This window comes from Equus asinus, chromosome 21 (genome assembly GCF_041296235.1).
Source record: "Equus asinus isolate D_3611 breed Donkey chromosome 21, EquAss-T2T_v2, whole genome shotgun sequence".
Taxonomy (NCBI): Eukaryota; Metazoa; Chordata; class Mammalia; order Perissodactyla; family Equidae; genus Equus; species Equus asinus.
In genome coordinates, this window is record NC_091810.1 from 53,413,894 (window position 1) to 53,534,571 (window position 120,678).

General features: G+C 42.4%; 2 protein-coding genes across 22 annotated transcripts; both read right to left on the bottom strand.

Annotated features, from left to right (window-relative positions):
* Positions 1-937: 937 nt before the first annotated feature.
* On the bottom strand, positions 938-74,842 carry LOC106838414 (zinc finger protein 502). Of its 16 annotated transcripts, XM_070493623.1 has the most exons (8): positions 74,712-74,842; positions 71,524-71,842; positions 69,992-70,136; positions 63,245-64,424; positions 47,954-48,122; positions 14,355-15,519; positions 7,558-7,565; positions 938-2,824 (listed from the first exon to the last, which is right to left on the bottom strand). In XM_070493623.1, the coding sequence occupies exons 2-8, from the start codon at positions 71,713-71,715 to the stop codon at positions 2,066-2,068; spliced, it is 3,618 nt and encodes a 1,205-aa protein (XP_070349724.1). In that variant the 5' UTR covers positions 71,716-71,842; positions 74,712-74,842; the 3' UTR covers positions 938-2,065. The 16 variants fall into 16 exon arrangements, 14 of the variants coding, with proteins under 14 accessions (XP_070349724.1, XP_070349719.1, XP_070349721.1 ...); XM_070493618.1 differs by lacking the exons at positions 7,558-7,565; positions 14,355-15,519; positions 47,954-48,122; ... (2 more) ...; positions 71,524-71,842; positions 74,712-74,842 and adding exons at positions 6,255-6,331; positions 6,997-7,168; positions 7,326-7,456; positions 7,886-8,165 and having other exon boundaries at positions 938-3,325; XM_070493615.1 differs by lacking the exons at positions 938-2,824; positions 7,558-7,565; positions 47,954-48,122; ... (2 more) ...; positions 71,524-71,842; positions 74,712-74,842 and adding exons at positions 16,457-16,570; positions 17,196-17,285; positions 19,330-19,418; positions 21,422-21,457 and having other exon boundaries at positions 14,101-15,917.
* A 4,049-nt stretch (positions 74,843-78,891) lies between these two features.
* ZNF197 (zinc finger protein 197) lies at positions 78,892-101,495 on the bottom strand. 6 transcript variants are annotated; one of them, XM_070493602.1, is made up of 8 exons: positions 101,345-101,495; positions 96,174-96,286; positions 94,233-94,711; positions 93,122-93,254; positions 92,845-93,004; positions 92,379-92,470; positions 91,964-92,090; positions 78,892-81,906 (listed from the first exon to the last, which is right to left on the bottom strand). In XM_070493602.1, exons 5-8 carry the CDS (start codon positions 92,960-92,962, stop codon positions 79,589-79,591), a joined length of 2,655 nt encoding a protein of 884 aa, XP_070349703.1. In that variant the 5' UTR covers positions 92,963-93,004; positions 93,122-93,254; positions 94,233-94,711; positions 96,174-96,286; positions 101,345-101,495; the 3' UTR covers positions 78,892-79,588. The 6 variants fall into 6 exon arrangements, with proteins under 6 accessions (XP_070349703.1, XP_070349705.1, XP_070349701.1 ...); XM_070493604.1 differs by having other exon boundaries at positions 94,233-94,702; positions 101,345-101,486; XM_070493600.1 differs by lacking the exon at positions 93,122-93,254 and having other exon boundaries at positions 94,233-94,702; positions 101,345-101,486.
* Positions 101,496-120,678: the final 19,183 nt, after the last annotated feature.

Genomic DNA, 120,678 nt, shown 5'->3' on the forward strand with positions numbered 1-120,678 from the left:
AGCAGCACAAGTCTGAGGGTTAACCCTAATGTAAACTATGGACTTGGAGTGACAATGGTGTGACTGTGTAAGCTCATGGACTGTAACAAGTCTATCACCTGGTGCAGGATGTTGATAGTGGGGAGCTTGGACATACGTGTGAGGAGGGGGTACCTGGGAACTCTGTGTACTTTACGTTCAATCTTGCTATTTAAACTGCTAAAAAATAAAGTCTTTTTTTAAAAAAGGAGGGAAACATGTTTGCATATTTATAACCATCTATTTCTGGCAGGAAAACAAGAAACGGATAATACTGGTTGTCTAGAGCGGAGTAGGGGAAGAACTGGGTGGCTGGAAAGTTGGATTTCACTGTTAAACTTTTTGTACTTTTAGAATTTTAAACCATAAGCTTGTATTATCTAGCCAAAAAAAATAATGAAAATTTTAAGATGAAATAAAAAGGTTATATCCTCTGAAAATCCTAAGGCAATAATTTAAAATGATGAAAAAGCTTTATATACAAAGATGTTTCACTGCTGAGTTAATAATATTAGTAGTTAACAGGAGCACATACCACATGTCAAGCATTGCACTAAGTGGAGTAGCTGATTTATAAGGAAAAAATGGCATTAATTTAAATATCAAACAGTAGGAAAACAGGTCAATAAACTATGAACAGGTCAATAAAATGTTAGGCAGCCATTAAAATGAAGTTTATAGAAAGTCTACAGTAGTATGGCTAAATCCTTATGTTAAATCAAAAATCAAGATATAGTTCTGTATTTAGAACAATGATCATAGTTATTTTTTTTTAAAGGGAAGAAAGAAAAGCTAAATAGAAGAAAGGCTGGAATAAATATACTAAAGTAACTGTATTTGAAGGGTGAAAGCATGTCAGTTCAATTTTTTCCACTCTTCTCATTTTATGAATGTATTTCAACAAGCACACATTAAGTTGAAAAAATAAACCTTTACTTTTTTTTAATGGTTTTCACAATTTTGGTATCTCACACTTTAATGGAAAGGTTCAATGATGGAAAATTACCTGTATGTGAGTTTGGTACTATAAAAACAGAATTTCGATTGAGATTCAATTCTGACATTACCTGTTTGACTTTGAGCAAGTCTAAGTATTTTCTCTCTTTTTCTTTGACTTTCGAATGTGGAATATAGCTCCAACCTTCCTACAAAGGTACTGTTAGTGTTAGATGTGCTTGTTTACATTAAATAGTTTATTAGCATTGCAGGAAGCACCATCAAAAGTATCCTTTGATTTCTTTGCTTCTTTAGAGCTTTAACAAGCCATTCTTTGTTGTAAGTGAGGTACCCCCAACCCATACACATCCCCGACACTGTTCTCACCTTCCTTTGAAAGGCAGCTAGTTGTTGCTCAGTGCACCACCTGCTGGCGGCACCTGAGAATTCAATGTCTCCTACTCTCTCCTTCCCGTAATAGTTTAGTGTTTAAGACAAGTCAAGCCACATCCTCCTCAACGTGCTTATATTCTCTTCTCTCTTCCACCCCTCTCTATTCTCATGTGCCTTCTCCTCACCACCAGCCCCCAAACACACACAAAAGTCCTGCAATGGGAGTTTTTAATTCAGTTAGTTTCAGCAAGTCTCCCCTCTTCATGGCAAAGAGAAGGGTAGAGCTTGAAGTGAAATTAAATCCAATAATGTACATTCCAAGAATGTTCTTAAGGAAAAACACATTAGGAGAACAACAACAAAAAAAAAACTAATGCTGAACTCTACTTATTTTCAACACCCAGATTTATAAACTTTCAGAACATGTATATCTCAAAACCAATTAATGGCGGGTTTTATTACATACTCATTTTATTCTCAAGACAACCCTAGTAAGTATCCTCATTATTGTCTGGGGGAGGTGGACCGAGGATCAGAGAGGATAAGGTCACACACCCATCAAGTGACAGACAAGGCATCAAACTCAAGGCTATTTAGTTCTGAGTCTATTTTCTTAGCTTTTAGGATACAGTGCCTCTTGTTCAACATACAAAACATTCATACCAGCTGAAAATTAAGATTAAGTCTTAAACTTAACACACTGGTCATGTCCCAAGTTTTATTGTCCAGCATGAAGCCTCTGATGCCGAACAAGCGCTGAACTGTGCCTAAAGGATTTCTCACATTCAACACATTCATAAGGTTTTTCTCCAGTATGAATTCTGTAATGTTCACTAAGGTGTGCTTGCTTGCGGAAAGTTTTTTCACACTCACTACACTTATAAAGTTTCTCTCCAGTGTGAGTTCTCTCATGTTCAACAAGCGAAGAGTTCTGAGTGAAGGCTTTTCCACATTCAGTACACGTGTAGGGCTTCTCTCCCGAATGGATTCTCTGATGCTGCATGAGGCATGCACTCTGATTGAAGGCTTTCCCACATTCTTTGCACTTATAAGGTTTATCTCCAGAATGACTTCTCTGATGACGCGTAAGGCATATGCTCTGACTGAAGGCCTTGCCACATTCAGTGCATTTATAGGGTTTCTCTCCAGTATGAATTCGCAGGTGTTTAATAAGGGATGGACTCTGACAAAAGGCCTTGCCACATTCATTGCATTTATAGGGTTTTTCTCCAGTATGAATTCTCAGATGCTGAACAAGGACTGCTTTTGTTTGAAAGGCTTTCTCACATTCATTACATTTATAAGGTTTCTCTCCCGTATGAATCCTCAGATGTTGAGTAAGATTTGACCGTTTACGGAAACAAGTTCCACATTCACTACACACATAGGGCTTTTCTCCTGTGTGAATCCTCTGATGCTGGATAAGGGATGATCTCTGAGTAAAGAATTTTCCACATTCACTACAGTTTGAGGGTTTCTTCTGTGTGTGAAGTCTCTGAGGTTTCACTTGCAATGAAATCTGGCTGGAACTCATGCCGCTTGTAAAACAGCAAAGGGGCGTCTGTCCAATAGGTTCAGGTTTAGAGGAAGCTTTCTCTCAAATTCATGCTACTTATAGGGTACTTTCTCAAAGATGATTACAGCTAGAGTAACACTGTTCCCTGGGAAAGGTGTGTGTGTGTGTGTGTGTGTGTGTGTGTGTGTGTGTGTGCTGTCCTCTCAGTTATTCCTGCAGGATGTCCCCTCCTCTTCCTTGTTCAGCATGCACGTTCAACTTCTCCAAATGCGAACCCCTGATGACCAGGCTCTCTGACCCCCCACATCTTCCTCAAGTCATTTAACACTGTGCCATCAGGGTTGGTCTTGCCTGAAAAAAATTCACAAGGGAATATGTCCTCTGTATAGAACAGGGGACATGCATCGTGGAGTCTTGATTTTTATCCTCTTCTCAATAATAGAGAAAGGAGATCACAAATACCTGGGGAAAAGATTAGAATAGGTAATAGTGAGAAAGAGATTAACTAGTGACAGGTCTTAGGAAAGCTGTAAAGTTCCCTATTGTGATTGATTCTGAAACACTCAAATACTAAAAACTAATCCAGGTAATTTAGGATCATCCAGAGTGATAAATAGTAGAAGAATGTGAAAGGGATAAGTACACTAATCTTGGGTAAATTAAGTGTTGGGGAAAATTACTACCTACCTATAGTCTCTAACTTGTCAAAATACAGGTGCAAAGTAATTATATTTCCTTAGGCTGCCTATAAGTAATATCTTGGCAGACCAGTGATAATTAAAGAGTTTTTCTTTCCAGATTTCAAATGGGATCCAGGCTATAACTTTTACTAGGTCTCTCTCACCAGTCCTTCCTTATTCGTTCACCTTGATAGGTGTCTCTTTGGACCTCTCTTTCTCTCTAAAACATTCAGCATCTATAGCTCTTCTCCTAGGTACAATTGGGAAATCCCTATGTTTGAAAACTAGAGTCCTGCTTACTGAAAGAAAATAAGATATCACTGTTTTGTTTACAGAAAAATAAGATAGAAGCAGTCCTTAGGGAAGAAGCTCCCACTGGACAGTAACTTCACTATAGCCTCGTGGTCCAGGTTCTGGCCCTCACCTCTGAAGCCAAAGAAATGCTTCAGAACCAGGTATATTCCAATCAGATTCACAAGGAGAATGATGTAGAACACAGGAAGTCACTTTGCTAATTTACAATGAAAAATCTTTATGCTCAATGTCCAGCTGGTTAACACATTCTCTCCACTATAGAAAAACTGTATGGGAACAAAGTGACCATCACCAGGACACTCCTTGGGAAGCAGAGAATGGGAGAAAGAGTGGAATACTTAGATGGCCTAAATGGCATCAAACTCTGAAACCCTGACGTCCTGAATAAAGGCACACAGAATCAGAGAACGGAGATATTCAGCTCATCACCACACATCAGAGAACCTCTTCCCTGGACGGTGATGGAGACATGGACACATTCTTATTTGCCGAGGCCCTTTTTTATTTTAGTTTTCTAATTATACAAGTTACACATTAATATATCCTCACTTTAAAATATTTAGATAATATGGAAGTATTAGGATAAAACAGTAATTTTTATAACCATCACCACCACCCCCCACCCAAGCAAACCCATTCCATTCCCAGAGATTATCATTATTAAGTTTGGAGTATATTCTTTTTTCTACATATTTTTCTATACACATATAGCATTTGATTCTCTTTACATAAATAAAATCATTCTATAGGTGCTGCTATGCAATTTGCTTTTTTTCCTTCACCAAGGAATGTGTCTTCAAGATCATTTCATGTTGGTATACACACACCGACTGGAGCTGATTGTCAGTTGGTCCACACTGGTGTATCTGCACAAATCATTCACAGTCAGAGACTGGTCCGATTGGGCAGTCTGTACCACACTGGTTGTTAAATACATTGACTATTTTGCCTGAACCTCTCTCTCTATCTTTATCTGCTGTATAAACTTCCAGTATGGGTATGCTATGTACAAAATAAACGCCAAGTAGTTTAAACAGCTAAACGTAAAACCAAAACTCTAACCAGACTTTTACTTTCTTTATTTGTACTTTCCTCAAATAAAAAGTTTTTCTGGGGGCTGGCCCCGTGGCCGAGTGGTTAAGTTCGCACGCTCCGCTGCAGGCGGCCCAGTGTTTCATTGGTTCGAATCCTGGGCACGGACATGGCACTGCTCATCAAACTATGCTGAGGCAGCATCCCACATGCCACAACTAGAAGGACCCACAACGAAGACTATACAACTATGTACTGGGGGGCTTTGGGGAGAAAAAGGAAAAAAATTTAAAAAAAAAATCTTAAAAAAAAAAGTTCTGGGGCCAGCCCAGTGGTGTAGTGGTTAAATTTGTGTGCTCTACTTTGGCAGCCTGGGGTTTGCAGGTTCAGATGCCAGGTGCAGCCCTACACACTGCTCATCAAGCCACGCTGTGGTAGCATCCCACATACAATAGAGGAAGATGGGCACAGATGTTAGCTCAAGGATAATCTTCCTCAAGCAAAAAGAGGAGAGACAACAGATGTTAGCTGAGGACCAATCTTCCTCACCAAAAAATAAAGAAATAAAGAAATTTTCTTTTTCTTATCATACAAAGATTGCATGCTCATTCTATAAAACAGTTAGTTGTTAGTACAGAAATGAAAGTACTTGAAATCTTACTACCCAGAGAAAACAGCTGGTATTTTGATGAACTTTCTTCTACATGTACACATAGATAGACACATATGTGTACATATATTATGTGTATTTATTAGACTAGACTGAACTCTTCAGGACATGAATAGTCATGATCTATTCACAGAGTTCCCATAACCTAATATCCAGTTCACCCGGTGCTGTTCTTACTGAGTTTAACAGATACCCATACTCCACGTTGCCTTCTGATGGCCAATAACAATGGCAGTTGTGATTACTTGGGCTCTTGTTCCAAACAGGGCCAGGAGCCCACTGCATATTCTCTGAGGAAACAATCACCTTTGCAATGGGTCTTCCGATCATTTTCCCAGATCTGACCACTGCACATCAGTTAGCATCAGTTAAGGCATCAGTTAGCAGTTCAATGAGTGGTCTCACCAGACGACGGCAGAGGGGGTAGCTAGGGTTGCTACAGTTTAAATACATGTGACAAGAAATTAGTACATTCTATGATCTGTCCTATAACAAAATACCCCATGGCCTTCCTCCACAAAAAGGCCCCTCTCATGCTGACTTGAGGAAGATGGCCCCATTTCTGGGTGGTTCCATGTTTTCACTGTGCAGGGTCTAGGTGTAGTGGTCGCTGGTGGGTCCCACAATAGAGCTGCCACACTGTTGAAGGAGCACCAGCACGCGACCTGTCCTGGGCTGTCTAGATTTCACTTACCCAGAGACAAGCCGCTGGGAACACAAGCAACACTGGTTTGTCTCCTGGGGACTCTTCTCTTGAGGAAGGGCAGGAATCTGGGGCACGGAGGAAGGAGAGAGAGCACCCATAAATTGTCAGCCTACTTACTTCATACTCTTGATTCAGGGGGACCCAGGAATAGCCTACGCCTAACCAAATGACTAAGTCTGAACGAAAGAATATCACTGTTCTCCTAGAAGAGTATCACCAATGAGGAAAAAGTCAGTGAGTGTGCAGACTTCAGAGAGACTCGACAACGCACAAAGAGGGTAGGTGTTGCTAAGGATTAAGCATCCTGGGGTAAAAATTCCTCCACAACAGACAAGGTTGGAGCCCACCCCGTTCCTCAACCTAATGGTGAAGACATTGACTTGAAAAGTCAAACACCGGGGGCTACAGCAGAGGACAGTGAGACCAGCAGTGGACTGAGTCCAGAGGTCTGGATTCTAGTTTCCCCTCTGCCGCTAACTTCTTCAATGCCCTAAAGCAAGTCGCTCAATTTCAACTGTGATTTTTTTTTCTTATCTGTGAAATGAAAGATGATATCTAAAGTGCTCCCTCTAGCACTAACGTTCTGTGACTCTTTAATTCTAAAAACAGGTGGGAAAAAAAACCCTCAAATCAAGCCCTTCCAGTCTGTCTTTGATTGACGCCGGTTATGCAATTCATTTATCCGAAAAGCACTAACTGAGCAGCTACTGCATGTCAGCAGTGAGATCACCTCTTGTTGAGAACAGGCTGAGTCCACAGCAGGGAAACTCCCCAGTAGTTACTCTCCCACAGTCAGAGGTTAAGACTGCCTCTGTGCGAGCAGAATCTCCAACAAAGGACGGGGGGAGTCTGTTCGAAGACGTTAGGGACCCCTCCTAAGAGGAAAGGTTTTGAGAACCCCTCTGAACAGAAAGGAAAGAACACTGTATTAAAAGGCAGGGATCTAGTTTCCAGTCTAAGCCATCTCAATCCACTAGCACCTCTTATTTGACAACGAACAAACTATCTTCAAACTTCTAGTCAAATTTTAATATTCAGGTCAACCGTGAACCACCATACCTGTTCCTTGTGGAAAACTTCCCTTCACCTTTCCAAGGCACTCCTTCCTCAACGTTTGGAAACAATTCCACACGTCTCTACTGTAGCACTTCAGTACTCTGATTATATTCTGTCTTCCTCCTAAACGCGGCCTGAAGACAAGTATAGCATGGGTTCTGGGGCTAGCATCTCTGGGTTTGAATCCCTGTTCCACCATGTATTAGCTAAATGATCTTGGGTAAGTTATTGAAACCTCCTGTGCTCCAGTTCTTTCAAATGTTAAATGGAAATAACTACTTCATAGGGTTGTGATGATACATAAATGAATGCATACATAGGACGCATTTAGGAGAAGACCGGCTGGTAATAAGTAGCACTTGCTGTTAAATTATTGAATCTATACGTCTTCATCCAGTACCTACTCTGTCGCTATTAAAGTAGAAAAACTGAAACAAAGGAAGCAGATAACTCTCACATACACCCGCGCAACTGTGTGAACTAGCAAATCGTGGACTAGTATTCGGTCTGGAAATCAGAAAACGGAAGTACTCGGAAGTTCACTTGCTCGCTCAAGTACATACAAACGGAACCCAGGTCTCCGCCTCCCAGACAGAGCTCCGGAACAACCTTCTCCCTTCCCCCTGCAGGGCGAGCTGGCCCCGCCCCTGGGCCTCCGCTTCAAAGGTCCCTGCTCCCCGAAAGAAGAGGCGCTTCGGTCGGCCAGCCCCGGGTCTGCGAGAGGCGCCCGGGCGGGACCGCCGCAGCCCGGCTGGAAAGACACCGATTCCCAAAGGCTCCCGGGTGTGCAGCCCCGAGGAACCTCGCGACACTAGGGTATCTCGGCGCTCCCAGGCCGCCGGAACTAGTCCCCGGCGCTCCCGGCTGGCATGACGTCACCAGCCTGCGCCGCGGTCAATAACCACTGCCGTCTCCTCTCTAGGAACACGGGAACGGCTTCATCTCGGTGGTTCTTCCTCAGCTCAGGAGCCCCGGCTCCAGAAACAGTCCGCAAACCCATCTCAACATGCCCCTTCCCGGAATAAGGAAGCTAAAAGAAAGTGCGAGTGCGGGCCGACCACAAGGAGTTCTTACTATGGGTTAATTCATCCTCTAAGCCGATCACATTTATCTTCCTAAAAACTCTTTCATCACTGTCCTTTGGAGGTCCTCTCAAGCCTTTCACAAAGCTGGCTTCAATCTTCCTTACACTCTCACCGGCCAGAAAATTGGCCTCCTCAAGGAACGCCAAACACCCTGCTGCTTCAGGATCTTTGTTGAACACCTGACCAAAAGAATAAAAGCTCTGCTTTGGGCTTAAGTCCCAGATTCTCCGGATGTGAACTTGGGCAAGTTACTTTACCTGTTTTCCCTATTATAAAACAGACATAATAATGGGACCAAGTTTTATAGGGTTGTTGTGAGGATTAGATGAACTTAATTCATTTAAATTACCAAGTACTTATACTTAAAAAACTTTCGTCCTATAATTAGTTCCTCAAATCCCAGCCCCAGTCCCCGTCGTTCTGCGTTGGCTTCCCTGACCTTTCCAGCCTTCAAGGTGGTGCCCCTGTCCCCGTTTGGCAAAACTTCACATCTAGCTGGTCCTTCAGGAAATACCTGCACACTAGGGCTCTTCCTGCCAGGCGTATTCCAGGAGTAAAGGCATGGACAGCAGGGCGCCTGACTCACTTCCAGGCATCCCTGCTGATCTCAAGCTCAGAAGAATAGGGCTGTTTATCACCCTATCCCTGGTGTGCAGTAAGTGGGCACTAAGTAAATACTTGAATGAGTGAGATGCAGGGGCCGGCCCATGGCCAAGTGGTGAAGTTCATGCCCTCGGCTTCGGCGGCCCAGGGTTTCGCCGGTTCAGATCCTGAGCGCAGACATGGCACCATTCATCAGGTCATGTTGAGGCGGCACCCCCATATAGCACAACCAGAAGCAGGCACAACTAGAATATACAACTACATACCTGGGGGCTTTGGGGAGAAGGAAAAAAAACCAAAAGATTGGCAACAGATGTTAGTGCAGGTGCCAATCTTAAAAATAAATAAGTGAGATGTGGCAGAGAAGTTTTCTCAAAATTGAGTCTCTAAAGACTCTCTTAGGAGGCTGAAATCAGGAGTGCAGATGCCTCAGACTGAGACCATTGCTCACCATCTTCAGCTGAAAGGGGATCCTTTGTAGAACTGTCACCTCACATACCAGGGAACAAAAATGTAGAGCTTGCCTTACTTTTTACCAGATGTCACATTCTCAGCACCTCTTTGGAACCAGGTAGCAAGTTCTTCTCCCTAGCCCTAACATCTCATAGGCCAGACAGCCTAGGCCTAATCATTTTTTCCCCTTTTAGGCTTCAAAGGATCTCTAAATTTGCAGGCTTTGCTGTGTGGAAACTAACCCTGGAGGGGGTACCCTAGGCAGAGCAGGCTACTAGAAACAGGAAACTGGCACTTAACAGCAGTTTGGGCTGAGCTTCTTTCACTGACAGGTGGAAAATGGATGGGAAGGTTGGACACCAAAAACATTCCACAAAACTACAATGACATTAGCCTTGCTGTGGCCAGTAGCTAAAGGGGAGTAAACCTGAATCTACCTGGGGTCAAGGCTAGATTTCTCCATTACGTAGGAAGGCAGGTCAAAATGCAAAATAAACTTATTTTTCACCCTCACTTACGCACAGGAAGGTCTGATTCTGAGGGCCAAAAAGCTTCTGGACCTAAAGTGAGCTCCTCCCGTCCTCAGGATTAGGGCAAGGTTGGAGCTACAAGTGGTCAATATACTTGTGTCTTATAAGACAAAAATAATGAGCCATCATGGAGCAGAGGTACAACCAATAAAGAGAAATCTGAAGGAAAAGAGAGAAAGGACACCAGAGTTTCACTTTCATCTGACACTTACTAGTGTGTGACCTTGGGCAAGTCCAACCACCTTTCTGTTTTCTCTTTTGTTGCTTTGAGGATCTGATATAGCCTCATCCCATGTCCTTCTGAAGTCACAAATTTAATTTCAGCACTCTGAGAATAAGCAATACATTCCAGTTCTTTCTCATTCTAGGGCCTGAGGAAAGCCACAAGCTCAGGGAGTGCTTCCACATTGGGATTTCTAAGCTCAACTGCTCTCCTGCCAGGCCAGCATCACTGTTCAGTTCTTGCCTATCTTATATAATGGCCAGTCCTGTTGATATAGCTCTGCATCTACAGCTGCATGTAATTCTCTCTTCCTGTTGACCCTGACATCAACATATCTGAAAGCACTTTGTTAAACTGATAGGATATTTAAATGCCTAATTTCTAAGAAAATATATTTTTTCTTTGCTACAAAATGTTACTTTTTCTTATGGGATCCTCTGCTTAATAGAACCACCATACACTATGTATCCTGAGGAAAAGTTCAGAATTCTTGCTCCTGGCAAACACTTCATGGTCACACTCATGTACTCACTATACCTCCTTTCTGCTGGTGACTGTGGACCTAAGTCACAACCTGTAGGTTGGCATAAAGAAACGTTCAACTCAATATTTTAGTTGAGCTCAACAAATATTTACTGAGCACCCTCTAAGTGCCAAAGACTGTGGACACAAACGTGAATAAATATCACATGGCCCCTGCCCTGATGGAGCTGACAGATCAGTGAGAAGAGAAAGATTTGCAAACAAGCCATTACAGTGTAACATGATAAATAAAATGATGAAGACACAAAACACAGAAACAGTTAAAAATAAGTGAGGTGAGAGACAGCTTTAAGGTGATGTTGCCTGAGCACATTCCTAAGTGACAAATGGGATCTTTCCAGGCAAGCAGAAGCAAGAAAGGGAATTGAGGCAATAGGAACAGTATGTGCAGAGATGCCAAAGCAGAGTCCAGGGATGATGTAGAACGAGAGGAATCTGCACTACGGCGATGTAGGCATGCGCCAGATGAGGGGTCTCCGATGTCACCTTAGGAGGCCAGGACTGGGGCTGGCCCTGTGGCCAAGTGGTTAAGTTCACGTGCTCCGCTTCGGAGGCCCAGGGTTCCACCGGTTTGGATCCTGGGCATGGACATGGCACTGCTCATCATGAGGTGGCATCCCACCTGCCACAACTAAAAAAATACATATACAACTATGTACCGGAAAAATAAAATCTTAAAATAAAAAAGAGACTAGGACTTCATTCTGAGAGAGAACAACAGAGCTCCTAAGTTATGTCTTGCAAAGACCATTCAGAAGAAATGTGAAAGATGGCTTATTGGGGCAAGAAACTTGAAGACTGGTGAGGAAAATTAAAAAATAGTCTAGGAAATAAAATGGGGAGCTGGACTATAGCAATAACAGTGAAGATGGCTTCCAGATTTAGGAGATAATGTCAACCGGATATAATGGTTCACTACACATGAAGACTGAATAAGAGGGAAGACTGAGGAAGAGGGCAATTCCTAGGTTTGGGGCCAAGCTGGAGTGACTAGGCAGATGGTGGGCCAGCAACTGAGAGAAAATCAGGAAGCGTGAGTGTGAGAACATGGGATGAGGGCAGTGGGAAGACGATTTCCTTTCCTACTTATTTCTCCAGGAAGTGAAAATGGTACCAGACTCTTAGCCTGATGATTAAAAACTCAGAGTTGTGTTCATTCCATTTTAGGAAATCTTTCTAACAAGAACTTAGATATCTTTCACCCCTAAGGTTTTCCCATTTCTTCCTCAGGAAAACTCTCCCTATCCTCTCTAATCTCCACTCAGGACTCCAGATAGCAGTGTATAAATATTACAGGCATACCTTGTTTTAGTGCGCTTCGCAGATTTGTTTTTTACAAGACCCTCCACCAGCAAAAAGATTATGACTCCCTGGCAGCTCAGATGATGGTCAGCATTTTTTAGCAATAAAGTACTTTTTAATTAAGGCACATACATTGTTTTTTAGACATAATACTATTGCACACTTAATAGACTACAGTGTAGTGTAAACATAGCTTTTATACACACTGGGAAACCAAGAAATTTCTGCGACTCGCTTTATTGCAATATTCGCTTTATTGCGGTGCTCTGGAACCAAACCCGCAATACCTCCAAGGTATGCCTGTATCTAATTACCTACAGATCAGGAAGTTCCTAAAGTTTTTGGTGAGCAAAGCTTGATTAAAATATATTAATTCAACTAGTAAATATTTAATGAACATTTACTATGTGCCAGCAATGAATTCTATAGTGTAATTTCTCACTTGGAAAGTATAAACACATTGATAGTTGCTTTCTGTAGACTATGTTTTTCCATGAGCATAAAATATAAAGTTTTCATAGCATTATTTTTGCCCATAAGGTATTAATTTACTCAATTATGAAATGCCCTGTGCAAAGGTTTGAGAATATAATGTTCATAGCTGGAGAGGCTAAAGTGTAGGATATTTCTGCCACATTCCCATTAATGGTTAACTAATGACCCAAAGCAATGCTGACAAGACAATTGTTCTGGAAAAAAATCAATGCCGAGTTCCAAATAACCAACCATTCCAGAAGCAACTTACTTGTGTTGTTTTTAATAGTTGTATTTTAAAAACTGTGTGAGCTTCAGAGTATAAAAACTATTTCAAATATCAAAGGCTATCCTCACTTACTCTTCTAGACTGAATCTCTGGGCAGCAATTAAAAACATGAAAAGGAGTAGAGGAATAAAGGGGAAAACAGGCCCTTTCTCTCGAAAGAATAAAATACCATCAAAGTCAGTGGAAAACCATGCCATGTGGATTTTCAGGGATTTGAAGAGGAGGCGATTCTCTAGAACTCTTTCCAAATTCATCCCATGAGAAGTGTTTCCCTACATACGCCTAGCCTGCAGGGAAGGGTAAATATCCAGGAACAAGACAGTCCCAATAAAAACAGACACATCTGAGATCTAAGGAATCTATGGTTATAGCCACCAATGGCATCATTACATGAAACATAGCATTCCCCACTACAGTGATCAACTCTCTCTTAAGGACTGGTCCAGCAGCCCCTACCTCCAGCCAACCTACACAGCTGTCTTTCCTCATCACTAATACTCTCTCCTTCTTAAAGGCCAAAAAATCAAGTCTCACTTTGTTTGGACACTGTTAACCTTATGGGTTCTTCTCCTCTGGTCCCCGCAAACCAGTGGCCCAGCCAAACTTACCAGAGACAAGTGTACCCCTTATCCAGGGCAGGGATATGTGGTGGCCTGATCAGTCACACACAGGCTTCCTGTTCTGAGGCCTCTCATCACCAGGAGCCTAGCACAGACCATTTCCCTCCAGGTAAGCCAATATGCCTCTGGGACAGAGCTTGGGCATTCCTCTCCTTGGCCCTCTGAGCAAATCTGATGCCCCTCCCACATACTGGAATCATTCAAAAGAGGTCTCTCTTGACCTGCTACCTTCCTAGCCCCAAGTCACCTTCCAGCTTGAAAGGATCAGGAGAGACCTCCCTCACATAAAACACTTCTTCACCAACATCTGTACAGATCAGTCCACTTCTTGTCACATATACCCTTATTTGGTGAATGGGTGGATTCCTTGTTTGTCATGTGCTTCTGTCTCTCTGTCATGGGACCACTTCCATAGATGGGCAGTCTCTTCCACAGCAGCATGGTCAGAGCTGCCTGAGACATCTGGAGGCTAGTAGCACTACCTCAGAACTGCTGCCGCTTTCATAATGACAATCAGTGTTTGGAAAGCACCTAAGCCTACTGGCCAGTGAAGACAGATGACAAGTTGAGAAGCTGGGGCAGGGGTGTACTAAGGAGAAAACAAGTGATAACAACAAATGGCACCTCAAGGTATGAGTCACACGGGGACAGAGGAGTGGCAAGCAGCAAGAATTTATGTGAAAAGCAGGATCTTCCTTTCTACCCTGTATTCCCAGATGCCCACCTGCAGGAGGCTCTGCCTTCTTCAAGCTTCCTCCTCCATTTCTGGAAATACTCTTCGGAGTGCAGTAGCCAAGCCTCCTTCGTCTTTCCCTCCAGGAACTCTACTTGCCCCTCTCCCTGCAGCCAGATTCCTAGTCACTCTTCCCAGAGAAACTGTCATCACCTAAATGCCAGGTTTATTCACCACTGTGAAGTTTCTGATGTCTGAAAAGGACTGAACTATGTCTGAAGAACTTTCCACATTCAATGCATTCATAAGGCTTCTCACCAGTGTGAATCCTGTAATGTTCACTAAGGTGTGCATACTTGCGGAAGGTTTTCTCACACTCACTACATTTATAGAGCTTCTCACCAGTGTGAGTTCTATGATGTTCAGTGAGAGATGAGCTATGAGCAAAGGCTTTCCCACACTCTTTACATTTATAGGGCTTCTCTCCAGTATGAATTCTCATATGCTGAGTGAGGCAGGTATTCTGATTAAAGCCCTTCCCACATTCAGTGCATTTATAGGGTTTTTCTCCAGTGTGACTTCTCTGATGCCGAATAAGGCAAATGCTCTGAATGAAGGCTTTGCCACATTCACTGCATTTGTAGGGTCTCTCCCCTGTATGAATTCTCTGATGCTTAGTGAGGGGAGTGCTCTGAGTAAAAGCTTTGCCACATTCCTTACATTTATAGGGTTTCTCTCCAGTATGAATTCGCTGGTGTTTAATAAGGGAGGGGCTCTGACAAAAAGCCTTGCCACATTCCTTACATTTATAGGGTTTCTCTCCAGTATGAATTCTCTGATGCTGAGACAGGTTTGCCTTTGTTTGGAAAGTTTTCCCACATTCATCACATTTATGGGGTTTTTCCCCAGAGTGGATTCTCTGATGCTGTGTAAGATTTGAGTGTTTGCGAAAAGAAGAGCCACATTCATTGCATAAGTAAGGTTTCTCACCAGTGTGAATCCTCTGATGATGAATGAGGTGTGTGTTCTGATTGAATGCCTTCCCACATCTATTACATTTATAAGGTTTCTCTCCAGTGTGAATCCTCTGATGTTCAGTGAGATGTGAATGATTGCGGAAAGAATTCCCACACTCATTACATTTATAAGGTTTCTCTCCAGTGTGGATTCTCTGATGCTGACTGAGAAACGATCGACATCGAAATGTTTTCCCACATTGCTCACATCCATATGGTTTCACTCCAGTGTGAATTCTTTGATGTTGAACAAGAAATGAACTACGACTAAAGGCTTTCCCACATTCCTCACATGCATAGGGTCTCTCTCCAGTATGAGTTCTCTGATGTTGGGTAAGAGATGAGCTCTGAGTAAAAGTTTTTCCACATTCGTTACATTTCCAAGACTTTTTCTGTGTGGAAAGGGCTGGACATTTACCCTGGTCTGAAATCTCATTGGTGTGTATGCTACTTGTCTCCCACTGATGTAAGCTCTCTTCCGTAGAAACCCTGAGATGTTTAACAAGGCTTGAGGTCAAAAGCAAGCTTTTTTCAAAATGATATTCTTGGCTAAACATCTCAGGAGGTGCTTCTTTGTGGATGAAAGTTATTTCCCCAAAACCTCCTTCCTGGAAAAGGCCTGGCCCAGGAAACTCTCGGGGAGAGTTTCCCTTTATGCTCTCACATCCATATGTTTCTTCGAATGCAGAATCCTGGTATTCATCCTCTTGGAGTCTCTTTGCTACCATCCCTGGTGAATCAATTACAGAGACATCCTGCTCTGAAGTAGTCTTGTTCACCCAACCTGAAAGAAACCATCAGAATGAATACCTCTTGCAGAGGGCGGAGTGGAGGCCCCTGACATTCTGGGACATAACTTTGACAGGTCTCAGTAATGGCCAATGAGTAAGGACCAATAAAAGCAAGTGGGGCAAGTAACTCCAAGTTGCAAATGGTGGAAGAGATCTGCACCAGGGTAAGGTGATCACCATGGAGGAACTCCATAGAAAGGGCAGCTACAGACACCCAGGGAGTGAGAGAACCAGAGATAATGGAGATAAAGGGAAAACAACAAAAAACAGGCTACTGATTATGGCAAGACAGGAAACATGATGGTTTATATTCAAAGAATAGATGGTGGGAGAATGTAAAAGGGCAAATGCTGGAAATGAGAGAGATAAAATGAGTACTGGTGAAAAGCTGGCACCAAGAGATGCTCACCCATGTCTGCCCCCAACACTCCTAGAAGAGAAGTTAATTCTATCTCCTGAGCCTTGTTCAGTTTCTCTTGGAAAATTCCAAAGCCCTGCTGTTTCTCCCACTGGTTGTCCCCTGCTCACTCACCTGGACAAATCTCTCTTCCAATCTCTCTCTCTTCAGCTCCATGCATATTCAACATCCACAAGTCTTCTCTTTGCTTTGATTGTAAAACACTTCAAGGGTGGAAAACTGGGAGCCCTGCTCACAGGGGAAAAAAGGTGGGGGAGGGGATATCACTATCCCAGTAAACAGAAAAATGAGCAAGAGCTGTTGCCTAAGGACATTAGCTAATAGCTCACATAAAACCCGTCAGGAGAGTAATGTGACTGCATCAGCAAGAACCAGGGTTGGCTTCCAGTCTTCTAAGTTCACAAACTCCATTTGTCAGCTGGCCAAAAAGTGACAGCCAGACAGACTGACATACTAGCAAACACCCAAGTGCTTGATAAGTACATCAGACTGTTATTTATAATGATAAAGATAACTATGAAGTGGACAAAAATATTCATGTCAATTAGTGCACTCTGTCCATTATACAATAATCTATATGAACAGTCAATGACTATAGTCAGAAGCTGCATGGGGAAATGGCCTCACAACAAGGCTAATGCATTAAATCTGATCCACGCACCTCCACTATATGCCAAGGAGCTGAATAGTAGCTATGAAACTCTATTTGATACAACCTAGAGACACACTGATTGTCCTTTCTTCTAGATGTCATATCAATTAAACAGTTTTTCTTCAGGCACAGCTCAATATAAGACTGTAGGCTGCAGTTTAAAAAAACAACACTTTAATTGTGAAATAATTTTTGACTTACAAAAGATTTGCAAAAATAGCACAGAGAGTTTCTGGTGTTTGGAACGTCAAAATCACAACTGTTCATCCAAAAATATCTCTCCATATAATCCTGAAGTGAGAAGTAGAATTGGCAGCATTATTTCAAGGAAACAAAGACAGAGCGATGGTTTTACCATAATCAAGAGCTTAGGAGGCAGGAAAGAATAGGATGAATCTGCTGAAGTACGTAACAAGGCTGGTCCTGATCAAGGTCTGTGCCTCTGTGTTGAGTTTTAAAGGTTTAAGAGGATCCTGTCTGGGATTTCCTAATCCTCTTCCTTAGGAGGAGCATAAAGGGGACCCACTGCGCAATCCTACAGCGACTCATGTGGTACAGTGTGGTTTGGGTATAATCAGAGGTAGACAGTGGAGAAAAAGTCAGACATGCCCCTACCTGCCCAGAGCTTACAGCACAGCTAGGCAAAGACACTAAACCAGTAATTACAAATATGCAAATTACAAAAGTAGAAATATGGGGTGCTATGGGATGTAGAGCAGAGGGGACCTAATCTAGTCTGAGAAAGAAAGCCTTTCTGAAAGAGATAAATAGGAATTAGATAAAGAGGGAAAAGAATGTATCAGAGAAATAAAACAGAATATACAAAATGAATCAAGCCCAATACTTTGGAAAAATAAAAGAGATCCAGTATCACAAAGCATTAAGCATATTAATTAAGCATATAAGATATGAAACTTGAGGCAAGCAAAGGCCAGATCAAATATAATCCTGCAAATCATTTTAGGGAATTTGCCCTAAAGCGAGCAGAAAGCCATAAAAGGGGTTTGGAAAAAAAAAGTGACATGATTAGATCTGTTTAAAAAAAAAAAAAAAACACATCCTTCTGTCCAACGTGTAGAGAAAAAGTCTGCAGAAGGGGTAGAAGGTGGGGAGCCAAGGTATAGGGTGGAAGACCCCTTGGGAGGTCGTTTCCGCAGTCCACTAAGGCGACTGGACCACCTAAGAGACAGAGTCCACAGGATTGGATGAATTTGGGGGCAGGTATAAGGGACAGGGAGAAGTCAAGGATGATTTGCCGGTTTTTGGCTTGAGTGACAACAGTGACCTTTACTGAGTGTGGGAACACAGGTTTGGGGAGGAAGAAGATACATTTAGTTTTGAAATACCCACAAAGAAAGTAGGCATAAGGATCTGGAATAGAGGAGAGAGGTGTGGGCTGAAAACTTACAGAGTTTTTGTCATAAAGGGAGTAAGTGCAATCTTGGGAGTAACAGATAAAATCATCACAGGAGTGTGGCTAGGAAAACCTCAACAGTGAGTTTACACATTTAAAAGGAAGTTTAACTCTGGATTTTGATTTCAGAGATTCCTAATACCATTAGAGAAATAAATAGAAGAATTGAATATGTAATAGAGTTTGCATTTCTAATCATAAAAATTTGATTATTCATAAATCATGTTGGAACTGTTGCTTAAATACCTGGAAAAAAACACTTAGTGAGATTCCTACTTCACACCACATACCAAAATAGATCTAAACTGATTAAAAGGTTAAATGTAAAAATATGAAACCACATAATAAAATACTGACAAATGATTGCTTTTAAGGTTAGGAAAGACTTTTAAGCATTATGCAAAAAAGCACAAACTACAAAGGACAAAACTGCATAACTTTGGCCACGGAAAAGCAATAGTCTCTACATCCAAAATACAAGTAAAATTCAAAGAGAATCTAGGAAAAGTATTTTTGATCTATACATCAAGGAGTAGATAGATCTAATAGATAAAAGACTTCTCATTAATGAGCGAGGAAAAAAGATGCATTGACAGAAAAATGAGGAGTATAACAAATACACCAAGAATTATGAAAGGCCAATAAATACATCAAAGCAAAATTCCGTCTTGGTGGTAATCAAAGAAATGGAAACTGAAAGAATGAAAAATCAATTTTTATACCAAATTGGAAATTTTCTTTTTAATGCTGAAATTCAAGACTGGCAAAGGTGCAGGGAAAGAGAGCTTCTCATACGCCACCAGTGCGAATGGAAACCGGTACCATCTTCCTAGTGTGCTGATAAGCATTCAATAAACAGAAACTATTATGAATACACAGATATACACAAAACACATACACACAAAAAGGACAGGCGAATACCTGCCAAAATGTTCACACACTGATCTCCAGGTCATTTAACAGGGTTACTTTACTTTGTCCTCTATACTCTTCTATGTATTTCATTTTCCCTACAATAAACATATATTACTTTTATAGTCACAGAAAGTTACTTAAAAAATGACAGATCACACTCACAGGTTTCAACACCCCCCAAAAAAACCAGAAACAAAAACGACAAATGCCAGATCCAATGGACACGGTATTGGCCTTCCATTCAGAGTAAGATTAAAGTGAACTGGATTGGGAGTCAGGAGACTGCTCTGTCATAGCCCGGGTGAGTGGGCCTACATGACAGGCTATTTATCTGAAAAACATGACAATTTAGATAATATCCATGAGTCCTTCCAGCTCTAACATTCTGTGAATACTTGACTAAATGATTTAATTCACATAAAGCATTTATAAGGATATCTGCCATGGGGTATGCACTCAACAGGGATTAGGCATTATTATTATGTTTGCTATTAAAACCTATGGAGAAGAAAATACATCTTGGTGACAACCACTCTCCTCTAACTGTGGATCACCTGAGTTGTTGGCAGTTTGTTCATGTCAAGCTGCAAACTTTTTCTGTAAATATTCTGAAAGTAAATATTTTATGTATTGTGGGCTAAACGAGCTATATGTTCTCTCTCCCTCTTTCTGTCATAAATATTCAATTTTGCCTTTGTAGTTTGAAAACAGAACTAGACAACATGTAAATGAATGAGCTTGGCTGTATTTCAGTAAACTTTTTTGACAAAAGCAGGTGGTAGACCAAATTTGGCCCTTGGGCCATAGTTTGCTGAGCCTCTGGTCTCTAAGTTTCCCAGAAAGGAAGGTACAGGTGCTTCCACAAATGCCTAGTGTGGAATAATCTGATTGCTAGTGATTTTAAGATGCTAAAAGGATCTGTGTGAATACAGATTTGAGGGAGATTGGTATTATTTGGGGAGTGAAGGGTAAAAGGAAAGAAGCTTTTAATAGCTTCATCCTGTTAAAAGTAACAGGGAGATGGCTTCCTCCTCCTACCTTGTAAGCTTTCTCCTGGTCACCAGCAACTTACTCCTCAATAATTAGCTGAAGGATTCTGGACAAGCCAGGGGAGGTTTTTCAAGAATTTGAAATCACAGTTCCTTTAACAAGACCACATGTAAACGTACTCCTCTCTGAAGCCCTTCTTAGATTTGTTGGTTGGCCAAAAGCAACATACTCATCCAGGCTGCAGCAGCACACTATATCTATCTCTTCTGCAGCTTTGGGTCAGTCAATTAGTAGCACTGTGTCCTTGGACAAGTCATCTATTCCCGCTACACCTCAATTTTCTCATTAAAAACTAAAGATAATACGTTGTTGTGAAGATTAAATAAATTAGCACAACTGCTTCGAATAGATGTAGTTTAAAATATTATCACACCTGCTCGCATATGTATCTTCCGGCACTAGGAAGCATCTTCCCATGCGGCAGGTTCCAACGTCACTCATTCTGTAGCCTCGCCCCTGAACTGTGTAGTAGTTGGCAAGTGATGGATAGTAAAATCTTTTTGGAAGACATTAACGTTTGCCTATGTGCTATCACATGCATGCTGTCAACTGAGCCTCATAAAGAAAGACGGAGACTACAAGACAGTCCAACTTTAGAAATCAAGAAACAGCCTCTGTATCCTCGGGAATTATAACCCTGGTCTTGAGACTCCCCACCTAGGGCGCTTTACACTATTTGCCGCCTCCTGTTACGACGGTCCCTAAAATAGCTTCTGAGCTGCAGGACCGATGGAGGGAAGTAGCTGGTAACCAGACCGAGAACTCTGAGCCCGGGATTTCATTTCCGAACACGGGTCCTAGCTCTTGATAGTTTACCCATCACTCAAGCATCATGCATTCGTTCATTCACTCCACCGTCTTCTCAGGCGTCTCCTCTCCTCCATGCCAGGCCTTGCGCGGGGTCAGGCGAGCGCAGCGCTGAGGCCGCCGGGAGTGCCGGGCCGCAAGCGCAGGCAGCAATCCGGCGGAGAGCGAGCTTCCGGCCCGCCGGCCAGCCCATGCGCGCCCGGAGCGGCTCCTTTCCCCTCCCCGGGGCCCGCCCGCTCACCGTGAGGTCCGGGGATTTCCCGCGGGGCGGCGACTTCAGTCCCTGAAATGCACGGAAGCCAGGGCACGGCTTGCCCGCCGGGGCCGGAAGAGCAGCGGCGCCACCGGTAGTGCGTCACCAGCGGCTCCGCGCCCCTGTCTCGCGCATCCCTCGGCTCTTCTCTAGGAAGCAGGAGAAGCGTCTCGATGGAGGCCTCCAAGCAGGCGTTTGGGGCCTAGTTTTCCCCAAACGTAGACCCGTTCCTGAGGTCCCACTAAAGACTACGTTAGTCCGGAACACACTGATATCTCATCCCTCAGGAAAACTGTAGATGGGGGCGTTAGGGTTGGAAACAGTGCTGGGTAGGAGTCAGAATGGGCCATCTCGGGCAAGGCCTGGTATATTCCATCCACTAAAAATAACCCCTGATTGAGAACCTTGAATGCTCCACTATTTAGTTAGAATAATGGACAGATTCTCAATCTGAGCCCCTATAAACTGACCTCAACCAGCAATATCTCTTATTCTGCTATCATATACATTCTCCTCTAACATAACTGAATTCCCATTGGCCCCCTGAAATCTCCTGCCTGTTCCTGACCCTGGATCTTTTATCCAGGATTTGCCCCTCTGGGATATTCTCCCTCCCCTCCACCTACTCTCGCTCACCTTGGCCATTCAAGTCACACTGGTTCTTCAAAACCCAGTGCCAATCCTTACTTGACCCCTATGGCTGTTGCCTACACTCTATTATCACCCCTTATGAGTAATTCCACCTCTAGCTGGCCTCCTAAATACACGTGTCCACTTTTATATATTATTAGGGAGATATACACAGGTAACATTCCATCCAAGGGTAACTACGAGGGACCCAGTTCATCTCTATATGCCTCTATCCGTTAATGTGGAGCTATTATTTACCATTATATCCCAGTGTTGAGCAGTGTCTGGCAGAGAAAGTATTCAATAAATACTTGTTGAATCCATTAATCAGATACAAAGAGAAAGATCAGATTATTCGCATTTTTGAGAAACTGAAAAATGCAAATATCATAGACCAAATCCAGGAAACAAGCTCTCTGCAGGTCCAAAAGGAAGGACCATCTAGCTGGCATATTCCCGTCTATAACCTCAGTCTATACAACTCCTGTCTGCCTCAGCAGAGCATAAGCTTTATGAAGGTAGCGACTTTCTCTCCCTTATTCACACTATAACCATATCTAGAACAGTGGCTGACATATAGTAGGCACTCAATAGATTTTTGGTGAATGACTGAATAAACTACCAGAATCAGAATTCTTTCTTGAGCTGAGGAACTCCAATTTCATTACTGATACTGATCCATCTAAAGTCTCATCTCTAAATAGAAATAGACCACTAAAAATCATGGAACTTTTGAGGAACATCAAGAATATGAAAGGGAGAGTTTCAAATTCAGTCATCTTGTGGCAGATACTTCCAGAGTCATAGGAGATACGAGCTGGTAACAGTTTATGTTCCAATAAGTTACATGAAGTAGTTACTCCACATAGATGTATATTGCTTATATAAGAGAGAAAAAAGTACTGAAAAGTCATCTTTCTTCCCCCAGATTACCTAAAGTACACACTCTACAGAGATGAATGTTACTTCCCTTTGGGAAATAGAAACTCCTGGAAAATCATGTTTAACCCCTCCCCCCCAGAGAGATTACATGAAGTATATGCCACAAAGATGTCAGTAGGTTTTCTATGCAAGATGCAACTTTGTTTACCCAATATGCATTTCTCCCTTTCTGACACTCTGTGCCTGTTTTATAGACAAGGAAAACAGGCTTGGAAAAATTGACTCAACCAATATCACACAGATTGTACCTTAAAGAATCAGGCCAGAAGGCCAGACCTTTGAACTTCAAACCCAGTGCCCTTTGTAGGCTACAACAGACCATTTCCCTTCCCTTCCCGTCATTTCAATTGTCCTTGTCTAGATTTTCTCTTTTTTCCTTACACTATCTCTAAGGGGGCCAGAACTACATACATGAATTTCAGATCCAGTGATTACCATTTTAGCAAGGGTATAATGACAAACACTACAAGTTGCCCATGAAATATCCATTCGCCTCATCCCCCTTACGCACCAAACCAAACTTCTGTTCAACGTGGCACTGTGCCCAGATTTCTCAAGTTCCCCTGCACTTACAGCTGGCCATATGACACAGTTCTGGCCTAAGAGATAAAAATGGAAGGCTTATGAGTGGAGCTTCCAGGAACACTGCTGTTTTCCTAATTAAAAAGAACAGACTCACTTGGAAAATGTTTTTCGTCCTTTGCACTCCTTCCATCTTGGAAGAGTTATGAGCAGCAGATGATGCAGATGATGCAGCAGCCATCTTGTCACCATGAGGTGCAAGCATAATGATGCTAACCACATTATAAGAATGGCATGACTAGAATAAAGATGGATCTTGGTTTTTGAGTTACTACACCAGCCCTGGACTGCCCACCCTGGACACTGTACTAAGTGATAAAAAAGAAAAATTAGGGGCTGGCCCCGTGGCCGAGTGGTTAAGTTTGTGTGCTCCGCTGCGGCAGCCCTGTGTTTCACCAGTTCAAATCCTGGGTGCGGACATGGCACCGCTCATCAAGCCATGCTGAGGCGGCATCCCACATGCCACAACTAGAAGGACCCACAACTAAGAATATACAACTATGTACCAGGAGGCTTTGGAGAGAAAAAGGAGAAATAAAATCTTTAAAAAAAAATAGAAAAGAAAAATTAATCTCTTTTGGACCATCTACCATAGTTGGGTGGTTTAATATGCAGTCAAATGCCTTCCCAACTGATTCACTTCCCCAAAGGAGATTATATGAAAAAGTATAGTCTACAGACCTGAAAGTTTTATCGCTAGGGAAGATAAAACTAATAGTAATTCAGCTTTTCAATCCAGATTTCCAGATTACAGGAAATATACAGTCCACAGAGGTGAATTTCCCCTCATTGTTAGATGCAATTATTGGAAACCAAGGGTTTTTTTTTTAATCAAAGCACATTATATGAAGAACACACTGATTAGAAATGTATATATTATTCATGTTAGTGAGATACCCTTGCTAGTAACTCAGCTCTCCTTCCCAAGTAGACAACATAGAATACACAGTCAGTGCAAGATTTAGAGGATCTTTTGAGGCACTAAAAATTAAAAAATATGATGAGTCACCCAAACCTCAACACAAAATTAAAAAATAATAACCATAAATTTAAGGAATTCAATCAAGTTTTGAATTTTCTCCCACTTCAATGCTTTTTTTTTTTTTTTTTGGCGAGGAAGATTGATCCTGAGCTAACATCTGTGCCAATCTTCCTCTACTTTATGTGTGGGATGCCACCACAGCATGGCTTGATAAGTGGTGCATAGGTCTGCGCCCAGGATCTGAACCTGCAGACCCTGGGCCCCCAAAGCAGAGCAGGCAAACTTAACCACCATGCCCCAGGCTGGCCCCTCAATGCATTTTTTTGAAATATTAAATTCTTTTAAATTTTTTTCTTTTTCTTTGGGTTCCTGCTTTGCTTATGGCCTAAATACATGCTTAACCTAACTTTTGGGTAATTGAGCGTTGTTAACAATGCACAGAAAAAATGATTGCTTCTCTGAGTGAAATATAATTCTTGATAGTTCAGCATTCTTTCCAAGAAAGTTTAAGGACTATATATTCCACAAAGATATATGCTGCTTCTCTACATGAGACAGAAATACACCTAACTTTAATTCCCCTCAGCAGGATATGTAAAGAAAACAGGGCACAGAGTTGTAAGTTTCTCTCTGAAAGATGTTAACACACCTTTCTTCTCACATCAGGGTACATGTAGTGCCCAATACATAATAGTGGATTATTGCTTCTCTCCGTGAATTACAATTGCTGTTAACTCAGGTTTCCCCTCCAAAAAAAATACGTGAAATGTATAACACAGATGTACATGTTCAGTGGCAGCTCATTACATGAAATACACACTGCACAGCATTGCATGTTGCTTCTCTCCTAGAACGGCTGGCAATCCAGCCTGTCACCCAGGGAAGTCCCTAAAACATTTTCCATGTCTGATGCTTTGTTTCTAAGTTGTACTTGCTTATAGGAACTAAGACAGAACATTCCCAGATGGTCAAACTGCAGAACTGGTCCAAACCAGAAAGGTTCAAGATGCTGATGGGGTGCCGTACGCAAAAGGAAACGTGCAAAAGGTGTGGCGTGCAAGAAGGGAAGATCCGTGCATGCCCCCACCCCAAGCGATGATGTGGAGACCGCTCCCCCTTCACACCTCATAAGAACCCTGCTCACCTTCCCTTGGGGAGAAGATATTTTGGAGCATGAGCTCTGCCTCCTCCATTCATTGGTTTCTGCTCTGCTATTCCTAGCCCCGTCTTGTTCTATTGGCGCAAGCAGCTCTGGGCAAAAGGACCAACTTGCGGTTGGGCTCAGTGACAAGCCCACTGCTTGGTTTTTTTAATAGTTTTATTGAAACAAGCCATGCCTATTCTCTTACTTTTTGTCTATGGCTGCTGTCACACTACATGACAGAGCTGAGCGGTTGTGACAGAGATCATATGGCTCACAAAATCCAAAATATTTACTGATTCTTTACCAAAAAAGTCTGTTGACCCCTGCTTCAGTGAAATTCAAGTTTTGGTAACTCAGCTAGTCTCCCAAAGCAGGCTCTATGACACACCCCCTGTACGGAAATATATGTTGCTTCCTATGAGATGTCCCTTTAATGGTAGCTTAGTTTTCTTTCTTATATAGAGAAGCAACATAAAGTTTGGTGTAGAGTATATCTGGTAGATATTATTAGGTGTCGAACTCAGCATGCATTTTCTCCCCTTTTACTTGCTGTCAAAAATCTGTTTTGTTTAGGTATCCACCCCTCTTCTATGCAGCCATGGATGTCATGGAAATAGATGCTAACCCAACTCCAAGAGAGTCTCTTGACTCACTGAAGAGTAATACAATTCCCCTTGCCTGTGATTGCCTCCAGAATGGGCATATATCAGTTCGCTTTTGCTCCTTAACACATCACTCCAAAACTTAATGGCCCAGAACAATGAACATTTATTACTTCTCATATCTGTGGGTCATCTAAGTAGTTTTCCTAGTCTGAGCTGCCCCGGGTGGGTTGTTTGGGAGGGCCTCATCTGCACGCCTTGAGGCCTGGTAGGCTGATAGGTGGAGGGGGGATCTCATCTCGGATGGCTTGTCTCTGCTCCATATGGTCTCTCCTCCTCCAGTAATCTATCCTGGGCCTCTTCGCATGGCACTCTCAGAGTCCTAAAGAGCAGCAAAAGAGGGCAAGCTCCAATGTGCAAACACTTTTTTAAGCCTCTGCTTGCAACAAGTTTGCTAATGTTTCATTGGCCAAAACAACTCACCTTCTGAGCCCAGGTTCAAGGGGGAGAGAAAAAGACTCCACCACTTAGTGGGAGGAGCTCAAATCACATTGCAAAGAGGCGTGTGTATGGAGATTGGAAGAGTGTATAGCCCTTTTTGTAATCTATCCAGGACATATGATCTACTGGGGGCTGGGGGAGAGAAAGGAGGCTCTTGGGAAAGATTTTCAGCATTCTGAGTGAGCTTCCAGAAGCAGTTCTCCCTGCCTGGGGACAAAGTTTTGAGTGGATGTGAGAACCAAAACACTGTAACCATCTTCGTCTGTGCCTGGGGATGAAGCCAGTACTCAGAGGAGGGCAGAATAAGGCATTCAAAGTGAAACAGAGCCGAGCTGCTAGCCTGAGCTGACCCTGAAGCCCACTCCAGCTTTGGTTATCCATTAACCTGAGCCAAAACATTTCCTTACTGATTAAACCATTTTGAGTCGGACTGTCCATTTCTCAAGGCTGAAACCATTCTCTAAACTTTCCATTTGCAATAGCGTTCAGCTAGGAGATAACGCAATGCCGACTGCTGTGTTTCACTGCGGCTGAAGCTGATAAAGAACCATGAACTTTGCTCATCCTCCGGTCAAAGCTATGAATGTCCAGGAACTTTGAGGGACTGCAACACACCAACATAGACCTTCACCCCCCCTCAGTGAAGATCCTTCCTGACCAATGAACAGTGGGGATTGTTTTAACTAGTGGTGTACGGATTTATGGACTCATTCAGTCCCATCCAGGATGCAAGCTTAATTAGCATAACCACCATGAAGCCCCACTTTTCTAACACAGAAAACCCCTCAGGGCACTAGCCAGAGAATTTCTTAACTGGTGTGTGTTTCCTTGCCTAGAAAGTAAATAACCTCAGCATTTGCTTGCTTCAGGGGTTAGCAAACCAAGGCCAGCAAGCCAAATCCCAAATCCAGCTCACCAGCTGTTTTGCACTGATCACGACTAAGTATGGTTTTCACATTTTTAAATGGTTGGGGGGAAAACTTAAAAAAAAAAAAAGAATAACACGTTGTGACATTTGAAAATTACATAAAACTCAAATTTGTGTCCATAAATAAAGTTTGATTGTAACACAGCCTGTTAATTCAATCATTCCTTTACATAGTGTGATGGCTGCTTTTCTCTACATCAGCAGAACTGAGTCATTGTAACAGATACCATAGGGAGCATTCTCTTTACATTGCATTGTTGCTAGCCCACTACAAATTGCAGTGAGACCACAACTTCTTGCTCTATTCCAGTCCATTCCATTTCCAATGCAACCTATCATGTCAAGACAAGAAACAAGGAATAAAGTGGCTTTGGAATGCCATACTTCTAAGGCATGGTGGAGTGTGTGTGGATTATTATCAAATTAGATGGGAAACATTGCATTTACTATACAACAGCATGATAGCTGTGCAAGAATACAATATATGTTGATATAACCAGACTAAGAATCGTAACAATATTCCCAACTTATGGGAAGACAACATTCAGAAAAGTTAGAAAACTTTAAATGCTGTATCTTATCATGTCAGGATTTTTTCACAAAAATAAAAATGAGGCTTCAATCAAAGTAAGCTTCCGAGTGGCTCGTTTATTAGTCAAACAAGGAAAGCTATTTACCTGTGGTGAGTTAATTCAATCATATTTGATTGCAGCAGGCAAAGAAATTAAACTTATTTAAGACTTTAGTTTTAGGGGGAAAATAGTTGCTGAAAGAGTTGAGGACATTGGGAGCAAGATCAATAGTCAATTAAAACACAAGGAAATGACCCAGCAATTCCACTCCTGGGCATCTACCCAGGAGAATTCAAAACATACGTTTGCACAAAAACTTGTACATGAATGTTCATAGTAGAATTATTCATGCATCAATAAGAATGACAATCGCAATAGGTTATCATGTATGTTTAAATGTATGAGTTCATAATGGCATTTAAAAAAGAAAAAATTTAATGTCCATCTGAAGGATCAAACTCATCATTTTGAAAACTGGCAAATACTGACCAAAAAATCATGCATTTATCCTACCCTTCTTATATGAAATGAACCTCAGGGTAACGAAATAGTTGATGAGAGGAAGTTTCCCTTTGTCAAAGAATTCTAGCTAATAAGTGAAGAAGAAAAGAATTATAATATCACCATTTTGCAACTGCTTATGACATATTGAATCTAAGCGGTGATCATCAGTGACTGCTAATATCACAAAAAGAGCTAACCATGCGTTAAACGCCACCTGACGGAAGTTAAAACACTGCCTAAATCTGATCAAGACTTTAGATCTAATTACCAATTGACAGCAAATACAGGGAACAGAAGAATATGTTAAACATCACTTTAGGGGTGCAGCCAACAAAATCCAGGCTGTGGAAAACCCTGCTGGACAAATGACCCAGTTTCTTCAATTAATAAACTGCAAGGAAAAGACTAGGAGAGGGAAGAAAGAGACAGCAAGTAATTGTGATGTATGGACCTTATTTGGACCCTGATTCAAACAAACTAAAAACAACAACAACGAGACAATCAGATAAAAACTTGAATATTTACTAGATTTTTAGATGATAAAAAACATTGTTAAGTAAAAAAAATTATTCGTAATAGACAAAAAGTAGAAGAAACCCAATGTCCATCAACTGATAAATAAACAAAATGTGATATGACCATACGATGGAATATTATTCAGCCATGAGAAGGAATGAAGTACTGATTCATGGTACAACATGGAGAAACCGTGGACACATTATGCTAAGTGAAAGAAGCCAGACACAAAAGACAAATATTGTGTGATTCGATTTATACAAAATGTCTAGAATAGGCAAATCTACAGAGACAGAGTAGGTTAGTGGTTGCCCTAGGGCTGTGCAGAGAGGGGAACGGTGAGTAGCTGCTAATGGGTGCAGAGTTTCTTTTCAGGATAATGAAAAGGTTCTGGAATAAGATAGTAGTGATGGTTGCACAACTTTGTGACATACTAACAGTCACTGGGTGAGTTTTATGATATATGAATTATATCTCTATTTTTTTAATTACTAGCAAACAAACAAGGCAAATGATTTTGAATGATTTTCCCAGGCTCTTGATGACCTGACACACATGATACTAATGCACTGCTCAGTTGTTGTTCTAGAAGTCAGTGCTAAGTTTGAGGTGACTGAAGAATTAGCCTTAATGAATAGTCTGTGTAACAGCTACAGGCAAAACTATTTCCAAAGAAACTGAGAAAACACTAATTCAGTACAACCTAAAGGGGAATCTGTTAGGAATGTTACATGTGATGGCAAAAATATGTGTGAAGCAGAAGGCGTAGTTGGACAAACTTATAAAGCTTGTGAAAATGTAAGATGTTTAAAATCCATGGTTAATCATTAGCAAGTACTTTGTGGAAATACTTGAAATGTGTTGTTGAACCAATAGTGTCAACAGTGGACTTCATTTGCTCTTGTTGACTTACTCATTGTCAGTTCCATGAATTTATGTCAGAAATAAAAGTTGAATATTGCGACTTGCCCTTTCACATACCAGTTCAATGGCTTAGCAGTGGTAAAGTTTTATTGTGATTTTTTTTTGAGCTCAGGGCTAATACTCAATTTTTTTCTGAATAAGAACGACCTTCAGCCACTATTATAAAAAGTGAATGGCTTTGGAAATTAGTTTTTGCTATAGATTTCATAATGTTTCTTAATTCAACCTAAAATTAAAAGGCAAAAAGTGTTTAATATGAAACTTACCCTGTAGTAAAATCATTTCAACAACTGACATTGTTTGTATCACAAGCAATGTCAACCTGCTTTACGTGCTTTCTTGGCTATTAAAAAAGTTAAAACAAGAAGCAAAATCTCCATTCCCACCCAAATTTACTATAGATATGGTTTTTGAGTTCACATTACAGTTCCAGAAGTGGTTTTCAGACCAGACCTCAATGCAAGTGCAAAGGAAATTTCTGTATTTCCAAACCCATTTAAGTTGCTAATTGAGGAGCTTCCACCTAGATTTTGCTGAGGAAATATAACTGAAAACAAAATTTTCTCCCAACCCAGAAATCCTCTCCACAAAGGCAGTAGAGAAAGAAAATACTTGATTATTGAATAAGCATGAAACCAGAAAGTAAAGTGTATCACAGGAAATCGACTGAGATTGCAAAGACAGAAAGAAATCTCACCCTTTTCTATAGCCAAGCAGATACAATCCATTACATACATGTTTTCAATAACTAGTCCTCAAGTAAGAAGACTTGACAGCACCTTTTGTCACACATAGTTTGTCCTAAATTTATCATGGTAATTGGGGTGACCATCTCTGTTAACTAATTGGCTTTATCAGGAGGAAAAACAAACTCATCTCTTTATGACAGGAGGTAGTTTTGCATTTTGGAGCAAGATGTCCATGAAGTTAGGCTCCTACCCTCCCACAGAAATTGGGAGACAGGGGCACTATCTCCCTTGGTGTTTGCATTTCGAAGAGATGGCTCCCAGGTCCTTAAGGAAGACATTCCTGGGTCATAAAGCTGACAAGAGGCCAGCTGGCAAAAGCCTACATAGTCTTCAAAAGGATTTATTTAGATTTCAAAGAGAGGAGAGAGTACTTACAAGTTTCCTAAGGTAAATGCTCTGAGAAAAAGGAGGGGAGGCAAATCACTTCCTCATTTTCAACAGGCAGAATTAAACCTCTTATTTTAAATTTGTATTCTTCCTTTCACTTTCTATGTGAAGACAATTTCAAAGATAAAATATGTAACAATCTCATTATAGATTAGCATTTACAGATGAATATTTGTATTGGATTTTGATGATAGGAAACACTAACTTTGAGCCCCAATGAAGTAAATTGTTATCCCCAATAAAGAATTCCATTCTTTTCATAAGCACATTTCTGTAAGAAAAAAGTGTACTTATTATTATAGTTTTAATTTAATCAATAAAAACTTTGTGGAAATTTGTTTTCTCTCTTGTGTTTAAGGACCTACATATTACCCTCAATTTTGCCTCTGAGCCTGCAAAGCCTAAAATATTTACTATTTGGCTCTTTACAGAAAAAATTTGGTGATCTCTGATCTATAGTCACACAGCTTACTGTCTCCATTAACATGACTTTACTATTTTATGCTAAATACTAAACTCAACATTCAACAGTACAATTTTACCTTTTCAGGGAATATTTGCCCTGGAAGATAAAAGTTGCAAATAACTTTATGGTTTAATTCAGGAAATTCTTGAAAATCCATTTACCTGACAAATAGACTAGTCAACTATCCCTAATCAGGATAAAGAGCCCCCTTCTCAGAACAGTAGTTCACTCAACTGGGCTCATCAATCAAATGTTTTCTATTCAAGGATCTTAGTTGTGTCCACTGACCCTAATCTTTTATATCACAAAGTTTTGCCCAATCCCAGTCAGGCCCTCTCATTCAATCCCAATCAGATCCCCTCTAGTTTTTTTTTTTTTTTTAAGATTTTTTTATTTTATTTTTTTCCTTTTTCTCCCCAAAGCCCCCTGGTACATAGTTGTATATTCTTCATTGTGGGTCCTTCTCGTTGTGGCATGTGGGACGCTGCCTCAGCGTGGTCTGATGAGCAGTGCCATGTCCGCGCCCAGGATTCGAACCAACAAAAGACTGGGCCGCCTGCAGCGGAGCACGCGAACTTAACCACTCGGCCACGGGGCCAGCCCCAGATCCCCTCTAGTTTTAAACCTCCTCCACACCAAAGCTTAAAAATATCCTGCCTTTGATCTTCCCTTCCTAAATCAAGACTGTCACAGCCGTGGTTTCCCTTCCTGCAGAAACAACAGACTTGGCTTGGCTTGATCAGTTGGTTGTTTTGGTGGTCTCTCTGGGCAGTCAGCAGTCCACGCCCACGGTCTTAGTCAGCTCAGGCTGCCCTCACAAAATACCACAGACTGGCTGGCTTAAACAACAGAAATTTATTTTCTTGCAGTTCTGGAGGCTGGAAGTCGGAGATCAGGGGGCCAGCATGGTCGGGTTCTGGTGAGAGCCCCCTTCCTGGCTTGTAGACTGTGGCCTTCTCCTTGTGTTCTCCTGTGGCTGGAGAGAGAAACAAGCTCTCAGGTGTCTCTTTTTATAAGGGCACTAATCCCATCATGACCTTATCTAAAGCTGCTTACTTCCCAAAGGCTCTGTCTCCAGATACCACCAGACTGGGGGTTGGGACTTCAATATACGAATTTGGGAGGGACACAATTCAGTCCATAGCGCCCAGTAGCTTGAACAATGAGGATAAGTGTCATATCTTAGGTTTAGTGAAGTGGAGAGCTTGAGGAAGCTCATGTCAACCCACAAAAACAGAAACCAGGTTAAGTGGCAAAGCTTTTACTAGGGATCAAAGAATTGCAATTCAGGGAGCACAGATGCAGGTAGAAACCCAAATACTGTCCTGCCAGGGAGTAAAAGTCAGGGGTTTTTAAAGGCAAAGAAGGAAGGCTGTATTACAGAGAGTTTTAATTGAAGTTGAAGGCAGAGAGCTAGTCTTGGCTAAACATTGATGGACTATTGATTCTATCTTCAGAAAGTCCACAATCATCGGTCTTTGTGATCAGAAGGTCCATTCTGCTGCTGACATCTCAAACAATTGCTTGTAAAACAATTGTCATTTTGGCCCAGTCCAAAGGTTTTGTGCAGTCCAAGGTTCAAGATAGCATGGCAATCTCTCTGGAAAGGCAGCTCCGACTCCATTTTATTTATTTATTTTTTGAGGAAGATTAGCCCTGAGCTAACTGCTGCCAATCCTCCTCTTTTTGCTGAGGAAGACTGGCCCTGAGCTAACATACGTGCCCATCTTCCTCTACTTTATATGTGGGATGCGGATGCCTGCCACAGCATGGCTTGCCAAACAATGCCATGTTCGCACCTGGGATCCGAACCGTCAAACCCGGGGCCACGGAAGCAGAATGTGCGCACTTAACCGCTGCATCACCGGGCTGGCCCCCCCGCCAGACTCCGTTTTAAAATGGCTCCACTAAAGTCAGTTTTGATACTTATTTCCTTGAGGTCTTTGTGGAACAGAGCTGCTATGTCAACTTTGAGTTGCCTACCTTTGAGCTTTCCAGAACGAGATAAATAGATTTCTACATTTTTATGCCACTGTTATTTCTTATTCTCAGACTAACTTAATCTTAAACTTATACATAGAGCTGAATGAGAAAACAAATTGCCTGGTGAACCTGGAACTACATAAGTGAGGTAGATGATCTCCATGATGAGGGTCTCAAGCTATGAAGGCTGATGAATTGGTTCCTACTCTATAGATATGCCAGTCAAGGGGCCCAGCTACTTAGGTCAATTGGTTAGAGGAGAAGATGCCCTGACCTGGGCAAGAGACTCTCTGACAAATCTTGGCTATTTGAGCTACATTAACCAAGCATAGGCTCTGCTCTACTCAACTAAGTGATCATTTCATAATTTAATTCTGAGGATAACTCATATATCTTCCAACTCTCTAGGTATTTCCTTGAACCTATCACACAACAGTTTTAAAAGGCATTTGCACTAAGAGTTGTGATAAACAATAAGATCAGGTTTGGATGTTTTCTTTTTGATCTAATATTTCTCCTTTACATGCCACATAGAAATAAATGAATAGCAATCAAATGAAAACGAAGTCCATTTATTCACATTTTGCTATAGCGAGGGAGACAGCCACCGTCACTGGCATTGGGCCGAGACTCAAAGGCAGGCAGGAGAGTGGGAAAGCTTCATAGTGGAAAAATGGAAAGGCTTCAAGTATGCCCTGATTGAAGTCTGTTGGTATGGGGAAACATTAGGCTGACTAGAAGTGATGCATCCTGATGCGGGGTCGGTGAGCCGAGGAGTCGAAAGAAAGATTTCTTAGACTCTCAAGATCTGGCAGTAGTGCTCTTTTATTTAGAGAATAGTATAGAATAGCATGGGGACAGAACCCATGGGCAGGCAGAGCTTCTGCTGCCCCCGCTGGCATGGGGACAGGACCCATGGGCAGGCAGAGCTGGTGTGTGGGGACAGGACCCACGGGCAGTCAGAGCTCCTGCTGCTGCCCCGAGTTGAGGGTTAGGGCTAATTTTATAAGGCATGGGTATGTAAGTCATCTCTTTACCAAGACAAAGGAAAGAACATGGAAAAAAGTTAAAATGGTATCAGTGCAGGTGGGGTCTGGCCATTGGTGGTCCCACAACTTTTAGATAAGAATCAAATCGGATTAAGTAAAGGTTAGAAAGGTTAGATGTCACCACCCTAAACCAGTTACATGAGATTGCCAGACAGCAACCACCTTAAGTTCTTGCCTTCCCCATTAAGAGTTTCTAGGGATAAGGTCATCTCTCTTCTTCTTCCTGGTACAGAGAGGGAGGCGCCTTTTACAGATAGAGATTTACCTTACAAATGTAAATGTGTCCCAACAAGGGCAAGTTCCACTCCCCAGAGCCTCCTTGCCTGTCCCAGTTTATCAAAAGCAATCAGCCCCAAACAATCCCGATGCCAAAGAGACATATCCTGGGGTGGCCAATTTCAGGTCCCTACAAGGTCATCCCCCCTTCCTTCACAAATGCAAATGTCTCTCAAAGAGCAAGCAAAATTCCAGTCCTCGGAGCCTGCTTCTCATCTGCAGTTTTAAAAGTAACCAGCCTAAAATCCTCATCACATCCTATGTGATTGGTTAGGGGTTCATATTTGGCTTTCTTTGGTTGGTCCTAAGTTGGAAGCAGGGACAACAATTAAGAATGCTATAAGTTATTAGTCAAGTTCTGGTCATTTGGGGCCGATTGTTACATAGGTTATTGTTTGGCTTTCTGGACTGTTTGCTAGAGATGGTGGTCTGACATCTCACAAGTTTGATTTGTAGACAGTAGGCTGGCTTCCTGGGCTGGTTACTGTAGATAATGAGTTGGTTTGCTGGGCTGCATGCTGCCAATTTTGGGTCAGAGTTCTATTTTTATGAACTGTTTTTATGGTCTGGCCATTGTCTGTATATTCAGTCTCTCAACCAACACAGAATAATCTGGTTTTCTCCAAGAGTCTGACAGTGTTAAACTTTGCCTGAACCTCTGCTCCTGGAAAATAGTGACAATTAAGAAATTCTTAGGGCCAGCCCCATGGCTGAGTGGTTAAGTTCATGCACTCCGCTTCAGCTGCCCAGGGTTTCGCTGGTTTGGTTCCTGGGTGCAGACATGGCACCACTGTCAGGCCATGCTGAGGCAGCGTCCCACATGCCATAACTAGAAGGACCCACTACTAAAATGTGCGACTATGTGCTGGGGGGCTTTGGGGAGAAGAAAAAAAAAAGATCGGCAAAGCTCAGGTGCCAATCTTTAAAAAAAAAAAGAAATTCTCCCACTCTTATTGTTCCAGGAAATGACTTACTGGCATGCGAAGGCCACCCTTCCTCATACGACTTAGATAAGACTCACAGATGCCCCTCCTTGCTTACCAATGACAAGACCAGACAGAGGCCCTCTGAATTCTTTGCTTCATAAGTGATTAGCTGAACTGTTTGTACCCACTAACCAATGTGGACAAAATATCTGCTAACTTGATTTGACCAAACTTTAGTTAGACATTTTGAACTATCCTCAGTCTGTGCCAGCAACAGAATGTGGAACAACCCCGCCTTCTTATAATAGCTCCTCCTGAGAATCAGCTGATATGAAAAAAAGACATTCCTGATCATTAGGCCAATTGTGACACATGCTCATGCATTCTGTCACACAAGTTCTTTCCAGCCTTGTTTATTCTCAACTATAAAAGAAAATTCCTTTTTGCCTGACCTTTGAGATGTTTGCAGATCTTATGGTTCAAGAATTCTCTCTATTGCAATAGTGCAACCACAGGCCCCCCAGGACCAGTTCAACTGACCCCATCTCATCAACAGAGTGATTAAGAATTGCCTTTCAGAAAATCTGCAAAGTCATGTAGCCAGGGCATGCACAAAAGAAGAAATTGTGACCTGAAATGACTGAGGAACCAAAGATCCTCTTTCCCATGGAACCCAAGGGCTGGGACACGAGCAGAACTTGAAAGTCGGACTCATCAGAATTGAGGGGTCCCTCATTCAGGAAGACCTGATGTTAAAGTTCCTTCCCCACCTCATCAAAAATGTTTAGAACGCTATCACAAAAGTTTAGGACCTCATCATAAATGTTTAGAACCTTGTCATAAATATTTAAAACCTTACCATAAATGCTTGAAGCCCACCAGTCAAAACCTGTCCCACCAGCATTTCCATGTGTCAGCCTGTTCTCCCTAACCTCTTAAATTTTGTCCCAAATACTCATCAGAGAGACAGATCCAAGGGTACACACTCACCATTCTCCCTGCAGATCCATCTCACATAATAAAGCTGATCTCTTTTCCCAAAGGCTGATGCTGTAATTAATTGGCTTGTTTATGCTCATTGGGCAGAGAACCCCAATTTTGTGGCAACCATAGTACCTTTTCCCCAATTGCAATGTCCTTTTGAATAGTCTCTCCTTATCTAAATCTGGATTTTTCCCCCCCACTCCAGGAAGATTAGCCCTGAGCTAACACATGCTGCCAATTCCTCTTTTTGCTGAGGAAGATTGGCTTGAGCTAACATCTGTGCCCATCTTCCTCCATTTTATATGTAGGACACCTGCCACAGCATGGCTTGATAAGCAGTGTGTAGGTCTGTGCCTGGGATCCGGGCCAGCGAACCCCAGGCCCCTGAAGCGGAATGCACAAACTTAACCACTGCACAACCAGCTGGCCCCAGTCTGGATTTGTTTTTTATTTAAGTCAAGAATCCTTGTAATAGCTTCACTGTCCTACCCAAACCCCTTCGACCCACTCCAGTGCGTCGAAGGGCATTGTTTTGGGAGGCAACCTGAATCTTCTGCCATGTTGGAAGGCGTCTATAAGTACATCCCCAAAAAGGGAGCTGTAAAGAGGTGTTTTCACTATGTAAAAGATAGGGTGAGACATGTCAGTCCTTAAGACCTTTAATTTTTTTCTACGCTCTCTGTCTTCTCCCGATAGATGGCAGATTGCTCTCCCACTCCCAAACACAGGGCAGATTTTTTCCCCAGCTTTATTGAGATACAATTGACAACACTGTAGATTTTAAATTGGCATAGACCAGCGTGATGCTTCCATTCAAATATGGGCGACCGATGCAGGGAGGAGTCGAGATCAGAAGCCCTCCGAGATTCCTAGAGCGGTCGGCCCCTGGGGTCCCCAGAGGCTCTCCAGCCCCACTTCCGGCCAGCCCATCTCCGGTAAATCCTGAGAGTGAGGGGTCCAGCTTGAGGCTCCGCGAGTCGCCAACGTGGTGTTTTCCGGGCCTGTCGGGCCGGGGCGCCCCGGAGGCCTGGCAAGCGAACGAGACTGGACTGGAGGAGGCCAGGACGCCGCGCCGGGGCCGAGCGGGCTTCCAGTCGGCGCAGCGGGCCGGGGTCTGCGGTGGGCGGGAGGGACGGGCAGGAGACCCCGCGGCCCCCAGCGCTGGGGCTTCATGTGCGCTTGATTTGAGGAGGAAAGTGTTTTGTAGGCTTCTTGAAGGGTTTGTCATTGGGGGTGAACTGGGGCCTAGAAATCGGGGTGGGGCAGGAGGAGCGTAGTGGAGTTGGCAGTCAGAGGATGGTCGCACTGATCTGACAGAGTGGGGGAGTCTGAACTACAGCACTAGTCAGAGGGGTAGATTTAAGGAGTATTAAAAAGGTAAACAATAGTAAATGCCTGTGTATAGCTTAGTGTGTGCCACACGCTGTTCTAAACGCTTGCTTCATTTAATCCTTACTATAACTCTATGATGTGGATACTACGTATTATTATTCCCTTAAGAAGAACGAAGGCTCAGAGAGGTTAATCTGCCTAAGGTCAAATAGCTAGTAAATGGCAGAGCCAGGATGGGAGCCCAGGCTGTGTGGTTCCTTTCAGGCTGTGTCACAGAGGAATTGCCACTGAAGCGTAAGGGAGGGAGAGAAGGTAAGAATCTCACCTTTCTGGTTTGTGACAGGATCGGTGATAGTATTGTTTACCGAGATGAAAACAAAACAGAAAAGGAACAGCTAGGGGCCGGCCTGGTGGCTAGCGGTTAAGTTTGCACTCTCTGCTTCGAGGCAAGGTTTTGGGTTCGTGTGTTTGGATCCTGGGTGCAGACCTACACACCACTCATCAAGCCATGCTGTGGCAGGCGTCCCACATACAAAATGGAGGAAGATGGCCGCAGATGTTAGCTCAGGGACAATCTTCCTCACAAAAAGAAAAAAAGAAAGAACAGCCGTATTTTTTAGGAGAATGATGATCAGCTCAACTTTGAACATGTGTAGATGTCTTTGGGGCTAGGGAAAAAGTTGATCAGATGTAAAATTTGGAAGTCATAAACTAACAGGTGATGGTTGTGACCATGAGAGTGAATGACAGAGCTTGGGGCAGAGATCACAAACTTGAGGCTTATGGGTCAGATCGGACTCACTAATGTGCTTTATTTGTCCTATACTGTTTTTTTAAAAAATTAAATTACGGGTCAGGCGCATAGCCAAATGATCTGCGCACTCGGCTTTGATTGCCCAGGTTTGTGGGTTTGGATCTTGGGTGCAGACCTGCTCCACTCATCACCCACGCTGTGGAGGCATCCCACATACAAAATATAGAGAACAATTGGTACAGATGTTAGCTCAGGGCTAATCTTCCTCAAGCAAAAAACGAGGAGGATTGGCTATGGATGTTAGTTCAGGGTGAATCTTCTGTAGCAAAAAAAGAAAAGAAAAGAATAACAGTATCCTCATCTGTGTAATAGGGGTAATAACTATATCTATTAAAAAGTTAAATTAGTTGCCTGCCTTTCATCATTAGATGCTACGTAAAAATCTAGATTTGTGGTGTTTCTTGAAAGGCTGGGAAATCTTGGCTCACATTCCCGTAAGGCATTGGACTCGAGCAAGCAGCAGGTGCTCCCCCAGATGGGCATGCACGCTCCAGTTCATCTCACTCCTCACTCCTCACTGTTGTTTTATATAGTCCTGCTTGTTTTACTCCTTTACATTCCCTGCCTGGCCCCTAAAGTTCTGAGTCTAACCTCTACCTTAGCAAGAGCTAGAGTAAGGGAAAAAATGAGTTCAGATGGAGTCCTTGGGACATTGTCATTCAAGGGTATGGAAGTCAGTAAAGCAGTTTACGGGGATTATAATGGTTTACATCCTACATAAGAGTCAAATAAGGAGAGGACTGAGAAATGACGTTTAGCCTTGACAGTTAGGATGGCATTTGAATCATTTCTGTAGAACAGTTGGGACTACAGACAGTTGGCAGTGGATTGAGGAGGGCCTGAAAGATGAAGTACAAATTAGTCTTTTCCAAGGTCTGGATGAGAAGAGAGGAAAAGAGCTGAGGCCTGAGGATGGGAGAAGCAAATGTCAAGGGAGGGTGGTTTTTAGAGTCAGTGAGATTTGAGCATGCTTACAGGCAGCGGGGAAGGACTCAGGAGAGAGTGAGAGGCTGGCGGTGCAGGGGGGAGCGGGGGACAGTGGAGTTTTCTGGGGCACCTGGAGGATGGATCCAGAGCTCAGGGGGGAGATTTGGCTTTGGCCAGGAACGGAGATACCTACTCCTTTGAGAACTGCCCTCAAACAGGACCTCTTGCCAGAAGCTTCATTCTCCCTCATCACGTTAGTCTTCACATGCCACAGAACTCTCACCATGTGAGGCCTGTCGTCACCCTGGGGGGAACGTGATAAGTCTCCTGACCAAATAGACACTGAACATAAAGCCATCGCTGGCATCAGCTTGAAAAGCAAAGTGGGGGAATTGATGGGAAAACTTGTCCCTTTTTTCTTGTGTTTTTCTTAATATTTGCCAGATATTCAGAAATTTGAGAGCCAGTATGAATTCCTTCCTACAATGTTCTGATTTCTCCCCCTAGCCTCCCTCATCAGCCGCTTCTCTAGAAACACTGACAGTGTCAGCTTCCCACAGTCACCTGTCCCTTGGCCCTGCTAGGCACTGGGGCCAGGAGCCAAACCAGGCCCCCTCGATGGAGAGGAAGAGAGGAAAATCCCTGTCTGCCGTTCTTGGGGCTGTCTGCCTGTCAGGCCAGCTAGTGTGTATTATCAGAGAAGATGTGCAGAGAGCTCTGTCATCCTAGAACCAGGGTTTTTGTTTTTAAATATTTCTAGCAGTCCTAGAAAATGAGGGCTAGAAGCGACTAGAGAGTTAACCAAGTCCAGCAGGGATCTGCAGAGGTGACTTTGGGACCTCCTAGCAAGACTGTCAGGTAGCTAAGCGGGTAGACTCTGGGCCTGCTGCTCATGCTTTCACCAGAGCAGCCCTGGATCTTATACACCGGAATTTATGAACAATTGCCAGAGTGAATAAAAAGGAAGGGGAGCTTCTGCTAAGCAAGTTTTTGGCAAACTACCCTGGTTTCAGCTACAGACTCTTTTCTTTGAACTTGACATTCAGGGCATAGCTCTTATGAGCATGTTGGTTAGCTGGACCCAGAGCCCTGGGGGCCGTTGGCCAGGCATTTCTCTTTGTCACCAATGGTTTCTGATGTCTTTCTCCTTAGGTGACCACTCTCTGCCTGTCCAGGACCAGTGAAGTTCAGGAGGTTCCCCAGGGTCGGTCCTCACCAGAGCGAGAGGTATGGTAACAATCATTGCAGTGAGGGAGACCCTTTTCCTAGAGGCAGGACCTGGGACAGTAAAGGAGGAGGAGGAAAACAGGGATGCCTGGTGCCAGGTCAAGACCCAGGCCAGGGTGACAAGTGGTCATCTCCAGACAGGCCTGTTCTCAGGAGGTCAGGGCAGCAGTTTAGTTGCAGGAGATGAAGAATGGCCTAAGACGCCCTAAAGAACCAACAGAAATCTCTGGGCTCTCTGTTGTTCAGACACCAGGGGGAACTTGCCCTGTGCAAATTCCAGACCTTTTAAATAGAGTTTGAAGGCCTTGGTCTGACGTTCCAGGCCCCGCCTGATTTGACTCTGACCGCTCCAGCTTTGTCTCCCACTGTACCCCAAATGACACTGACGGTCTTCCCCCAATACACTCTGCTTTCCCACCATTGTGTCTTTGCCCATCTTGCTTCGTTTACCTGGAATGCCGTGTCCAAGCTCTCTACCCTTTGAAATCCCACCTCCTTTCAAAACCCAACTCAAATGCCACCTCCCTCAGGAAGCCTTCAGCAATTGCTCTCATGTCCTCCTGAGCTGTAAGCAGTCTTGCCCTCACCAGCCTTCCCTTATCTCAGTTTGACTTATACTTTAATTATCTCTTTACATAACTGTCACCCCACTTGGTTTTGAGTTCCTGAGGTACAGGCAGCTCTTAGCTAGCTAATACCTTTTTTTGTTAATCCAGAGCATACCTGAGAGACGTGTCTTGCCCTCCTTCCCATCCTCACCATTCCCTGGGGAAGAGAGGATAAGAGCTTCTGACTCTGTAAATAAGGTCTGGTCTCCATTTTTTACTCCTTGATGTTACAACCCTCCATAGCTTCAGAGACAGGACAACTCTAGGATTTTTTTCCTCAAGCCCCATACTTCCAGAGGAATGGATCCTTTCTGAGGCTCAGTGGCTGACATGGCCCCTACCTGACAGTCAGGGAGCAGACATGGGCGAAGGGGGGTGCCGGGAAGTCTGAGGGTGCTGGTAAGTGGGAACAGCCATGTGATGGAAGTCTGAGGATGTTACTGTAAAGATCCACAGGCAGGGGGAGACCTGGGCTCTGGGCCCAGCTCTGCCGTCTGCATGCTGCAGAGTGTGGGCAGACCACTTCACCACACCCCATGCAGTTGCTAACCTGCAATGAAAGGAGAACACCAGCCCTCCTCTTAGTCCCAGATGCTCCTAGCTGTGCGGATTAAAGGCAATATGGTACCCCCTTCCTGTCCTCTGACCCTGTCATCTCTCCTCCAGGGTTTAGCTTCTAGTTCCCACAGGGCACTCCCAAAAAATCTGCTTATCTTTGGGAAAGGGCTAGTGGACAGAAGCCAGAGGCAACAGCTCTGGGATTGAGCCCAGAGTTTCTGCGTCTGTTTGCTGCCAGCTGCTCCTCATGTGGGCCCTACTTAGCACCTGCTCTGAAAGCCTCTTGGAACACGAAGCTGGAGCCTGATGGGGATGGCCTGGGTGCGGCCCCTGTCACCCTCACCCTTCAGGGTTGCCTGGCTCTGCAGAGCCACTGGGGTCTCTGCTGACCCTCAGTGCTAGGGAGGGTCTGCAGCCTCAGGAATTTGTGAGCATGGAGCCCTAAGGCCCCTTCCCCTCTACATTTTCTAGTACATCTTCATGGTCCTGAGAACTCACTTTCTGCATTGTCTTTGTGCTCAGGAGGATACCTTAACCTACATTTGGAAGTCTCCCCCAATTGTGAGGCTCCCCAAACCAGAACAAATTGCTGAGTAGGTGAGAGGTTCTCTTCAACAAGTGTAGGGCTGACCCTAGCGGTTATGGCAGAGAGAATGAGAGGTTATGAGAGTTTATTCCAAAGCAGGAACAAGAGAGGAAAGTTTTAAAGTACAAATGGAGATTAGAGGAGGAATGGAAAGAATTACAAGTGGCAAGGAAGAAAAAAATGGGGGACGAAAAGAGGGAAAGCAGAAAGGAAGAGAGGTGAGGGGTGGGAAAGAATGTATAAGCGAAGAAATGGGAAGAGAAAAAAGGGGAAGGAGGGAAAAAGCCCGGAAAGGATATGACCTTTGTCCCATTGCTGCCACTTACAGGCCCAGCCTCCCTTTCCAAGGTCATTTCCAGCAGAAGTGTGAGTACTTCCCCCAGGTCTTTACATCTTAAATTCCTTATAGTACAGGTCAGCTTCCTGAGCTCCAGCTGGCTGTTTGAGAACCAAGCGGCACTCCCGAAGGTGCCCAGCTCTGTGGTGCAGCTTGGCTCAGAAACAGAAGAACACGGACAAGGAGAGGCGTGAGAAGTCCCAGAATCTGGCCTGTTCCCTGCCAAAAATCAGGAGGTCTTTCTGACCCGCCAGAGCCTTTGTTGCCTTCTGTGTTAATGCAGACCCTGCTGCCTCTCCCCCTCCCTCCTGGCTGCCTGCTGACTTTCTTCTGTGGCCACATTAGGAGTGTAGCTGTTTTATAGACGTGTGAATGTTGTGAATGTCTACAGTATCTGTTAGTATCACTTGAGGATGTTTTGTCTCTGCCATAGGAAACAGATGACATTTTTCTATTTTCTGTATCTTTTGTTAGATTATGAGGTCAAATCTGAGATTGAAGAGTTGGTTCTAAAGCAGAAAGTGTCAGAAGAAACAGAGGTACACAGAATCACCTCCAGAGAATTTCAGAATAATGAGCCCCAAGATTGCAGGATTGGAGCATTCAGAAACTGGGATGACAGTTTGAAAATTCATCAGGGAAGTCCTGCCAGGGAGACGTTGAGGACAAGGACCAGAAACTTAAAGCCAGCAGAAGTCAAGGATGCAGAAATCTCCCCAGAGAAGGAGAGCCAGAAAGGTAAAGAATTTGAGAACTGCTTTAATCTAGGCTCAAAAAGTATTTTACATTCGAGAGTCCACAGGGAGGAGGAGAAGGAGCTAGTTTCAGAAGTCAGAACACAAGTCACAGCTGTGAGAGGCTTCAGCGTGTTGCCCTGTGGCAGCCAGGCTTCACGAAGCCCTAGGAGGGAAGGGGAGTGCAGAGAGGCAGCAGGGGAGCCAGGCAGGGCCCAGAGCAAGAAGGAAGTTTCCAGGTGTGTTACCCTCAGAGACAGAAGTGCCCTTGACAAGGAAGGAGGGCAGATTACCTAGGAGAGAAACCCTTTATGTAAGGAGTGTGGAAAAGCCTTTGGTCCAAGTGCAAACCTCATCGTGCACCAGAGAATCCACACCAGGGAAAGGCTTCAGTCAGAAATCACACCTCGTACGATCTCTGAGGATCCAGAGTGGTGAGAAACCCTATGAATGCCGGGAATGTGAGAAGACCTTCAGCCAGAGCTCAAATCTCCTAATTCGTCAGGGCATCCACACTGGGGAGAAACCTTTGAATGTGGCGAGTGTGGGAAAGCATTCAGTCAGAGTTCAGGCCTCACTGTCCATCAGAGGATCCACACAAGGGAGAAACTCTTTGAGTGTAAGAAGTGTGGCAAAGCCTTCAGTGGTAGCTTGTACCTTATTGTGTATCAGAGGATCCACACTGGGGAGAAACCCCATCAGTGCGACGAGTGTGGAAAAGCCTTTGGAAGAGCTCCCATCTTATTCTCCATGAGGTAGCTCATGCCCGGGAGAAAGCTCGCCTAGCTGCTTGGGTTAGTGCCCAGTGTTGATGGGGCAGTTTAACCCCCATGTTTGTGCACTTGCCCTCACCTAGGCCGACATCTCATAAATATTAGGACGAGGGTGAGAATTCACGAACTATTCACGCTGGCATTCTGGATCCACACAGTCACTTCTGCTTGTATGTTGCTTTATTCTCTTCATTTTGACTGTGTCTCCAGTCAGATGTTTTAGTTCCAAGAGGTAGATGCAAGTTCCTCTTCCATTTTGACCAGAAACTCAGGAACTCTCCATATCTAAGGTGCTGATTAAATTTTAATTCATTAAGAAATTCCTCACTGGACAATTTTGCAAGATCCCACCTGCTTTGAAGATTTGTGATTGTCAAAATGTAGAATTTTAGTGTACTGTGAGTTGGGGAGCTTAGAAGGCTCACTCTGAGCAGTACTGACATTTGGAATGTCATATCCTCTCAAATTTTAGCTGACTTTGGGAATAACCCGAGCAGAGAAGATACATAGGATGACAGGATCATGAATAAAAGGGATCTTGACAGCCAGAACTGTGGACTGAACTTAAGATGAAATATAAAATCCTGTCCAGTGGGTTAAGGACTCTGAGCCTCTCAGAATTTCAGACCCTTGAACATTGGACATGCCTAGAGGGGGTCTCTTCGAAAGCTCAGCCTTCTCTCTCAACTAGAGGCACCCGGCTGCTAAGGGCTGAGGTCCTGGTCTTAGAACCTGTTCCCCCTCCTCTGACTTGTCCTTAAAGAGAAAAAAATACAGATAAATGTGTATGTATAAAATTTAAAAAGTAATCCTCTCAACCATCTGCCACTCATACAAGAGGAGATTTATTCCTTCAGACTAAAGGAAAAATATGACAGTAGGAAATCAGTACACATCAGTATGTATAGTAATGCTGGTTGTTGCCCTTTAGTTCAGCATCAGCTTTCCAGATAACTCAGGAGCTGGTCCTCTGTAGGTATGGATCCACAGTCCAAATCCCAGAGGGTCAGTTTTAGAGATTTTACAAAACTAGAAGGTTGACTCCCGAAATATCTCTGGCTATTTACTTCCAGGTCAACTCCAGCATAAGGTATGTTTTACCTTTCAGTCACTAGTAAGCAAGACAGGGGCGCTGGGATCAGTCACCAGCCTGACTTCTGACGACAGGGAAAGCCTGGGATGAACTGCAGTTACGAGCTTGACTGTTGGCTCAAGCTGCTTGGCATTTCACAGGCAGTTGGAATTTTAGGGGCCATCCAAAGTAGGAGAAAAACCTTTCTTGCTAAATACTTCCCCATTACATCTTCAGGCAAGAAGCAGGGTGCCTCCCCTTGTTAGAGAGGTGTCTTTACTCAGTGGAGGTATACGGTGAGCACACCAACCCAGGCATTCCTCAGAGCCACTGCTAATTCTGTGTGCTCACACAACAAGCATCTGAAACGGGCTGTGTAACTCCTTGGCTCTGGTTGGCATGAGACTTGGCATCTGTGTAAAACTGCCAGTTGCCTTGGACAAAGACCTGGGTAAGGACTACAGGTGTGAAAATGAGGGGAAGTTAATTTTTCACTTGGACAAAAGTGGAGTAGAAAGAAGAGTTTGGCTTCAGATACAAGGACAAAGCAGAGCTAAGTGGTGAGAAGACCAAGATACCTTGGCCTACATTGAGACACTGGCCAGGGAAGTGACTACGGCAGCTGTGTCCACCTGGATGTGGGCCACAGGTGGAGCAGTGGGGAGACAGGGAGAGTGAAGTGGGAGGTACAAGGGGAGGAGGCAAGTCAGGGCTGGTCGGGTGGCAGTTGCCAGAAATTCATCTCACCCTAGCTTAATCAAAAGTAACACGTTGCGGGGCTGCCTCCCATGGAGTCTCCCTGTCTCCTTTCTTATCTGCCGACCCTGAAACACCACTAGTTTCATCCTCCCCATACCTCCCTCTCCCTTATGTCACTCCCCATTCTGACAAAGGCTTTGTAGCTCCTGAAACCACAGGTGAGTGAGAAGGTAGCTCAAAGCCCCTCAGGTCCAACTCCTGCATTGGACAGCTGAGGAAGGCGATGCTCAGAGTCCTCGTGGGTCGCCCAGAGTCACACTGGCATGGGAAGCCGAGTCCTAAGGGAAAGACCTTGGCTTTGGTTTGCAGCACCCACACATCAGGGCTTTTGACCTGGGGAGTCTTCCCACCTCCCCACTTGCATCTCAGGCTTGCCACTCCCACTGACCCATATCCACCTCACTAAGGCCCACTCAGACTCATTCCTGGGCCTTTGCTTATTCTGGTCCCCTCGCTGGGTTTTTCCCCATCAACCCAGTGCCAACCTGTTCTCCCAGAGCCAGCCCATGAGGCCGCATCAATGCCCCCCTCCACGTGGATCTTTCTTTCTCTGCGCACACCTCAGCATTTTATCATGTTTTGTCTTCTAGGGTCCTTCAATCATTTCTGTTTATGTGTATGCGTCTTGTTTCTGAGGACCATGGAGGCCCTCACAGGAACCTGCCTTAGCCTTATTTGGCAGCACCTGAGCCTTATGTGGCAGCACCTGGCACAGAGATGGATTGATGATAAGGGCTCAGCTTCCTCTTGGTTGGATCCAGTGTCAGACCTGAAACCTTGACCCCATCAACACTGGGCTCTGACCAGGGAGGCTGGCTGGTGTTTCCTCTGGGCAGGAGTGGGCTTATGAAAGATAAGGTGGGAGCTCTGGCCAAAGGCTTTCTCACACTGTGCAGCAATAGGGCTTCTCACCCGTGTGGATGTGCTGGTGCCCCAGGAGGTAGGAGCTGCCGGTTAAGGCCTTGCCACACTCATGGCACTCATAGGGCCTCTTGCTGGTGTGGCTCCACCGATGCACCAGGCGGTGAGAGCTTCGGCTGAAGGTCTTGCTGCATTCAGGGCTCACGGATGACTTCTTACGTGTGTGCACACCCTGGTGCACGATGAGGCTTGAGCTCTGGCTGAAGGCCTTGCCACACATGCCACAATGTAGGGCTTCTGCCCTGTGTGCAACCTCTGATGTCGGATCAGGTGGGAGCTGTGTGTGAAGGCCTTTCCACACTCCCCGCACCTGTATGGCTTCTCCCGTGTGTGGATTCTCTGGTGCACAATGAGAGTGGAGCTCTGGCCGAAGGCCTTGCCACACTCAGTACAACTGTACAGAGTTTTGCTGGGGGCCACCAGGGTGGCGCTGTGGCAGGCACCTCCTGTGCATTCCATGATCCTGGCCTCTCTCCTGGGAGGTGTTTCTTCTCTTTTGCTGGGACCTGGTGGGAGCTTGGCTTGTCTCTCCTCACCTTCTTGTCTGCAGGCTGTTCAGAATGCTCTGCTCTCCTGCTCCCCGCTTCTCTGGCTTCCCCGAAAACATAGCCCTCTGGAATCTTGCCCTGGAGTCTTTCAGAGACGTCTCCTTTCAGATTTGTTTGCTCCAGAATCACATCCTCTTTTTCAACTTTGGCCTCAATATCTAAACAAGACATAGAAGATAAAAACAAATAACACATAGCAAAAACAAAAATGCAGTCAGCTTTATATCCTAGATGGGAAACATGAGACTATATTGGGATTTGAGGAAACCCAATAAACAACATCCCTCTTTAAAGAAGCAGTACAACATTGGGGCCAAGAGTGTGGTCTCTGGGGTCAGACTGCCTGAGGCAAATCCTGCCTCTGCCATGAGCAGTTAATTGACTGCTCTGTGCCTCAGTTTTCCTATCTGTAGAATAGGTTAATGCTAGTACCTATTCCATGGTGATGTTTTTAGAATTAAACAAATTAATATGCCTAAAGTGTTTAGATAGGTAAGTGTTAGCTTTAGTATAATTCTCTGCTCAACTGACAAATAAGATATGCAGAGACAACTATATCATCATTATTATTGAAAAGCTGATGCTGGTGAATGTGGCTTATAGCTGCAAGCAAGTGGGGTTACTAATGCTGAATCCATGTTAGACAGCATCAGGCACCAGGGATGCAGTGCTGGGCTACCATGGTTTGCTGCTGTAACACCTGCAGCAAAGAGGAACAGGGCAGCTGCATGGTCTCTGTGGAGAAACTGGGCCTCAAGGGAGCGAAGTGGGGAGAACTGGCTTTCACAGAGCCCATTTCTTTTCTAAACTCACCAATCAAATCTAACCCCACTTTGTCGTGGGGCGAGAGTGAGTGCAGGGTCAGAGAGAGGCCGCAAGTATTACACCAGTGAACTTCCTGAAACATCAGGAGTGGAGGAGCAGAGGACGTAAATTCAGAATTTTTCTATACATATACCATGATTTCAGAGTATGGGTAGAGAAAAAAACAGAAAAGAAAGGGCAGTAAAGGAAAGCCTGCATTGTGGGGAAGGGGCAGGAATGCACTGTCACCAGACACTTGCCCAGGGAGGGCAATGTCTATGATGTAAGGACTGCCCAGCCTGTGGGGGAGACACAGAATGCCTTGGGAACTGGCCAAAGCAGCAAGTGGGGAGTCAGAGAAGGGCTCGGATGTGGACAGTGGGGTCCTAGGAGTCAAAGAGCTTGACCAAGTTGCTAGCTGGAGAGAGGCAGGACAAGAACTCCTGAGAAAGAACTCAGGGGTTCATGAGATAAAGGAGGGAAAGGAGAACAGGGAGCTGCTTGAAGGAAGGGTGTGGAGGCCCTTCTCGGGGCAAGGCCAGCCCTGGGTCTGGCAGTATGTCCCAGCTTCACAGCCCTCAAGCTTAGTCTAGGCAGGGAGAGAGAACAGAGCAGCTGACCGTCTAAATGGCGTGGAGGAACACACACAGGCCCCTTTCCAGCGCAAAGCTGCAGGAAATGGAATAGGAAAGAAGGAAATGCTTGAGGAGGTCCAGGAGAGGGAACTCAGGCTTTTGCTTCCAGGAGAGCTGGAAAAGCAGGGAAGTGTGACAATGCTAAGGAAGCTCCCTATGGGCATGGGAGAGCCAGGAAGGGAAAGACTCAAGCCCAACACCGGGAAAGGGTGCTACCTGGTCAAACTGGTTTTGAGCGCATTCCTGAACAGCAGACAACTTTTCTGAGGGTAGAGATGGCCAGGGTCTGCCTCAGTCAGGCCCTACCCCTCAGTTTGTTTTTATCTCCCATTCTCCTACCCCTTTATGGGCTTTCCTCAGCTTTCTGGTTGTGCTCACGCTCCCCAAGAATTATTTCCTGCTTCTGTGTCTTTTCTCTCATCTTCCTCATGGCCTAGAGCATCTTATCCTTGACTTCCTACTCACCAAAATTGCTCATCGCCCCCCTACCTATCCATCCACCCATCCATCCATCCATCCATCCATCCATCCATCCATCCATCATCTGGGCCTGGCTCAGGTCGCACCTCCTTCAGGGAGTCTTCTTCCATCCCTCCCACAGCTCCCTGTGACTGCCCCCTCCTCTATCTTTGACTACCTCTGCCATCCATCCCCATTTCTTTGGCAAATTAGGTTTCTCTTTCCCAGGTGTTGATCTTATCTTCCCAACTAGGCTATGAGTTTCTGCAGGGCAACAGCTGAATCCTAGTATGCCTATAGCCTTCTTAACCTGGTGCACTTATCAAGTCTCTGTGAGGACACAATGTTAGGATGGCATAGTCCCTGCCCTCAGATTTGCCAGGTTAGGTAAAGCATGCTTCTGTCCTGTTTCCCTCAGACCGCAGAAAACTTAGTACTAGTGCACATCTGGGAAAATGCTCAGGAAGGCTCTGAAAACCAGCCTTGTAGTGAAAGTCATCCTTAGGACCACTCTGTCTGCCAGATAGCCACAGCTAACCAAGGGGTGAGAATCTGTTGGGTTCTTTGTTCATTGGGGTTATTAGAAAGGATTTGGGGTCATAGCCCAGGAAAGTAACGTGTCTAATCAATGTGAAATTGGGATGCTATGATGGGCTGGCCACATCTGGTAAACAGATCCCTTGTGGCCTCCAGCCTGGCCTGGCATCCAGAGCCAGGTTTGCTCACAGAGCTGTGGGTCACATTCTGGTGACTTCCTCCACTGACAACTCAGCACATTGATGTAATTCTCAAAGAGATATTTGCTAACTGACCAGGAGGAAAACAGCCTTTCCAGAGACACATGGACCCTGTTTGACAGCCTTGAGGGGAGGCCAGGCCCTGAAGCCTGGGTTCCCAAGAGGCCCACTCTGCTGAGAGTTTCAGAGAGTATCACCCACATTTTGGAGGGCTGGAGGCCAAGGCCAGTGGAAAGCAGCCTTACCCAGCCTGGCTGAGGCCCCTTGCTTCAGCTCCAGCAGCACTTCCCCAGCAGTGGCCCCCAGGACAGGAACCAGGTGGGTCCCAGGCAGCAGGTAGCCTTGGAGGGCTGAAGTCAGAGGAGCCTCTGGCCCTACTCTCAGGGTGGGTTTCTCATCCCAGATCTCATGCTGTTGTCACCAGGCTGGATCTGAAATCTGGAAAGAAATGTTGGAGAAAAAGTCCACAGCTGGCCTTGGGAGAGGAAGCTAAAAATGGTCAAAGTGCTGGCCCTACCTTCTCCCATTCCCTTTACTGGTGGGCAGTGGGGACAGCCCATAATAAGTCCAAGGCAAACTTTCTGGGAAGGTCTGGAGCTGGAAGGCAAAAAAGGCATATACCGAAGAGTCATCTACCGGAGGGGATGCTGGCCCCATACAGCTTGCAGAAGCATCCCTCCCAAAGAGCATACCTTCTCTTCTTGGATGAGGAGCTCAGCCTGGTTAATGATCACAGCAATACCACAAGACTGATCAGCTTACAGCCCTGTCCTGCTCCACTCTCCTTTGATCCACACCACCCTGTGAAGCTGGCTGGGCAGGAGAGGAAATTGACTCAGGGTTTTGTGACTTTCCTGAGGTGACCCAACTAGTCAGAGGCAGAACAGGTCCTAAAAGGCCCCTCATGGCTGCCTGGCACCTGGCACTTAGTACGAGCTGGCCACTTGGACACTGAGTTAATAAGAAACGAGCCCAGTGTATCTTGGTTCACATAGCTAAGGTCCCAGGCCCCATGAGGGAAAAAAGAATGGCTTATGAGAGAGCCAGAAGATGAGTCCAACTCCTACCCTAGCAACCCCTGGTCCTTGTACCACCCTCTTCTAGGGCCAGCCCATCTTCCCACCTCTCACCTTTGCTTGTAGTCTACCATACTTGCATGGGAAATGCCCGCCCTCAGCCCTGCTGGTGGCGTTCCCAAGGCCAGAGCCACAGGCCTGGTGCTCCTCCTCCTTCAGGCTCATAGGGCTTGTCCTCATTTGTGTGCATCACATTCTCACTCAACCCGAAGTGATGGCAGAGAGGAAACCCTGACGTGTTCCTGATGGTGGCTTCTTTGGGTTCAGAGTGTTACCTGGCCAGCCTTGGGACCAGGCCCAGGTGAATACAGCTCACAACAGTGGGCACCCACTGTTCCAAAGGCCCAGCAGTGCCCAGCAGGATGGAAGGAAGGAGGGGTGCTCCGGCCCACCCCAGCCTCTGGAAGCCACTCCAGCCCCCACAGCTCTTTGGGACCAGGGACCATCCCTCCTGCTTCTGCCTTGGGTCCAGACCCTGCCAGAGACTCTTACTTCCTGATAATATCCCCTCATGGCTGCTTCTGGCCCTAGGGGTCACAGAACCATCTGGCTCCTTCCTCAGCACAGTGCTCCTTGAACGCTACTCTAAACAGAGTCTACCTTTTGGGACCTGAGTTATGACTTCACATCTCCCCTGTTTTCTGTCCCCTCAACAGCCAAGGCCTCTGCTTATTACCCTCTAAGCTCCAGGTAGATTTGGTGTAACACTTTCAGCGGCGGTAATGGGGAATCCAGCCCAGCTCCAGTGGAAGAGTCAGCTGAGCTGGGCTGAAGCTTTTGCTGGCTCCAGTCTCAGCCCAGCTCAGGGCCCACCACCAAGGGGATTAAAAAAGGAAAGGCTGCCCAGCAGCTTCTCCCACAGATCTCTGCGTGTAAGGCAATCAGCAGGAACTGCACCCCATGCTGAACTGTGAAAGTAAAAAAGTTTTCCCAATCAAGAAAGGCTTGGTTTTTTTAAGCCATGCCTACCCTATCCTCCAGTAGAAATATGGCAGGCCTGTGCATTGCAAGTGCAGCCTTTTTTTTTTTCTGCTTCTTCCTCTCCTTAACCCCCCCCCCCCCCCCCGTATCTGGTTGTATATTGTTTTTTAGTTGTGGGTCCTTCTAGTTGTGGCACGTGGGACGCTCCCTCAACATGGCCTGACAAGGTCTGCCATGTCTGCGGCCAGGATCGGAACTGGTGAAACCCTAGGCCACCAAAGCAGAGCCCGCGAACTTAACCACTCGGCCACGGGCCAGCCCCTGAAAGTGCAGCCTTTTATGGTTACAAAGCCATTTTAAACCCCTCATTTCATCACAGCCTCACACCCCGGGTGGAGGTGGGGCAGAAAGGACCCACTTTCAGAGAGCTTGGGGATTTGCCCCGGGTTGGGGGTAAGTGAGGGGCAGTGCCAGCCTAGAATGCCCTCTTCTCCACCAGGAAGTTTGCGAAAATAATTTTGTCCCCAGCAGCAGGCCTGGCTCGTGCCCCGCCCACTCAAGGCCCAGGAAATGAGCAAGGCAGGACCGGGGTCCCAGGATCGTGGAGGAAGCCTCCTTCGCCCTGGACTGAGCCCCTCCTTTTCTAACTACTCCACTCCCCCACCCCCCTCTCCCGTCTGACCCCTCTCCCGGCCCGCCACCCCTTCTACCACGTCTCTGCTCTTTCCCAGCCCCATCGCGGATTCATCCCCTGCAGGTCCTGCCCATCCCCAACACTCCTCCCAGCCCTACCACCATTGCAGCCTCCACCTTCTCCTCGCCGACCACGGACTGCAGCCCCTTTCGATTTCCCTCCGAGCGCTGGACTACAGCCGCGTCCTCCCTCTCCCTCGCCCCAGACTGCGGCCCCCTCCTCCTCCTCCATCCCCAGCACGCCTTCCCCACCCCGCCCCTCTTCCTCTCCCCGCTTCCGCCCCTGCGACCCCTGCTCTGCCCACCAGAGCGCGAGGCGGCGGTGCTGCCGCCGGTCCGGTCGGTCGTGGAGCGTAGACCCCAAACCCTCGGCGCCCAGGCGCTGCTCAGTCAACCGGTCCGGGCGGCAGAAGAACCCAGCTGCAGACTCTCGCACGGCAGCTCTAGGAAGCCGGGCGGTGTCTTCTTCATTGTGGTTCTCCTGCTCTGTTCCTCCTGCTGGACGCCGGAGAAGGGGCAGGCGGGCGGCCGGGCCAGGACCCAACTGGTCCTTACTCCAAAATGAATTTCAAATGAACCTATCTCAAAAGACTAGACGAAATCATGGGAGAAATGTATAATATTGAAGAGGGGAAGTCTTTGATTTGACATTAAATCGTAAATATCCAAAGAGCAAAAATTAAAGTAAAAGGACTATAAATTGGGGAAAATACTTGCAACACATATGGCAGGTAAGAAGGTAGTTTCTTTACTAGAGTTTACACAAATCAATTTTTAAAAGGATCACCACTCCAACAGAAAATCTGCTAAAGAACACAAGCAATTCGCAGAAAAAAAGATACACACGGCTTTTAAACACAGGACTCGATATCCAGTTTCACTCATAACTGAACACAAATTAAAATATGAGAGATTTTCATTTCTCAGATCAGAAAACAAATATTCTTATAGAGGATTCAGGTAAATGGGCCTTTTCATACACATTCTAGGACCAAATTTACAGTTTCTTTCAAATGCACCTGCCCTCTGATTTATCAATTTATTCTGCAAGGTTGCACACATACCAAGGACTGTGTGCCGGGATATTCAGCAAAGGATTGTTTGCAATAACAGAGAAAAGAACCCCACCAACAGGACACTCACTACATGCATCAGGGTACATCCATACAATGGGATATTACAACAGTGAAAAAAAGAATGAGGTAGCTCTTACAGGCTAATAAAGAACCATCTGCAAGACACACTAAGTGAAACAAGCAGGGCGTAGACAGTGCGTATCCTAAGCTCATGTATGAGTGTGTATGTGTGTGTTTAAAGGGGGATACATACGATTGTAAATGAATGGACCATCTCTGGAAGGATCCTCGAGAAATTTCCAACAGTTGTCTCTGGGGTACTCCTTCCTGGGGCACTCTGGGCTGGGAGGGAGACTTACTCTTCACTGTTTGCTTTCCAGCCACTGCACTTTTTAGCACAGGCAAGCATTGTTCTTCCAGCCTAACAGAGAATTTGCAGATGAGGAGAGGAGTCCCCGGAGGCACACTGAGAAAGCAGCCTGGGAGAAAGGAGCACAGCTTTGGCCTCAGAGTTATTCTAATCCCAACTGTGACAACTGGCTTTGAAAATGGGGATAAAGCAGCTCCCTCCTCAGGTGAGGATTAAATGAGATAAAGGACATCTGGCATTTAGCACTGTGCCAGCACACAGGAACCCTTCAACTAATGGAGTGGTTACAACCTTGCTATTGGCCCAGGAGGGGCACTTGGGTAGCCCAGTAGCCTGCTGGGGTTAGGTTGTCTCCCCCCACCCTCCTCCCAAGACCACAGAGGTGTGAGCCACTGTGAACACAGGAAGGCCCCATTGAAGCACAAGGAAACCAGGGCCTCTCAGGCCTGGGCCAGGCTCCATTTGTCACAGGTAATGTCTCACCAGGGTGTGGAGGCCCACATTTCTGGCTTGGGAATCTGCTGCTCCATCTTCCATGCCCTTTAAGGTCTGCTCATTTCATCAGTCCCTTCTCCCGTGGCTCCCTGCCACTGCCTGGGTCAGAATCCCATAGTCTCTCCTGGACTCTAACAAAAGCTATCTGTGTGGTCTCTAGGATTCCTTTCTCCTCTCACCAGCTTGGCCTCCACAGTCCAGCCACAACTGTATGTCACAAACACTGGGGTTACACATATTCCCCTGCTGAACTCCTAAGTGGGGTGTTAGGTCCTTGGTAACTGGGCACCTCGTTTCCCCAGACTCTTATTCTGCTGCCCCTCACTACTCATTCCACACTCCACAACATCTCACCACTCTGAACAAGCCATGATCTTTCTCTTTTATTAACTTTTCCCCTCCTGATTATAAAAGTAATTCAGGCTCATTGGAGAAAATGTAGATAGCACAGGAAAACTTAACCGCTGTTAACACCCAATGTACTTATGTCCTTCCAGTCTTTTCTATGCAGGTGGATTTAATAAAACTGGGCTCTCTCTACACATTATTTAATTTTGTACTTTGCATTTTTCATTTAATATTATTGTGAACATTTTATATCACTAAAGATCCCTTAAATTATTATTTTTAGTGGTTGCGTAATATTCATCATATCGTAATTTAATCATTCCCTTACTGTTAGTCACTTGGGTTGTTTCCATTTTTTTGTAAAATAACAACATGGACAAGTATATAAATCACTGTATTCATCTTTAGGACAGCTTTCTAAAAGGGGTACTACTGTATCAAATGATATCAACATTTTTTAAATGGTTTAGCTTCCCGTAAATGATCGTGGATTAAAATGGTCTAAAATGTATAAATAACAATGATGGGATAAGGGGGACAAATTTCTAGAAGATGGAAAATGGATGAAGTGGTAACTGAGAAAGTTGGGTGGAGGAAGTAACAGCTTGGAATGCTTGCTGAGGGCAACACAATGCCAAGAGGGAGCTCATCCGCCCTGCCAAACCTCAGAGCTCCTTGGGACTTGGAAAACCCAGGTACAATGAAGGGCTGGAGGGAGAAGTGGGGCTAAAAATAAAAGCACTGACCGCAAGTCTGTGATTCTCGTCTCTCTCACTCTAGAGAAGCATGCACAGCATCCAAACCCCAGGCAAAAGCATCAGAGGACTTTTGGCTAAAGAAACGAAGAGCCCCAGACAAAAGATGTCTGCATTCTGGCTTTTAGAGGTCTGCAGGGAAACAGCCTGCTCCCTACTGATCACTCTAGAGGGAGACTTTTACCCATCAAATCCCACTGCCACACACAGAGGTCTCAACTGGGCTTTTGATGCACACACGGATATATTTATGTGTATTTGTGTGTGTATCAGTAAGAATCATCCTATTTGAGGAGTCTCCAATGATAGCAAAGAAGATAAACAGAGAGAAAAAAGGACCCAGGGACAGAGGCATGAAGAGGATGAGATAATTCAGGTGACAGAAGAGACTTTTAAGAAAACCTTTCTAGTTAGAATACTCAGATTTGAGAGGTATCTCTAAAATGAGAACATGCTACAGAAAAAGAACAAACAGAAAACAAGGCTCCTAGAAGTTAAATTACTGCCTAAACAAAAAATTCACTAAAAAGGTTGAAAAATAATCAACGTACTCTCCCAGAAAACAGCACAAGACAAGGAAATGCAAACAATAGAGAAAATAGTTGAGGATTAATCTAGAAGGTCCAACATTTGATTGACAGGAATTACACAAAGCGCAAAAACAAAAAGTATGGAAAGCGGGAACTGTCATGTAAATAACACAGGAAAATTTCCAAGAGTAGAAGTACCTGAGTGGCTAGATTGAAAAATTCCACTGGCTACACCAGGGAATTGAGTACACCAAGGATAAAGAGGAGACTTTAAAAGCTTCCAAGCATGGGGTGGGGGAACACATTACAGTAATGTAACTATTATTTGCTGATTGTCCAAGAAAGAAGTATCAGGCTGGATCAACATCTCATTAGCAACAGTAGTTGGTGTAAGTCAGTGAAGCGACGCCTAAAAACTTCTGGGGATAATTTTTCAACCTGGAACTCCAGAGCCAGTCAAACTGCCAAATCAAATGAGACAGCAGAGAACGTTGTTTTAGATATACAGGCACTCAGTTTTGCCTTTCACATACTCTTTCTTGGCAAATGACTTAGACGCACTGCAGTGAAATGAGGGAGGAAACGAAGAAAGAAGATAGGAAAATCAGGACACAACGGGGCCCAGTGTAACAACAGAACAGTAGGCAAAAAGAACAGGGACAGACGAGAGCAGAGGCCTCTGGAAGGGAAATATACTGGAAGAAAAGGGGACTCAACAGAGTATCTAATTGGATGGAGAATTTGAAAATAGCTGAGGATGTGCTAAAAGCAATCAGTACAAGGGGAAAAGAAAGGTAACTAGAAACTTCTGTAAAAACAAAATGCTCTAAAAAGGAAATAGAATAGCAAGCAACTTACATCTGCAGTGAACAACATTTGCATGGTCATCGTAACACTCACGTTGTTTATTTTCAACTTTCAGAACAAATCAATAAACAAAGCATAAAAGAGTAACTATGGTTACAGAACAGAATTCAAGATGATCAGACTTGACACTGTCAAAGGCAGAGAGGTGGAAAAGGAGAGAAGGAAAAGGCAGCGTGCATCCCACATCTTACAAAACGGGGAATTGAAACACTATTTATAGTTAATAGAATAAAACTAAACATGTAAATATAATAAATACTTTTTCCTGATTATAAAATCCTTGCTCCTTATAGAAAACATGAAAAGTATTAAAAACAAAAAAACCCTTTTAATCACCCATAATGGTATTATCCATAGGACCTGGGTTGAGCCTAAGCTCTGCAATTTAACATCTGTATGGCTGTGAAAAAGTCACTTAACCACTTACATTTCCTTATATTTCCTTCAGGTAATTTATCTATATACTTTTTAATAGTATATAGTTCATGTAACAACAATATAATACGAGAACGGTAGTATATATGCAATTTTGAATCCAGATTTTTTTCACTTCGAAGCATAAAGTAAAACTCTGGATACATATCCTATCATGCTATTCTATACTTCTAAATATGCCCTTGGCCATAGGGCAGTCTGACGTTTCCCAGAGACAGGACTTGAACCAAATCTTAAAAGGAGCCTAAGGTTAGGCAAAGTAGATGGGGGCTGGGTAGGGAGTGGCGGTGAGGTATCACAGGCAGCAAGGATGGTGTGAGCAAAGGCACAGAGAAGAGCAAGCACACACTTCAAGGCTGCAGTAAAAGGTGCACAGGAAGTGGAGAGAAGGTTGGAGATTATGAAATTTAGTAAATCACATTAAGTGATCCAGACATTTTCCCCATGACAGACATGAAATGAGGGTTCGGTAGACCTTATTTACCTTGGCACCCCAGGTTCTAGCACCATGTTTGCCGCAAAGAGAGTGCCTAGTAAGTATTTTTGTAATGAACAAATCATATATAGAAAGCCAGAAATGTCTGCTGTGTTTCCAGTCTGGGTGCCCCAAGTGGTGGGAATAATGCCATTTGCTGAGGGAGGGAACCCATGAAAAGCAAGATTTAAAAGGATGCGTGTCTAGGCAACATCCTTACAGAGACTGTACTCTGATCTCATTTTTTAAAAATGTCACTGGTTGGGCTGGGGCGGTGGCACAGTGGTTAAGTTCACACACTCTGCTTCAGTGGCCTGGGGTTTGCAGGTTCAGATCCCGAGTGCGGACCTCTACACCGCTCATCAAGCCATGCTGTGGTAGTGTGCCACATATAAAATAGAGGAATGGGCACAGATGTTAGCTCAGCGACTATCTTCCTTAAGCAAAAAGAGCAGGATTGGCAACAGATGTTAAGCTCAGGGCCAATCTTCCTCACCGGGGGGAAAAAAAGTCACTGGCGATTATGTGGTGCATCCCCAGGTGAGAATTTAGGCCCTAGAAGATCCTTGGATTGGCTCTGGGGAGCCTATATGCCCCCACAAACGAGCACAAAACTGAATGTACAATCTGTATTTCTCCAGGAGAGGAGCCACAACCTTTATCAGATTCCCAAAGGGGCTGTAACTCTAGAAAGCTTAGGCACACTGGATGGAGGAGCAAGTGGAGAAAACAATGGATGTGGGAGGACAACTGCCTCAGCAAGGGAGGGAAGGGACCCAGAACACAGAGAAAGGATGAGCTTTGCCCAAAGACACCTCTTCCTGAGCCTGGAGGAATTCACGCCCATTGTTTGAGAGGGTGTGTGTTCGTGAAGAATCTCTTCTCTGTGTTCTGTGTGTGTGTGTTGATGAAATCTCTCCCCCATACTCCCAATGCACATACACGATTTCATTATTACTTTTGATTCCCTGTGCTCCACTTAACACACATCTGTTGGTCTCATTTGAGAGTAAGGACAGACTTCTTGACTCTACCCTTAATGCCCACTGTTAGCCCTGGCTCTTTGACAGCCAAAACTCTGATAGTTCTTGGCAACTTACAAAAACGGGGTTTCAAAGTTCCCGTCCATTTCTAGCAAGCCCAGCCAAGGCAGGAGGGAGATGACCCAAAGGAAAAGGAAAACCAAGGCCAACTCTGACAACAAGGGATAGTCACTCTTCCCCTATCCGAAACCATGAAGAAAAAGAAGGCTTGTAATTTATTTTGAGGGCTGGAATTGGACTGGGAGGAAGAGTTGTTATTAGCTGGGGAAGGATCTCATCCATCTAGTAATCCACCAGGCTCACACGATTTGTGCAGGACTGGGGGTCCTGAACCTGGGTGCAGGTTTGTGGAAACCCAGACCTGGAGATGAAATACAAGCAGAAATGTAAAAAGCCATTTTGTTGAATGAGGAACATAAAAGCACATTATGTAAAATTTAGTTTGCTTATATAAAATGTTTGGTATATTCACTTAAAATACAGATAAAATAAGTTAGGTCACAGAATCCTAACAGCCAAGGGTTGGCAGAGGCACAGAAGGACCCCCAGTGCAGCCAATGTGGTTAGTGTCCTGTTCTACTGAAACCACACAGAACACATTCCCCATCCAGATCCTTATACTGGAGCTCCCCTCTCCACCTCTGATGGCACATATTCCTGGTCTACAGGCTTTACTTGACTGCAGCGGCTCACTACCTTGGCTGCATATTAGATTCCCTTCCGGAGTAATAAAAAATACTGAGGGCTGGGAAGAGAAAAACTTTAAAGTGCCCTAGGTGATTCTAACATGCAGCCAAGGTTGAAAACCACTGCTTTACTGCAAGGTTGGGTCAGCGATTCCCAAACCTAGCTTTATATCATAATTACCTGGGTAGCTTTTCTGAACCACATATGAATGGAAATCTTTATCCAGGAAATCACAATCATCCTTGACTGAGAATTCAATTATGGGGATGAATATACATGAAGCTAAAATAGCTTAACTGCCTTAATGGTCATAAATCCTAGCTAATATCTTTCAGCACAGCATACTTCTAGCCTCTTGGTGGGTCAAGGTCACTAGTTTATCCCAAATTTTCAGATCTGCTCTCCCTCTCTTATGAGCTTCCTGATCATGCAGGAAGAAAAACTTCACTTGTTCCCAGTCTCAGCAGAGATACATGTTGTTATCTTCAGGTCTCTCCAATCTCAGACGGGGGAGAGGAACAGTCACTGTCAGGGTCAGTGAGGGCATGACCATTTTTGATTCTTACTTTTGAATCCCACTGATTTCTTGTACTTGTGTCTGTATGATTTAGAGGGAAACTGGGTAAAAAAAGTTGCACGTGCTTTGAGGAAAAACTGTAGTTGAAGGGGAAAAAAGGTTAAGAGGAAATTAAGCTTTCCTGTCTGCCTTCCCTATGTGACAGTGCTCTGTAAACTACAAACACAATGTTGATTAACAGTCTTGTAGAAATGAGGCAATAAATGCATGGGACTTCTGCACCAGACTGTTTATCACCAGGTGTGGCATTTACAATAAATGCTCCTGCAGGCTGGGAGATGGGTGGAGAGAGAGATCCACAAATCAGGAGACTCAAATTCCAGTCTGAGATTTGCTGCTTGCTAGTCACACTGACTAAGGCACACCCCCAAATCTGTCATCATAGCTTCCTCACCAGAAAAGGAGACTACGTGCCCCTTTCTCAGGCTCTCCACAGATTTGCGTGGGGTTACAGGTGGTTCGACAAACAACATGGTGGAACAAAGAGAACCTGGATTTAGGTCCTAAATTTGAATATAAGCTGTCACTTGTTACTTGGCCTTGTGTTAACTGACCACTCTCAGGTAAATGGGGCAAACACTGCTTCTGTTCTAAGGATCAAGGTAACAATCTATGTGAAAGCATGAGATAAGTGCTGGGTATCATGATTCTATACACGAAGGTACACAAAGAAAGAATACAGTTCTATATAAATACAAGGCAATGTTATCACATAACTCTACCTATTGCATAGTTTTATAAATCATTTTTTCCAGGAGTAAAGGCTCAATGGTAACAAAGGTATCTTACCGTAGCCAGTTTCTTCATCCCTCTAAAAGTTTTCATATTCCAATATCTTTGACCTTCTCGAAAAAAAGAAATTAAGACTTAGGAATCCCACTCTGCCTCCCCCTTCTCCCTTCATTTCCCTCTTTGGTCCTCTAAGAATTAGAAGGGCTCCATGATTTGTTCTAAGACCATCCAGAAAGGGAGAATGACACCCAAACAGAGCCCCCTGGCTGGGCCTGAGCAGAAGGAGAGCAGAGACAAGATGGGCATGCCTCTAGGCAAGCTTTATTCTTTGACTCCTCTGTCTGGGAAGCAGGTTGTTATGGGCATCTCACTCCAGTGGAATGCAATGGAAATCAGGGCTTATTTGGAGTGTTGTTGGTCTTAGCAAACGAATCAAGCCCAGCAGCATTTGTGGCCCCAGTGGGTTGTCTCCGTCAGTCCTCAAGTGCTTGACCATGCAGACTGGGAACAGTCAGAAGAGACTCATCAGAGGTCCCCAGAGCTCTACCATACCAAGGTTCATGAGGTATAGACAATGAGGGAAACGGTTGTTTCTTACTTCTGTCCATTTTAGGAGCAGTAGACGGTTAATAGGTTTTTTTGATTTTTTAAAAATTACCTACGGAATGGAAAGCTTATAAATGTTCATAGGTGAGTTATTGGTGAACTGCTACTCCAAGTGGTTTCCTTAACCAGTCACTGCTTAACCCAAAATACTAGACTACAAGGTTCAAAGCTTCAGAATTCCACTAGGCAGACCTATACCAGTAACCTGCTTGCTGCTCAAGAAATTACCAGAGTTTTAACGAACAAAATTAGGCCAAAAATACCTTTCCCCAAATGGGATCTTTATCACTTAGCTTTGTATGACCCATTTCTAAGAAAGCCACATTCCATTTCAGACTACAGGACCACTTAGGGAAGAGTTAAAAACAAAGTCCTTGCCTTTAGGTACTTAGTTTTCATTTTCTTTAAATTAGCCTCTGAAAAGCTTATCTGGTGTTTTGTGCTGCACTCCTGAAAACTTGTTTTTAAAGACATGGTGGGCCTCATTTTTACAAAGGGGGAAGAAAACAGCAAAGAGTGTCCGATTTGGGGGGTAGTAGATTATGCTCGATGCCTGGAGGTCTTCCTCTTCCTTTCCTTGTTACTCAACAAGATGGGTTCTGTGGTGCCGCATGAGGTGCGAGTTAGAAATGAAAGCTGCACCACACTTTTCACATTCGTAGGGCTTCTCCCCAGTGTGGGTTCTCTGGTGCACGGTGAGGCTCGACCTCTGCCTGAAGGCCTTGCCACACTCATTGCATGTGTACGGTTTTTCCCCATTATGGATTCTCTGATGAATAAGCAGGTAGGAGCTGCATGTGAAGGCCTTCCCGCACTCATTACACACATAAGGAAGGTCTCCACTGTGAATCCTCTGGTGCACAATAAGGCAAGAGAGTTGACTGAAGGCTTTTCCACACTCGCTGCAGTCATAAGGTTTCTCTGCAGTGTGAATTCTCTGGTGCACAATAAGGTGAGAAAAACAACTAAATGCTTTTCCACACTCTTTACACTCATATGGCTTCTCACCGGTATGGCTTCGCTGATGCACAATAAGATTTGCACTCTGGGTGAAGGCTTTGCCACAATCATTACAGGCAAAGGGCTTCTCACCAGTGTGGATCCTCTGGTGGACAATGAGGTTTGAGCTCCGAGTAAATGTTTTCCCACACTCGTTGCATTCATAGCATTTTTCTGTAATGTGGACTTTCTGGTGCCGAGCAAGTTGTGAGCTATAACTGAAGGCTTTCTCACATTCACTGCACTTAAAGGTTTTTTCTAAGGAGTGTATTTTTTGATGTACAGTCAGATTTGAACTCTGAGTGAAGGCTTTCCCACACTTTGAACAAACATACGGTTTCTGTCCAGTGTGGATTCGCTGATGCACAACAAGGTTTGCACTCTGAATGAAGGCCTTCCCACACTCATGACATTCGAAGGGTTTCTCCCCAGTGTGGATGCGCTGGTGCACTACCAGGTTCGCACTCTGACTAAAGCCTTTCCCACACACGCTACATGTGAAAGGTTTCTGCCCAGGCTGGCTTTTCTGATTTCTACCAGGGCCAGAACTAAGGCTGTATTTTTCCCCAGATTTCTGAAATTTCTGGTCTTCTTCTTCTTTGAAGCTTTCAGGTACATGACAGTCCTTCACTGGCACTTGTTTGAAATCTTTCTTTTCCCTCTTGATTCTCTGCCTCTTTAACACGTTCCCTCTTTCACAGGCTTCTCCTAACTCCGGTCCTTGAAGGTCGACTTTCTGGATTCTTCCTGATATTATGAAGGGTTTTTCTGCTTCATCACATATCTCAGTTTTTGGAACCAGTAACTGTGGCTTCTTGGTTTCAGCACCTGAAACAAGAAACAGAAAATACAAATGTCAGATATTTCTGGCCTAGAAAAAGAATAGGATCATCAAGTCAGAAAGGTCAGGAAGTATGTGACTTCAGCATCTGCAAAATGGCTTCAACAAAGCAAAGAATTCTCTCATGTGTCACCTCTTCTCTGCAGGTTCTTCGGCCAGGTCTGTGCCCTCCCCCAAGCTAGAGCAGAATCCACTGACTCATGGTCTTTCCAGCACTTTCACTTACCTCCATTAGCCATTTAACACACTGCCTCATGCCAGGGAAGCTGTTTCCAGACAGTTCTCCTACTGGTTGTGTAAGACAGATCTCACAATTCTCACACCGGTTATGGCCTTTCCCAAGGCTTGTCTTCTTAACGTAGCCACTTAGGGTGCATTTGCTTACAACCCTCCAGTTAATCAGGGAGATCTGCTCTCTGTTAACAAACATCTAGGCAACTTAGGCTTTTGTGTATATTGATCCTGGGTATCAAAGGAGGGAATAAACATGGACAGAAAGGGTCATACTGGATGCCAAGAGGGCTACAGCAGCCAAAACTATCTGAAACACTAAGAGGCTGTGCAGCACAGAGGTTAAGAACAGGGACCCTGGAGCGAGACTGCCTGGTTTCAAATCCCTGCTCTGCCACTTACCAGGTGCATAACTTTGGGGTAGTAACTTAACTTCTCTGTGCCTCAGTTTCCTTATCTCTAAAATAGGACAGTAAGACCACAAGAAGATTTACTGAGTTACTCTATGTCAACTATTGAGAACAGCCATGGAGCTCAGTGAGTGGCTCTGTGAGTGTCTGCTGTGACTTCTAACCTGACCAGGGGTGCTGTGGGTCAAAGGGAGGCAGGAGGAAGGATGAACCTTAGGGGATGGGAGTTGATATGATGACAGATGACAATATTAGAAGGGACTGGAAAAGAACATGAACAGAGTAAACAGCTTACCCTTTATGTGAGGAAAGAGCCTAGACTTGTGTCAAGGAAAGGTGACCTGAGTTAAGCATGAGGCATGGCACAGCCTGCTCCATAATGCCAAAAAAATATTATGAGAACACGAAAACATCCTGAAGTTTTAAAACTCTTCACTAGTCTCTGGCTGCTCTACATTGCCTCCGAACCCTAATGGTGTCAAAAATGGGTCAGGCAGTCAGGAATATCATAGTTCCTTATGTGTGTCTCCTATCCACCCCCACCACCCTTGACGCTGGAATGTGCACCAGGCAGCCCAGTGTTGCTAGAGTGAACCCATAATAAGCGTTTGTGAATTAAACCAAGCTCAGGAAAACTACTCAGATAACGAGGCAAGTGAAATGAGGGCCAGCAGAAGTGGGAGGCAAGCCTGCAGAGGAGGGAGGTACTCCCACTGGTGGTGTCGACTTAGAAGTGAGCAGTAAAGCTGTGAGCTGCAGCAAGTGCACAGAGGGAATCCAGCACCCCTAGAACATCCTACTGGCAGAGGCGACTCCCACCAATGAGATGTGGGTGCGACAGGAATGTCTCGTAGTACAAAGCACTGTGGCGGCAGGGTAGGGAACCAACCCAGTTTGGTAGCCTGGATAGGACGATGGTAATATGAAATTGCATCACAAGCATCAGATAAGACAGACAGTATTGGAGAAAGGGAATGCTGGAGCACTGGATACAACAGAGCCCCCAATGTGACAACAAAAAGAAATCTGAAGTTCTTTTTCTGGTAATTTCTATTTCTACTCTTCTGATGTCTTTTCTTTTTTTTTTTTTTTTTTTTTTAAAATGGCATTTTTTATTTTTTCCTTTTTCTCCCCAAAGCCCCCCGGTACATAGTTGTGTATTCTTCGTTGTGGGTTCTTCTAGTTGTGGCATGTGGGACGCTGCCTCAGCGTGGTCTGACGAGCAGTGCCATGTCCGCGCCCAGGATTCGAACCAACGAAACACTGGGCCGCCTGCAGCGGAGCGCGCGAACTTAACCACTCGGCCATGGGCCCAACCCCTCTGATGTCTTTTCTTAATCTATTCCATTCTTCTCCCTGTAGTTTTAACTATCTTTACATCTTCTTCTCTTCGTTCTTATCTTACTTTTCCCCTACTTTTCCACCTCTTTATCCTACTGCCTCTTCATCTCTCCTTTCTTGGTTTTTATGTAAAAAAATATTTTGTGTGTGAAATATTCTGATCTTTTCCTTGTGTAGTTTCATGTCTTTCTGCTTTTCTTTTTTTTTTTTTGAGGAAGATTAGCCCTGAGCTAACTGCTGTCAATCCTCCTCTTTTTGCTGAGGAAGATTGGCCCTGAGCTAACATCTGCTGCCAATCCTCCTCTTTTCGCTGAGGAAGACTGGCCCTGAGCTAACATCCGTGCCCATCTTCCTCCATTTTATATGTGGGACGCCTACCACAGCATGGCTTGCCAAGTGGTGTAATGTCTGCACCGGGGATCCAAATCGGGGAACCCCGGGCTGCTGAAGCGGAATGTGTGCACTTAACCACTGCACCACTGGGCCGGCCCCTCTTCTGCTTTTCTTTTGATCACTACTTTCTTCTATGTTCTCTACTATTCTTTTTTTTTTCCTGCTTATTTTTCCTCCCCAAATCCCCCCAGTATATCGTTGTATATATATGTATTTTTTTCAGTTCTGGATCCTTCCAGTTGTGCCACATGGGACGCCACCTCAGCGTGGCCTGATGAGTGGTGCCACGTCCGCGTCCAGGATCCCAACCGGCAAATCCTTGGGCCGCCGAAGCAGCGCATGCAGACTTAACCACTCGGCCACAGGGCTGGCCCCTCTACTATTCTTCATCATCTACTTCTCATCTTATTTTTCTCCCTTGTAACGTCTCCTTCCGTGCTTTTTTTCACCTCCTCTTTTCCTTTAACCCTCCATCACAGACACTGGGGGCCTCTGATCCCCTACCAAGCATCTCTCCAACAGGAACAAAGTTCAAGAATACTTTAGCCTATAGCTTCACTCTCTCCCTTGACCTCACTCCTGGTCTCCTTACTTTGAGCTTCAGAATATTAAAAAGACATAAAAGATGAAGACCAGTGGGAACTACAGAAGCAATCAGGGCCAATAACAGAAACAACTCCTTGGATTTGCATAATGCCTTATGTCAAAATCATTACAGAACCAGGTACAACCGTGGCGTAGGTCTTAGTGCAGTTGTTACAGAACAGTTTTATCACAAGGATGACATAAGAGCAAGGGTCTTGGCAAGTCCCTCGCGTCTAAGAAAAGGGAATGAAGGATCATCCTGTGTGCTCAAGCTCAAATCTCCTTGGCCAATTAACTGGCCAATAACCTAGGATCTGTACCTTTGCTTGTTTGAGATGGTATTGAGATCCTTTTTGGATCTTGTAGGATTACTGTAACTCTAGGAAAGTACAGAAATAAATATAAAAATAATGAAGAAATAAACCAAGAACGCATTTGTTTTTCAACTAGAGCAAAGGTGCAGTATTAAGTCTTGAATCAAAACTATTTTCCATTCTTTAAAAAAAAGAGCTCTGAAATACTGTGTGAGTCTGCCTCTTAGCTGGTGACTGCATTCCGAGATATGAAAGGTCATTTGATTTACTAACTTTATAAGTTCAATTCATTAGATTTAGAAAAGCTGTGCGTTCATGAAGATTTTATTATAAGATTTGTAAGTGTGCCTACTTGGGTGTTTGAAATATTTTAAAGAATTAGATACATTAAATTTGCAATTTAATATCATTTTTATTTAAAGAAATAAAAATAAGAATTTTTTTTTTCGCTGAAGCAGAATAGCCCTGAGCTAACATCTGTGCCAATCTTCCTCTATTTTGTATGTGGGTTGCTGCCATAGTGCGGCTCTGGTGAGTGGTATAGATCCATGCCCAGGAACCAAACGTAGGCCGCCAAAGAGGAGGGCACTGAACTTCACCACCACACCATGGGGCTGACCCAGGAAAATTTTTATATGAGGAAATCGATATGTAAGTAAAATGTTTAAAAAATTTAATCTGTAAAACTTGAAGCTTAACTAAACATGAATTAAAGAAAAAGTATGTGTTCTAATTTTTATAAAAATATTTCTAGATGTATAAATGCAACAAAAATCAGTTACACTTAAAAGCTTAAAAACTTGGTTTTAAACGTATAAACTTTAATAAATTCAATATTAATTAATACATAGGAAGCTGCAGATAAAACTCTCAGACCTTACCAACCCAGTAACACATTAAAATTCCCAAGGCACTTTCATATATATGATTTTACCATCAAGATGAAATTATTCTCCTTTACTTGTAGGGGAGATAAAAAAGGGCAAGGCAGTGTCCGATTCGGTGCTGTGTCCCTAGCACCTATCACACTGCCCAGCACACAGGATACAGGCCCCCAACAAACCCTGTATTTATTGAATGAATGCCTCCCAGCTCAGAGAACAGGAAAGGGAGGTCCAGAGTGAGAAAGGACTTGCTCAAGGTCACAGAATTATCAGAGGCAGGGCAACTACACTCAGGTCTCTCTCTTAATTTCTAGAGCTTAGTGTTCCCGCCATTACCTGCTGCTATGGAAATAGCTGGCAGCACAGAAAATAGAAAGGTAAGTCTTGGCTGGGAACAGCAGAGAAGGAAAACAGTGGCCACTTCTGGTCGGTAGATACAGCTGTTGGAGTTAAGACTATGGATGATTGATAAAGCAAGGAAACAGAGAAGAAGTGATAGACAGGGGAATGCACCAGAGAGAATGGAATGGAAAGCAGAAAGCGGGGAACAGAAGCTGCTGAGTTTAGGGAATAATTAAAGAAGAGACAAGAAAATGAAAGGTGGCAATCCTAACCTTCCCCACCACACTAGTTTAAGAAAGCGACTTGGTCCACAAGTGACTGAGGAATTGGCTAGGAAGGACGGTGGGTTCAAAACATTCAGGCGCAGCCCCGCACCAGGTGTGCAGAGAATGTAAGTGCCAGAGGGGCCTTGGCAGTCATCCGGGAATCGTTTGTGAAACACAGGACTCATGGCTACCACATTCTTGATCCACAGTTACCTGTCACTCCTTCATAGGCAAGCTTTCACCATTGCTAGTCAGTCATATCCTGAGGCCCAGCTCAGAGAGAACCAGGTGATAAGCCAGCCATCGGTACCCTCCATGAAGATCTAGCTTTGAACAACATTATGGTTGACACAACTGCTCAAAATCCTCCAGAATTTACATAAAGATCTATGAAATCAGAACATCTCCAGGGTATTTCCTCAAAATTACCAGAAAAGTTGACCCTTCCTATTTTACCTAGCTTCCCTTGCAGGCTCACCAACCTACAATAAACACAAAGCACATAGAGGACAGTATGAATAGATATGAAACTTGCTAAACAATAAATGTGATTAAAAGGTGAATTTGATGTTCACCTGTGTCATCTGGTATCTTGAGACTATATGCAAAATAAGCCACTTCCTGTAACAAATGTACAGGCATCTTTCAGCATTCCTCTATCCGGCTCTCCCTGACATTTTCAACGTCTCAACACTCTGTTGCTTAAGCCTGGTGACCAGACCACCAGTCTCAGAAAAGATTTTGAGAAAGCCCAATGGTCAGATACTAATCAGGGGGTTGAACCTTACCTAAAGAGGTTATGCTCCCATGAGTCTCCAGTATCTCGCTCTTGGCCAGAGGCCCCGGTGATGAGTAGCTGCCAAGGGTTGAAGCAGCAGGTGCCTCCTGCGTTGCTTTCAGGACTACAGCCATGTCCCAGAACATGTTCTGACCCTAGAGATAAGCAGGCACAGGTGGGCTTATGAGGGGATTCTTGGTGGGAAGTGGTGTGACTACAGCTTTAAGGATGGGAACATAAGCACCTATTCCTGGAGGCCACAAAACACACAAATTTTTTAAAACCCCAAACATTAAAAAGACAAAGGAAAAGGAAGACAGAGTCTTCTCTAATCCCCAAGGTGAGTTAGGGAGAGAAGCAAGCCTGCCACCTTCTTCCCTCCCACTTTGATTTCACCTCACTGCACTCCAGCATCCAAACCTAACTTGCTAGTGGGTGTACGACAAGAGAGCATGAGGGAATTTTCCAGAGTAGACTTTTCTGAGGTCTAAAGATCAAAGAAACAAGGTTCTGATCATATTATTACAGAGAGGCTTTGGGAAACCTCAGTCCTCATCTGCCTACTGATGGTAAGGGGTGTGTTGGAAAACATTAAAGACCACAGTATAGGGTGTAGCCTCACTACTCAAAGTGTGGTCCACAGATCAGCAGAATCACCATCACTGAGGAGCCTGTGAGAAGCACAGAATCTCAGACCACACTCCAGACTTCCGGAGTCAGAATCTGCATTTTAACAAGACGGCCCAGTGATTCCTATGAATATGAAAGTTTCAGAAGCACAAGTGAGAGTTATCAAATCCTGACTGGAATCACTCGAAGAGTTTTTTGTTTAATTTTTTCTTTTTATTGAGGTCATAATAGTTTATAACCTTATACGAGTTCAGTTGTACATTATTATTTGTCTATCACCATAAACATGTGCCGCTTTACCCGTCATGGCCACCACCGACCCCCCTTCCCCTCTGGTAACCACTAGTGTGTTCTCTTTGTCCATGTGTTTGTTTATCTGAAGAGTTTTTAAAAAATACAGATGTCTGGGTCCCACTCACAGAGATTCTGATTCAATTGGAATGGATATGGCATGGGCATCACAATTTTATAAAAAGCTCACCAGGTAATTCTTTGTAGCAAAGTTTGAGAGCGACTGGTTTATAGAAAGTACTGAATGTCACATCAATCAGAAGAGAATGCTTCTATTACAGTCATGCACCAGATAACAGTGATCTGGTCAACAACACACTGCATATATGACGGTCCCATCAGGGTAGTACCATACAGGCTAAGTGTGTAGTAGGCTATACCATCTAGGTTTGTGTAAGTACACTATGATGTTCGCACATGATGAAATCACCTAACGAAGCACTTTTCAGAATGTATTCCTGTTGTTAAGCAAGACATGACTGTATATTCCGAAGGACTAAAGGCCAGAGCCCTAGCCAGGAAACAAGACTCCAGGTGCGGAAGCAGAGGGACAGAGTCCCCTCTGAAACCCCCGGAGGCCTTCAGATCCCCCTCCCTCCTTCCTCTCAGACCACTACTTACCTTTCCCTCCTGTTCTGATACATCAAGGCCTGTCTGAGGACCCTCCCCAGTGGCCCAGACTTTGATGTTCTCAGAGTGCACTTGTTGGCTGGATGCCTGACCTAGGTAGTTTTCCTCCTCTTCCTCCTCCTTTTTCACTGTCACTAGGCCCCAAGGGGCCAGGGCCACGGCCTCTCTCAATTCTGCAGTCATCTTCTCTCCCCAGCAGGGAAACTCCTATAGCTGGGGGCTGCCCAACACAGGTCAAGCCCCATCTAATCTTTAAGGTTCAAAATCTTCTTCTTGAGTTTCTTCCCAGGACTAGGATGAGTATTGTCTACTGAGAAATCAGAAAACATTGTTAGCACCGAGCAGAGGTTTGCCTACATGTCACTAAGCCCACTAGCCAACTTCACCAGGGCCTGGGCAGTGGCCACAGTAACACAAGGTCTGCTCCACTCCTCCCTAATAGGATGGAAGGGGCTGGACTGTAAACATGCAATCTGTCCCAGTAGTAATCACATTACAAACAGCTTTATATAACGTTTATTGATTTTTTTTCCTGATTATAAAGATAATATATTTTTACTGTAATAACTTGAAAACTACAAAAAATGATTAAGAAAAACCATTCGTGGGGCCAGCCCTGTGGCCGAGTGGTTAAGTTCGTGCACTCCACTTCAGAGGCCCAGGGTTTCGCCAGTTCGGATCCTGGGCGCAGACACGGCACCGCTCATCAAGCCATGCTGAGGCGGCATCCCACACAGCATAGCCAGAAGGACCTACAACTACAATATACAACTATGTACCAGGGGACTTTGGGGAGAATGAAAAAAAAAAGAAAAAGAAGATTTGTAACAGCTGTTAGCTCAGGTGCCAATCTTTAAAACACAAAAAAAGAAAAATCACCCCTGGTCTACCTAAAAAGAGATTAACCACTGTATACCGTAGAATTTAAGATATTTCTTTTAAGGGAAAACTTCCAACCTCACTGACAATTGTGACTTAATAAACTTTTTGTTTTTAACCAGGGAGATACATATTCTCACAATTATCATCACTTTTTTTTTAAGAAGGAATATTACAACACAAAGTTTTGTTTTTTTTTTTATCATCAAGGATACACTATTGTGTATTGAATGAAAGAATCTCAAGAAAAAGTCTGGGAGTCTAGAACGAACATGTTAGAGGTGATCATCCCTGGGTGATGTAATTACAATTTTTCCCTGGGTGATGTAATTACAATTTTGAGGTTCTTTTTGTTTGATTTTTACATTTTCCATTTCTTCCAAATGTCTTGTGAGATCAAGTATTACTCTTAAGATAAAAAAAGATTTTTCATATTGCCATTTTTTTTCTTTTGAGGAATATTAGCCCTGAGCTAACATCTGCCACCAATTCTCTTCTTTTTGCTGAGGAAGACTGGCCCTCTTCCTATACTTTCTATGTGGGATGCCTACCACAGCATGGCTTGCCAAGCAGTGCCGTGTCCGCACCCGGGATCCAAACCGGAGAACCCCTGGGCCGCTGAAGTAGAATGCGAGAACTCAACCACTGCGCCACTGGGCTGGCCCCCATGTTGCCATTCTTCATGCGTATCAGTTTTAGTAGCAACATAATAATCTATGGTGTTAATTAACTGTCATTCTCATTGAAAAAGGACAGAGTAATACAGAAATATACAGAATTAAATATATGTTCCCTTATACACTGACCTGTAATCAGTTACATATGCAGAGTAATTAGTTATCAGTTATCAGCGTTTTCTCTGCATTTCCATACACATATGTACATCTTCATAAGTACTACTTATTTTCCAAAAACATACATTAGATCACACTAGTACATTATTCATCAACCTGCACGGTTTGTTTTTTGAACTCAATTTCCACACTGCACAATCGTCTATGTTTCAATATAAGTACATATAGAGCTACCTCATTCTGGCATAATGTTCTAAATTATAGCTATATTACAATTTACTTAACCATCCTCTATTTGTGAACCATTGCTTTAGCAAAAGGAGTTTTCATTGTTTTCAGTTTCTTTTCTTTTCTTTTTTTTAAAAGACTGGCACTGAGCTAACATCTGTTGCCAATCTTTTTTTTTTCCTTCTCCCCAAAGCCCCCCAGCACATAGTTGTATATTCTATTTGTAGGTCCTTTCAGTTCTGCTATGTGGGACGCCGCCTCAGCATGGCCTGCTGAGCAGTGCTAGGTCTGTGCCCAGGATCCAAACTGGCGAAACCCTTAACAACTTGGCCATGGGGCCGGCCTACCAGCTTATTTTCTTAATAACAATTAATGTTAAAAGTTTTCTGTGCAAGTAGTTTCTTCTTCTGCTGAATTATCCCTTTAGAATAGAGGAATTACTGGTTGAAGGATTTTACGGTTGACACATATTGCCAAAATGCTTTCTACAAGCACCACACCAAATCACAGCACCACCAACTTAACAGAACCCCTTAGTCATAGCCAAGCCAGCAGGCTTTTGTTGTTTTTTAAAAAATTTGTGAGCAAAGTAATTTTACCATTTTGGTTGATTATGAAGAGAGAGAAAATTTTCTATTCCCTTTTAGATGTTTTAGTAGGAAAAAAGGGCTAAATTTTATTAAGTACTCTTTTCCTGCCATTGAAGTAATCACGTACTTTTTTCCTTTGTTAACTTACTGACAACTTATTGTACACACTGAATTTCTTGAGTAACGCAATACTTTCATTCCTGCAACAAATTTTAATTCTGGAGGATTCTTCTTTCCATGACTAGCTTAATTTTACCAGGTGCGAGGGCCCTTAACACTCGTTTCACCTGTGTACATGCAAGACTGCCTACTGTGAGTACTGTCGTCAGACTGCTGATCAAACTCAAATTGGCCCCCAGCCCCAGGCAGCCCAGAGTCCCCCTACCAAGGGCTTCCCTTTCAATGTCCCTTCCCTATTTCCAAATGTGGCAACTCATCTCCTCTACCTCACGGCCCCACGTAGCCCTGCTTCCGGGGTCAGCACGGCCCCTGGGGCGGTCTGCGTCCAACCTTTCCCGGGCCAGGGAAGCTGCGGTGGGCGGCAGCCGGGTTTCCTAGGTTGTGCGCACGGAGCCGCCCCCGGACACACAGAGCTGGGGTCCCCGAGAAGAGGACACGGCGAGCCGCCCCTGGAACGGCCCCTCCCGCACCCCAGACCTTCGCGCCCACTCCCACCACCCCCGCTCACCGTGCGCCGCACAGAACCCCGGCCGGGGACCCCGGGCTCCAGAGCAGGAGGCCGGCAGGCCGGATTCCCCGCGCCTACCGGCGCGAGAACAATGACCGGACAGGAAGTGCCTCGGCAGGGCTTCCGGCTCTCCAAGTCGCCAGACCGGCCTCTCTAGGAATCTCGGAGGTGCTTTCTTCTCGATGGGTGTCCAATGTCGCTCCGGACCAGGGATGGGAGCAGCAGCGTTCAGGTGGGCTGTGGCCCTGAGCCTCAGGGAGAGGGGCATCCCCAGGCTGCGCAGGGGCAGTTAAACAAGGCGCGGACCCCGGAGCCTGAAGCTACAAAGCATTAATCTGTGGAAAGACCTGATTATTTTGCCCCAAACGTTTTATTTTGAAAATATCAAACGGTACAGAAAAGTTGAAAGAATGGTACAATGAATACCTGTATCCTCCATCTAGATTCAACAATTAACACTGCTACGTTTGCCTTCTCTCTCTAAACATACTGAAAAACATGTTTTTGAAAGTTGTGAACATCAAAACACTTCATTACAAATACCTTAATATGCATCTTTTAATAATAAAAATTCTCCAAACTAATGACCTGTAATGATTACAGGTCAGAAAACTAACAATAATTCCCTAATATAATCTAATATCTAGTCATAGTCAAGTTTCCCCAACTGTCCTAAAACGTACATTTCATAATTTTGTTTTCCCAAATCAGTTTCACACACTGCATTTGGTTATGGCTCTTCAGCTTTCTTTTTTTACTTTTTATTTTGAACTTATAGATTCACAGGAAGTTGCAAAGGTGCTACCTTTCACTTTTCCCCAATGGGTACATCTTACATAATTACAGTTTAATATAAAAATCAAGAAACGGACATTGGTACAATGTGTGTGTATACTTCTATGTCATTTCATCACGTGTGGATCTGTGTAACCACCGCCACAATCAAGATACAAAACTGTTGCAACATCACAAAGACCTCTCTAGCCCTACCACTCCCTTTCCCCTCGCTCCCTCCCACCATCCCCAACCTCAGGCAACCACTAATCTGTTTTTCAATCTCTATAGTTTTGCCATTTTAGAATATTAAATAAATGGAATCATACAGTATATGACCTTTTGATATTGGACTTTTTCACTCAACGTAATTCTCTTGAAATTCACTTGACTCAATGCAGGTATCAATTGGTCATTCCATTTTACTGCAGAGTACTACTGCAGAGTAATATAAATCCATGATGTAGATATACCACACTTGTTTTAACCACCTGTTGAATGATATCTGGGTTACTTACAGATTTTGACTATTACAAATAAAACTGCTGTGAACACTCATGTACAGGTTTTTGTGGGAACATAAGCTTTCATTTCTCTGGAATAAATGCTAAAGAGTGCCAGTACTGGGTCATATGGTAAGTGCATGGCTGGTTTTCTAAGAAACTATCCAACTATTTCTCAGAGTGGCCTTACCGCTTAAGATTCCTGGCAACATATGAGACTGTTTCTCTGCATTTTTAAAGCATCTGGTGTTAACATTTTTTAAGCTATTCTGATAGGTGTGCAGTGATTTTTAACTTGCTTTTCCCTAATGGCTAATAATGTTGAACATCTTTTCATTTACTTGCCATCTATACTTCGGTGACATGTCTGTTCATGTCTTTTGCCCATTTTCCAATTGGATCTATTCATTACTGTTGAGTTTTGAGAATTCTTTGTATAGTCTACATAGAAATCCTGTGTTGGATATATAATTTGCAAATATTTCCTCCCAGTCTGTAACATCTTCTCATCTTCTTAGAAGAGTCTTTTGCAGAGCAAATTAATTTTGATGAAGCTTAATTTATCTTTTTTTCCTTTTATGGAACATGCTTTTGATATGTCTAAGATATGTGTTCACTTAGTTTTAGTTCCTAAATTTTTTTTCCCTATGGATATCCAATAGGTCCAGCAGCATTTGTTGAAAAGGTTATGTCTCCTCTACTCAATTGCTTTTGCACCTTTGTAAAAAATCAAATGGGCATTTGTGTGTGTCTATTCCTGTCTTAGTATCTTATGCCTCTTTAATCTCTCTTAAAAACAAGCCCCCTCATCCACTTTATACTTTTCCCTATGGAAATTTCTTACATACACAAAGCAGAGAACAGTACAATGGACTCTCAATATTAATCCAGCTTCAACAATTATCACCCCTCCTCCTTTTTCATTGTAATATCTTTTTTATTTTTAAAAATTTTTCCTTCTTCTCTCCAAAGTCCCCCAGTACATACTTGTGTATTTTAATTGTGGGTCCTTCTAGTTGTGGCATGTGGGACGCTACCTCATCATTGCTTGAAGGGCAGTGCTAGGTCTGTGCCCAGGATCCAAACTGGCAAAACAATGGGCTTCCAAAGCGGAGTGCACAACCTTAACCCCTCAGCCACGGGGCCAGCCTCTCATTGTACTATCTTTCTGAAGAATCCAATGCAGTTTTTTTTTTTTTTGGAGGAAGATTAGCCCTGAGCTAACTACTGCCAATCTTCCTCTTGTTGCTGAGGAAGACTGGCCCTGAGCTAACATCCATGCCCATCTTCCTCTACTTTATATGTGGGACGCCTACCACAGTATGGCTTTTGCCAAGCGGTGCCATGTCCACACCCAGGATCCAAACCGGGAAACCCCAGGCCACAGAGAAGCCAAACGTGCAAACTTAGCTGCTGCGCCACCAGGCCCGCCCCTGCAGTTTTCTTATACAGTATCCCATGTCCTAAATTTGTTTCTCATGGTGTCATTTATCTTGTTCCTCTGCTTCTGTATTTCCTGTAAACTGGCAACTAGGTCTAAGAAACTTGATAAATTCAGATTATACTTTTGGCTTATTCCATCACATGAGACAGCACATTATGTGGGTTGTCCTAGTCTTAGTGATGTTACATTTTGTTAATTGGTTAAGAGGTAAATGCCAGCTTTCTCTCTGGTAAGGTATGTCTTTCCTTTTGTAATTATTACGTAATCTGGAGTGATTCTTCCACAGCATGGATATAAAGCATGTTCATATTCATTACCTCAAAACAACTTTGTGAGGTAGATATTCTTCCTCCTGTTTTACAGACGAGGAAATCAAGGCTCCAAAAAATGAAGGTATTTGTCCAAGGAAAGTGGCAGAATCTGACTCATACCCAGGTCTTAAGACTTTAACCTTGGGCCCCTTCCAGTTTTCACTCTTGGGTACCTGTTGGTCTAATGAGGAACCAGCCCTCAAGGAACTTTAGGGTTGAATTAATAACACTTATTATAATCAACACACCACTTCAATGCTACTAGTATTAGAAAACACAATCCTGATATTAAGATATTTACAGTTCAACTGCAGAATTGGAGTTATGAGAATTGTAACACAAAATTATCAACTCTAGAATATAAATAGAAGAACTAGAATGACCTACAACTAGGATCAATAACTATGTACTGGGGCTTTGGGGAGAAAAGAAAAAAAAAAGAGGAAGATTGGCAACAGATGTTAGCTCAGGGCCAATCTTCCTCACCAAAAAACTGCATATATATAGGATGGACTAAATCTACAAATGTACAAAAGGACACAGACTGTATGAATGATTGGTTCACAAGGAGTAATAAGCCTGACTGCCCAGAGGTGGATTCTGAATTAGTTTAATCAGAGCTTGAAGGGCTTGGCTCTGTGTGAAAAACTTATGTAGTAAGTTAAGTGCTGGGACAGAATGTTGTTTCCTGAGTAACAAGCTACCATATGTCAACAGTGATGAAATGCTGATTAGCACTGAGAATGACAGTGGCAGGGATAATCAGTTCAGGGGTTGCAGTTAAGGATTTTTCCCTGTGAACAAGGAAAGCAACATAGGACAGTCCTTCCATTCTGACACTACATCTGCTTGGTTTCAAATGCAAACGTTGAAAAATAAATTGTTTTCCTTGGCATCAATGTTAACAGATGGACGTAATATTATTTTTCCACAATAAGGTAATATTTTTCCATAAAACCAAACAATGCATATTGTCTATTAACTCACTTAAACATTTTTAAAGCTATATCTTTAAAAAGTCTTCTTAGAATACTAAATTCCTAAGTTAGCTATCCATCGTACTCCCTCTTACTATAAAAATGAGTATTTTTTTGAGGTTCACGAGGTCCTAATATTGACTTAGTGAACAAACGTTATATTTTGCCATGTTCTAAATTTTGAACATACCTCTGTTATCCAACTTTATTGACAACTAAATTATTTCACAAAGTACTTTCACAAAGATCCTTTCACTTAATCTTCACAACAACCCTGTGAGGTAGGTATTATGTCAATATTTGACTGACAGAGAAACTGAGGCTTAGAGGCTGACTTAATAACATCACATAGCTAGCAAGAGAAAGAGCCAGGACCCAAAGCTAGGTCTTCTGATTCGAAATCCAGTGCTCTTAAGGTGTCCTCAAACAGCAGACTTGCCCACCCAACTCCCACTGTCTGACACGTCTCCATCATACTAGACTTTGTGTAGCAGTGGTGCTATCTTTAAAATGTACAGTATACACATTTTTCAGAAACATACACTTTTTAATACAAAGATATTTTTCCTATCATTTACAACTACATCATTACATCTTATAAGACATAAACATAGTTTCTTCAGAGTCCTCAACTGTTCCAAGGTCCCTTTCTAAGATCATAACAAATGGTCTGCAACACAGTATCCTTTAACAAGAATTTGGTTAAGATTTGTAGTCTTGAGAGTCTAGATTAACTTTTTTCCACATGTAACTCACTTTTCTATAAAAGGATCAATCATGATTTTTTTCCTTATAAGAAACATTATACTGTCATTTCTCCAACAGTTACTTAAGTAGGCAGGAATTCTATTTCATTTTATATATGATACTAGATTTTCTGAATCTCTATCTTGGACTCATTGGCATTTTGGAGCCAAGAGAATTCCTCCACGGTGTGGATTTTGTGTTGAAGACGAAGGTTTGAAGTCTGAGAGAATTCTTTTTCAGACTCATCACATTCACAGAGTTTTTCATCTGTATGAATTTTCTGATGTACAGTAAGGTTTTTTCTTTGTCTAAAAACTTTACTACAATCATTACACCCATATGGTTTCTCCCCTGTGTGGATTCTCTGGTGGCCAACTAAATTCCTCTTAGAAGTAAAAGATTTTCTGCATTTCTCACACTCATATGGTTTTTCCCCAGTGTGCATTCTCTGATGTACAACAAGGTTTTTATTCTGACTAAAGTCTTTTCCACACTCATTACATTTATAAGGTTTCTCTCCAGTGTGGATTCTCTGATGTACCATAAGATTTCTACTAGAGGTAAGGACTTTTCTACATATATGACATTCATAGGTTTTTTCCCCACTGTGAATTCGTTGATGCTCGATAAGGTTTCTGTTATAAGTAAAGCCTTTCCCACACTCACTACACGCATAGGGCTTCTCGCCAGTGTGGATTCTCTGATGGGCTATAAGGTTTGAGCGGTAACTGAAGACTTTCCCACAGTCATTGCATTTATACGATTTTTCCCTTGTGTGAATCCTCTGATGTCCAATGAGACTTTTCTTCAGAATGAAGCATTTGCCACATTCATTACACTCATAGGGTTTCTCACCACTGTGAATTCTCTTATGTTCAATGAGGTTTCTGTTGGAACTGAAAGCTCTTCCACACTCACCACATTCAAAGGGCTTTTCCCCAGTGTGGATCCTCCGATGTACAAGCAGGCTTGAATTGTAACTGAAAGCCTTCCCACAATCCTCACATTTGTAGGCTTTCTCCTGTGTATGGAGTTTCTGATGGACCATGAAACTCTTGCTCATAATGAAGGTTTTCCCACACTCTCGACATTCATAGGGCTTCTCCCCATTGTGGAGTCTCTCATGGTCAATGAGATTTCTGTTGGAACCAAAGACCTTGCCACAGTCTTTACATTCATAGAGGTTCTCTCCAGTGTGGAACCTCTGATGTAAAATGAGGCTCTTCTTCAGAATGAAAACTTTCCCACACTCATTACATTCATAGGGCTTCTCCCCATTGTGGAGTCTTTGATGGTCAAAAAGGTAAGCACTCTGAGTGAAGGCTTTCCCACATTCAGTACATTTATAAGGCTTCTCTCTGCTATGCATCCTCTTATGGTCAATGAGGTTTGATTTACAATTGAAAACCTTCCCACACTTTTTACAACCAAAGGTCTTCTTTTCTGTGTGTACTCTCTGGTGTAAGAGGAGGCTTTTGCTCCGAATGAAAACTTTCCCACATTCTTTACATTTGTATGGATTCTCCGCACTGTGGAGTCGCTGATGGTCAACAAGGTAAGTGGTCTGAGCAAAGGTTTTTCCACATTCATCACATTTATAGGGTTTTTCCCCAGAGTGGATTCTCTGGTGCAGGATGAGACTCTTCTTCAGAATGAAAGCTTTCTGACACTTGTTACATTTATAGGGTTCTTCCCCTTTGTGGAGCCTCTGATGGTCAATGAGGTAAGCATTCTGAGAAAAAACCTTCCCGCACTCATTACATTTATAAGGTCTCTCCCCAGAATGGCGCCTTAGATGTATAATAAGGCCTGAGTGTCTATAGAAGCCCTTTCCACATTCCTTACATTTATAAGGTTTCTCTCCAGTATGGATTCTCTGATGGTTTAGGAGGTAAGCACTTTGAGAGAAGGCTTTCCCACATTCATTACATTTATAAGGTTTCTCCCCAGAATGGTTCCGTAAATGCATTAGAAGGCTTGAGCGCTGAATAAAGCCTTTTCCACACTCTTTACATTTATGGGGTTTCTCACCAGTGTGGATTCTCCGATGGTTTATAAGATGGGAGATTTTATTGAAATGTTTACAACATATATCACATTTATGACACTTCTTTCCTTCAGTATCTATTAAACTTTCAGAAAGAGCTGAACCTAAATTTAGGCTTTCTCCAAATTCCTTCCACTTTTGGCTTCGTTTTTCTGGTGGAGTCCTTTTCTTCTTGTCTTGTTCACAGAAGGAAACTTTCTTCAATGTATCTCTTTCCCTTGTTTCATTTCGCCAGTGATTTGCCGAAACTTGCCATTCACACTCTTCCTCAAAATTAAGGACCTGGGGAACACCTCCTTGAAGCCTTTTTGATGTTCCTTTCTGAGAATCTGCTCTTTGAGATATGCTTGACTTTGATGTCACCTCCTCATTCTCGGTCATGGTCTCCCATTCTGGTAAAAGGAATTAAAAATGCAAATGTTACCATGTCCCTGTGTTAGTGAAAACAAGATCTTCAAATGACTTTAAAACAAGCTAGGAGGGAACACTTTCAAATGAATACAAAGGGAGAAACTTTTCATTAAATGAAGGTACAAAGCAGAATGCTACACTGACAGAATGTCATAAATGGATTGACAGAGAACTTACTCTGAGACCCTTCTAAGCTCTTTGTCTGTAGGGAGCAGATGGACAAATATAAATGATGTGCAAAAACAGATGCAAGGAAGAACAAGACAGAGAACAAGGGATAAGCAGGTGGTTCAGACCTGAGGCTCAGGAAGTTGGATGGAACAGGAAGAATCATTTGGCTTATAAAGAATTGTCTTTTTATTTTCTTCATGCTAGGAAGATGGGAACTCTAAAGGAGAGAAAATATACCTAAGGACTCGGAAAGGCAATCTTTAATTTTTGAAAAGACAAGTACATAAACACTCTTTAATTACTTGAAAGCTATTAACCAACAGAAAATAAAATCCATTAAAAAAACTTAGTTCTTAGAATTAAAATATAACTCCCACTGTTCCTTATTTTATTTTTGTGGGGAAGATTGGCCCTGAGCCAACACCTGTTGCCAATCTTCCTCTTTTTGCTTCAGGAAGACTGTCCCTGAGCTAACATCTGTGCCAAACTTCCTCTATTTGATACGTGGGATGCCACTACAGTGTGGCTTGATGAGCAGTGTGTGGGTCCGTGCCTGGGATCCGAACCCACGAACCCCAGACTGCTGAAGCAGAGTGCATGAACTTAACCACTCCACCACCAGGCCAGCCCTGCACTGTTCCTTTTAAAATTGAGAAATAAAAATTTTAAAATTCATTTCACAAAAACATTAGGTCTGGGTTAGACTCCCTCACTTTAATTAGACATAAACAAAAGAAATACAGAATCAAAAGAAAAATATAGAAAGAGGATAAAAAACATGAAAACATCTATAAAATGATGAGGCTGAATTAGTAAACTTTCAAGGTCCTTTTCTACTCCAACATTCTCAAATATTTTAAAATGTGAAATTACTTTTTTGAAAATATTTTGGAAACTTACTTTCACCATTGAAATGTAAGAAAAATCATAAACTAGTTGCCCAAATTATCTAATAAGTAAAATTATGTGAATAATAGTAACATTATCTTCTATTTAAGTATAACAACACTGTTCTTCTACCTAAATACAAAGAAAAGACATAGGAAAGGAATGCAGCTATTTATTTTCATTACAAACCTCTTTAAGTTTACGATAGAGTGACCATGGACAACATCCAATAAATGTTCATCTGAACTACATTCTTAGGTCAGGCCCTTATATCCCATCTCAACTGCCCCTCTCTGTGGGATTCAGGCATGACTGCCAATCACACTACCCTGCTTCCCCTGGCTGTGGAGATGGGCATGTGTCCTAGGCCGATCCAATATTGGTACTCCAGTTTCCTTGTCCACAGTGATTGGATCAAGGAGCAGTTTCACAATTTAAGCAGGATGCTGGTAGAAAGGAAAGTTCTCTTTCTTTAAGGACATGGAAGTGTTTTAAGGAAGCAGAAGTACTTTTAGGAAATAGAAGTGTTGCAAGTAGTTAAACCGAGGTGGAAAATGCTTAAGAAATTAGTAACTTTCGTACTCTCAGTAGTTAATCAGCTGGTTAAAGTACCTGAAATTTTAGTACAGGAATTAGATGATGTATAAGCCTATTGAACTTTAGGGGACATAGTAGAAAAATGTCAGAATGACACAGGAAGAGGGTTACATTCTGAAATTTTTGGTGAATCCTACAAGAAACAGACAGGCTTCCCTGCCTCCAATTAACCCCCCTCTTCTAATCCACGTCCACTCTCTGACAATTAGCTTTCCAATAGGTAAATTTGATCACGTCACTCAAGTGCTCAAAACAAATGACTCTTCACTGCCTACAGGATAAAGCATAAATGACCAGCATAGGCCAAGAGATACCCTCACCCCCTGTCTGCCTATTTTTCCAGTTTCACTTCTTATCAGTACCCTTTATGCGCCTAGACTCTAGCCACAGAGAACACATACAGACGTTCCAAAATGTCATGCTTTTGCTTGCTTCTCCACCACTGCCCATGCCCTTTTCTCTTCCTGAATTGCTCTTCCTCTTCCCAACTCTCTACACATCATATACCTACACCCTTAAAAACTAAGGTAAATGGAGGCGGCCTGGTGGCATAGTGGCTAAGTTCACACACTCTGCTTCAGCAGCCTGGGGTTTGCAGGTTCAGATTCCAGGCATGGACCTGGGCACTGCTCATCAAGCCATGCTGTGGCAGTGTCCCACATACAAGAAACAGAGGAAGATTGCCACAGATGCTAGCTCAGCAATAACCTTCCCCAAGCAAAAAAGAACATTGGCAAGAGATGTTAGCTCAGGGCCAATCTTCCTCACCAAAAAACAAATTAAAAAACTAAGCTCAGAGCTGGCCCCATGGTCGAGTAGCTAAGTCCGTGCGCTCCGCTGTAGGCAGCGCAGTGTTTCGTTGGTTCGAATCCTGGGCACGGACATGGCACTGCTCATCAAACCACACTGAGGCAGCATCCCATATGCCACAACTAGAAGGACCCACAACGAAGAATATACAACTATGTACGGGGGGGCTTTGGGGAGAAAAAGGAAAAAAATAAATAAATAAAATCTTTAAAAAAAAACCAAAAAATGTAAAAGAATGAAAATCGATCATTCTTTTTCACCATTCACAAAAATAAACTCAAAATGGATCAAAGACTTAAAGATTAGGCCTGAAACAATAAGTCTTCTAGAAGAGAATATCGGCAGTACACTCTTTGACATCAGTTTCAAAAGAATCTTTTCAGACACTATAACTCCTCAGATGAGGGAAATAATAGAAAGAATAAACAAATGGGACTTCATCAGACTAAAGAGTTTCTTCAAGGCAAGGGAAAACAGGACTGAAACAAAAAAACAGCCCACTAATTGGGAAAAAATATTTACAAGCTACTTATCTGACAAAGGATTAATATCCATAATATACAAAGAACTCACACAGCTTAACAACAAAAAAACAAACAACCCGATCAAAAAAATGGGCAGAGGACATGAACAGGCATTTCTCCAAAGAAGATATAAGTATGGCCAAGAGACACATGAAAAGATGTTCATCATCACTAATCATCAGGGAAATGCAAATCAAAACTACATGAAGATACCACCTTACACCTGTTAGATTGGCAAAAATATCCAAAACCAAAAGTGACAAATGTTGGAGAGGTTGTGGAGAAAAAGGAGCCCTCATACACTGTTGGTGGGAATGCAAACTAGTGCAGCCACTATGGAAAACAGTATGGAGATTTCTCAAAAAGTTAAAAATAGAAATACCCTATGACCCAGCTATCCCACTACTGGGTATCTATCCTAAGAACCTGAAATCAGCAATCCCAAGAATCCCATGCACCCCTATGTTCAGCGCAGCATTATTTACAATAGCCAAGACGTGGAACCAACCTAAATGCCCAGAAACTGACGACTGGATAAAGAAGATATGGTATATATACACAATGGAATACTACTCAGCCATAAAAAAGGACCAAATTGTTCCATTTGCATCAACATGGATGGACCTTGAGGGTATTATGTTAAGTGAAATAAGCCAGACAGAGAAAGACGAACTCTATATGACCCCACTTATAGGTGGAAGTTAACATATAGACATGGAGAACCGATCGGTGGTTACCAGGGAAAAGGGGGGTTGGGGGGAGTGCACAAAGGGTGAAGTAGTGTACCCACAACATTACTAACAATAATGTACAACTGAAATCTCACAAGGTTGTAATCTATCATAATCTTAATAAAAAAGAAAATAAAACAAAACAAAACAAAAAAAACCCTAAGCTCATCCACCATGGACATTACCACTGATCTTACAGAAATAAAAAGAATTAGAAAGGAATATTATCTCTGATTCTATGCCAATAAAATGGACAATTTAAGATGAAATGGGCAAATTCCTAGAAAGACACAAACTACGAAAGCTGACTTAAGAAGAAATAGAATATCTGAATAGATCTATAAAAAGTAAAGAGATTGAATCAGTAATCAAAAAACCACCCAGAAAGAAAAGCCCAGGCCCAGATTGCTTCACTGGTGAATTCTACCAAAGATTAAAAGAATTAATACCAATTCCTCACAAACTCTTCCAATAAATAGAAGAGGTAGGAACACTTACCAACTTACTCTATGAAGACAGTAGTGCCCTGATACCAAAATCAAAGATATCACAAAAGAAAGAAAACTACAGAAAAATACATCATATGAACATAAACATTAAAATCATCAACAAAAGACTAGCTAATTGAATCTAGCAACACATAAAAAGAATTACACACCATGGCTAAATGGGATTTATCAAAGGAATACAATGTTGATATAACATTAGAAAAGCAATTAATGTAATACATTGTATGAATATAACAAAGGATAAAAGTCATATAATCAGCTCAATAGACACAAAAAAGCATTTGGCAAAATCCAATATCTCTTCAAGATAAAAACACTCAACAAAGTAGGAATAGAAGGGAACTTCCTCAACCTCATAAAGGACACCTACAAAAAATCATACTAACAATGGTGAATGACTGATGCTTTCCCTCTAAGAGTAGGAACAAGAAAAGGATTTCTGCTCTTGCCACTTCTATGCAACATGTACTGAAAGTTCTAGCCCGAACAATTAGGCAAGAGAAAGAAGTAAAAGGCATTCAGATTGGAAAGGAAAAAGTAAAACTATCTCTATTTGCAGACGACAAGATCTTATATAGAAAATCCAAAAGAATCCATCAAAAAACTCATAGAACTAAATAAGTTCAGCAGGTTGCAAGACACAAGATCAATATACAGAAATGAGTGTATTTCTATGCACCAGAAGTGAACAATCCCAAAAGGAAATTAAGAAATAGTAGCATCAAAAAGAATAAAAGACTTAAGAATAAATTTGAAAAGTGCAAAACATACCCTGACAACTACAAAACATTGGTGAAAGAAATTAAAGACTAAGTAAATGGAAAGATATCCCATGTTCATGGATTGAAAGACTTAACTTCATTAAAATGGCAATACTCCCCACACTGATCTACAAATTCAATGCAATCCCTATCAAAATCTCAGATGGCTTCTAGAGAGAAATTGACAAGCTGATCCTAAAATTCATATGGAAACTCAAGAGGCCTAGAAGAGCTAAAGCAATCTTGAAAAAGAAGAATATAGTCCAAGGGATCACACTTCCTAATTTCAAAATGTACTATGAAGCAACAGTAATGAGACAGAGTGCCACTGACATAAGGCTAGACATATAATCAAAGGAATAGAATTGAGAATCCAGAAATAAACGTTCACATTTATGGTTAACTGATTTTTGAAAGATTGCCAAAACAATTCACTGGGGAAAGAATGGTGCTGGGATAACTGAATAGCCACAGGTAAAGAATGAAGTTAGACTCTTACCTCACACCATATTCAAAAATTAACTCAAAATGGATCAAAACGCTAAATATAAGAGCTAAATCTATAAAACTCTTAGAAGAAAACATAGACTTAAATCTTCATGACTTTAGATTAGGCAATGGTTTCTCAGATATGACACCAAAGCACAAGCAACAAAAGAAAAAGTAAATTGGAATGCACCAAAATTAATAACTTTTGTACTTCAAAGGACACCACTGAAAAAGTGAAAAGAGGGGGCCTGCCCCATGGCTAAGTGGTTAAGTTCACACACTCTACTATGGTGTCCCACGGTTCACTGGTTCGGATCCTGGGTGAGGACCTATGTGCTGCTTATCAAGCCATGTTGTGGTGGCATCCCACATAGAAGAACTAAAATGACCGGCAACTAGGATATACAACTATGTACTGGGGCTTTGGGGAGAAGAGAAAAGAAAAAAAAAAAGACGAAGATTGGCAACAGATGTTAGCTCAGGACCAATCTTCCTCAATAAAAAAAAAGGGAAAAGACAAACCAAAGAAAGGGAGAATATACTTGAAGCTCATATATCTGATAAGGTACTTGAATCTGGAATATATAAAGAACTCCTACAACTCAATAATAAGAAGACAACCCAATTAAAATATAGACAAAGAATCTGAACAGATATTTCTTCAAAGATATATAAATTAGCCAATAAGCACATGACAAATTGCTTAACATCAATAGCCACAGGGAAAGGCAAATCAAAACCACAATGAGATATCACTTCAGACCCACTAGGATGCCTATAATCAGAAAGACAGGTAATAACAAGTGTTAGCAAAGATCTGGAGAAACTGGAACCCTCTACACTGTTGGTAGGAATGCAAAATGGTACAGCAACTTTGGAAAACCATCCGTCAGTTCCTCAAATGATTAAACATAGAGTTATCATATGACCCAGCAATTCCACTCTTAGGTATATACCCAAGAGAAATGAAAACGTATGTCCACACAAAAACTTGAACACAAATGTTCACAGCAGTGTTATTCATAATAGCCCAAAGGTGGAAGCAACTTAAATGTCTGTCAACTGATGAATGGATCAATAACATGTGATATATCCATACACTGGAATATTATATACAATAAAAAGGAATAAGGTTTTAATACATGCTAGAACATGGATGAACTTGGAGAACATTATACTAAGTAAAAGAAGTCGGTCACAAAAGACCACATACTATATACTCCACTTATATGAAATGTCCAGAATAGGCAAATTGAGAGAGACAAAGCAGATTAGTGGTTGCCTAGGGCTAGGCTGAAGGGGGGAGTTGGGTGAAATAAAGGTGACTGCTAAAGGGTACAAGCTTTCTTTTTGAGGTGATGAAAATGTTCTAAAATTGACTGTGGTGATGGTTGCAAAACTCTGTGAATATAATAATAACCATTGAACTGTAACCTTTAAATGGGTGAATTGTACAGTGTGTGAATTATATCTCAATACAATTGTTATTAACAATAAAAAGTCACCCACTCTGTAAATCTTTCCCTGAACTACCTACCCCTCCCCCTCTCTCCCAGTCCTTCCACCACACCAAGCTCCTATGGGCTCCCACACTAGTGCACACTTTTTTATATAGCATTTGCCACACTGAATTATATTAGTGTAAATGTCTATCACTCCAACTGGGATGTACTTTAAGACAGGGGCTAATAAGCTTGATATGGGAGGTACTCAGTATTTCTTAAATAATTTCCTTCAAATTCTATTCTAATCTCTTAAATGAATATATATGCATCTTTTACATATTGAAGCAGTGTGTACAAGGTACCTGGAGTCTGCTTTTCTACCAAGCAGTTTATCAACACATGGAAATTGAGTGAACAGAATTGTCATATTTGATAGTGTCATATTATACCTCCAGGTCAAAATACCATGGTCAGCTTAGTACTTTCTCTGTCTTGGGGAATTTGGTTGTGACCAACTTTAAACCATTATAAATACTTTGCTGGGACTATCATTAGAATATGACTTATTTTTCCTCTTTCTGAACCATTTCCTCAAGGTATCCTCCTAAAATCAGAATTACTACACCAAAAGGCATAAACACCCTGGAATCTGCTTGCCCAAAGCCCCAACAACACTGCAGTTAGAGCATATCTTATTTATTAAAGTTGGTTCAAACTTCTCTTTCTTCAGAGCTGCAATAAATAAGCAGTTCCATTTGCTTATTTTTTTTTCAGTCAAACTCTTAGACTTATCTGGAAATTTATTTTGATTTACAGCATGAGGTATAGATCCATGGTGTTTTTCATAAAATTAACTAGTTCATCCACAAATTATATTGTAAAATTCTTAGAAAAGATAGATTCTTGAGTAAACAGCATTGGTACATTGGTAAAGCCACTTGCATTAAAAACCAACAAACTGGATTCTTGTATCATTCTGTATATTAATATTTTAGATGGAGTACAGCTTAAATGTAAAAATGTAACAATAAAAGTATCTGAAGAAAATATAGGTGATTTAAAAATAATAATAATTTTATGGAGAGGACCACAAAGGAAAATACTGCTAAGTTTAATACTACATAAAAGATTTTCTAAGGCTTAAATTAAAAAATAACAATTCATAAATAACAATGAAAGGCAAACAAATGGGAAAAACTTATGCAACACTTGACAAAGGCTAAGTGGTTTTAATAAATAAAAGAGACATGTAGGAAGGATATGAACAAGAGTAAAATGACCAATAAACGTGTGAACAGATTTCAACCACACTAATAATCAAAGAAATGAAAAACAAACAAAAGATAGTATTCTTCATCTACCTAGCAAAGTTTTAAAACACTGACCAAATCATAAGCAAGTACAGGGGAAATGGGCCCTCTTTTGCTCTTTTCGTGGGAACACAAATTGGTACATCATTGTTAGAAAGCAGTTTTGGTAAAATGTAACAAAATATAAAATCTACAGAATGTTTGACCCACCGTCAGCACAGCTGAGATACTAAAAGATATATTCTTATAAGTGTAAAAACATAAAATATAAATTACTATGAATAAAATAATTTAGTAAGGCTGCAACATACAAAAATAATCAGTATTTTCATATATGCAAACAACAGTCAATTAGAAAACATTGGAAAAGATTCTAATTCCAAAGAATGAATGTAATCAGAAATATGCAAGATCTAGATAAATGCAATTTTAAAACAGGCCTGAAACATACAAAGGCAGTACTGAGCAAATGGAAAGGCATGTAATGTTCTTAAATAGAAATTCAATATCGTAAAGCTGTCAATGAAAGCAAGATACACAGTCAATGGAATACTATGCAGCCATTTAAAGTGATACTCTAAAACTGTATTTCAGTCCAAATTAGATCAGTTCTTTAGCTGATTCCTCAGCGTTTAATGTCTATTTCTCCAAACAAAATCCTACTTTTTTCTTCAAGATCCAGCACAAAGCTACCTCCTTTATGGCCTGTACTAATCCCCAGGAATGGAATGTTTGCTTTGTCCTCTCCATTTCCAGCTCAAGAGGCTTATGCCACTCTTATACCAATTACTATTGCCTTGCTTATTCTATGTTCATCTCCCAAACAATGGTAAGCTACTTAAGGGCAAAATCACATCATTCCCACAGTTGCCACCACATGACAGGTTTTTTAATGTTTGTTGGAAGCACAAATGGCTAACAAATTTTTTAATACTCTTATTTTATTACTAATCAAAGAAATCCATTTGAGAATACAGTCACGCACCACATATTGATGTTTCGGTCAACAGCGAACCACATATATGACAGTGGTCCCATAAGATTAGTACCATATAGCCTGGGGTGTAGTAGACAGTACCATCTAGGTTTGTGTAAGCGCACTCTATGCTGTTTGCACAACAACAAAATCACCTAACGACACGTTTCTCAGAACGCATCCTCATCATTAAGTGACACACAACTGTAAATAGATATTATAACTTAAAAAAACTTGTATTAGCTACAATTTAAAAGAATGAGGCTACTCAGTACCAACAAAGGCAGAGCAAAAGGAGTGTTCTTATGTACTTCTGGTTAAGAGCAGAGAGGACAGAGCTCACTATGGAAAGCAATTCGGCAGTAAGAAGCAAGAACCTTAAAACAATTCAAACATTTAGGCCTAGTAATTCTACTTCTAAAAAATAATGAGAAATAAAGGCCTTAGGGATAGAGATAGATGATTAGTAGAGCAATTATCTAAAATAAAGAATTAGCTAACTGAATTTTGGCACAAACTATGTAGCCAATACAGATAATACTTGCAAAAAATTTATACTAATACAAGTGAGGAGAATGGGAGGAAAGCAAGCTATAAAATTGTATAAACACAAAACAATGTAAAAGAACTTCCAAAACAGAAAAAAACAAAAGGGCAATACATCAAAATTTTGGTAGTAGTCTGCAAATAGTGGGTTTAAGGAAGTTTTTTTTTTCCTTTCTAATATTCTGTGTTTTCCAAAATAAGTATACACTAGTTTCATAACCAGAAAACAAACAAAGGCTGATGAAATAAAGCTAAGAATTATGGGAAGAAAGGGTCCTTACCTAGGGAGGTCACATTTCCATAATTCTCCAGCATTACGTCCCAGTACAAGGCCCTCTGAATTGGGCCCAGACACGCCCATTCCTCTGAAGTGAAACATACTGATACCTCCTCAAACATCACCAACTCCTGAAATAACAGGTACATGTGAGATTACCCATGCCCAGGAGCTCCCCTACTGAAGAAGCGAAGATTCCTTTCACTTCTGGGGCAAGGACACATTGTGAATCCATGAGACGGGCAAGGCGTAACAGGGAGGTAGAAGGAGACGCCACGTAAAGTCTGCATTCCAATAGCATGGACTTTGATTTAGAGATGGGAACTGACTAGACACCAAAGCACTAGGATGAGAGAGGGCACTTCAGCCACAATTAGTGCAGATAGGGCCTTAGGAAGGAAAGAGGATGCAAATCTCACCTGGGGCTGAGCTGTCAGGAGCATGAGTGCCATTAACTGATTTCTTGGGTTTTCTTCCTGGGAAAGGGCAGAAGCCTCATGGGCAGGAGAATCTGAGGAAGGAGAAAAAGCTGCACGTGAGATTTGTGCTTTTCCTGCCCACTACTCAAAGTCCAATATCTTCTACAAAGAAGGAATTCAGAAAGACCCAGAATTCCCAGGACTAGGCAATCATGGCTACAAAATGATTCATAAAACTTTTCTGAGCGATCCCCATGTGCAGGGCTGGAATAACACAAAGAGTAGCAATAAGAATGGATAAAGGGTCAGAGGGACCCAGGAAAGGACAAAAGGACAAACAGCAGAAAGTGCTTGGTACCATAAGGGATTCATATACAGGGCGAGACAGGAAGCAACTATCTGGGAGTAAGGCGATGAGGCATAAGAGTCCTGAAAAAGTCCAAAACCAGGGCCACTGAGTAAGTACCATGTTGAGGATCCTGGAGGTTAAACACCACTGGGTTAGTAAGAGGATTTGGGTGCATTTCAGCTGATATGTGGCTGCCAGTGGGTGCATGAGGAAGTGCTGTTCCTGGAGTGCTCATCTGCTCCTGGAGAGTATCTTGGTCTTGGACAAGAACTGGAACCTAGGAATAAGCAAAATAAAATAAGCTGGTTCTTGTACTTCCAGAAAATGGACTCACCTAACCACCATGGACCTCTTTCTGCCCACAATCTAGAACTGTGAGATCAGACAGACCCACCTCAAGTATGCAGCATCAAAACAGCAGTAAAGCTTTGCCTTGAGAACAATGGAGCTGCCCTCTAGCCCCACTCATGGCACTGGCGACCTCTCCCAGAGGAGACTGAACAGAACGGTGGAAACAGAAGCCAGACCTGGGTGTGGGTTAAGGAGGGAATGGGAAGTAACAAGCAATAATTAAGAGCATGGGTTTTAGCTTCAGGCATGGTTTTAGATCAGACCTGGGTTCAATACACTCTACTTATTTATCCCTTTACTTATCCCTCCCTGCTCCACAGAGGGAACACTAGAGTAGGAGCGTTCAGACACTTGGTTTTGCTGCTAGCTACAGGTACGACCAACAGCAACCCAGTGAAACTTTTTCAGCCTGTTTTCTTATCTCTCAAATGAGAAGGATGGATTACTGATTTGTAATGAAATATATAGCTCTAAAATTCTTCATTTTATGATTAAGACAAACAAGCCCATCCCACTTGGTGCCACTCCCAAGTTTAAGTTATGTTTCAGATTTCTTATATAGAAATGTTTCCAGTGGGCTATAGATTGACAGAAAGAGATCTCACACATTCTAGGAACTAGATTAAGATCTCAATTTAATGGTCAAGGATATAAAATCTTATCAGAAGCAAATATCTCAACCCAATACCTTGGCTCATAGAACCCCCAGCAGGGGCACACATGGGGAGGTCTTGTCAGATCTAGAAAGCTTCATTCTTTTGGGGAGGCTTTTATACTCCAGGTTTACACCATCATTCCAAAGTCTTATACAAACAATACATATGCTTCTGTTTAGGGGAACACTTAGAAACATTGTATTATTCAGGTTCTTGAACCAAACTCAGCACAGCAAGCATCACCCAGGGGGACAAAGTGCAGTTAATGCCCTCATGCTTATTCTGAATTGTACCCAAAGACCCCAATCATAAATGCGTTTCTCTGCAAAGATATTCTACAGTCTGAATAGCTCATGAACCTGCTTTAATTAGCATTAGGGTTGCCAATGTGCTATTAATTGTTAATGAAAATCATAAGATCACCCGCCAGTCCAGCCTACCCTGCCTCAGTTCTCTCCCTTCTTCTATCCCAAACTCTCCCCCTTCTCCATTTCTCACTTTTAGTGCTGGTCCATCGAGGTCTTTCTGCAGCTCCTCTACCAGGGCCACGGCCTCCTCACCGCTCCCAGGGCGATGGATCTGCACCCAGGTCCGAATCTCCCCAGGCAGGATGCTCAGAAACTGCTCCAGAACCAGCAGCTCCAGAATCTGGGCCTTGGTGCGCGCTTCTGGCCTCAGCCACCGGCGACAGAGCTCCCGGAGCCGGGTCAGTGCCTCCTGGGGTCCAGATGTTTCATGGTAACGTAACCGTCTAAAGTGGAGATGGGAGGTCTCCCAAACAGAGGAGCTACTCCCTTGGAAGCTGGTTCCCCATTTCCAGGTATCATCCTTCCCTTTAATAAGACCTTCTTGTCTCAGAGCATTGTGGGCCCAATTTTCTCTTGTCATTGTCGTTATCTAAGAAAGGTTCCTCTCCAGGACCCCTCAATCCTTGCTTGACTTCTTCCTTAGAGCTTGGAGAACATCATCTACAAGAACTCAAGAAATCATTGTTAATGTTAACCCAGAGAAATAACTAAATTTTTGAGATGTCAGTCAGCTTCCCAGTGACAAAGAGAACCTCCCTGAATGCAAGGTTCTAGGCTTGGGCAGTGCTTCCTGACAGAAGGCCCCTGTGCAAGGCTCCAAGGACACAGACACTCATGTTACCCAGGCCACTGCTGAAACCAAAGACAGGAAATTCCTGTATTCCTTTATTCACAGCATCTCCTCCACATAATTACAATAAATCCTTTACCCACCACTCTAACAATGGGCATACTGGCTACTCCTGTGTGACTTTGAACAAGCCACCTCACTTCTGAGTTTTAGTTTTTTAACCTGTAAAATAGGGGTAATAACAGCTCCTATCTTATAGGCTTGTAAGGATTTGATGTCTAAATACATTTCAAGTTTTTGAACAGTTCCTGGTATATGGACGCAAACATTACTTATTATCCTTCTGTAACTAGCACTCTTTCCTATGTTCTGTCAACAAGTAATCATGGTCTTAATCCTTATACACGAGATAAAATCCTAACATCTTCTCAATTAACAAAAAAATGCCGAATTAAGTTCTGTGTAGCTTTACTATACATATTTTGAATTCTCTGAAAATTGTTCATTCTGTTAATCAAAATATTTGGATAAATTTGAGTAAGGTTTTATTATATAGAACTTAGGTTTGTTGTTCTCTAGAAATCTTCCGTTTTTTAGAAATAATTTATTTTTTTATTACAAAACATAAAATTTATAAAATCAGAAACACATACAAAACCAGAGAATCATCATCACTATTGTTTTGTAGTACTATGTTCTTCCAGTCCTCTCTCCATGCACTGATTCGGATCACAAGATTGGATCCAACTGTACTGCTCTGTAACTTGCTTTTCACACATTTTATATTGTGAACATAATATTAAATATTTTTCTTTTTTTTCTCCCCAAATCCCCCCAGCACATAGCTGTGTATTTTTAGTTGTGGGTCCTTCCAGCTGTGGCATGTGGGACGTCATCCCAACGTGGCCCGACGAGTGGTGCCATGTCCGCACCCAGGATCTGAACCCGCGAAACCCTGGGCCATCGAAGCAGAGTGGGGGAACCTAACCAGTGGGCCACGGGGCCAGCCCCTCATCATTATTTTTAAGAGTGTATTAGCTTATTCATACTTAAGCAGTCCCCTGTTGTTACACATTTAAATTATTTATCATTTTCCCCTATTATAAATTAGGCCACAATGAATATTTTTGCTAATGAATATTTGGTTACATCTCTGCTTGGTTTTTCAGGAAAAATTCCCAGAAAAAAAACTGTTGGGCCTAAAGATACAAAAAAATTTTTTTGAGGACTATTAGTCCTGAGCTAACATCTGCTGCCGATCCTCCTCTTTTTGCTGAGGAAGACTGGCCCTGAGCTAACATCCATGCCCATCTTCCTCTACTTTATACGTGGGACACCTACCACAGCATAGCTTGCCAAGTGGTGCCATGTCCGCACCCGGGATCCGAACTGGTGAACCCTGGGCCGCCAAAGCAGAACATGCGCACTTAACTGCTGTGCCACCGGGCTGGCCCCTAAAGATACAAATATTTTTAAGGTTATAACAGTTACATCACTATTAACGACATATAAAAGCTCCCTCATTAATTTTATTCAACACTTGGATCCTTAAGGAGCATGCTTATAACAGAGAAGAGGAGGCAGAACCAGAAACATTTCAGTATAGTGCAAGCAAAATTAATAGGACATCATACAAGCACAGAAAGAATTCATGAAAGGTAATTTGGGATTGAGCCTCAAAGAAAAAAGACCACTGGAGTATTAGGAAAGCCATTCCAGGAAGAAAGAAATTATAATTTCAAAAGCAAGGGAGTGACAGCATGTATAGGTCTGTTAGATAGGTGCTTTGCAAACCAGAGAAGGGAAGTAAACTTTGGAGGTAACGTTGTGGGAGTAGAGTGGAGAGGTCAACAGAAGTCAAATTCTACAGGTTCTTGAGAGGCAAAACAAGCTGACCATGTACTGTAAGTGATAAGCAACCAGTAAAGAGGTTTTACTTTACATTTTTCCTTGTTATTTTTAAAAATAAATAATATATTTCCCTGGTTTAAAATTATAAAACACATACCGTGTAAAGTTCCCTCTCCCACTAACTTCTTTTGTATCTTTCCAGCTATTTACATATATACAAGTATGTCCAATATATATTATTTTGTATTTCCCTTTTTTTACAAATTGTAGAACACCAGGAGTCATGTACTGCATCTTCCTTTTCTCAATTAACAATGTACCTTAAAGATCTTTCTTGTCAATACATAGCCCCTCCCCCCCATTCTTACAGATGCATGGTATCACTGCATGGATGTATCATAATTTATTTACCCGCTCCAGCACTGATGGGACATTTAGGCAGTTTTCAATCTTTTCTTATTAACAGCAATATCATCATGAAAAACCTTGGGAATACATCAATTTACAAGTGGGTAGGCGTATATAGGAAAAGTTCCCCAAAGCAGACTTGTTGAATCGAAATTTATGCGACTTTAAAACTTTGATATTGCCAATTAGTCCTTCATTGGGCTTGGACAGTTTAATATTTACACTCTCATTAGCATGCGTGGTATGGGTGTGCCTGTCTCTTTACTCTCTCACCAACACAGTTGTCAAAGTTTGGGATCTTTGCCAATCTTTAACTTGCATTTTGAGTAAATGAGTATACTTTTAAGAATCATTTATACTTTATTTTCTGTTAACTGTTCATATTTGTTGCTGTTTCTATTTGGAGTGTTCAGTCTTGTTAATTTGTACACACTCTTTGTATCACAGAAAAATTAGTCCTCTGCTTACAATGGGAGCTGCAAATTTTGCCCAGTTTGTGTGTGACTTTGTTTATAGTTGTTTTGCCATGCAATCAATCTTTTCTTTTATGGCTTCTGGGTTTTGTCATAAGCAGAAAGGCCTTTCCCACTCTGAGCATGAAGGGAGTAATTAAGTAACAGGGTCAAGAATCTATAAGGGAGGAATGATGGGAGAGGAAGGAATGGATATCAGGAAGGCCAGTAAGGTTTTTGCAATAGTCTAAATAAATGATTATGTTCTAAACTAAGTAGCAGTAGGGACAAAACAATTGAGAAAAACTGAGTAGTTCTTGGCAATTGACCTGAGAGTGAAGGAAAGGAATTTTAAAAAAGGATTTTGATCCCATATTCAAGATAGGAAGACTCAATATTGTCAAAGTGCCAGTTCTTCCCAACCTCATCTGTAGATTCAATGCAATTCCAATCAAAATCTCAGCAGGTTGTGCCAGCCCCCTGGCACAGTGGTTAAGTTTGGCGTGCTCCACATCAGCGGCCCAGGTTCATGGGTTCAGATCCCAACCGCAGACCTATACCACTCATCAAACATGCTGAGGTGGCAACCCACATACAAAGTAAAGGAAGACTGGCACAGACGTTAGCTCAGGGCTAATCTTCCTCAAACGAAAAAACACCAGGAGAATTGGTGGCAGATGTTAGCTCAGGGCAAATCATCCTCACCAAAAGAAAAAAAAACCCACAAACCTCAGCAGGTTATTTTGTGGATATTGAGAAACTGATTCTAAAGTTTATATGAGAGGCAAAAGACCCAGAATAGCTAACACAATATTGAAGAAGAAGAAAGTTGGAGGACTGACATCCAAAAACAAGACTTACTATAAAGCTACAGTAATCAAGACAGCGTGGTACTGGCAAAAGAACAGAAAGGCAATGGACCAGAATAGAGAGCTCAGAAATAGACCTACATAAATATAGTCAACTGCTCTTTGATAAAGGAGCAAAGGCAATTGCAATGGAACAAAGACGGTCTTTTCAAGAAATGGTGCTGGAATAACTGGACATCCACATGAAAAAAACTAATCAAGACAACAGACCTACACCCATCATAAAAATTAACTCAAAATGGTTCACAAACCTAAATGTAAAATGCAAAACTAGAAACTCCTAGAAGATAATATAGGCAAAAACCTGGATGATCTTGGGTATGGTAACGACTTTTTAGATACAACACAAAAGGCATGAATGAAATAATTAATAAGCTGAACTTCATTAAAATTAAAAACTTCTGCTCTGTGAAATGTCAAGAGAGTGAGAAGACAAGACACAGACGGAAAGAAAATATTCACAAAAGACACGTATCTGATAAAGGACTATTATCCTTTGTATATTTTATACAAAGGGCTGTTAAAACTCAACAATAAGAAAACAAAAACTTGGGCAGGGCCAGTGGCATAGTGGTTAGGTTCACGCACTCCGCTTTGGTGGCTTGGGATTCATGGTTTGGATCTCAGGCATGGACGTGCACTCTGCTCATCAAGCCATTCTGTGGCAGTGTCCCACATACAAAACAGAGGAAGATTGGCACAGATGTCAGCTCAGGGACAATCTCCCTCACCAAAGGAAAAAAAAGAAGAAGAAAAAAAGAAAACAAACAATTTAATTAAAAAGTGGCCCAAGACCTTAACAGACACCTAATCAAAGAAGATATACAAGATTCCAAACAAGCGCATAAAAAGATTCTCCACATCACATGTCATCAGGAAATGCAAGTTAAAACAGCAAGATAACCACTACACACCTTTCAGAATGGCCAAAATCCACTCCACTGACAACACCAAATGCTAGTGAGGACGTGGAGCAACAGGAACTCTCACTCACTGCTGGTGGGAATCCAAAACGGTACAGCCAACTTTAGAGGACAGGTTGGGAGTTTCAAAACTAAACTATGTTACAAAACTAAACATACTCTTACCCTAAAATCCAGCAACTGTGTTCCTTGGTATTTACCCAAAGGAACTGAAAACTTATGTTCACATAAAAACCTGCACACAGATGTTTATGCAGCTTTATTCATAACTGACAAACTCTACAAGCAACCAAGAGGTGCTTCAGCTGGTGAATGGAGAAACTGTGGTACATCCAGACAATGGGGTATTATTCAGAACAAAAAAGAAATGAGCTATCAAGCCATGAAAAGACATCTAGGAGACTTAAATGCCTATTACTAAGTGAAAGAAGCCAATCTGAAAAGACTACATACTGTACAATTCCAACTATATGGCCTTCTGGAAAAGGCAAAACTATGGAGACAGTAAAAAGATGAGTGGTTGCCAAGGGTTGGGATGGGAGGGATGAAAAGGGAGACCACAGAGGACTTTTAGAGCAGTCAAACTACTCTGTATGACACTATAACAGTGGATACATTATACATTGTCATTAGACATTTGTCCAAACCCAAAGAATGTACATCACCAAGGGTGAATCCTAAAGTAAGCTATGGACTTTGGGTGATTATGATGTGTCAATATAGGTTCATCAGCTGTAGCAAACGTACCACTCCGGTGGCGGACGTGAATAGAGGGGGAGGCTATGCCTGAGTAGTGGAAGGCAGTACATGGGAAATCTCTGTGCTTTCTGCTCAATTTTGCTATGAACCTAAAACTCTTCTAAAAAATAAAGCTTATTTTAAAATAAATAAAACCTTAGGGAAAAAAGAAATTCTAAGTGACTTTCCACAGTATATTACCAGAACTCATTTACTCTTATTTTGCAGATACAAATAAATCCTTAAACATACATTTCGTTCCTTTCTCACAAAAGGGAGGCCGGCCCACGTTGGGGGGGGGGGGGGGAGGAGGGGCGGGGACGGGACCCACACCACTCTGCAGCAATGCTGAGGTGGTGACCCAGATACAAAATAGAGAAGGAGTGGCACATATGTTAACTCAGGGCAAATCATCCTCAGCAAAAAACAAAAACAAAAACAAAAGAGGACTCAGAGAAGCAAAGTGATTCACTCAAGACCACTGAACTAGTTAGGTTATGGGAGCAGATTCTGAACTCTGGGATTTTAATTCCAAAAGTCCAAAATAATGCCATCTACGCAAAGACTTCTGAAAGCCAAACAACTACTACTCTAAACGCTTTCCAAACGTTTCCAAATTCTAATTCATTATAAAGCTTCAATCTGGTAAATTGTAAAACGAAAAATACAATAAGTATACGTAGTCACTGTCAGGTTGGCAATGATCTTTCCTCAAAGGACGGCACTTATTCTGAGTTTACGGTCTTAGCACCTAGTATTAAAAGATACTCTCTGAAGTAATGGTGGTATAGGTGGTGTCCGTTTGCTTATAAAACACCGTTATATTACAAAATTAAAAGACGGGAATTGGGTCATCCCTCAAAAATAAATAAAGAAATAAAACTTAAAAAGTCTGGCAGCCATGCTCTAGGGAAGTCTCAGGCTATTTCTCTGCATCGGCCTCCGAGAAGACCGAGGAAGAGCAGAAAGGCCTGAGCTCGGGAGCCTGGCTCCGGAAGCAGCTGTTCTCAAGGCGGCACTACATTCCGTTTGACTCGAGCACCACAGACACACACAGACTCAGACGTGCTGTCCTCAATACGATCCCCAAGCCGGCAGCTGGCCCACGTCGAGACCACGGCGTCCACCCCAATACGGAGCTGAGGAGGGGCGACGTTAGGGGTCAGTGCCGGGGAGGGGCCGGCGAGGGGTGTGCTGCCCCAGCGAGCTCAAGCCCGCACCCCAGGCCGCCCTCCGTGCATGCCCACCCGACCCGAGCCCACCCGGCTCACCGGGGGCTCCCGATGCGGCTCTGGCCTTGGGTACCGCCGCCTCGGCCCCGGAACGCCCGGAGACGACACAAGACGCGGACGCGACGGCAGCCCAGGCCCAGAATAATGGCTGACCCACGGGTACCGTGACTTCCGATTGCTCACCACCTCCTATACCCGGCTCTCTAGGAAGCCACATCTCTATGGTTCCAAGAGGAGGCGCGGAGGGGCGGAGCTCTTGAGCCCTTGGGTCCTCAATCCTCCCAAGGAAATCAGTGGGCGCTGTTGCCAGACTTAAGGATGCAGAGGTGAATAATAGTACCCAGGCTCTCAGGACGCTTGTTGCCTCCTGAAGGAGCTGGACCTATTATCTTGGCTTGTACCACCTGGATTTCTGTATGGAAGGCCATGACTCTTGAATACACACCACTTTGGAGAGCCCCGAAAGTGGTAGTTCTGAAGTCAATCCACTATCTTCTAGCCTTAGAAGTGGCTAGGTCTCTGGGGAGCAGAACAAAACGTAACTGAGGCCCTTCCAAGATTCCAAGATTGTGCAGATACTTTTCTTTTGGGTATTGGAAAATAACAGAAGTAGTTACTACACAGGTAAAAAGAGATTATTTCTACACACTAAATTCTTTGAATCAAATATTAAAAGCAGCTTCTGCTTGTTACCTAAAGAATATGCCATTTGTGCTCTATACCACAGTCATCTCTGCCTATCTGTGATCTTCGTGAAGCTGTTGAGGAATGATTCTGTCCATCTTGACAGCCTCTCATCTCAGTGTGCACCATGACATCTCAGGCTATTTTGTCTCAGGACTTTCTCTGAAGCTTCAGAAGCCTGCTCAACCAGTGCTCAGGTACAGCCTAGAAGAAGTGGGTGAGAATAATATCCCCAAAGGGCAACCTTGAAAGAATAACAAATAAGAATTGGTGCACAAATATCCCGAGCTTTCTGTCCTTTGACAAGAAAATTCTCAGCTATGTTCTACATGGGTTCTTAGGCGGCCCCAAGGGAGACTGAGCTGAAGTTGCCCACAGTGGAACCATTCGGTAACTCACCCCTTATTGGCTTTTTCTTCTTGCGTGTTTTATTCTCTCTCCTCCCACCCTTAGGCTCTTTGGGATCACCTCTCAAATAATCTACCTCCCCCTAAGGCCATGTCTCATTTTTGTTTTTGGAAAAATCTAAACTTATAATCAACTTTTTAGACCAGACAAAGTTATGTCCTTCCATGATGCCCAATTTTTTAAACATCCATGTATTAGTCTGAGTCAAGACTAATTATCTTTTCCAGAGGAGGATCCAGAAGCCAATTCTTTAACTGCTAAGTAGATAAGACTTTACACAGAGACACAGATTAGCAAGCTTTATTAACACCTCATCCTCCTGAAGGATAAGGTAATGAGGAAAAGGGAGGATCCCTAGCCGAAGAGGGGATTTACTGGTGTTAAAATTTCTCACTCCTTTGGGAAAGGATCCAAGCCCCGCTAGCTAGAAGAGGCGGTGAGAAACAGGGCCTCATGGAGAATGTCCCTTGATGCAGGGCAGTATGGCGGCCTCAGCAACAGAAGTACATGAATCTTTACCCCAGTGTTCCTCTGTGAGTGTAACTCAGCTACTACCTATTTATCTGTTTTTTTTTTAAGATTTTATTTTTTTTTCCTTTTTCTCCCCAAAGCCCCCCAGTACATAGTTGTATATTCTTCGTTGTGGGTCCTTCTAGTTGTGGCATGTGGGACGCCGCCTCAGCATGGCTTGATGAGCAGTGCCATGTCCGTGCCCAGGATTCGAACCAACGAAACACTGGGCCGCCTGCAGCAGAGCGCACAAACTCAACCACTCGGCCACGGGGCCAGCCCCCCTATTTATCTGTTTTTCTCTCAACATCTCCCACTGCTACTCAGCTTCCTCACTCTGAATCTTCTGTACCCTTCATAGCTCCTTTTTTTTATAGTTTCTGTTCCCGTATACTTTCTGTTTGCTGTGGTTCCTAATGGCTTGGCTTCTTTCCATACATACTTTCACCTTCAGCTCCTGTTCTTAATTACATTATTTTTGCCCTACTTCCCATTCAGACTTCCCGTAGAGAGGGACTCCAGTTGGCTCAGCCATTAAATATCATCTCTGTTTGGGCAGAGCTTTGGCCTCAGGCCATAGCAGAGGCTGATGATTAACCTAGAGATAAACTACACAAGGAGCTAGTGCCTGGCTCTGGTCCAATCACCTGTGGTCCCTTGTGGGATAAGCAGGGTCACTTGGCACAAAGAATGGTTGCCTCAGCTCCCCCCTCAGCAAAAATTGGGCCAAGGCAGCTTCCTGGAAGAGGCTGTTGGCAGGGCAAGTTGTGTGGTTGACAAGTCTAGGACAGTAGCCAACTCTGGAGAGGGTGGGCTTAGGAGTCAGGGACTTGGACATCTGCAACTTCTCACATACTAAAATAGCATGATGCTTTGTGGCCTTGGTTAAGACATGATTGAAAGGAACCAACATTTTCATGTTTAGTAATCATGACCATGTTACTTTGCCTTTTCTCATATTTGACTCAAGGTACCTGCTACCCCTTTCTTTCCCCAGCGTCTTCTCTGAGAACCATGTCTCATGTCATACAATGTCATGGTTGGAAAGAACCTTGGAGTTCATCATTTTACTAAGGATCTCACTTCTGTAAGATCACACCATGCTTTACAAATTTGTCTCTTACTTTGCAACTACCCTTCTAATTTGGCTGTGATAGATGATTCAACATCTGTCTTTCCTGATATCTCTTCTACCCTCCTCAACTGATGAACTTCCCCTTCTCTATTTTTTTCTGTCCATGAAGAAAAACTTGAGCTATTTCCAATTTCCTCTCCTGTTCTGCATGTGTCACCTCATTCCTTATCCATAAAGTGAAGGGGCTTTTTGGTTTGTGTTTTTTTTAAGTATAGATTTCTTGGTGATTCTGTTTCCACAACAGGACAAGAAATTAGTCACGGTAGTTTTCTTCTTTCTTTTGGCAGCAGGTGAGAACAGGATTGAGAGTTCAGAGTTGTCTCCAAAGAAGGAGATTTCTAAAAGACTGCAATCATTTGATGGGGCATCAGGAAGGCTCCATGGGGTGGTTCCTGGGGGAATAGAGGCTGGAGATGCCTGTAAAGATACTTTAGAAAAGCTAGTAGGCCAACCCTCAAATGAGGAAGGGAGTAGATTGGAAAGTGATTTCTTGGAAGTAGTAGACAGAAATTTACAAAAACACACAAAAAAATGGATGTGATGAATATAAAGAACTAAGGGCATCCTAATATGTCCTTCTGAACATTAAGGAGTTCTGAAGGGACAGAAATTCTATCAGTGTGATGAATATGACAAACCTGTCAATCAGAGCTCACACCTCATTGGCCATCAGGGAATCCACACTGGGAAGAAACCCTGTGATTGTAATGAATATGGTAAAACCTCCAGGCAGAACTTTTGACCCAATATATTTTTTATCTCAGACATTATAATTTTCATCTCCAGAAGTTCAGTTTGGGTCTTTTTTATATCTTCCATGTCTGTTAAACGAGTTCAGTCTTTAAGTTTTTGATTACGTGATATATAGTTACAATAACTGTTTTAATATCCTTGTTGGTTGATTCTAACATCTGTATCAGTTCTCATTGATTGATTTTTCTTGTAAATACAGGTTGTATTTTCCTGCTTGTTTGCATACCTGGTAATAACTGTATGTCAAACATTTAGAATTCTACCTTGTTGGGGGCAGGATATATTTTGTTCCTATAAATAATGTTGAGCATTTTTTTAGGGAGGGATGCAGTTAAGTTACATTATGGTCAGAGAACATACTTTGTATTATTTTAATCCTTTTAAATGCATTGAAGTTTGTTTTACGGCCTAGTGTATGGTCTATCCTGGAGAATGTTCCATGTGCACTTGAGAGAAGTGTCTGTTATGCTGTTCTTAGGTGGAGGGTTCTAGAGATGTATGTGACGGCTACTTGGCTAAAATGTTCAAGTCCTTTATTTCCTTGTTGATCTTCTCTCTGGTTATTCTATCTATTCTTGAAAATAGGGTATTGATGTCTTCAGCCATTATTGCTGAATTGTCTATTGCTCCTTTCATTTCTATCAGTTTTTGCTTCATGTATTTTGGGGGTCTTTTATTAGATGCGTATATTTTAAACTTGTTATATCTTCCTGATGGATTAACATGTCATTTCATATCATTATGAGATGTACCTCTTTATCTCTAATGACTTTTTTTTCTTCTATAAAGTCTATTTTGACTGATATTAGTGTAACCAATCCAGCTTTCTCATGGTTACTGTCTGCATGATATATCTTTTTCTATCCTTTTACTTTTCTCTTTTTTTTTCCTGCTTTTTTCCTCTCCAAATCCCCCAGTATTTAGTTATATATTTTAGTTGTGGGTCCTTCTAGTTGTGGCATGCCAGATGCTACCTCAACATGGCCTAACAAGCGATGCCATGTCTGTGCCCAGAATCTGAACCCGTGAAACCCCGTGCCACCAAAGCGGAGCGCGTAAACTTAACCAGCCCCTAGTCTTTTACTTTTCATCTGCTTGTATCTTTTTTTTTTGGTAAGCTGAGCTAACAACTGTTGCCAATCTTTTTGTTCTCTCCATGATTTTTCTCCACAAATGCCCCCCAGTACATAGTTGCCAGTACATAAGTTATATATTTTAGTTGTGGGTCCCTCCAGTTGTGGGTTATGGGAGGCCGCCTCAGCGTGGCCTGACGAGTGGCGCCATGTCTGCACCCAGGATCTGAACCAGCAAAACCCTGGGCCGCCGAAGCGGAGCACGTGAACTTAACCACTTGGCCACAGGGCCGGACCCATTTTTTTTTTTTTTTTCTATTTTTTCTTTTTCTAACTTTTTGGAGGAAGATTAGCCCTGAGCTAACATCTGCTGCCAATCCTCCTCTTTTTGCTAAGGAAGACTGGTCCTGAGCTAACATCCATGCCCATCCTCCTCTACTTTATATATGGGATGCCTGCCACAGCATGGCCTGACAAGCAGTGTGTAGGTTCGCACCCAGGATCCAAACTGGCAGACCTGGGGCCACCAAAGCCAAACATGCATATGTAACCGCTGCGCCATGGGGCCAGCCCCTGTTTGTATCTTTGAAACTAAAGTGTGTCTCCTGTAGGAAGCATATATTTGTATCTTGTTTCTTTATCCAGCCTGACAATCTCTGCTTTTTTATTGGATTGCTTAATCCATTCACACATTATTATTATTGATATAGTTTGATTTGCATTTGCCATTTTACTTTTTGGTTTTCCATACATCTCATGTATTTTTTGTTTGTTTCTCTAGTCCTCCTTTACTGCTTTATTTTGCATTAAGTGAATAATATAACATTCTAATTCCTTTAATGATTTTTTCACTGTATTTTTCATGTTATTTCCTTATGGTTGCTCTTAATATACGTCTTAACTTATGAGAATCTACTTCAGATTTATAGTAACTTCCAGTGAAATACGGAACTCCTATGTAGTTCCTACATACCTCTATTTCCTTCCCCTTTTTGTGCTATTATTATTTTAATTATTACTCTATATGATTTTATGTCTTTTAAAGAAGCTGAGAGAAGAAGGGAGAGCAAGTATGCATTAATAATGTTCTTTTTTTTTTGAGGAAGATTAGCCCTGAGCTAACATCTGCTGCCAATCCTTCTCTTTTTGCTGAGGAAGACTGGCCCTGAGCTAACATCCATGCCCATCTTCCTCTACTTTCTATGTGGGATGCCTACCACAGCATGGCTTCACAAGTGGTGCCATGTCTGCACCCGGGATCCGAACCGGCAAACCCCAGGTCGCCGAAGCAGAACATGCACACTTAACCGCTGTGCCACCGGGCCAGCCCCTATATTAACCTTCTTATTTACCATTTCTGGTTATCTTCATTTGTTCCTGTGAATTTGTGTTACCATCTGGTGTCATTTCCTTAGTCATCTTGCTTGGCCCATGTCCTTTGTGCTTTTAGTAAGAAACTTACTACATTTTATGTATTATAGGCTCAACAATAGAATTGTATACATATTATTTTATACAATTGCTTTTTAAATCAATTAAGAGAATAAGTATGCATTTATACTTTTTATAGTTATGTAATTACTTTTAGCAGGGCTTTTTGTTTTTTCATGTGGATTCAAATTACTGCCTGGGGTCACTTGCTTTTGGCCTGAAAACCTTCCCTTAGTATTTATTATGAGGCAGGTATGCCAGAAACAGATTCTCCCAATTTTCATTTATCTGAGAGTGTCTTTTTTCATTATTGTTGTGTTTTGTTTTGTTTTTATTGTGGTAAAATAGACATAGCATAAAATTTCCCATCTTAACCTTAAGTTCAGTGGTATTAAATACATTCACATTGTCTTGCAACCATCACCACCATCCATCCCTATAACTCTTTTCACCTTGTAAAACTGAAACTCTATACCTATTAAACAATAATTCCCCATTCTCTCCTCCCCCAGCACTTGCTAACCACCCTTACACTTTCTGTCTTTATGATTTTGATTACGTACCTCACATAAGGAGAGTCATACAATATTTGTCTTTTTGTGACTGTCTTATTTCACTTAGCATAATGCCCTCAAGTTTCCATGTTCTAGCTTATTGTAGAATTTCCTTCCTTTTTAAGGCTGAATAATATTCCACTGTATGTATATGCCACATTTTGTTTATCCATTCATCAGTGGATGGACACTTGGGTTCCTTCCATGTTTTAGCTATTATGAAAAATGCTACTATGAACATGGGTGTACTAATATCTCTCTGAGACCTTGCTTTCATTCTTTTGGGTATATAGCTAGATATGGGATTCCTGGATCATATAGTAATTCTATTTTTAAGTTTTTGAGGAACCACCATACTGTTTTCCACAGTGGCTGTACCATTTTACATTTCCACCAACAGTGCACAAGGGTTCCAATTTCTCTGTATCCTCACTAACAACTGTTGTTTTCTGGGGTTTCTTGATAGTAGCTATCCTAATGGGTGTAGGTGCCACTCCCATTCTACCCCTTGATTCCTGGATCCCTGAATCCTGGCTATTGGAGAAGCAGTACCATATATTGGATGCTCATTGAGAGTATACACAGCCTTGTGGAGAACCCTACCCCAGCCCTGCAAGGTATAGTCACCTAGCTGGTACTGTAACTGAGTCTTCAAAAGGCCATTCCACTGTTCTAACAAGCTAGCTACTGCAGGATGGTGGGGAACATGGTAAGACCAGTGAATTCCACAAGCACGGATCTATTGCTGCACTTCTGTTGTTTTGAAGTGAGTTTCTTGATCAGAAGCAATGCTATGTGGAATACCATGATGGTGGATAAGGCATTCTGTAAGTCCACGGATGGTAGTTTCAGCAGAAGCATTGCATGCAGGGAAGGCAAATCCATATCCAGAGTAAGTGTCTATTGCATTAAAGACAAAATGTTGCCCCTTCCATAACGGAAGCAGTCCAATATCCAATGTAGCTGGCTGCTCACCCTGGGGAATAGTACCACATCTGGTACAGCAGCTGCAATTGGAGTCACCACCTGGTTAACCTTGTGATAATCCACTGTCATACTCCAAGGTCCATTTGTCTTCAACACAGGCCAAATAGGGGAGTTGAATGGGAATGTGGTGGGAATCACCATCTCTGCATTTTTCAAGTCCTTGATGGTGCACTAATCTCTGCAGTTCCACCAGGAATGCGATATTGCTTTTATTTACCATTTTCCTAAGTAGAGGCAGTTCTAACGGCTTCCACGTGGCCTCTCTCACCATAATAGCCATCACACCACAGGTCAGGGGACCAGTGTGGGGATTCTGCCAGCTGCTCAGTTTGTCTATTCCAATTATGTATTCTGGGACTGGGGAAATAATTTCAGGATGGGTTCAAGGACCCACTGGACCCACTGTGAAACAGAACTGAACTAAAACTTCAGTCCTCCGTAAGCCCCTACTCTGACTGGTGGACTACCGTGACATTTTGGGTCTTCTGGAATTAGTTAATTCATAGCCAGTGTCCAGTAGTCCTTGAAAGCTCTGATTACTTCCTTCCCCCAGTATACAGTTATCCTGGTAAAAGGCCATAGGTTTCTTTGGGGAGGGCTAGGAGAAAGACTAACAGTATAAATTTTCTGTTGAATACTAGGGTCCTTCCTCGAAGGGACTCAGCCTCCCCTTCATTCAAGAGGTTCTGGGTCTGTAAACTGGTTCATATCTGGGAATTGATGAAGGAGTTGTGACTTTCTGTTTTTCTGATTCAAGTTACACTTTGTTCACTTGACATAGACCTTTTTTTGCTTATACAGATCAAGTAAGAGTTTAGTAGGCTTCCTATCACTTCGAGGAGCACCATGGTAACTAACTAATGACTATTCTGGTTGCTGCTTTGACTCTGCTGTCCATTATAGTAACCATGCCCACCTTGCCTTTGGCAGTTGAACATCACCACATGGCCCTTGCCACCATGTGATCCAGTGACTCCCATTGCATTTACATTTTCCAATTGAGTGGCTGCAGTTCCCATTGTAGAGTCTGGCATACAGAAAAGTGAGATCATGGAGCTCTTCATGAATGCTAGGGCTCCCCTTACAAATTTATTTCTCAAAGTCGTGGGGAAAAGTTTGTCCTCTGACCCTCCCAGAGTCGGTGCGTCAGTCTTAAATGACGAATCCACTCTAACATTCCAATCTCCCTAAGCCTTTGAATTCCTTCCTGTAGGTTAAACCAAGGGAGACCAGGCATTTCCAGTTAATTCACAATGGGCCATCTTTTGGTCCATGTTTCAGCCCGTCGACCAAACTGTTAGAGCCCTTTCTAACTCCCAGAGCTTACCAATTCAAACGCTAATCTCCTCCAGAAACAACCTAACAGATACACCCAGATATAATATTTTACTAGCTATCTGGGCAACCCTTGGCCCAATGAAGTTCAACATAAAATTAACCATCACAATAATTATCCCTTTAATTGGTGTAGAATTTCATCTAATTGATGTCATCTCTTTCAGTCCTGATATTGGTACTTTGTGTCTTCTCTTCTTTTTATCCTAATCAGTCTTGCTAGAGGTTTATCAATTTTATTGATTTTTGTAAAAGAACTGCTTTTGGTTTCATTAATTTTCTGTATTGTTTTTCTGTTTTACAGTTTTCCACTCTGACCTTATTTTGTTCTGCTTACTTTGATTTTAATTTGCACTTCGTATTCTAGTTTCCTAACCTTTCCTCTTTTGTGGTAATAGAAATTTAGTGCTATAATTTTCCCTTTAAATACCGCTTTAACAATATTCCATAAATTTTGATGTTTTTATTTTCTAAGTCAATTCAAAATGCTTTCTAATATACTTATAGATTTCATCTTTGAAAAATTTAGTTCATTTTTTATATAAAAGTGTGTTATTTTGTTTCCAATATTTGAGGCTTTCCAGAGATCTTTCTGTTACTGATTCTAATTTAATCCCGTTGTGTTATGTTCTGTTGTTGCTGGGTGAAGTGCTTTTTAAGTGTCAATTAAGTCAGGTTGGTGGGTGGTGTTGCTTGACTCTTTATTTTCTCTCCACTTCCCTATCATTTATTGAGAGAGATGTATTGAAATCAAATATAAATGTGGATTTGTCTGTTTCTCCTTATAGGTCTATCAGTTTTTGCTTTATGTATTTTGAAACTTTTTTTTTAAAGATTTTATTTTTCCTTTTTCTCCCCAAAGCCCCCCGGTACATAGTTGTATATTTTTTTAGTTATGGATCCTTCTAGTTGTGGCATGTGGGATGCCACCTCAGCATGGCTTGATGAGCGGTGCCATGTCCGTGCCCAGGGTCTGAAACCGCCAGACCCTGGGCCGCCAAAGCAGAGCACAGGAAATTAACCATTTGGCCACGATGCTGGCCCCTGAAACTGTTTTTTTTTTTTTTTTTTTTTTTTTTTAAGATTGGCACCTGAGCTAACAACTGTTGCCAATCTTTTTAAATTTTTTTCTTCTCCCCAAAGCCTCCCAGTACATAGTTGTGTATTCTAGTTGTGAGTGCCTCTGGTTGTGCTATGTGGGATGCCACCTCAGCATGGCTTGATGAGCGGTGCCATATCCGCTCCCAGGATCCGAACCGACGAAATCCCAGGCTTCTGAAGTGGAGAGCATGAACTCAACCACTTGGCTATGGGGCCAGCCCCTTGAAACTGTTTTTCAGTGTATAAATATTTAAGATTGTTGTATCCTCTTGAGGAATTAACTCCTTTTCATTAGGAAATGACCTTTTCGTTTGTGCATAAAGCATACAGTATTAACTCATTATGGTAGCCTTTGAAGAAACTAACTTCATTTACTTCTTTTGGATTTACTTGGAATAATCTTTATGAGCACTTTAGATGTTGTAAACTGCCCATTATCAGTCAAATGGATTTTAAAAATGTATAATTACATAACCCACAAAATGTATAGGATGGATTTAAATTGCAGTCAGTTTAGTCTTGCTTTATTCTTTTCTTTTTAGAACTTTTTTGGGGAATAACAGGAAGTTAAAAAAAAAAAAGTACAGTGAGTTCCTGTGTGCCTTTCACCCAGTTTCCCCCAGTGGTCACGTCTTACATAATTACAGTATGGCATCAAAACCAAGAAACTGACATTGGTACAATCCACAGAGTTTATTCAGATTTCACCTATTTTACATGTACTTCTTTGTGTGTGTGTAGTTCCATACAATTTTATCTCCTTTTTTTGATTAATTATACCTCTTTGTTTTGTTATTTTAATGATTGCTTTGGGATTTATAGTATGTATCTTTATCAGTCTACCTTCAAGTGATAATATACCATTTTCACATAGCAGTGGTTCTCCCCTGGGGGCAATATCTAGAGATTTTTTTCCCAGTTTTATTGAGAAATAATTGACATACATCACGGTATAAGTTTAAGGTGTACAGCATGATGGTTTGATTTACATATATTGTGAAGTGACTATCACAATAGGTTCAGCTAATATCCATCTCTCATATAGATACAATAAAAAGAAAAGAAGAAAAAAGGAAAAAAAACTTTCTCCTTGTGATATAAACTCAGGATTTACTCTCTTAACAATGCTTCTCTATAGCATACATCAGTGTTAACTGTAGTCATGTTGTACACTACATCCCTAGTACTTATTTATAACTAGAAGTTTGTACCTTTCAACTGTCTTCCAATTCCCCCTCCTCCCACTCTCTGCCTCTGGTAACCACAAGTCTGATCTCTTTTTCTATGAGTTTGCCTTTTTTTTTTAGATTCCACATATAAGTGAGATCATACAGTATTTGTCTTTCTCTGACATTTCTCTTAGCATAATGCCTTCAAGGTCCATCCATGTTGTCGCAAATGGTAGGATTTCCTCATTTTTTTATGGCTGAATAATATTCCACTGTATATATACATCACGACTTTATCCATTCATCCATCGATGGACACTTAGGTTCTTTCCATGTCTTGGCTATTGTAAATAATGCTGCTATGAACATGGGGTACATATATCTTTTCAAGTTAGTGTTTTTGTTTCCTTTGGATGTATTCCCAGAAGTGGAATTGCTGTATCATATGATAGTTCTATTTTTAATTTTTTGAGGATCCTCCATACTGTTTTCCATAGAGGCTGTACAAATTTACAATCCTACCCACAGTGCACAAGAGTTTCCTTTTCTCCACATCCATGACAGCGTTTGTTATCTCTTGTCTTTTTTGATGATGGCCATTCTAACAGGCATGAGGGTTTTCTCATTGTAATTTTAATTTGCATTTCCCTAATGACCAGTGATGTTGAGCATCTTTTCATGTACCTGTTGGCCTTTCATATATCTTCTTTGGAGAAATATCTATTCAGGTCCTTTGCCCATTTTTTTTTTTTTAAAGATTTTATTTTTTCCTTTTTCTCCCCAAAGCCCCCCGTACATAGTTGTATATTCTTCGTTGTGGGTCCTTCTAGTTGTGGCATGTGGGACGCTGCCTCAGCGTGGTCTGATGAGCAGTGCCATGTCCGTGCCCAGGATTCGAACCAACGAAACACTGGGCCGCCTGCAGCGGAGCGCGCGAACTTAACCACTCGGCCACGGGGCCAGCCCCCCTTTGCCCATTTTTTAATTGGGTTATTTGGTTTTTTTGCTATTGAGTTGTATGAGTTTTTTATATATTTTGGATATTAACTCCTTATCAGATAAATGGTTTGCAAATATTTTTTCCCATTCCATAGGTTGTCTTTTCACTTTGTCGATGGTTTCTTTTGCTGTACAGAAGAAGCCTTTTAGTTTGATGTAGTCCCACTTGTTTATTTTTTATTTTGTTGCTTGTGCTTTAGGTGTCAAAACCGAAAAATCATTACCAAGACCCATGTCAAGGAGCTTTGTTCCTACATTTTCTTCTAGGAGTTTCATGACTTCAGGTCTTACATTGAAGTCTTTAATCCACTTTGAGTTAATATTTGTGAATGGCATAAGATAAGGTTCAGTTTCATTCTTTTACATGTAAATATCCAATTCTCTCAGCACCGTTTATTGAAGAGAATCTTTTCTCCATTGAGCATTTTTGGCTCCCTTGTCAAATATTAGTGACTGTATATGCTTGGGTTTATTTCTGGGCTCCTAGAGATATTTTTATCACAACTCTGGGGTAGTGATACTGGCATCTACTGGGTAGAAGCCATGGATCCTGCTAAATGTCCTATAATGCACGAGACAGCCCCACACAACAAGGAATTATACAGTACAAAATGTCAATAAGACCGAAGTTGGAAAAATCCATATTTCCACCTGGTATCATTTTTATTCTGACTGAAGGACTTAGTTTAACATTTCTTGTAGTGCAGGTCTGCTAGTGATTAATTCTTTTAGCTTTTTAATGTCTGAAAATATGTTTTGCCTTTGTTTTTGAATGATATATCGACTGCTCTAGAATTCTAGGTTGGCAGTTTTTTCTTTCAGTGCTTTAAATATGTTGCTCCATTGTCTTCATGCTTGCAATGAATCCAACAAGAAACCTGTATAATCTTTCTTCTTCCTCTCTGCATAATGCGTTTTTCTTTCTCTGGCTATTTTTATGATTTTGTCTTTTTGACTGGTTCTGAGCAGTTTAATTATGATGTACCTTGGAGTCGTTTTCTTTGGATTTACTCTGTGCTTATTGTTCTCCAACTACTGAGGCAAGCCCCTTCTGAGTACTTTACCCAATGCATAAAAGAATTGTAATTTTTGTCTGGCTTGTGGGAACAAACAGTCCTTCTCGCCTTGCTTTTGTACCTGGATCTGTTCACTCAAATCCTTTGGAATGGTTCTTTCCCCAGCCTCGGATAAGTTTCCTCATATACATGTGTCACTCAGTACTCTGCTGGATATCCTAGGGGGAGGATTCACAGATCCCCAGAATTCTGTGTAGTTCTCCCCCCGCCCCCCGCCCCCGAGTACTGTCTTGTGAACCCTGCCTGCCTTGGTCCCCTTGGATTCTTAGCTCTCTCTCTTCAACTCAAGAATTGTGCCAGGCTCTACCTGGCTCCCCCTCTCTGTACCACTGCCTGGGAACTCTCTCAAGGCCATAAACTAGGGCACTTATAGGGCTCACCTCATGTTTCCCATCTATCAGGGATCATTGTCTTTTGTTGCTGATATCAATGTCTTAAAAATCGTTGTTTCATATATTTTGTCTGGGATTTTTTGTTTCAGGCAGAAGTGTAATTCTGGTCCCTGTAACACTAGTATGGCCAGAAGTGGGAGTCCCCCCTTTAGTTTTATTCATGTCCAAGTCTCTCCTCATTTTTATTGTTTTCTTCAACCCATGAATTATTTAGAAATGTGTGTTTAATTTCCAAATGTATGTGTTTGTTAGTTAACTTGAATTCTATCCTAACTGCATTACGATCAGTGTAGAGGACATTTTGCTGCACTGTCTGGATTCCCCTGGATTGTCCCCCTCCCCGCCCCAGCTTACTAGAGGGGCAGGCTGAAAGCCCTCAACTGTCAGCCAGCTCCAGGCATTCTCTTCAGCTGAAGAAGTCTACCTCCTCCAAGATCATGCTTCCCCCACCTTCAGGGTACTGCGGTAGAGCTTGTATTCAAGGACTGGTCAGTGAAGAGGCATAAAGGCCCAGACCTCTCACTTCAAGTTTGGGCAGTTTTGAAAGGCGATGCCAGTCTGAGTCTGAAGGCAACAAAGGCAACTCTGTGACTGCCACACAGCTAACTTCTCTGTCTGCTAATCCTGCTTTCTTTGCTCTCCCTCAGGTGTTAATCCCAATAACACTCTCCAATAAATTTGCTGTGTTATCCTCTCTCTGAGTTTACATCTTGAAAAGCTCAACTTAAAACAATTAGATAACTCAATTTTTAAAAATTTGCTAAATTTTAAATAACTGTTCTATGTGTAATTGGAAATGTACACACCTAATTTTATATTATTTTCTTGGTATAGTGTTTCCCAAATTTGAACCCTAAATTACTATGAGGATTGACTCATGACTACGAATAATTAGGGAAACTGTTATTTTCCACTTAAATCCCAGGAGAAGTCCCACAAGCTTCCTTGATGTCTTCCTCTGCTCTTAGGTGACTTTTCTAATGCACGCTTTCACTGAGGGTGTAGCCCTGTAAACATCTGCGCTTCTTCTGGAGACCCTAGTTCCAATTCTCCACCTCTCGCAAGCCCAAGGACTCAAATCCTGCCCTCGTGGCTGATAAAATCTAAGTCCCTTGGTGACCAAGATCACCAAACTGCCTCACGGCACCCACGGCATCATCACCCACTTACCTTGCTGGCTTCCACTTCTTCATTTTAGGCTCCAAGGATTTACTTCACTTTCTTGAAAGCCTTTTAAAAGCATGTTTAAGTTTTATCCAGCATTTCTAGGTTGTTGTGTAGTGAAAGGGCTCTATGATGATCTATCTTGCCATATTGTTCTATTATACTTTTTAAAAACATGAATCTCAGCTCAATTCTGTGGTTAAAGCAACAGTGCAGATGTGACAGCATTTTCTTTCAGGCTCAGTAAACTGCTTGCTAATTTATCAAGATTATACAAACTTTGGTTTATATCTCAATAATTTTGTGATTTATAGGTTCTTTTGAGGGAAAATGAACAATCATTACAAAAATAGTTATGTAAAGAGTCAAGACTCCTAATGGAAAATTTTCTTCAATCCCCACTGTGAAAGTTTTGTTTTATATAGCTTCCTAGGCCCTGTTCCAGATATGCTGATTTGGTGGACCTGGGAAATTTATCTGTATGATGAATTACCTCTTGAGATTCCCAGATTTAGAGTTCACTGGCCTTAGCTTCAGAGACTGGTTACAGCTTTTGCATGTCTACAGTCCACGCAAATTGTGCCACATGGATTTGAAAAGGCCGGTGGGAGGAGTGAGAACTAGTCAGGTCCTGTATGTGTGTTGCCAGAAAGGAGTTTGCCATCTCCTTTTTCACCTCTCACAAACCTACCTTCTGGAGCAGAAATGGACTTCAGGGAACATGGCTGGTTTTATACAGCCAACTGAGAGCTACATAGTAGTACGGGTTTGAAACACAGATAAGGCCAGAGAGGAGGAGTAGGACAATAACTGGCTGTATAAGTCCTCTAAGGAAATAACAGAAGGACACTTTTAATGGCTAGAGAGCTCTCATTTATGTACTATGAGTATGAAAATAATAAGCTTCATGTTCTGTTTGAATCAGAAACAAACCAGAATCACTTCTTCATTCCCCTAACAGCACTTAAAGTAAAGCAGATTGAACTGTTTTCTTCCCACTCTGAACAAAGGCAGGAAGCAAAAAGAAAAAATTCAGTGATATTTATAAGTAAATAACAACAGATGTTTATTGGAGGAATTATAACTATTTCCTGCAAAAACAATTTTATGACTCTAGTTTTACAACATCAGAGGTGGTTAAAGATAGTCTAGTTTCTAAAAACAATCCAACAATATAAGCATACTATTTTATTTATATTGAACGGAAAAAAATCAAAAAAGGAAGTCTCTCAGTAAGGATACAGAGCTGAAATGAAATTTAGTCTTATGGGTTTTACATGCAACAGAATTATTCAGCTGTTTAAAGCTCTTTTTTGTTTCAGTTTTCTTCTCAGTTCCATGTAAGACCTAACACAGTACACACCATGAATGAAAAATATAAGTCTGGGGAGACACTTTCCTCTCTGCAGGATTCTTTGTCTTTCGTATTTCCCTTTAATCAAGCCTATATAAAGTAAGAATTTATTTCACCCTTTTCTCTCAACTAAAAAGAGACATATATATTTCTATTCCACACAAGAGCAATTCTACACAATTAGGATGTCTGTGGCTAAAAATATTGCTTCTTCATATTCCTTAGGAATATTCAGGGTACTAAAACATAATTGAATAAATGTGAATGCACAAGAAGTCAGTAGATGACAAGAACAGGGATTTCAAATGAGCTGGGCTTTTGGTGGAGAACAGAGAAGAAATGGCAGTAGAGAGAGGTAAATGGGTTGAGGGAGACAAAAACTAGCAATTGAGGGACTGCGGTGGAAGCACACCATTAGGGAACAGCCAGGTTTCCATTAGAACAGGAAGTTGAAAAGAACACATTCAAAGAGACAGACCCTGAATTCCAGAGTGCATCATGAAAGGGCTTGAAAGGATGGTAAGAACTGCAGAATTAAACTCTGACTGAAGGAAACAGCTGATAGTCTTGAAAAACTCCTAGAGGAAGGTAGGTGATGAGTTCAAATTATATTGCAGAATATTTATCTGAAAGGGTCCAGGGACCAATTGTCAATGTTTACTCTTGCAGCTCAAGACAGGTATCAGCCTAGAAGATGGGTGAGGGCCTCCTCAAGGGTCTAGGATCTTTGCTTGCCTAGGGCAAGAAATGTGAAGATCTGTATTCAGATCTCTGGGTTTGAGAAGACATGATATCCTTCCTAGAAGGTACTTACTCTTGAAGATTACAAAGTCATCTAAGAAAGCGTATTTGAAGAAACAAGTTCTGGCACTAGAACACAGTGATGGGAAATGTTTTGGTCAGAGAATACCTCCTCAGCAATATAGGAAGCATCAATAACTCTGCTCAGCAATAATAAATGCTCAAAAAAAAAAAATCCCTGACAGGCACACTCGAAGATAACCGCCTGTTTTCTTTTCTTTTTATTGAGGTCACATTAGTTTATAACATTATATAAACTTCAGATGTACATTGTATTTCAACTTCTGTATAGACTCTCATCATGTTCACAACCAAAAGACTAGTTGCCTAATTGCCTGTTTTCGTAAAGCAGTTTTGGCAGGGCCAGTAGACAATCATGAGTAGTTTCCACATAGCAAATTAGCAGGTGAGGATGGCTGGCATGACAAAAGGCATGGAACACTAACTAGAAACCCCTTCTAAAATTTTAACAGGACACACAAGGGAAGAATGATGGATGTGGCTTACTGCTGCAGTTTTGTTTAGTCACTGCCACATGTGGGTTACCCTAGCCTCATGTCCACCCAGACTCTTGGGGGAGTGCCCACCCAAGAGTGACCATGTCAACAGTCCTATCCCCTGAATCGGTTCCAGAGCCTCCAAACCTTGCTTTGAATAACTATGCAAAGAGGGACTGTTATATCACAAAATTATATGTAAGCCACTTCCTATCAAAATAGGGCAAAACTAAACAATCCCTTTTCACAGATAGACCCTTCACACCTTCCCCTTGCTTCTTTCCAGTAACAGCAAGGAAGAAATATATAATCCTCAAAACTAAATTATGAGGTGCAGAAATAGGCCCTAAATCTAACTTCCTTATGAAGCCACGATCAAATAATTGTCCAGATACAATCACCTTTCATAGAAGTGGCTACCCAGGAGAATCCTAACTGGTCTCCCACTCACATGTAGAACCACCACGGTGGGTAGAGACACTTTGGTGTAATAAAGAAGGCAAGGACTTGGAAGTCAGATCCGAGTTCAGTCTTGGCTCCAACCACTTACTAGCCAGTCACCTAACCTCACTGAGACTCAAGTTTCTTGTACAAATATTATCAGGATTGAATGGGATAACATATCCTCAATAATTCTGGAAACAATAAAGCACTATGTGCATAAGACAAATGGCATTAAGCTTAGGGATTCACTGTATAAAAAGAAAAACTGGCTGAGTTAAGAATGGGCAGAGTCTAAGTGCTCCCAGATGGATTTTAAGCTAAGGACTTGAAAAGCAGAGGAAGCTAGTAAGCACCTGTAGAACTGACTGCTCAGCATTCCTCCCTTCTTCTGGGAAAGGTTTTCTCAACAATAAGAGAAAGGAACCTTCAGAAGAGGAAGCCTCAGCACCTTTCCTCACTTCCCGACTCTGAAGGAGTGTGTGAAGAAAGGAGCTTGCAGCAGCGACCACCATCTTGTAACCAAAGTTGCAAAAAATGAAAGACAATATGTTGAAAATTATGGAGTTAATGTGGAAGTCTGATGAAGTGCTAAGGTGCCAAATCAAATTTGGAAGTGCTTACCTCTAGACTTCCTCTTATGTAAACATTAGTGTCCCCCTTTTTTTTTTTAAAGATTGGCACCTGAGCTAACAACTGTTGCCAATCTTTTTTTTTTTTTTTCTGCTTTATCTACCCAAATCCCCCGGTACATAGTTGTATACTTTAGTTGTGGGACCTTCTAGTTGTGGCCTGTGGGATGCCGCGTTAGCACGGCCTGATGGGCGGTGCCATTGCGCGCGAACTTAACCACTCGGCCGTGGGGCCAGCCCTAAGATTAGTGTTCTTAAGGTTTAAGTTACTAGTACTTGGTATTGTCTTCATTACACTTTAAAATATCCTAAATGCCACCTTAGCTAAAACTTTCCATGAATCACTCTCACTAAGTGTTTAGAAATACTGCTCCAATGTCCTCTATTTAAGCTATTATGATTTTCCATGTGCTGGGCTTATCACACATTCCAGGCATTATCTCATTTAATCCTTACAACAATCCTGTGAGGTAGGTAGTTATTCCCTTTCTACAGATAGTATGAGGCTCAGAGCAGTTAAGTGACTTGAAAACTGACAAGCTAGTGCATGGCAGATCTGAGATTAGAACACATGTCTCTGACCCCAAAGTCTGCACCTTTCAGCTACTAAACCCTACATAACATGTGAAGGCAGAGTCTTCCCCCAATTTTAGGTTATGCTGACTGTATTTCTTTAAAGGTTATGAACTGCAATTGTTTCAATTTCATAGGAGACATTTTTTCTTGCTTTGTAGACATATATTGAAAAGATGGAGCTAAGTTGTTCTCTATTATTTGCATATCCTTCTACAACTGTCAAAGATGAGGATGTAGTAAATTTTTGCTGTGTTCTTTTAATCTAACAGTGATCAAGTACATGAATTATGCATTGTGTTGA

Coding starts and splice junctions, on each gene's coding strand:
- LOC106838414 (XM_070493623.1), bottom strand. CDS start 71,715: ATGACTGCAGAATTGAGAGAGGCCGTGGCCCTGGCCCCTTGGGGCCTA. Junction 48,123..63,244: donor AAGCCCTACGAATGTGAAAA/GTGTGGTGCAGC, acceptor AACTCTGTACAG/TTGTACTGAGTGTGGCAAGG. Junction 15,520..47,953: donor CAGGGCAGAAGCCCTACATT/GTGGCATGTGTG, acceptor ACACAGAAAAAG/TCTTGGAAATGTAACGAATG.
- ZNF197 (XM_014852452.3), bottom strand. CDS start 94,622: ATGACAAGAGAAAATTGGGCCCACAATGCTCTGAGACAAGAAGGTCTT. Junction 92,471..92,844: donor CCTCCAGGATCCTCAACATG/GTACTTACTCAG, acceptor CTCCTTCCTCAG/ATTCTCCTGCCCATGAGGCT. Junction 81,907..91,963: donor TGGAAATGTGACCTCCCTAG/GTAAGGACCCTT, acceptor TCCTTTTACCAG/AATGGGAGACCATGACCGAG.